This window comes from Odontesthes bonariensis, chromosome 15 (genome assembly GCF_027942865.1).
Source record: "Odontesthes bonariensis isolate fOdoBon6 chromosome 15, fOdoBon6.hap1, whole genome shotgun sequence".
NCBI classification, from domain to species: Eukaryota; Metazoa; Chordata; class Actinopteri; order Atheriniformes; family Atherinopsidae; genus Odontesthes; species Odontesthes bonariensis.
The window spans coordinates 529062-673240 of NC_134520.1; the positions used below are offsets into that span (position 1 = coordinate 529062).

The 144179-nt window shown below is 44.5% G+C and overlaps 1 protein-coding gene across 2 annotated transcripts; it reads right to left on the bottom strand.

Moving 5' to 3' along the window:
- Positions 1-54406: 54406 nt before the first annotated feature.
- On the bottom strand, positions 54407-116001 carry trappc8 (trafficking protein particle complex subunit 8). 2 transcript variants are annotated; one of them, XM_075484576.1, is made up of 29 exons: positions 115705-116001; positions 112945-113151; positions 110799-110888; positions 108805-108979; positions 108528-108681; positions 107666-107759; positions 106961-107229; positions 106369-106484; positions 106139-106289; positions 99289-99389; positions 98382-98487; positions 98142-98273; positions 92247-92471; positions 88478-88583; positions 85890-86084; positions 85158-85315; positions 84983-85057; positions 77471-77576; positions 77072-77229; positions 75170-75603; positions 71640-71796; positions 71424-71520; positions 68541-68609; positions 68395-68453; positions 62913-63104; positions 62395-62496; positions 61608-61747; positions 59697-59786; positions 54407-55365 (listed from the first exon to the last, which is right to left on the bottom strand). In XM_075484576.1, exons 1-29 carry the CDS (start codon positions 115859-115861, stop codon positions 55131-55133), a joined length of 4350 nt encoding a protein of 1449 aa, XP_075340691.1. In that variant the 5' UTR covers positions 115862-116001; the 3' UTR covers positions 54407-55130. The 2 variants fall into 2 exon arrangements, with proteins under 2 accessions (XP_075340691.1, XP_075340690.1); XM_075484575.1 differs by having other exon boundaries at positions 77072-77241.
- Positions 116002-144179: the final 28178 nt, after the last annotated feature.

The following is a 144179-nucleotide window of genomic DNA, read 5'->3' on the forward strand; positions in this document are numbered from 1 at the left end:
GCTCGATTGCAATGGCGAACAGGAGGGGTGACAGGGGACAACCCTGCCGGGTGCCGCGGTGGAGAGGGAAGTAGGAGGAGAGGTTGTTGTTCGTACGGACGGCTGCTAGTGGGGAGGAGTACAGAATTGTAATCCAGGAGATAAATTTTTCACTAAAGCCAAATTGTCTGAGAGTGTAGAAAAGGTAATCCCACTCCACCCGGTCAAACGCCTTCTCGGCATCAAGTGATAGTAATATTTCTGGAAAGTCGGGTGGAGTGTGTTCTTCCTCATTTAAATGAGTTTCTTGCAATAACCCTATCGAACAATTCAACCTTTCTAATTGTGTCAGTATTTTTTTCCTCTTTATAGGGTGATTTAGTCCGTTTACATTATAGCTAACACATTTCAGAGTAGTCATATTCTAATATGTGGAAATAAAAAAGAAAAAGATAGCATAGTTCCCCATTTCTCTCTTTCTTGACTGTCTTGGTATATTTAAAACTAAAACTGGTACGTAGAGTCACCTTGCCGTAGAACTGAGAACATATGAAACTCCAAAACCAACCGGTAACTTGGTAGAACTTCCAACGAGACCGTGGGTTACCCTCATTAAAGAGACATATGGCTAAGAGTCCATGTATAACCCACCCCTGACATAAACCTAGTCCGGGCAGGGAGACCAAGCTCCCTGGGAGGGGTACACAAAGTGTATGAGCAGCAGTCCTCGCAATGTCCAAACTCTGCTGCCTTGAGTGCCCAAATCAGTCAGTAATAAAGTTAAAAAAAAAAAAAAAAAATATATATATATATATATATATATATACATAAACAATAAAAAATAAAAATAAAAAATGAATCAAAAGAGCACGAGCTCTTGATTTTAACTCTGTCAAGCCTGTAAAGATTCAGAGTTTTTTGTGCATTTACTACACTCATGTTACCTTTTGCATTCAATCCTTAATAAAAAGGGTAAAATAAAATATCAACAGTCTTATTGTCAAACCTTTCGGTGTCAATCTGTGTAGTAGCTGCCTCTCTAAGATATCCCACTTATTTCACGTCCATTCTCATTCCTGGTTTTTGCGGATTAAATTTGAGTCTCAGTTGTTTCCATGACGATCTGCATCGCTCATGATGGTCTTGATCTCTCTGGGAGTCAGGAACTGCCTCCTTTTCCCCTGTCTGCCCTGGGTCAGCCATCCGTCCTGTAGTAGCTCTCTCTCCAGGAGGTCCCGTTCGTCCACTTCTACTTCCACTCCCAGCTCCTGTAGGGTTGGTTGAGCTTCACAAAGAGAAGGGAAGGTCTTGACTCCAGTGTCCAAAAATACCCTCAGCTGTGCTGGATAAGGCGATTGAGCTCTGATGTTGCGCTCCCTGAGTTTTTTAATGATTTCACGCACTTGCTTTCTCTTTCTCTGGACATCCTGGGAGTAGTCTTGGTCAAAATAAATTTTTTTCCCCTGAAACTCCACGTCTCGCTGGGCCCAGGCTTGTTGGAGCACCGTTTGTTTAACTTTGAAGTCCAAAAACTGCACTATTATTGATCTGCCGGCTTCGGCTTCGGCGCTATGGCTCTGTGAGCCCTCTCCAAGCAAATGTTCATATCTTCCTGCAGTTTCAGAGTTGACTTAAAGAAATTAGTTATGAACGGAATCATCTCTTTACCCTCTGTGTCCTCCGGTAGTCCATACACTCTGATGTTGTTCCTGCGGAGCCTATTTTCCTGGTCATCCAGTCTGGCGGTTAACTTTACATCCTTGCTTAGCAGATAGGCTAGCGCTCTTTCTTGCCGCAGGCCCCGGTCTTCGGTGTCACTCACTCTGGTTTCGGTAGCGGTCAGCCTCTCCTCAAGTGTGTCAATCTGCTGCTTAATTTCAGCGATTGACGTCTCCATCCGTGTCTGGGAATCTTGAATTTGTCGTTGTGCCTCTCCGGACTCTTGTCTGAATTTCCGGAGCTCTTTTAGCATTAGCTGTTCGGCTCCGGACTCACTGTTGGCTAAGTTAGCATCAAGCGTTAGCTGTTTTTGTTTCGTCTTCGGATCATCATTCTTCCCGGCTCTGGTGTCCATTTTAGTTTGTTTTTGACTTGAGCTCATTTTCGTGGTCACATTAAAGTTGTACGTGGGATATATTTGGTTTTCAGGCTATTTTAAACTGAAATCGGGCAGAGCGTCCTGTTTAGGCGTCTGAATCGGGCATGGCCGGAACCGGAAGCCTTTTTAATGATTTTATTGCCTTCTTGTGATTTTATGTAGCTGTGAAGCACTTTGAATTGCCTTGTGTACGAATTGCCTTGCCTTGTGTCCACCTGCAAATGTCCATTGTCTGCACTTGATGCTGCGTCTGCACTGAATGCATCAGAATCATTCTCAGTCTCTGTGAAAGTCTCTTTTGTCTTCAGAAGGCTGCAGCGGTTTCTTCTGAGCACGTGTCCTTCCTCAGTCTTCACTTCATATTTGGGCTGTCACGAGTAAACGCTGGCGCGATTTGCTGCCGCTGCTCGCCGGTAACTTTTAAAGTTCTCAAACTCACCTGGAGCCTTTTTTCTGGCCGTCTACGCTACCCGAGCCCCTCCTCTTCATCATCTACCTCCTTCCCCTTGGCAATATCTTCCGCAAATTCAACATCCACTTCCACTGCTATGCTGATGACACCCAGCTCTACCTCACCACTAAACCTTCGTCCTCTCTCCCGCCCACCTCCCTCACTAATTGCATATCTGAAATAAAAGCCTGGTTCACCCAAAACTTCCTCAAATTAAACAGTAGCAAAACGGAGGTTCTCCTCATTGGCACAAAATCCACTCTATCCAAAACCAACAGCTTCCCACTCACTATTGACAACTCCTCCGTCTCACCCCTCCCCCAGGTTAAGAGTCTGGGCGTCATCCTGGACAGTACACTATCCTTTCAATCCCATATCAATAACATTACCCGGTCAGCCTACTTCCACTTACAAAGCATCAACCGCCTCCGCCCCTCCCTTACCCCTCACACTGCTGCCATCCTTGTCCACAGCCTCGTCACCTCCCGCCTAGACTACCGTAACTCTCTCGTCTTTGGCCTCCCTCAAATCACTCCATAAACTTCAACTGGTCCAGAACTCAGCTGCCCGCATTATTACAAGAACCCCCTCTGTCCACCACATCACCCCTGTCCTCAAACAGCTCCACTGGCTCCCTGTTCAGTTCCGTATTCAATACAAAGTTCTCCTAGTAACATTCAAGGCCCTTCACAATCTCGCCCCCCCATATCTGTCAGATCTCCTCCATGTTTCCACCCCCTCCCGCTCTCTCAGATCCTCTTCTTCCACACACCTGTCTATCCCCTCCGCCCGTCTCACCACCATGGGCAGCAGAGCATTCAGCCGCTCTGCCCCCCGCCTCTGGAACTCTCTACCACCCCTGCTCAGAAACACAGACACACTCCCCCATTTCAAATCACAACTCAAAACTCATCTGTTTAAAACTGCCTATTCCATCTGATACAATTCCCTTCCCCCTTTTTTGTTGTAAATGATTTTCTGTGTTTTATTGATTTCTGGTGTTTTACTTCTTTTAATATTGATGTGTTTTATTTTGATGTTTTTTATCCACTTTGTAAGGTGACCTTGAGTGTCCAGAAAGGCGCCTTTTTAAAAATAAAATTTATTATTATTATTATTATTATTCATAGGATCTAGGTCCGACCTCCTGGAGAACAGTTGCTTTTCTGTTCCATGCTTCTTGATCCTGGATTCGCACCACGTCATCCTTGGCGAGTGGACTGAGAGGCTTAGTTGACTTGTCAAAACGTTGTTTCTGTTTCCATTTCATGTTCTCCAATTTTGTCTGTATCCCTGTGTTGTGCTTGATGTCTGTGTAACAGGGAAGGGTTGTGCGTAATTTGCGATTCATTAACAGTTCTGCTGGGGATAAACCACATTCAAGCGGGGCAGCTCTGTAGCTTAGAAGAGCTAAGTAAGGATCTGACTTGCTGTCTGTGGTCTTTTTCAGAATCTTTTTGATGATGTGCACCCCCTTTTCAGCTTTGCATGCTGAGGACTGGATGTGACGTGATTGAAACCATAGTGGCTCGCAAACTGCTGCCACTCTTTGCAGTTGTAACAAGGACCATTGTCACTCACTACAGTCTTTGGTATTCCATGCCGGGCAAATATGGACTTCACATGCAAAATGACAGTACTGACAGTTGTGCTTGACAGCATGGCAATTTCAGGGAAGTTTGAGTGGTAATCAATTACTAGCAAATAGTCCTTTCCATTGCAATGAAACAGGTCAGTTCCAACTTTCTCCCAAGGTGCAATGGGAAGATCTGGAATCATCATGGGTTCCCTTGCCTGTTTGCTCTGGTACTTGTTGCATGTCTTACACTTTCCTACCATGTTTTCAATGTCCTTATTAATGCCAGGCCAATACACAGCGCTTCTGGCTCTCCTTTTACATTTCTCAATTCCAAGGTGTCCCTCATGTAGCTGTTTAAGGATCTCTGGCCTAAGGCTGTGTGGGATGACAATTCTATTGTCTCTCAGTAACAGTCCATTTGCCACACTTAGCTCTGATCTGATGTGATAGTATTTTGGACAGGAGCCCCTGGGCCATCCGCTGAGCATATTGTTGATCACTGTTTGTAATTCTTTGTCTTTCTCCAATTCATCACTTATTTGTTTTGCTTTGACATCAGATACTGGCAGGGACTCAACTGTCATGTTGATGTGATTGTCAATTTCTTTTTCAGTGGAACTCACTTCACTCATCACTGGCGCACGTGACAGTGCATCTGCTAACACTAACTGTTTGCCTGGAGTGTATATTAACTCGAAATCATACCTCTGCAGTTTCATGATGAGTCGCTGGATCCTGGGCGACATCTCGTTAAGATTCTTCTTGATGATTGACACCAGAGGGCGATGATCTGTTTCGACAGTGAAAGTGGGAAGCCCATAAACATAGCAGTGGAATATTTCTAGTCCATAGGCCAATCCCAAGCACTCTTTCTCTTTTTGAGCATATTTAGTTTCAGTTTTAGTCATTGATCGCAAAGCGTAGGCAACTGGCTTCCAGCTGTCTCCTTCTGCCTGCAGGAGGACAGCTCCCAGGCCATCTTTTGACGCATCTGTTGAAATCTTCTCTTTTTGCTGGATCATAATACGCAAGCACAGGGGACTTGGTCAGGGTTGCCTTGAGAGTATTCCATTCTCACTCATTCCTTGTTGTCCACTTGAACTCTGTGGAGTCATGCAGTAGTTCCCTCAGTGCTGAAGTTTTCACAGATAGGTTGGGTATAAACTTGCCTATAAAATTGATCATCCCCATCACTCTGAGTACCCTTTTTTTGTCTGTGGGGCGTGGCATGCTAAGGATTGCTTTTATTTTCCTGTCATCTGGCTAAATGCCTTCAGCAGACAACTTGTCTCCGAGGAATGTTATTTCTTGCACACCAAACTGACATTTTGCACGATTCAATTTCAGTCCATTGTCAGATATCCTGTGGAGCACTTTTGCCAGTCTCTTATTGTGCTCTTGTAGGGTGGACCCCCATATGACCAGATCATAAATGTAGCAACGCACCCCTTCTAGGTCCTCAAGCATGTTGTCCATCGCACGATGATAGAGCTCTGATGCTGAGATTATGCCAAAAGGCATTCGTAGGAATCTGTATCGACCGTAAGGCGTATTGAATGTGCAGTATCGTGAGCTTTTGTCATCTAGCTTGATTTGCCAGAATATTTGTGCTGCATCTAACTTGGAAAAATACTTAGCACCTGCCATTTCACTTGCAATTTCCTCACGTATGATATCTGGTAGTGCTCACGTTTTATGTTCCTATTTAAGTCTCCTGGGTCCATGCAAATCCTCAGTTCTTTGTTCTTGTTCTTTTTATCCACACACACCATAGAGTTTACCCACTCTGTAGGCTCTTCAACTTTTGTGATCACATTCATCTCACACATTCTGTCCAGTTCTTTCTTAAAGGGGAACTCCGGGGCATTTGAAGCGCAATCCCATTGCTAGAGGTTGTCAAATACTGACAGTAGGACACAGACCGGTGCAAATCGGCGCTCCCTGTGCGGCGATTGCGCTGTTTGCGCAGCCTGTCATGCTAGCCAAATACGTGGTGGCCAAGGGGCAAATTCTAAACCTTCCATGTAAAACAACAACTTGCACACTGCAGAAACGTCACACCACTTTATAACCCATCCGACAATAAAGTCACAAGCCTTACCATCAAAACCATATGCATGGTTCTCACATTACTGGCATGGGGACGTTACAAAACAACTTTATAAACAGCATGTAACTTACCTCTTGTTGGTATGCGCCCGCATGTGAAAGCCCAAAAGAGTCAATGGATGATACTCCCATATACAAAACAATTATCTTCTCTAGAAAAACTGCGTTCAAGTATTTAACAACAATACCATATACTGCTAGGTTAGCATTACTTCATGTTGTTTCATGCCCAGTAATATTGTTGTAATGTTTTAAATAGTTCATCATGGCTGTTCTAGAGAAGATAATTGCTTCGTATATGGGAGTATCGTCCATTGACTCTTTTGGGCTTTCACATGCGCGCGCATACCAACAACCGGTAAGTGACATGCTGTTTATAAAGTTGTTTTGTAACGTCCCCATGCCAGTAATGTGAGAACCATGCATATGGTTTTGATGGTAAGGCTTGTGACTTTATTGTCGGATGGTTTATAAAGTGGTGTGACGTTTCTGCAGTGTGCAAGTTGTTGTTTTACGTGGAAGGTTTAGAATTTGCCCCTTGGCCACCACGTATTTGGCTAGCATGACAGGCTGCGCAAACAGCGCAATCGCCGCACAGGGAGCGCAGATTTGCACCGGTCTGTGTCCTACTGTCAGTATTTGACAAACTCGAGCAATGGGATTGCGCTTCAAATGCCCCGGAGTTCTCCTTTAAGGCGCTCCCTCAGCGGTGCTGGGATTCTCCTTGGCGCATGAATCACTGGTTGTGCATCCTCTTTCAATTGAATTTTGTATGTGTAGGGAAGGCAGCCCAGTTCTTTGAAAACATCAGGAAAACATTGCACTATGGAGTCAACTGTGCTGTTGTGTGCTATCACAGCTTCTGAACAGCTGATTTGGTAGACTCTTCTCACCAGATTCAGTTTCTTTGAGGTGACCCCTCCTATCAGTGACTCACAACCCTCAGGTACTACAGAGAACAGCACATAGTATTCTTTGTTCTTCACAGTCACTCTCAGTCTGCACTGGCCTTTGCTTTCTATTTCCTTTCCATTGTAATCTTTCAGCTGCACTGATTTCTTGAGTATTTTCGGCTTTTCTTTTATTGCCCTGATTTCTGTCATGCTGATCAAATTGGCTTGCGCTCCTGTGTCAATTCTCAGTGCTACCAAAGCTACATTTATTGGCAGTGAAACTATCCAGTTGTCATCTTCTGTGTGCCTTTCATGTGCCTCTTTTTTTGCATTTTCACATGACACCATGCCTACGAAGAACGTCTCACTGAGGTCTGTTTCCTCAACTACCCTCACTGGCTTTGATCTCTCTTTAGTTAGGCACTGTTTGGCGAAATGATTTTTTCCATTGCATTTTGCACATCTTTTGCCATACGCAGGGCACTGTCTTGGTTCATGTTTTCCACCACATCGTTTGCAGCCTACTGCGCAGGCCCGCCGCTCCGCATACGCAGAGTGCGTAGGGCCCCAAGTACCTGCCGGGGGCCCCCAAAATTAAGGTTGTAAAAAAAATGTCATGATAGTTATTATATTATTACATGAAAGAAATGATATAAATTAGTCATGAACAGGCCCAGCGTTTTTCTTAATTCTGTGCCCTATTACTCGATTCGGGCAAATTAGATGTGTTTACCTTATCTATAACACCCCCCCCCCCCCCCCCCCCCCCCCCCCTTCCTGAATGGTACAGTCTTCAAAGTTACCGCATCGGCGGTGGTGGAGCATCCTCCTACCTGACGTTTTCCGAGTTATGCCCGTTAACAGTGAAGAAGATTTAGAATGTCAAGTAAAAGGCCACATGATTCTGGCGCTGACAAAAGAAAGAAAAGAAAAGGGAGAGATGACGCTCGTGCATCCTTTGCTGGTAAGTTCGTGTTTTTGGTGTAATTGTTTTGCTAACCCAACGTTCAGTGATATTGCTGCCAGCTAACCTCAGCTAACGTCAGCAACCTAGGCTTGGTTAGCGTTTGGAGTTATGAACAAAATCTACTAAATGCTGGCGACCGTGTGTAGAGTTTGTGTAAAGTACAGCACTGTCACACGCTGAGTGGCGTAGCAGGCCGCCAACAGGTGTGACGGGAATGATTGACATCTACCCATCATTCCCCTAAAAAGCGAAAAAAGTTAACAAGACAAACGCCGTAATGGCATATCGAAGAAGTTATATTAGTGGCGCGGAAAAATGGAGGAAGAAAAACGACCTGAGGACAAAGGTAAGGCATGTGTTGGGTGATGTGGGCTGGATAGCTGGAGGTGGGACGTTTTTTGTCCCACCTTTGTGTTTATTTGTCCTGCTAGCTAGTCTCGGATAAATGTTATGTAGCTGGCTGGGGTTTGTTCGTTATAATCTCGGCTTCGGTGTTTGCCTCATGAAAGTTTGCTTATATAAGATGAGTATGACAGTCAGTCCTGCCACGGGAATGACTGACTGACTCCAGTTTATTCAGATTCTAGCAGGGAGGGAGGCATGTTGTTGTCCTGCTCTGTCATTGTTCAGTGGAAGTTGTCTCTCAGGTATTTGACACGATTTTGGCATTACTTAGGATTCATTTACTAAGTTTGCTGTGTTATTTATAGGCCTCTAATTAGAAGTGTTCTACTGTTAGTTTTTTAAGTGATATACAAATATTAGGCATCCTGTTGATTATTTTAGAATATTGTGGCATTGGATCTTTATTCTTAGTTTTATTACTTTAACTAGTACAATGTGTAGATAAATGCAGAAACTTCTTAAAAGTGACAACTTCCAAAACTCTTTTGTTCCTCTGGCCATCAGGATGTACAACAGCTTTTAGTGATGGCGCTTCTGTATTTCACTGGTCACTTTATATTTCACTTTGGTCTTATTTCACTGGTCACTTTAGATTTTTAAACTGTTTTTTTTAAATAGTTTTTTAAATTCTTAGATTGTTTTTAAAGTGTTTATAATTGTATAAACATTTTTTATTGCTTTATGTCTTGCTACTGGATGCTTGAATTTCCTTCGGGATCAATAAAGTATCTATCTACTTTGTAATTGGGTACAATCTTTAAAGGGACGCTGTACATTACAGTTTAATATTTTAAAAAAACTCAAAATATTTTATTTATTGTTTTCTTTATATTATATATTCTTATTAGTATCACTTGCCTGAGTGGTTCAACTTAAGATGTTTAATTTAAACTCTAGCCTGTTTTGCTCATGAAGTGTAATAGATCTTAGTGTTCCATCTAAATGGTTAGGAATCTCTTCATTGTAGTTTGACAAACTAGGGGCCCCCAAACAGCATCTTGCTTAGGGCCCCCACAAAGCTAGAAACGGCCCTGCTACTGCGTCTTTGTTAGTTTTCTGTTGGTCATATCTTTTCATTTTGTTTCTGACGACTGCTACTTTAACACTCTCGTGCACTACGGAGGCACTCGTGTCAGCAAACGTTTTGGCATGCTGTTGTGCTAGCTCACTAGCATGGCATATTTTCTCAGCCTCATCCAAAGTTAGCTTATCGTCTCTTAGCATCCTCTCCCTCGTCTTTTTGTCATGTATTCCATAAACTATCTGAACGCGGACCATGGAATCTTTCAAATCCCCAAGACCACACGACTGTGCCTTCAGTTTTAAATCAGTCATAAAGCAATCAAATGTTTCTCCTGCCTGTTGCATTCGTGAACGGAACACATACCTCTCGTACACAATATTCTTTTTCGGGGAGCAGAATGCTTCGAATTTCTCAATTACTTTACTGTAGTCTCCTTTGTCATCAGCCCTGACAAACTTGAATGTGTTGAAGACCTCCATGGCTTGGGGACCCACGACCGTGAGCAGGATTACAATCTTCCTTGGCCCTGGCTTGGTGTCCATTCCCGTGGCGGACAAGTAAAGCTCGAACTGCTGCTTGAAAGACCGCCAATTGCTGTCCACATTTCCGACCAATTTTAGTCCCTCCGGTGGCCTTAGCGTCTCCATCTTCGGTTAATCCAGTTGCTTGACACGAAGTTTTATTCCTGGTACCATGTGTTGTTTATGAACTCAGATAAACTTTGTAGAATCAACAATGAGCTTGTACTCAACTTTATTAAACGAACATCTTAATACAAGTCTTACATGTTCAACATCACTTGTTCTACCGATCTATCTATGTAATTGACCTTCTATTTATTACCTTGGTAGGTCCATCTGGTGGTCATATTTGGAACTGCTATTGAATGCATACTGCATATCAACACACCCTCCACATCCTATTGGAGAAAATGAGGGCACATTGGCAAAGGAGAGGCTTGAATTAATTTATGAAATAAAGGAGAGCAACAAAACCAAGATCATAGCAGAAAATATGTCGAAAACGTTTTCACTGAGTAGACTAGAGGTGGTTACCCAAAGCCCAGCTGTCCCGTGTTTTCAAAAAAGGTGGTCAAAATTATTCACTGAGGCACAAGGGAGAATATTTATTATTTTCTCTTAAGAACTCAGTAGTTCATTTTATTTGTCTATTTAAACTTTCTTTCTAACCTGAAGTGAATGACCATCATTAAGAATGTTGTTGTATTATGGTTTCTCTTTAGTGAATTAAAAGATCAAGGAAGAGTTCCGACGTTTAACATGGGTCTCCCTGCAAGAGACATTCTGGGTGAATCTTGATGATTATACCCCATGCCTTCTGCAACTGTGTCAAAGTAGCAAAAATGAGTGGCAAAATACAACCTCAACAGTTGTGAGGTGAAATACATTGTATTGCCAAAAGTATTCACTCACCCTTCCAAATAATTAAATGCAGGTGTTCCAATCCCTTCCATGGCCACAGGTGTATAAATTCAAGCACCAAGGCATGCAGACTGCTTCTACAAACATCTGTGAAAGAATGTTTCGCTCTCAGGAGCTCAGTGAATTCCAGCGTGGTACCGTGATAGGATACCACCTGTGCAACAAGTCCAGTGGGGAAATTTTCTCTTTACTAAATATTCCACTGTCAGCTGTCAGTGGTGTTATAAGAAAGTGGAAGCGATTGGGAATGACAGTTCCTCAGAGGTAAACAACACACTCCTCTCCATAGATCAAAAACTGTCATCACTGGACGCCAGAGTGGCCCTAATTAAAGTTCTCCATCAAGAGATTGAACAGATGCATTTCAGTTTGGATTTCACCCAACAACGGATAGAAAGCCTCACTGAGGAAAACAAATCTCTCCACCTGTCAGTGAACAACCAAAGAACCCACCAATCCTCCGTTAACAACCAGCTAGTCTCTGTTACTGCCAAAAATAAAATGATGAAAGAAACTATCCTGGACTTACAGTACGAGGGACAACCTGGTCTTCTCTGGAATCCCAGAGACATCCACAGAAGAACCCGAAAAATGAATCCAGGACTTCATGATGAAGCTCCTCAAACTCCCTGCTGGGACCCCGCCAACACAACACCACCTGAACCCAGACCCATTGTTGCAAAATTTGAACATTATGAAAAAAAAAAGAGCTGGACAAGTGAAAAGGACGGGAGTTGAAAAACACTATTCAATTCAATTCATTTTTATTTATATAGCTCCAAATACAACAAATGTCATCTCATGGCACTAAAATAATAAAGTCCAATTCAAGCCAATTGGAATTCAATTCATTGTAATTATAATTATTTATAAAATAATCCAATTCATTCATATACAGTAGAGCCAATTCAAAAACAATTTCCTTGCTAAGGAAACCAACAGATTTCATCAAAACTTGTCTTCAGTCCAATCTCTCGGCCTGAGCGTGCCTGAGGCGACTGTGGACAGAAACGACTCCCTTTGAACAGGAAGAAACCTCTGGCAGAACCAGAACCAGGAAGGGTGGCCATCCGCCTCCACCAGCTGGGGTTTGAGAGGACAGAAAAGAGGGGACAACAAACACTGTAACACCATTCAAAGGATATCTGTTGGAACAGGGAAACACGAGTTAATGACCACAATTATAGCCGCATTCGGACAGAGCAGTTCTAAGAACGGTCCTCCTCGAATTCCGTTCTGATAACTGTCCTTCCCCAGGAGAACCGTTTCAGTCTGCATTCGCACATGAGTCGGGACTGATGTGACGCAGCCGTCTGCGACAGCGACGTGTTACTTTAGCGCCACATTCAACAACAAAACAGAACAAAACCAAACCCGGTAAAAGTAAGGAGAGAAGAAAAAAACACCACCAAGAAGCTAACATGAAGAGCGGGGAGGCCACCGTGTTCATGGTCTGCATGATGGTGATATTAATCATGGACGATCACATCAGGCGTCTAACATGGAGGCTGGAAAAGCTCACAGAGAGAGTCAGGAGACGAAGGATGGAGCGCAGGCCGTACTTCTTGGTTTCATGAAGGAAGGAGAGCAGAGCGCCGCAGACAAAGGAGACAACGTGGAGGTTTAACTTATTAAACATGCCAAGGTTGTGTTTGTGTCGTATGAGGAAACATTTCAGCCTGACAACATGACAAGGGGCGGAGCTACCGACCACCAAACACCTCCGTCAGATGTGTTCTATAGAACCCAGAACAGACCCAGCTGAGGAGAAGGAGCTAAAATGGTTCCAGGAACTGAGGGCCGTGGTCCCTAGTTCCTGTATGTGTGAATCCAGGAAAAAACGCCCCCGTGGATTAAAAGGTTATAAGAACTGCCAAAGGTTCCTACAGTGGGAATGCGGCTAATGTCACATGTACATAATATCATTTGAGAAATTGAACAGGGGAAAAAGAGAGTAAAGTGAGGAAAGGTGTGACAGATGAGGCCCCCCAGCAGTCTGGGCCTATAGCAGCTTAACTATGGGATGTTTCAGGATCACCTGAGCCATCCCTAACTATAAGCTTTATCAGAAAGGAAAGTTTTAAGCCTGGTCTTAAAAGTGGAAAGGGTGTCTGCTTCCCGGACATTTACTGGCAGCTTATTCCACAATAGAGGGGCCTGATAACTGAAGGCTCTGCCTCCCAAACTGGCAGCTGGTTCCACAGAGAGGGGCCTGATAACTGAAGGCTCTGCCTCCCAAACTGGCAGCTGGTTCCACAGAGAGGGGCCTGATAACTGAAGGCTCTGCCTCCCAAACTGGCAGCTGGTTCCACAGAGAGGGGCCTGATAACTGACTCACGCTCAGCAGCGTGTGCACAAGCTGTGATTGACAGGTAGCGATTCCTCCACCCTAACGTGATTGGTTAAAAACAGCTGGGAGCGCTCGATTTTAGCAAGGCTTTAGAGGGAGCTACAGAATTCGGGATTTTTCCTAAACAACCTATTTAATAGTCTACTTCCAGAATCCCATGACAGTTCAAGCTAATATGACCTATTGGGTTAATCTGGTTTTATAGATAAGTACAGCTGAGTATCATCAGCATAGCAATGGAAATTTATGCCATGCTGTCTAATAATGTTACCTAATGGAAGCATGTATAAAGTAAAAAGAATCGGTCCAAGCACAGAACCCTGGGGAACTCCATGGCTTACTCTGGTGTGTGAGGAAGATTCTTCATTTACAAGAACAAACTGAAATCTATCAGATAAATATGACTTAAACCAGCCTAATGCAGTTCCTTTAATCCCAATAACATGTTCAAGTCTGTGTAATAAGATACTGTGATCGACCGTATCAAATGCAGCACTGAGATCCAACAGGACAAGCACAGACACAAGTCCGCTATCAGAGGCTAAGAGGAGATCATTGGTAACTTTCAGCAGTGCAGTTTCTGTGCTATGATGCACTCTGAATCCTGACTGAAACTCTTCAAACAGATTATTTCTGTGTAAGTGATCACAAAGCTGAGCTGCAACTATTTTTTCAAGAACTTTAGACATAAAAGGGAGATTGGATATAGGTCTATAATGAGCCAACACTTCTGAATCAAGAGTAGGTTTTTTAAGTAAAGGTTTAATTACAGCAACCTTAAAAGTCTGAGGTACATATCCTGTCAACAAAGACAGATTGATCAAATCCAATATGGAAGTGTCAATTAATGGGAAAACCTCCTTGAACAGTCTGGTTGGGATTGGGTCTAAAACACAAGTTGATGGTTTAGAAGAGACTATTGCTGTTGTTAGTTCAGAGAGATCAACTGGACAGAAGCCGTCTAAATACAAATCAGGTTCTAAACATACTTCTAAAGCTGCTGTACTTGATGATACATCACTGATAATAGTGGGAAGGACTCCATCAATCTTCTCTCTGATAGAAACTATTTTATTGATGAAGAAGCTCATGAAATCATCACTGCTGAGAGTTAAAGGAATAACTGGCTCAGCAGAGCTCGGACTCTTAGTCAGACTGGCTACAGTGCTGAAAAGAAACCTGGGATTATTCGTATTCTCTTCTATCAATGATGAATAATAAGCAGTTCTAGCTTTATGAAGGGCTTTCTTATACATTATTAAACTATCTTTCCAGACTAACTGAGACTCTTCTAAATTAGAGGAACGCCACTGTCTCTCCAGCTTTCTTGCAGTCTGCTTTAAAGCATGCAGCTGTGAATTATACCAAGGAGCCAACCTCTTCTGACTGATTACCTTCCTTTTCAGAGGGGCAACATTGTCCAGTGCTGTACGCATTGAAACTATAGTGCTGTCAACAAGAGAGTCAAGTGCTGCTGGAGTAAAGTTTATGTAGTCGTCCTCTGTCATATCTGCACATGGCAGTGAAGAAAAGGATGATGGAATTAATTCTTTAAATCTGGTTACAGCATCCTCTGATAAACACCTATACGTAAATTTCTTCTCAGAAACTGTATAGTCAAGTAATGTAAACTCAAAGGTTATCAGAAAATGGTCAGATAAGACAGAGTTATGAGGGAACACTGTTAACTGTTCACTCTCAATGCCATAAGTCAGCACAAGATCAAGGGTGTGATTAAGGCAGTGAGTCGGTCTGTGAACACTCTGAGAAAATCCAATAGAGTCCAATATAGAATAAAGTTAATATTTAACCTCTCCATCAATGACCAGTTTCCACAAGAAGTCATCCAGAGGCGTAAACAGCTTTTCCCCTGGAAGGTAAGAGTTCAGTTATTTCTGTAGATAAGCTATACATCGGGGAACAACTGTACAATAATAAGGATATCACTCCCTGGCTTTTCTAACTCTTTAAACTTTGATATATACAGGCTTTTCAAACTAACAAAAAACTATACATATTATTGAACCTTCGTCTTACTCAACTCTCACGTATTTTACGTTTTGGCTGTTGTTTATCGTTTCATGTAGTTTTATGTCTTGTTTTGTTTATTGTGTTTCTGTTTTGTTCTTTATTGTTCTATGTTTGTTACACACTTACATAGGTTTATATTAACACATGTACACACAGACACTCAGCTATGGTCAGCTTACATACACATCTATATTTGTTTTGACAATTTTTCAACAACAGGTTCAATATGTCTTCTCTTAAAGTCCTAACTTAGAACATTCGTGGAATGGCTCACAGACAAAGGAAATTAAAGTTTTTAGTCATCTGGACAGTTTACAAGCAGATATTTGTTTACTACAGGAAACACACCTCTCTGACTCTGTTCATAATAAATCAATGTCATCACAATTTATTTATCTCATTTTCAGCTTACCATAACTCAAAACAGAGAGGTGTGAGTGTCCTCATAAACAAAATAATCTGTTTTATTCTTAATAAAAACAATTAGAGACCTGGAAGGACGCTTTATCATCTTAGATATATCGATTAACAATAGACCAGTAACAATTGGAAATATTTATGGCCCCAACAGATATGATTCATCATTCTTTCTGACTTTTTTCGGTCACAACATCCAGCAGACAGAGAATATTCATTCTTCTCACAGGTGCATCGCACCTATTCACGCATTGATTTTTTTCTGACAAGTAACTTGCTTTTATACGAGATCTCCGAGTCAAAAAATCATTCTATCATAGTTAGCGACCATGCTCCAGTAACTTTTACTTGGACAAAACCAAGTTTACAAAACCACACCGCTAGATGGCCTTTTAACACATCTCTTCTTAATGACCATGAATTCAAAGATTATTTTGAGAAAGAGTTGGAATCCTTCCTAAAAATAAATGAATCTCCAAAATCATCATCTACACTACTCTGGGAAACCGGTAAGGCAGTATTACGAGGGAAAATGATATCCTACTCTGTTCATAAAAAGAAGTAAGTGTAGCAGTGAAGATAAAGCCTGCATATATATTTCTATTTTCTTATTTTCATGTCATGTAAGATGCCACATTTTCTTTTATGTTGGTGTTTATTTCACCAAAATCCTATCCCTTGTATGTAGTTTTGTTCATTTGCTGGTATTGGGAGTTTTGCTGTCTTTTTTGTGTTATAGCGCCCTCTGGTGGCGTGCGTGACCTATGTTTTGTTTTGCTCGCGTTCCCTCTCCAGTCACTAGTAAGCTGAGCTGGGAGAGGTACGTATTTCACGGAGCTCCAAAGTGTATTGATTAAAGGTAGGGTAGGAGATCCTGGATTTTGAGTCCAGCGAAGCTGCATTTTGAAAATACACAGGTAAAAAGTCCCAACCCTTTTCTTCACTTTCCCCCCGAAGGCACGCCTCTAGAGTACATGAACGCGCACGAGCACGAAGGTGCACGAGCGCTGTTCTGACAGCAAGCATCGATCGTTGCCGTATTTAGTATTTAGTATTTAGTTTATGCTAACTATGCGTTTAATAATGCTAGGTGCTAGCCAAGCTGGCTCTAGTTTAGCTTCCTGCCAAGCTTCTGGACGCGTAATTCGTTCACGGAGCAGGGTACGCGCACAGGGGGAAGGAGGGGGAGGGAGGAGCAGATTGCAGTTTGATAGACGGCATCAGAATCCAATCATTGTGAACGGTCCGTTCACAATGATTGGATACTGTTTTTCCTAGATTGTACGTTCTAGAGGCCACTAAAACTTTTCATATTTGTGTCAAAACTTTTAATTAATTGGTTGCAATGGGTGTGTGAAGAGTATTTCAAGCAGTATGTAAAAAAATGTTCCAGAAAAAGATCCCCTACCCCACCTTTAATCCGTGTGTTGCAATGCCACTTCAATTGCATTTTTCGTTTCTCAATGTAATATAATGATAAGTTTATGTAAAAACTGTTGTCATGAGTGTTTTGTTTTGCTTGGAAAGTGAACTTTGAGAGCACAAGTTAGCTATCAAGCTAACCACCTCGTTTTAAGCCTGATTCTTACTCGGCGCAACCGCGCAACTGTTCTGGCTCGAGAACCAGTAATGACGTCATCGAAAGCGACAGCCCCTCACAGTTCCTTCAGCTCATAAGCGCAGTTTGCGCCGAGTATGCGTCACATTTGCAGTTCTCTCCAGACCAGCGGGCGTCAGCAGAGGCTGGCACATCTGATGTGGATGCTGAATGAATTTACTGTGGGTGTAGAACTGTATATGTATCTCAGAGCTAAGCGGCTGCGGCAAAAACAGAAGAGAAGGTGGAATGTTCGTCCTTTGCAACAAGACGAACTTTGTCAAACGTTGTCCCAGTGTAACTTCATAGACATGTCGTACAGATGTTTGTAGAGGCGCACCCTCTCGGTCACCGCGGTCTCTGCAGTGTTCATGTTTCTTTTCTCTTGGTCAGCTGTTTCCGGTTGAGCTCGCGCGAAGTCAGAAAAAAAGTTGTGTGCGCGCCCTTGCGATGCGCGAGGATTTTTTAGCTTGCGACGGGGGGCGTGGCGGAATTTTGGGTCACGTGACCGTTTGCGCCATTTGCGACCAGCTAGTAAGAATGGGTCAAAGCGAGGTTGCGCCGAGTAAGAATCAGGCTTTAGGCACTGACTAGCCTTTTGTCCTCGGACTTGGCGCCTGTATATTTACCCTACTGTGTTTTTATGTTAGGCTGGTTGGACAACGCGTGATATGTGCCTTATCTCCCATGTGTGCTCTCTCCTTTCTTTTTGAAGGTATGTGTACTCCCAATGCCGGTGAACTGTTTTGAGGATGTTTATGTTGTAATGAAAGGCTGTATTTTGGTTATTATTATGAAGTAGTTTTACTATAGGAGTTTTGTTATAAGGCATGTTTCAGCCTATGAATATATATATTGTGATCGAAGTGCATTATTTTAATGCAGGAGTTTTATTTTTCTATATACAGTAGTTTTACACTGTTGTATTTTGCGGCTGTGCAGCACCCCCGCGAAAAAAAACATGAGGAAAGAGAGGGCAGGGACACGAATAAACGTGTTGTTATTTACAATTTGTTATACAAGATATACATCACGTTACAAATGATGTAAAACTACATTAGGTACACCTGAGAAGAGCAGGAATAGCAGAGGCAGTGTTGTGGAGAAAAGGAGTCGAATCCGCGTCGGTCAGCCTTTCATTGGGGAAGTTTATTTGAACAAGCCGTCACAGCAAATGTGCGTACAGGATGTCCGAAACTCTCCACCGACCTCATTTTGTCACCACTCTTTATACTGCTCCTGGATCATAACAAGCGTACGTGGCCCGAGCCCCAATCTTTCTCAGGCGCCGGGCTTTTGCCATTATCATAAACAAGCTCATTCTAACTATCAACAATATTCATATGAACCGAACAACAAAGCACACGATGTAATTAGGCCATGTCATGACATTTCTCTCCCACATAATCCCCCCTGAAATCACTTATCAGTGATTTAATAAAGAAATAATCTAAAATGAAAGAAAATCATCCCACATAATTAACCTAACTAATTAATTAATAATTAATTAACATAATCAACACTAAATTATTCTAATAATTCTACATTCTAAGTCAAAGGGAACATATTGAATAAATGAAAAGGAATATATATATGTCCCCGAATCACATTAAATGATACTGAATTCAACAATAATACAAATTTTAACATTGCCATCACACTTGTCCACTGTTCGCAGTGCATAGGAGCGAAAAACCCACTGGCTGCTACTTCCGTAACTCATGTTCTTATTCTTGGGAAAACTCACCTACGGCCCCACCCCACTTGGCGACCGACCACTTTACCAAAGGCCGAACAGTTGACTAACACAACTGGCAATGGACATATTAGTGATTAGTTCTGACTGATTGTAAACATAGAATGAACACACTACCATCATCAAATGAATAAATCACAGTTTTGTACCAAGTAGAATACACAAATCATGAATTATCACACAACAATAATAGTAATAAAATGCAATGTAATGCAGCTCCTCCAGTCCCGTCCCATCTCCCGTACTCTGGTGTCGTCTGCTTCTGGCCGACCATCCGTCCGGCTGGGTCTGGAACTGCTAAGCTAACTCTGGGAGGAGAGGTCGCCAGTACGTCACTCCCAATCAAAGAGATCTTCAGCATCTCTTCTCCCTGTCAGACTATACTTGGTTCCACACCCGAGGAAAGAATCTTGTGAACCGTCCGTTGATAACCTTCATTCGTTGACCCGCTCTCCCATGCGTTGGTCCTCAGACCCGGTCTCGCATGGTCATCCGCCTCCTGATTCCCTCCACTGTTTGTTTGAACATCACTTGCCGCAAACACCTTCTCAGAATGGGTATAATGCAACACCCCAATAGGGAAACCATCCTCACTATCAACAATATTGCTATTCCCGCCTTAACTGTCATCACTCCCCCTTCTCCCAAAATCCCAAACAGACCAGTCCACCACCACTCACTCCCACCAGCATTACCCTTCAGCTCCTCTTTTATTTTCCTGATCTTCTTCATGGCCGTTGTAAACGTCCCATCAGCTGCAGTGTTCCCGGGTATAAATGTACAACATTTTCCCCCAACCATCTGGCAAACACCACTTTTCTCTGCTAATATCCATTCTAAAACTTGTCTGTTCTACCAAGCCATCCTACTCGTCTCATATAGTTGTTCTCCACAGGCTGCAAGCCCCTCACTAAATTATTTTCACATAATTGATCCAAATAAATAAATCCTAATAAATATTGGTTTCATATTTGCGTGTGGAAACCAAGATAAAACCCATGCGACATTATTAAATCCACCACTTGTAAAGTATTCAAACTCACTATCGTAGTCTACTCTATAATCAGTGGGAGGCCCATCCTGTGATGTACTAAGATTTAATTCAACACAAGAAGACTCCAATTTGTGGCCCTTCCCTATTTTGAAAACAATTATGTAATTTATTTGCCCCAAACATCAATCTGCACTTAATACCACACATAGGAAGCTTAAACAATAACCATTTATCCTCTTCCGAAGTGAACCTACCTTCTCTGCATTCCCGTTGCTGGACCACTGCACAGTCCCTGAAGGTGTGTGGCTCTGGAACAACAACAGGCAATGCTCCTGGAGCGTCTGCACATATGAGACACTCCGTCGCTGTCAGTTCCCTCGTAGTGTACCATGCCCATCTATACCACATGTCCTGTGCTGCCTTAAACCACCTTCCACAGTTACACTGTTTTCCCGACTCCACCTGTGCATGTACACTCCGTCTGTTCTTGGATTAACATGATTATTCTTTCTGTCCTGTAGTGCTAACGGTATCAAGTCCCCCTAGACTTCCAAAAGAAATCTTCCTATTCTTACAACCATTGTGAACAACTTCTTCTGACCCGAGGACAACATGATCTTACCAAATTGCCCCTTTGTCGTGGCGTCCAGAGGCAGTGATTTGGTCGTCTCCTCCTCCGGACCCATGATCCACACTTCCTCACACTTCCTTTATTCCCACGTACTTAAATTTAAGCTTAGCAGATACCTCTTCACGACTAGCTCTAGTGTGTCACTGCACGAAAAGAGGGATTTGTGTCACTGTGGACGGCAGTGAACATCCGCGAATTTGCCTAATTTTCGGACGCACCTGGGGGCTTGCAGGCAGACAAACTTTAAGTTTGTTGAGCGAGAAAATCGTCGGAAACGAACCCGACTCGCGGCGGGCTCTCACAGCGGGGTGCTAATGGCTCAGCGATTAGCACCCCGCTGTGAGAGTGCCTGGACCTCTCACTGGCCTCGCTGGTATTGGACGAAAAAGGCACATGATTACATAAAAAAGCTCCTGTAAAGCTGTCCGCCCATTGGCCAATAAGGTTAATATATGCATACTTTATATGGGCATATCACTCAGCAATTATGATTAATAATTGTGATTATGATTACTAATATTCCTGGGATGTTTGTGTACTTCATATATTCACGTCATTCTTATAAGCTGCACTATGACTAGGCTATGAATGCAGGCATGAATGACGTGAATCTATTGAGGAAATGAAAAAGGAAACTTTTTTTTTTTAAAGCGCTTTTATTGCCACACCACACAATGTACATAGCTTACATTGTAATAAGAACCATATTGATAATAAAGAATTGAAAACTATATACACACACACTGCTGTAGCCTACAATATACACAATAAGCCTAAACGCCGCCGTTTGGAATCCGCATTCTTCGCATTACTCCGGTCCCTGCAGGGTCTGCGGGAGTTGTCAGACGTCCTCATCCTGGATCAGAAGCTGGCTTCTGGGAGCTGTTGGAATAACCAATAAATAATCAAAACAGTCTATCCATGCACAGCATATTGACAACTTGTCTATAAAGTAACAAAAGTCATATTGACAGCGTATATGTTCTTACTCTCTTTCACTCTTCTGTGGTGAGACTGTGAGTATTTCGGGTTGGCTTCAAGACGCGCCTGTAGCACAGCACACAGGTCCGTCACGCAGCTAAAACAAACAAGAGGAATGAATAAAATGACCAGTGCTTAAAAGTATCAGTGCCAGAGCCGTGGTAAAAGCCAGCGCCGCTCACCCTGGATAGTGTCCCCGTCTACCTCTCTGAAGTTCGGACTGTTTGACACCGCCTCCTTCAAGCGACTCGTTACATCCATATTGTGAGGTGACAGTAGCCTGTAAAAACAATAGGCCTATGGTTAATAAAAAAAAACTGCATTGACGTAACGTAACATCGGGTCCAACTCAACTAGATATTGGGAGAACATTCACTTATTCTTACCCTTGACCTGGATTATAATGCCACGGTGAGTTATGCAGGCGGCGAACTGCTGCCTATAAATTGAAAACACGAAATTCATTTTTTTAAATAAAGCAACTCACACTGGTTTTCACGTGATGGACACAATTAAGTTGAGTTTAGCCTAAAGCCACAGTCAATAACCTACTCTTACCGCGATTTTCGGATTCTGTATCCGCCTTCTCTTGGGGGTGCGCTCTTCAACTTCTCTGGAATGTAACTCCAGTCCGTTCTCGACGGCCATCTTGCCTCCAACCTAGCGAATCTCTGGTCGATTCCCTCCAGAACCCTCTCCACGACCGTATCCACAGTGCTGGCCACCATACGAGACATTCCGGTCATAGCATTCAACAGGACTTTCATTTGATCTGCCTGTAAGCAAGTGAGTAAGTAAGTTTAATATACAGCACATTTAAAATCAGCGAGAACTGTCCCAAGTGCTGTACAGTGTCAACAAGACTAAAATTAAACAATCAAATGGTCATGTGCAAGTAGAAAAAAACACACAAACCTGTAGACCCGCAGAGAGTTGCTGGGGAGTTGAAAGCAAGTCGTCTTCCAGCCATTGTATTCCGCAAACCAGGGCAGTTTTCACAGCACGGGACCTCAGCGATTTCTGTCTGCCTTTCTGCCGCCAGATCTGCTCCTTAAACTTTTTGTTTACGCTGCACGACACAATGTTTCTCATACGTGATTGAACGAGAGCTTATGCGAGCCGTTAAGCTCCACCAATCATATGCGTATACGTCATTACACGGAATACTCGCGAGACAACCTCCCGTCCTTTTGCTATTTAATGTTGTCTGACCACAGCTGGCAATTTGCACTGTTTTGACACAAAAATGGACTCTGCAAGGACAAAGAAAAGACCTCGGCGATATTGTGACCATTGTGACACCGAATTAAGCCATACACAATAAAACACTGAGCGCACTACTGCACATTATGTATACAGGCCAGATTTCTATATTTTTATTTCTATATTTCTATTTTATTTAAGAAACCTTTTAGAATATTGCTGTTGCATGCTTATTTTATCTTTATCTTATCTTTATTATTATACATTTGGACATCCAGTGCGGGCAACAAAGAAAATAATTTCATTGTTCAGGGAAACACGTTTCTAACTGCACACAATAAACCTTTGAATCCTTGAATCCTTGAATTTTGCCCACAAAAAGCGGTATTACAAAAGAGGTGTTTGGGAGAAAAAAAAACAGATATGCATCACCTGTCACCAGCAGACAGCGTGCACCTCTTCTTTTTCAAGACAACACAGCAACAAACTTGGCTGGAGTTGGAGGTGATGGTGAACGTGTAGAAACAGGCCTGCCCACCCCCCACCTCACCTCACCCCACCCCACTTGAAAATGACTGTGGCAGCTCCTGACCTGATCACTGGCATTTACATATTAAAGGCTCTCCTAAGTAGGGGAGGGGAGGGGGGCATGGGGGAGCAGTTGCCAGGTCAATTTGCGACAACTTGGGCCAAGTTTTCACTTTTACCACTGCAAATGCAGGGGCTTAACGTATGCGGACATGTAAGGGGCCACATACATCCACAAATCCCTCTTTTCATGCAGTGTGTATTGCTGGCAAAGTTCGTGGCGTGGCATGGTCTGAGTGGGTGTGTATTGTTGCATCATACCCATCTGACCCAGGCTGGCTACTTCCCCTGCGGGGTGGCTTCCTCACGGGACCCTTTCCCTACTCCTGAACCGATGCCGTCCAACACCTCCAGGCTTCGTTCTCCTGAGCCCATGCTGTCGGCCAACACCCACACCTGGATGCTCACAGTGTCAGAAATCTTAACATCTTCCTTTTGTTCATCCTTTCCCTCGGAATCAACTCCGTCTGTGTCTTTAGTCCGAACCTTAGTGCAGTGATTCAAATGGTACCATGTGTTGCTACCTTCCATTTGAACTGCTGTTGACGTTGCTCGCACCATTGTGTACGGTCCTTCTCGTCTTGGCTCAAGCCACTTCCTCCGGAACACTTTGATGTGCACCTGGTCGCCTGGCACCACTGGTCTCTCAACCAGCTGTTCGAGACCTGAGTCTCTGGACTCCTCCTGTAGATAGATTGTTCTGTGGATTGCAGTTAGTTGCTTCATGTAAGCTGTCCACTCTGTTCGCACCTGCTCAAGTGGGAACTGAGGTGCCGGCATGGGTCGACCCGTTAGCATTCTATGCGGTGTTAGTGCGTGACTCTATGAGTCTGCATACGATAGCTCTTAGTGCAAGCGGAAAAGCATCCAGTTTAGTTTAGTTGAAGCACAGATTCAATTCAATTTCACTTTCCAGGTTCCATTGATCCTCTGAACCATCCCTTGACTCTGTGGATGATAAACGGCCCCACAGCGCTGCTTGATTCGCAGCTGCTGCAGAATGCCTCTTGCACTTTTCTAACCAACACTTAACCATTATTTGAGCTAATCTCTGATGGAATGACAAACAGATGAGTCAATTCTCTTACCAAAAAACTTTTACGACTATCTCTCCAATATGTATGACCAATATCCATGTTGTGGCGTGACCTCTGGCTCCAGTGACACCATTGGTGCCAAAACAGCAAGCTGGCCTCTTGATGCTACTCTCGCTGCCTCATCAGCCGCGTTATTACCTTTACTGACCATTTCGTTACCTTTACGATTATGTGACCCTTTATCACTGCCAGCTTTGCGAGGAGCATCATGGCTGCAATCAGCTCCCTCATTTGGACCTCATGTCGCACTGGACTTCCGTCTGACCTCCTGAACCCTCTCTGCTTCAAAACTGCTTCAAACACATAGCAAATATCATGAGCATATGCAGAATCTGTGTACACACTCGTAACCTTACCTTTCACCAGTAGACATGCTTCCGTTAATGCCTTCAGTTCAGCCGACTGTGCCGAACATGGCCGTTCACACTTCTCAGCTTTCACCGTCACAAAGTTCTCCACCTTCCTGTTTCATAACTGCAAAACCTCATGATCACCCAAATGATCTCAAACATGATCCATACACAACATAAGTGACATCAGCCTGCACAAGTGAAGTTGCTTCTAAGTCAGGTCTCAGTTTAATGTATCTCACAGCTTCTGCTACACGCTCATGTGGTTCTCCTTCAAACTCACGTGGAATGACATCCGCAGATCCCGATGTAGTACACTTCTGTATTCACATCTGGACGTGTCAAAAGATGCACAACCTGCAAACATCCTGCCTGAGTCACAACATACCTACTCTGATTTATTAGTTCTGAAATCTTATGGTGTCTATTGGAGACATATAAGAAAAATGGCTTCTCATAGACTAGTGTTGGCTGTTTTGGATGACTTTTGCTAATTTTGTTTCAAACTTTCAAAGGCTAACTCAGCCTCGGTTGTCCTCTCCAGTTGTGCTTTCAACCTTTGATCTTTGGATTTTTCATGATTCCTTCCAGAGGAAGCAAATTTTATTGCATAATCCTCCCAAAAGAAGATCATACTTGTTTTTATTTTTAATTTTATCATTTATTTATTTTGGACATGGCGCTTTACTTACTCCCTCCACGTGGGATGGAGAGATATCAGTAGTTCCCTATGGGATAAATAGATACTCTAATTTAGGCTAACAATGCTAAAATTTAAATTTAAACTTTGTCTTGTTTAAATTTTAGCAATTTTGTAATAGTGACACATTTAATTTTACATTTAGAACCTTTGTTTTGTTATGTAATAGTAATAGTGACACACATGAGGGCGGTTTTTAAAACCTTGAGTACGTCCGATGTAAGTGTACTTCTTACCTCTATATGTCAATGCAAACCAATACTGGGATTCCTCTGCCAGAGGAACGCCTTGGACCTGCCGGGCCACTTGCTCCGCCCCGCAGGGACTGGCCACGGTCCTGCCGAACACTCGGGTTTCTCGGTGCTCTCGGACAGCTGTAAACAAAGTGTCCCCTCTCGCCACAGGCACAACATGCCCCCGAGGACCTTCGTCCTCCAGGTGCACCTCTTCTTGACCTTTGACAGGGTCGACGATGGACTTGCCCCTGTGATGGCTGTTCAGCGGCCCCCGCTGTCATGGCCTCATTTCGTACTTCTTGCTTCGCTTGCAGTTCTTCTAACTGCAATCGTGCAAGTTCCCTTTGCATTTCCTTCTCCTGCTCCTTCCGTTTCAGTTCTTTTCTGTATTTGTTTACTGCATGCACCACGTGGTCTCGGAATTGCCCATGTGACATTGAATTCAACCCCACCACATCCTCCAGCCTCCCCTGAGCTGGGGCAGGCAGAGCCTCTTTGATGGAAACTCTGAACAATGTCACCCAAGCTGGGCTCTTCTCGATTTCTCCCTCAGACTCTTGTCTCCATTTCTTCAATTGTTGTGCAATGTACACAGCTGGACTCTCTGTTCCTGACAGTGGCTCCCCCTTTAATGCTTCTAGGTCCACTCCCACAGGAAACTCAGCTCGTAACGCTCTCCAGAGTGCAGCTCGATATGCATTAAAGTCAGTTCCATCAGCTCGGTGGCTTAACATCCAGTCATTCTCACTGTGTCTCAAAATGCCCTCCATGGTAGAAGTTCCAAAACACAGTGCCCACACTGCCTTAATGTGTCCCACAGACAACAGTTTATGCACAGTCTCTTGTTCAAACGCTCTTATCCATCTACTTGCACCTGTGTGAATGTCCGGCAATCGAGCAACCAGCCCCGCCAGGTCGAGCGTCTGCCACGGCACATACTGTAATCTTTAATCCTTTGTTCCATAATCTTACAGGCAGCTACATTGAAAGTGCCACCTTTTGGCCAGGGTGAGAAATAATTTTTTGTTCGTTTTTCCCATTTTTGAGATATCTTTTTAATATCTTTGGAATGTTCAGGATGTTTGGCGCTGATAGTTATTGTTGGTGTTACATCCATTGTTTCACCTAGTTAGTTCCCTTCTTTTGACTTTTTTATTTACTTATTTATTTTATTATTATTATTATTTTCCCAATTCTTGAAAATCAATTTAAATTAAACTAACTCTAATCAATGCTAATTTAATGCTCGGCTAAATTTAGCTTAGATGCTGCTAATTATGCTAATTGTTGGATTGGATATTGTCAATGCTAATGTTAATGTTAGCCTATGTTAGCTTTGAACGCTTATGCTCTAGGTTGGTTTCAAAATTAAACCAATGTTAATTCAATGTTAGGCTAATTTAGCTTCTTGCTATTTTAATTTCTAGTTTGGAGTTAGGTTATTATTAGCTTATTGCTAATGCTAATGTTTGCTAACCAATGCCAATTGATGTTAGCTTCCTAGCTGTTGCTAATAAATGCTAACTTATTGCTAATTAAGAATTAACCCAATATTTGCCTTATTGCTATTGCTAATCAATGCTAATTGTATTTCTGATCAATGCTAATTATTGCTAACGAAATGCTAACTATTGCTAATCAATACTAGCTTTCTTGTTAACCAATGCTAATCAATGCTAATTGTGCTAATCAATGCTAGTTATCGCTAATCAATGCTACTTATTGCTAATCGATACTAGCTTTCTTGTTAACCCATGCTAATCACTGCTAATTTATGCTACTCAATGCTAATCATCGCTAATCAATGCTAGTTATTGCTACTCAATACTAGCTGTATTACTATTGCTAAACAAGGTTAATCTATTGCTAATCGATGATACAATGCATGTCACAGCTACGTAAATTCTGACCAATGACATGAAAATTTTGACCAATGAAATCTGAACACACCTCTAAGCCTGCCTCCCAGGCTCTTATTAACTCCTCCCAATCTGTAATCTTATGAACGAGACATAACAATTGAACCACACCCCAACTCAAAATGGCGTTTGTCACACTTTTGTAACAAGTTAAGAAATAGGAAGAAATACAATCTGTCCAGCCGTGGACAGGGAGAATTACAAACCAAACAACACAGAAATAACAATTGCACTATTCTTCACCTCAAAATGGCGTTTGTCACACTTCTGTATTTAATAAAGAAAGAGAAAGAAATACAATTTAACACGCTGTGGACAGGGAGAAATACAGACCAAAGGATACAGAAACGATGCATAAGCGAAAAACTTTCTTTATCAGGAATGTCAAAAATCACGTCGAATGGCGTGACGAACAAATGCCTTAGAGACAGCAGATCTCCTCTAAGTTTGCGAAACCCTCATTTACTCGACTGATAACAACTCTGCAATTAGCACATTACCTAAAGAAAACTAATAATTATTACAGTTCAACCATAAAGTGCTCTGGAAAACAAAAAGGAAAGAAAATGTGATTACACAAAAAACAACGTGGCTGGGTGACTGTCAGGAAGAGGCATAGCTCTAAAGTCAAGCCCGTTGTTCACCATCGACCTGTCCACGCTTCTAACAGATTTTCCCCACTCAGCGACACACTCGCTGAGGAAAAAACCCTGGTAATTGGCAGCTCTATAGTCAGAAACGTGGCATTAGAGGCACCAGCGGCCATAGTCAAATGCATTCCAGGGGCCAGAGCGGGCGACATAGAATCCTATTTAAAACTGCTGGCTAAGGATAAACGTAAATACGGTAAAATAGTTATTCACGTCGGCGTTAATGACACCCGGTTACGCCAATCGGAGGTCACTAAAATTAATGTTGCATCGGTGTGTAATTTTGCCAAAACAATGTGGACCCCTGCCAAATCTGACCAGTGATGACATGTTTAGCCGCATGTCGTCCTACAATCGCTGGTTGTCTAGATGGTGTCCAGCAAACAACGTGGGCTACAGAGATAATTGGCAATCTTTCTGGAGAAAACCTGGTCTGATGAGGAGAGACGGCATCCATCCCACTTTGGAAGGAGCAGCTCTCATTTCTAGAAATATGGATAAATTTATTTGCCACCCTAAAACATGACAACCCAGGGCTCAGACCAGGATGCAGAGTTGTAGTCTTACACACTTCTCTGCAGCTTCCCACCTGCTGCTACCCCCCCAATCGATTAACACAAAAGGAGCAAATCCTCTTGTGCAAAAAGAAATTATTAAAACAAAAACTTTAACTGAACAAAAACATCAAACTATTAAATGTGGTTTGCTGAATATCAGATCTCTCCTTTCCAAGTCTCTGTTAGTGAATGAGTTGATTTGTGATCATCATATTGATATATTTAGTCTTACAGAAACCTGGCTGCAGCAGGAGGATCATGTTAGCATCATGTTAGCATCATGTTAGCATTAATGAAGCAACTCCCTCTGACTGTTTAAATGTTCACGTTCCTGGAACCACAGGCAGAGGAGGAGGAGTGGCAGCTATCTTCAGATCAGGGTTACTCATCAGTCCCAGACCCAAGATTAGTTTGAGCTCTTTTGAATATCTGATTCTCAGTTTTTCCCACGCAAAGTGGAAATCCCAGAAACCTCTTGTGTTTGTTGTTGTGTATCGTCCACCTGGCCCTTATTCTGAGTTTCTGTCTGAATTCTCAGAGTTTTTATCCCAGTTAGTGCTGAGTACAGATAAAGTCATTGTAGTGGGTGACTTTAATATTCATGTAGATGTTGAAAATGACAGCCTGAATATGAACTTTAATTCTATATTGGACTCTATTGGATTTTCTCAGAGTGTTCACAGACCGACTCACTGCCTTAATCACACCCTTGATCTTGTGCTGACTTATGGCATTGAGAGTGAACAGTTAACAGTGTTCCCTCATAACCCTGTCTTATCTGACCATTTTCTGATAACCTTTGAGTTTACATTACTTGACTATACAGTTTCTGAGAAGAAATTTACATATAGAAGGTGTCTATCAGAGGATGCTGTAACCAGATTTAAAGAATTAATTCCATCATCCTTTTCTTCACTGCCATGTGCAGATATGACAGAGGACAGCTACCTAAACTTTACTCCAGCAGCACTTGACTCTCTTGTTGACAGCACTATAGTTTCAATGCGTACAGCACTGGACAATGTTGCCCCTCTGAAAAGGAAGGTAATCAGTCAGAAGAGGCTGGCTCCTTGGTATAATTCACAGCTGCGTGCTTTAAAGCAGACTGCAAGAAAGCTGGAGAGACAGTGGCGTTCCTCTAATTTAGAAGAGTCTCAATTAGTCTGGAAAGATAGTTTAACAATGTATAAGAAAGCCCTTCGTAAAGCTAGAACTGCTTATTATTCATCATTGATAGAAGAGAATAAGAACAATCCCAGGTTTCTTTTCAGCACTGTAGCCAGTCTGACTAAGAGTCCGAGCTCTGCTGAGCCAGTTATTCCTTTAACTCTCAGCAGTGATGATTTCATGAGCTTCTTTATTAATAAAATTGTTTCTATCAGAGAGAAGATTGATGGTGTATAGACTGCATTGCTGCCTAAGTTTTGTTTCCTGCGCTCGTGGGCGGAGTAGGAGCCAGGTGGGTTTGGCCACGGCGAGCCAGGTAGAGGCACAGGTGATATGTGTTAGTGGGTGATTTAGTTCAGCATTGAGAATCCGGGGGAGCTTCACGCAGAAATCTTTTTCGATCGTGAGTCGTGAGTTGTGAGAAAATTAAATGTTTATTTTGAGTTAAATGAAACCTTGAGCCCTTGGAATAAACAAGCATAAAGATGACGGCATGCAGTGATTGATGTTTTCGTGGACACGCATCGAAACCCTACTGAGCCCCCCCAGATAAGTACCACTTAATTTTTGATTGTGGAAAGTGCTACTACAATAAATCGAAAAAGATTGGAGTGAGAATTAACTGCTGCCGAGCAGTATTTTGGACGCTCATGTGTGGAAGCCGTGATCGCTGCTTCCGCATATGAATGAATGGATCAAAGGATGTTGTAAAGACACAAAGTAACAACTTCAAGCCCCCCCCCCCCCCTTGATGAAATAAAAATATGACGGAAGGAAAGGAAACTGCCAGTATTGGACTCGCGGAGAAAAGCGAGGATGATAAATTGTTTCAAGACATTGGTGCAAGGAGAACGAAACTAAGGCTGCTCACCTTAAAATTAAATCAGATTGATGATCTTTTGGGAAAGGATGCGAATTATGAAGTAATACAAATAAAGATGAAGGATTTCAATGTTGTGTTGGAGGCGTTCAAAGAGCTCAACAGTTCTGTGGTAAAACGTTTGCGCATGGATGAATTGAGCGCTGACCAGGAGGAATGGTATCAGCCAAAGCTTCAGAAATTTGAGGAGTTCATTCAAACCATGGATATGTGGTGCGAAGAGGCTGTGGGAAAACATCGCAGCGACAAGGCTGCTACTGAACAGGACGAGGTGTCCCCGTTGGACAGTGTGTCCAACGTGTCAAAGCCGACCTCAGCAGTGTCGGCCAGTGCGCGCTCGGGTCGGGCGCGCTCCAGCGCGTCATCAGCAGCCTCAGCTCGCATCAAGGAGGAAACGCGCAGAGCAGCCTTGGAGGCACAGGCAGCCGCACTGAAGAAAAAGCAAGCCTTGGCTCTGAAGGAAACAAAGCTCGCAGCTGAGAAGGAGGAGCTAAAAATTCAAACTGCTCTGGCGGTGTCTAAAGCAAAAATCAAAGTGTATGAAGAGCATGGTGTTTCTGAACCTGTTGATGGCATGACTGAATATTTTGATGAAGCAGTTGTTTCACGTGTTCAAAAGAGTGTTGATGTGCAAAGTGTAACAAATGTAATAATCCCCTCACAACCCCCCGCTCCAGTCCTGTCATTAGGAGCCAGACCCAAAGCAAGAAAGCCACATGAAACGATCCCAACACATGCGCCCACCACTGGTCATCAACGAATAACAAACCCAAATGAATTGTGTGATGTTATGAGAAGACAAACAGATATAACAGAAATGCTCGTTAAACAGCAACAATCAACTCGCTTACCTCATCGTGATGTGCCTGTGTTTAGTGGTGACCCGCTTGATTTTAGATCCTTTTTGAAAGCGTTTGAACATGTTGTTGATTCAAAAACTGACAACAATGCAGACAAGCTCTTCTTCTTAGAGCAGTTTACAAGAGGTGAGCCGCACGATCTGGTGAAAAGCTGCCAGCATATGAGCGCTGGTCGGGGCTATGGAGAAGCGGTGCGCCTGCTGGAGGACCGCTATGGAAACCCTCTCAAAATTGCAACGGCGTTAATTAACAAACTGTTAAACTGGCCGCAAATAAAATCCGAGGATGCCAAAACCCTACACAGCTTCTCTCTTTTTCTTGTGACCTGTCTTAATGCCTTGGGAGAAGTTGACTACATGGAGGAGTTGGACAACCCAGCCAATATGAGAGCAGCCATCGCAAAACTCCCATATAAGATGAGAGAGAAATGGAGAGCCGCGGCCTTTGAAATCTCAGAGAGAAAACGAAACCGTGTAAAGTTTGGAGATTTGGTAACTTTTGTGGACAAAGAGGCAAGAATAGCAAATGACCCCCTCTTTGGTGACCTGCAGGGAATAGCAGGTGAAGGAAAAGAAAAGAAAATGCCCGTTAATGTAAAAATGGCAAGAAAAGACAAACCAAGAGGAAGCAGTTTTGCCACCAGTGTGTCTTTGTGCAATGAAGCTGTCAATGCAAACAGCAGGACCACCACGTCATATAACAACAGCGCCCTCGTCAGGCCATGCCTGTATTGCAGGAAAAATCACACAATGGCTGAGTGTCACCACCTCCAAGAAAAATCTCACAAAGACAAGTTGGACCTTTTGAGAAGAAATGGCATATGTTTTGGTTGTTTATTAAAGGGGCATCTTAGCAAAGATTGCAACAGAAGAATGACTTGTCAAGTATGCTCACAAAAACACCCAAGCTTGTTGCACATTTACAAGAATGGAAACGTTGTAAAGCAAACCAACGCAAGTTGTCAGACAGAACACACTGAAGGTCAGCAGACAATTTCAAGTGCACTTGTGAGTTTGAATCAAGAAGCAACTCCCGCTACTGGGGCCGGAGACAGTTGCATCCTGGCAATTCTTCCAGTGTACGTTAAAGCAAAGCTGGGAACAAAGATTGTGGAGACCTATGCATTCATGGACCCGGGGAGCTCCGGAACCTTTTGTACTGATGCATTGGCCAAACAGCTTAACCTGCATGGTAAAGGAACAGAAATAGTTTTAAGCACTATGAATTCAACCAAACGCATAAAAGGCTGTCTTGTAAGAAACTTGGAAGTTGGTGGAATTAATGAAAACAAATATGTGACTCTCTCAAAAGTGTTTGTACAAAAGAGGATTCCAGTTGGAAAGGAAAACATCCCTCACCAAAAGGACATTGACAAATGGTCTTACCTGAGACACGTGAAGCTGCCATACATTGACGCTGATGTAGGGCTGCTTATTGGTAACGACACTCCTGAAGTCTTTGAGCCTTGGAGAGTGATTCACAGTCAAAAGAATGGACCATACGCTGTCAAAACAATTTTAGGATGGACAGTTAATGGACCAATCAGGACACATGTGGAAGGAGAGCAGCAGGCTGTCACAGTCAATCGAATAGCAATGGAAAACATAGAAAAAATGCTGCTGCAACAATACAATGCTGACTTTCCTGAGCGCACATGTGACGAAAAGGTGGAAATGTCAATTGAGGACAAAAGGTTCATGGAGTCTGTTTCAAAATCTGTGGAGTTCAAAGAGGGACACTATTACATAAAGCTGCCAATTAAAGAATCTGGGATCAACATGCCGAACAACCGTGATGCAGCAGTTCAGCGTGCGCTTGCCCTGAAGAAAAGGCTCAGCAAGAATCCTGAATTTCACAAAGAATATTCTGACTGCATAGCAGACATGCTGAATAAAGGATACGCAGTCAAGATCCCAGAAACACAGTTAAAGGGGCAGTGTGGCACAGCTTGGTATATACCACATCATGGTGTTTACCATCCACGAAAGAAAAAACTTCGCGTTGTGTTTGACTGTGCTGCTAGTTACCAGGGTGTGTCTCTTAACCAAAGGCTACTTCAAGGCCCAGATTTAACTAACACACTCATTGGTGTACTCACCCGCTTCAGAGAGGAAAGAGTGGCTATGATGGCCGACATAGAAGCCATGTACCATCAGGTGAGAGTCCCTGAGGAGGATACTGACCATCTGCGTTTTTTGTGGTGGCCAGGTGGGGATTTGACCCAAGAGATAGCCGAACACAAAGTAGTGGTTCATCTCTTTGGGGCCACCTCATCTGCCAGCTGTGCAAACTTTGCCCTGCGCAAAACCGCAGAGGACAACAGGACAAGGTCACCGCCGGAAGCTGTGGAAACAATAATGAGAAACTTCTACGTTGACGACTGCTTAAAGTCGGTCGGCACTGAGAAGGCTGCCATAGAATTAAGAAAAGATCTCACCACACTATGTGCAGCAGGAGGCTTCAAGCTTTCCAAATGGACGAGTAACAGCCGTGCACTCTTGAAGTCGGTGCCTGAGAGCGACAAAGCAACAGAGGTGAAGGCATTGGATCTTGCTAAAGATGCTCTCCCCATAGAAAGAGCCCTAGGGGTGTTGTGGTGTGAAAACTCAGACTCTTTCAAGTTCAGTGTTTCCCTGAAAGAGAAGCCAAACACAAGGAGAGCAGTTCTTTCTGTGGTCAGTTCCATATACGACCCGCTTGGGTTTCTTGCCCCAGTGATACTCCCTGCAAAATCCATCCTGCAAAAACTCTGCAAAGAGAAAATTACCTGGGACGAAGAAATTCCTCTGCACCTGTTGCATGACTGGAACAACTGGACAGACCAATTGCCTCAAATTGCCCACTTCCAGATAGCAAGGTGCATCAAGCCAAATGGGTTTGGTCCGATTGCCACAGCCCAGCTCAACCACTTTTCAGATGCCAGTGAGAGTGGCTATGGAACAGTGTCATACCTGAAGCTGACAAATAAGAAAGGTCATGTTCACTGTGCCTTTATGATGGGTAAGGCTAGAGTCGCCCCGCTGAAACAAACTACCATCCCACGACTGGAGCTCACTGCGGCGGTGATGGCTGTGAACATTGATAAGATGATTAGAAAAGAGCTCCAGTTTGACCTTCAAGCCTCAGCATTTTGGACAGATAGCACAACGGTGCTAAGATACATAGCAAATGAGGCACTGAGACTGAAAACCTTTGTTGCTAACCGAATTGCGGTCATTAAAGAAGCAACAAATGTGGAACAGTGGAACTTTGTAAACACCTCTGAAAACCCAGCTGATTGTGCCTCACGGGGACTCACAGTGGAACAGCTCTTGGCTAATCAAACATGGACACTAGGGCCAGTCTTCTTACAAGATGCCAATGTGAAAAAGACAGACAAGCATGAAGATTTGGGCCTTGGTGAGGATGATCCAGAGGTGAGAAAAAACGTTTTGGTGTTCTCTGCGGTCACTGTGGACATGTGTACAGTGGAGAAGTTGATAAACTATTACTCCAGCTGGTGGCGCTTGAAACGGGCCGTTGCCTGGTTGCTGAGAATAAAAGGTTTTCTGGTTTCAAAGGCACATAAAAGAAAAAATACAGTAAAAGCCCCTTCCCCCCTTCAAGGACCGCTGACTGTAGATGAGCTGAACAGAGCAGAAATGGCAGTCGTTCAGTACTGTCAACGTTGCAGCTTCCATGCAGAAATCTCAGCTTTGGAGAAAGGAAGGCAAGTGCCAAAAAGAAACAGCTCCATCTATAGATTGGATCCTCGTCTTCAGGATGGCCTGCTCAGACTTGGGGGACGGTTAAACAAATCAGCTATGCCTGAAAGTTCAAAGCATCCCATAATAATGCCAAAGGGTCTCCATGCTACTAAACTGTTGTTACAGGACATTCATGACAAAACTGGACACTCTGGCAGGAACTTCATGCTTTCTCGCCTTCGTCAGCGGTACTGGGTACCTGCAGCAAACGCAGCAGTGAGAAAAGTTATATTTCATTGTGTTGCTTGCAGAAAATATCATTCAAGAGCTCAAGAACAAAAAATGGCAGACCTACCTGTGGATCGGCTGACACCTGATAAACCCCCCTTCACACACGTAGGAATGGATTATTTTGGGCCCATAGAGGTCAAAAGAGGTCGCACCATTGTTAAAAGATACGGAGCACTGTTTACTTGTTTGACAACGCGCGCCCTGCACATTGAAGTCTCTCACACCTTCGACACAAGCTCGTGCATCAACGCCATTCGACGCTTCATGTGCAGAAGAGGACAAGTGGATCTTATCAGATCTGACAACGGCACGAACCTAGTAGGGGCCGAGAGAGAGCTCAGAGCTGCCATAAGAGAAATGGATCAGACAAAGATCACAGACACCTTGGCAGAAAGAGGAATACGTTGGATCTTTAATCCACCTGCTGGACCACATTTTGGTGGAATATGGGAGAGGCAAGTGAGATTGGTGAAGAGGATTTTAAAGTCAGTGCTTGGTGAACAAACGATGGACGATGAGTGCCTACAAACTGTGTTATGCGAGGTGGAGGCTATAATAAATGATAGGCCTATAACCACAACATCTGAAGACACAGGCGATATAGAGGCCTTGACGCCAAATCATTTGTTGCTACTTAAGAAAAAGCCATTGCTTCCCCCTGGTCTCTTCAGCAAAGAAGACTGCTACTCACGAAGACGGTGGAAGCAGGCTCAGTATCTGGCAGATTTATTTTGGAGAAGATGGGCAAAGGAATACCTCCCAAGCCTACAGGAGCGCCAGAAATGGAACGGAATAAAAAGAAACCTCAAGGTTGGAGATGTCGTCATGATCCTGGATGAAAATTCACCAAGGAGTTCATGGTTACTTGGTAGAGTGGAGCAGACTATGCTGGACGCCAGAGGTCTTGTTCGTCGGACGCTGGTCAAGACCAGGAGCAACATCCTCGAAAGACCAGTTGACAAACTATGCCTTATTTGTGAGGCTGACGACTAGACAATGACTCATGAACTAACGACGAATGACTTTAGGGGTGTAGGCGGATCGCTGCCCCGAACGACCTTTTTTCTTTTCAGCAAGGACCAAGGACCAAGAAGATTCTGTATTATAATGTTATGAATGTGTAATAATGTGCCATAGATATGAGTTAATAAGCTATGTTAAAGTTAATTATAAGCCCCCTTGCCTTATAATTAGGGGCCGGTTTTGTATAGACTGCATTGCTGCCTAAGTTTTGTTTCCTGCGCTCGTGGGCGGAGTAGGAGCCAGGTGGGTTTGGCCACGGCGAGCCAGGTAGAGGCACAGGTGATATATGTTAGTGGGTGATTTAGTTCAGCATTGAGAATCCGGGGGAGCTTCACGCAGAAATCTTTTTCGATCGTGAGTCGTGAGTTGTGAGAAAATTAAATGTTTATTTTGAGTTAAATGAAACCTTGAGCCCTTGGAATAAACAAGCATAAAGATGACGGCATGCAGTGATTGATGTTTTCGTGGACACGCATCGAAACCCTACTGAGCCCCCCCAGATAAGTACCACTTAATTTTTGATTGTGGAAAGTGCTACTACAGATGGAGTCCTTCCCACTATTATCACTGATGTATCATCAAGTACAGCAGCTTTAGAAGTATCTTTAGAACCTGATTTATATTTAGACGGCTTCTGCCCAGTTGATCTCTCTGAGCTAACAACAGCAATAGTCTCTTCTAAACCATCAACTTGTGTTTTAGACCCAATCCCAACCAGACTGTTCAAGGAGGTTTTCCCATTAATTGACACTTCCATATTGGATTTGATCAATCTGTCTTTGTTGACAGGATATGTACCTCAGACTTTTAAGGTTGCTGTAATTAAACCTTTACTTAAAAAACCTACTCTTGATTCAGAAGTGTTGGCTCATTATAGACCTATATCCAATCTCCCTTTTATGTCTAAAGTTCTTGAAAAAATAGTTGCAGCTCAGCTTTGTGATCACTTACACAGAAATAATCTGTTTGAAGAGTTTCAGTCAGGATTCAGAGTGCATCATAGCACAGAAACTGCACTGCTGAAAGTTACCAATGATCTCCTCTTAGCCTCTGATAGCGGACTTGTGTCTGTGCTTGTCCTGTTGGATCTCAGTGCTGCATTTGATACGGTCGATCACAGTATCTTATTACACATACTTGAACATGTTATTGGGATTAAAGGAACTGCATTAGGCTGGTTTAAGTCATATTTGTCTGATAGATTTCAGTTTGTTCTTGTAAATGAAGAATCTTCCTCACACACCAGAGTAAGTCATGGAGTTCCTCAGGGTTCTGTGCTTGGACCGATTCTTTTCACTTTATACATGCTTCCATTAGGTAACATTATTAGACAGCATGGCATAAATTTCCATTGCTATGCTGATGATACTCAGCTGTACTTATCTATAAAACCAGATGAACCCAATAGGTTGGTCAGACTACAAGCATGTCTTAAAGACATAAAGACCTGGATGACTCAGAACTGTCTGCTGCTAAATTCAGACAAAACTGAAGTCGTTATCTTTGGACCTGAGCGTTTCAGGGAGAAATTGTCTAGCTATATAGTTACTCTAGATGGTATTTCCTTGGCTTCTAGTTCTACAGTGAGGAACCTTGGAGTTATTTTTGACCAGAATTTATCATTTGACTCGCATATAAAACAGGTTTCTAGGACTGCCTTCTTTCATCTTCGTAATATTGTTAAAATCAGGAACATCTTGTCTCAGAGTGATGCAGAAAAACTAATTCATGCATTTGTTACTTCAAGATTGGACTACTGTAATTCTTTATTATTGGGCTGTCCCACATATTCTCTGAAAAGCCTTCAGTTGATCCAAAATGCTGCAGCCAGAGTTCTGATGAGAACTAACAGGAGAGATCATATTTCTCCAGTTTTAGCTTCTCTTCATTGGCTCCCTGTTAAATTCAGAATAGAATTTAAGATTCTTCTCCTTACATATAAAGCTCTTAATGACCGAGCTCCATCATATCTTAAAGATCTCATTGTAAGATATTTTCCTAACAGAGCACTTCGTTCCCAAACTGCAGGTTTACTTGAGGTTCCCAGAGTTTCTAAAAGTAGAATGGGAGGCAGAGCCTTCAGTTATCAGGCCCCTCTCTTGTGGAATAAGCTGCCAGTAAATGTCCGGGAAGCAGACACCCTTTCCACTTTTAAGACCAGGCTTAAAACTTTCCTTTTTTATAAAGCTTATAGTTAGGTCTGTTGAATCTGATAGTGTGTCTGCTAGTGTGTCTTGTCCTGCCTCCACCTCTGGCACCCTCTATACTTTCATTACCCCCACCCGAACCAGGGTTTGAATCCCATTCCCGCCTATCTTACCTCTTTTATTTCTCCCCCTACCCGAACCAGGGTTTGCATCCCCACCCCGCTGTGACTGGTGTGCAGTTGGTGAGAGTGAGTTGTATGGCTTTGTTTTTGCTGGTATTTTTAGTGATTATAGGACTGTTTAGGTGAGTTTGTCTGCTGAATCTGCTAGTGTGTCTTGTCCTGCCTCCACCTCTGGCACCTTCTATACTTTCATTACCCCCTACCCGAACCAGGGTTTGAATCCCATTCCCGCTTATCTTACCTCTTTTATTTCTCCCCCTACCCGAACCAGGGTTTGCATCCCCACCCCGCTGTGACTGGTGTGCAGTTGGTGAGAGGCTGAGGTAGCTTGTGGCTGTAAAAGATGGTTCTATATATGGATCTATATAGGGAGTAAAGGGAATTACTCACTGAGTCTGGTCCTTTATTTTATTATTTATTTATTTTCGTTAGCACAAGTTTCTTGTGTTTACCTTGAATAGGGATGGCTCAGGTAATCCTGAAACATCCCATAGTTAAGCTGCTATAGGCCCAGACTGCTGGGGGGCCTCATCTGTCACACCTTTCCTCACTTTACTCTCTTTATGTATATGTGACATTATTGTGGTCATTAACTCGTGTTTCCCTGTTCCAACAGATATCCTTTGAATGGTGTTACAGTGCCCCCCCCCCCCCCCCCTCCCCCCTTTCTGTCTTCTCAAACCCCAGCTGGTCGAGGTGGATGGCCACCCTTCCTGAGTCTGGTTCTGCCAGAGGTTTCTTCCTGTTCAAAGGGAGTCGTTTCTCTCCACAGTCGCCTCAGGCACGCCGCTCAGGCCGGGAGATTGGACCGAAAAAACAAAAAGTTTTCAGTGCAATCTGTTGGTTTTCTTAGCTAGGAAATTGTTTTTGAATTGGCTCTATATGAACGAATTGGATTATTTTATGAATTATGATTATTATTAATTAATTGAATTCCAATTGGCTTGAATTGGACTTACTATCTAAGTGCCTTGAGATGACATTTGTTGTATTTGGCGCTATATAAATAAAAATGAATTGAATTGAATTGAATTGAACATTTGTGAGTGTGGAACAGCATAAGAATGTCAAAAACAAACAGCGTGCACTCGCATAAGCAGCGTGCACGCGCAGCCCCTCGCTGTCCTCCCTGAAGCCCAAACACATCCAGCTAGCCTGTTGAAAACAGAACTTAGAAACCTAAAACAAATCACAGCGGTATTCAATAATAATAGGATGCACTCAATAAAAATTCACAATATTAAAGAAATCAACCTTATTTCAACAAACTATCAATGCAGCAATTATAACAATGAATGAAATCTGAGTGGCTCTGCACTCACTTAATCTTTTATTTAGCCTAAGATTATATATGTAAGACGTTGTGTTAACTCTGTGCGAATGTGTATGGAACTTCGATTATATTCACCAAAACTACGTGTGTGTTCTTAATCCTAAATACTCAAAATGACTAAAAATACTCAAAAGTCAAGGGATGAGATGAGTTGGAACCTTGATTTTCCCACACAAAATAACTTTTTTCCTCTTTTTTAGATTCACATAAAACAGCAGGATTTCACACAAAGTGACACACACATTGACAGACAGAGACCGGTCACACACACACCCCAAGTCAGTCGGTCAGAGTTTTGTGTCAGTCACCGTTCAAATCTTCACAGTTTTAAATTCTCAATTTCTTTCATTTAGACTTTTAATTTTTCAGGAGATCTTGGTGTAGGCAATATATGAAATACAAAATGTGTTTTCTCTACAAGCCTTGTGATATGGTCTCTAAGGACCAAAGCAACAGACGCTGACGTGTACTTTCAGCCTCCCTGTGACCTCTTTATAAGAACTCCTGTGGCCAATTCATGAACGAATTTGAATTTTCTTCTCAAAATGTCTTTATACTGAGGTCTTGGATAACTCCAAAGAGTTCTAAGCAGATATGAAATGATATAAACATATATTTAAACTGTACCCTTATAGAACTGGAATTTACTTTTCAGAGTTTTCTTGAACTGCCCTATTGATTCCACCTTCAAACTTTTTCTGTTTGCAAGTCAATCAATTACCAGCATTCGTCTACTCCTTGACTAGTGAAAATGATTTTCACATATATTAATGACTAATGTGCGCCTTAGTCCAACGGTAGCCCGAACCCCAATGCATTAAAGGTCGGCCGTTGGCTCTATGACGTCACTATGAACGGGTGATTTGCCACCCTGCCCGCTCTAAAAGCGTATCCACCATTCCAGTTTAAACTCATCGATTTATTTCCTGCCCGAGCATGAGCGACTAGTCTTCCTTAATTACCACAAAAAAAATACAACAACACAACAGCCCGACCAGCTGCTCACAGCTGTCTGCTTCACAAACACGTCTCACATAAGCTGTTGTTCGCCCAATTTTTTATCTCAATTCAACCATTCGGCTCCTCTTGGCCCAAAATTTCTTATATAATCTCAGCAGCCCCCCTGCGCAGAGGTAAACAATGAAATGCTTACCGAATGCAGAATCCGTACTCTCTCCTGTGTTCTTTTAATTTGGGGAAACCGGAAAGAGCCGTCAGCTGTACACCACCAACAGAAATCCGCTGTTTAATGGTTAGGAAAAAATCCCACCTGCCGGCCGGCTTTTCACAGCTGATGTCGGTTGTCGGGGCACAGAGGACACGCTCTGCCGGGCTCCAGATGTAGAAATCTCACAAAATTCGGGGTCACCATTATGTGAAAATTAATAAAATCCGAAATAAATCCGAAATAAAACTTAATTGCAGTGAGAAAGGTATGCGTGGGGTTACTACACTATTGTATTGAAGCACTCGACACGGCAATTGCAACAGTCTCAGGATTAAACGACTATTGTTTGGATAGGAACCAAAGTTTACACGTCTGTTTCCGCGAACCCCGCGTATTGTCGGACCCCTACAATCTGTGGATTGTCATTGGTTTTAGCCGAAACGCATCATAGCTCATTACCATAAAGTTAGCTTGAGTTTAATCGCTGGAATCCGCTCTGGTAGCTCAGTTCTCTTCGCCAATGGCGAATCCGCTCTGGTAGCCCAGGCAGCATTAGCGCGTCAGGCTCTTGAAGAGACCGTGTGGAGACAGACGAATGGCTGACATCGTGATTTAGATTCCCAAGGACTGTGCAGCTACAAATATGCAGCTTGCTGGAGCCACAACTCCAGAGAGAAACACGCCGATCAAACCCAATTCCACCACACGTCCAGGTCCTCACCACCCTTGGATTTTTGGCCACTGGAACCTTTCAGAGGGAGATTGGAGACAGATCGGGGTCCCAGTCTCTGTGAGTCGTGCGCTCCCCTTGGTCATCAAAGCTCTCATCAGTTTATCACCCATGGTACATCAGATTCCCATACACCGCTGTCCAACAAGTACAAATTAAGAGGGACTTTCATGCCGTGGCTGGACTACCAAACATAATTGGAGCACGAGACATATACGCATCAAAGCATCCGTGCTGTCGTGGAGCGCACTGAGCTGAAGGCCAGGTGGGGGTGTCTCCATACCTTGTTCATGGCGCAATATTGCCATGAACGAGGGTCTCCACCTGAACCAGCCCAGGCAGACCAGAAGGTGTGGTGCCAGAAGACCCCCCTCATGGACCACCCCATCGAAGAGCCATCATGATGAGGCAACAACTGATTGCACGGCTTTAGTTGCAGTCATCGAGCGCCTGGCCAGGGCGAGACGTTTTTTTTAAGCCATTTTCATATCAAACCATTTCTTCTTTATTTCAGTGACATTACGAACTAAAGGTGACACAGAATTATCAGCATTCGTAATTGCTTCCCATTTCTTGGCTTTAGCAGGTCCTGTAATTCCACTGCTGACACTGCTAAAAATGACAGATTTTCCTTTCTGGATCTCTGAAAGCAGAACTTCAGTCTCAGAGCCCGTAAAGTTGTTCTTTATGCACCTTGATGCCGTTTTCATGACTCAACACTTCCTGGCACAGGAGAGAGGAAGCACAGCTCCTAATATGGTATTATTTGGGCGTGGAGTATGGAAATCTACTATCCTCGTGCATGTGCACTTAGATACGCACGGGTGTGATTCATCATTTACGCAGGTCGTTTACACATTTTTTCCGAAGTTAAGAGCGATTGTTGAATCTGACGTGGCGTGTTCGTACGAGACCTTCTTACCAAAAAGTAAGAGAAATTTAGAATAAAAATACGAAAATGTTCTTGCATGAGGCCCAATGATTTCCACTATGAGGACTCAGCAGGGAAACCTACAAATTCACCACAAGATATAAACAAGAGAGGAGTCAGATGAGGTGGCTCGGGCATCTGGTTAGGATGCCTCCTGGACGCCTCCCCGGTGAGGTGTTCCGGGCCCGTCCCACTTGGAGGAGGCCCCGGGGAAGACCCAGGACACGTTGGAGAGACTATGTTTCTCGGCTGGCCTGGGAACGCCTCGGGGTCCCCCCAGAAGAGCTGGAGGAAGTGGCCGGGGACAGGGACGTCTGGGTCTCTTTGCTCAAGCTGCTGCCCCCGCGACCCGATCCCCGGACCAGCGGAAGATAATGGATGGATGGATGGATGAATATAAACAATACATTCATAGATTTTTATGCTAAACTATACTCATCTGAAACTGACCCAGGACAGGATACCGTTGATGCTTTCTTTGATAAAATTGAACTCCCTCAACTCAATACAGAACAAAATTACAGACTGGACGAGCCACTTACAGAAAATGAACTATTGTCTGCACTTAATTCCATGCCAAATAACAAATCACCAGGACCTGATGGTTTCCCTGCTGAATTTTTCCAAAACATTTTTGGAACATCTTATCTCCTCTATTCATCAGAGCAATAGCTGAAATAAAACAAAACTCAAGATTCCCAACTAGGGCTTTGACCTCGAACTTCAATATTCGAATATAATTCGAATGTTATGAAAATAAAGAGACGTTCGAACGAATATTAGGCCGTTCTTAATATTCGAACCTATATTTTGCGTTGTGTATCATTATTTTATCTTAGTGAATATGGTTGCAAACGTTTTCGATTCTGATCGCAGTGATTCTTTATACGTCTGGAGAATGTTAATAGCAAAGGTAATTATCTTATGGGTCATCTCAGGACCTGTAGACGTTCATTCACGACCCGCGCTAGAGCTGTTGACAGAACTATTCACGCTCAACTAACAATGGCTGCTGCTCTAACACTGTACACGCCGAAACATCTGAAAAGTAATGTGTGGCGCTATTTTGGATTTGAAACGAAGGATGACGAAATCCTAAAGAAGAAGGTGGTGTGTAAAATATGCGGCACCAAATTGGCCTATCAATCCACGCCACAAATTTGAGGGCCCATCTGACGACGCTTCACCCGGGCAAGCTAGAAGAGGAGAGGGGGGTGGGGGAGGGAGATGGGCCGGTGACACCTCGGCAAGTGAGGATCGATAGCATGCTAATGCCTACGCGGGGCCTCCCGTATGCCCGTCAGAGCAAAATTACCAACAAGCTGGCGAGATTCATTTGTGAGGACATGAGGCCCATGAATATGCTGTACGGGTCAGGGTTTCAGTCATTCATACGGGAGCTGGAGCCAAGGTATCAAATCCCCTGCCCAAGGACCATGGCTGGGGAAATTGCTAAACTGTATGACTCCACCAAGAATTACGTGAGATGCTACGTGGACAAAAGCTCGCCCTGACAACTGACGGCTGGAGTTCTTTGGCCACGGAGTCCTATGTTACAGTCACTGCCCATTTTATCAACGCGGAATGGGAGTTACGGAGTGTCGTACTTGACACCTCCGAGCTTCAAACCTCCCACACAGCAACAAACGTGTCTTCGTGCATTGGCAGCATTATACAAGAATACGAACTAGGCGAGTCGGTGCTAGCCATAACCACCGATAATGCACTAAATTACATCAACGCTGTGCGACACCTGGGCATACCCAACATCACTTGTATGGCCCACACCCTGAATCTGGCTGCACGAAAGGGGCTTTCCCAACGTTCGGTTGCGACCGCCGTTAGTCGCCTTAAGGCAGCGGCGCAACACTTTAAAACGTCAACCACTGACAGCTACCTCCTGGAGGCAAAACAGAGGCTCCTTGGCTTAAAGACTGTCCAGCTCATTAACGACTGCCCCACCCGGTGGAATAGCACGTATGAGATGATCTGTCGGGCTGCAGACCAACAAGCCCCCGTTGCAGCTGTCGTAATGGAGAAAAAGCTAAGCAGACTGGAGCTCAGCAGTGTGGAGTGGACCCTAATGGAGAAGGTCAGTAGCATTGGCTTGTTATGTTTAGTATCGTGTTATGAATAGGTTAAAAAGCAATTATGCCAGTATTCATTGTGTGTTTGTTCCACAGGTGAAAGACGTGCTGAGGCCATTCAAAGTGGCGACCCAGGCGTTGTCGACGGACAGCTATCCCACAGCATCTGCTGTCCTCCCTCTGCAATATATTCTCCTAACGCAGCTCCAGCCCTCCGCCGACGACCAGGCAGCAGTGAGGGATATGAAGACATTAATGTCAACAGATCTTAAGTCGCGCTATGACTCTGACAAAGATGCCTTTCTGATCTTAAACACAGCCAGCGTTTCCACCGGCTGGTTCATCTAGGTCGAAAGTCGCAGGAGGCAGTGCGTGCCAAGGTCCAGAGGGAGCTTGCCGAGCTCGAAGAGGACGCAGAGAAACAGAGAGAAGGTGGGGATGCGACCGCACAGCAGCGCAAGGCAAATGCGCTCAGCGCGATGGGGGACCTCTTTGGCGATGTCTTCTGTCAACAGGCTGGAGGAGGTAATGATCATTAATAAATTGTACGTCGAACGTTAATATAATGGAACAAGTTTATCGCTCATAGCCCAGATTTAACCCCATTGTGCATTTAAAAACAGTTTAAAATCGAATAGAAAGCCTTAAAGTTTCTAGATGTTGTATAGGCTTATACTGTAGGCCCTAATGCTTGATTTTATTTTTAACAGTAAGAGTACATGAAGACATGGTCCAAGCTGAGATGGTGGCCTACAGCAGGGAGCCCCCACCCCCGTCTGACAGCAACCCGTTGTCCTGGTGGAAGGAGAGGAGCCCGAAATATCCCAATCTCGGCAAGCTGGCGCGTGGCTACCTGGCGATTTGCGGGACATCCGTAAGGGCGGAACGTGTTTTCTCCACCGCAGGGAATATAGTGACGAAGAAAAGGTCATCGTTAGAGCCAGAACACGTCAACCAGCTTGTGTTTCTGGCCAGCAATCTACGCTACAGATAGACCACCCAACGAGTTTCGATTGTTTTATGCGTGTGCGGTGCGCGGGTGTGTGTCTTTGTGAGAGAGAGAGAGAGAGAGCGAGAGAGAGATTTCTTAATTAATTGTTCTGATGTGATGATAATACAATGCTGATGATGATAAATGACAGGCTAGATGATAAAATAATTCTGTGCTGATGTGATGAAATGACATGAATGAAATAAAACGTGACTTTTTCTTCTGAAAAATGCCTTTTTTTCCCCTGCAGATATTTGTACTTTGTCCTCAGAAAAGCAGCACTCTGGACAACCCAGAGATAAATATGTGGCTAACGATGTGGCTCATAACAATGATAAGACATGCACACAAGTAATTAGCTTATAACCACTTCATTTGCGTCTTCATTCTCCACACCACATGTGCTGCAAGAGCGCATGTATTCCGGTTTCATAATCTGTGAGAAATTAACACGATACATTACACCGTTTGTTCTTGGAAGACCAGCCCACCTGGCTAATGAACGTGGCTAATGTTTAACGCTGATGGTAAATCCGCTCAATTAACGTCTTCATTCTCCACAAGGTATGTTTCAAATATTAAATATTAAAATGTAAACATTGTTCGAATATCTGTATTAATTACCAAACGAACTTCGAATATGATTTTTGGGCAGAAGTCAAAGCCCTATTCCCAACACATATGAATACAGCGCAAATTTCACTTCTCCCCAAACTCAACAAAGACCCAACACTTCTGTCAAATTAATGTCCTATTTCTCTTATTAATGTAGACCGTAAAATTATTAGCAAAACTTTAGCGCACAGGATTGAAAAAGTCACCCCTTACATCATCCATCAAGACCAAACCAGCTTTATTAAAGGAAGGCAATCCACCAGCAACACACGCAGACTATTTGATTTGATTCAGTATTCATCTTTACAGTAGGAAGATACTATTGTAGCCACTTTAGATGCAGAAAAAGCATTTGACCGAGTAAATGGGAAATGTCTTTTCAATACGTTGCAAAAATTTGGCTTTGGGGAATCATTTATTAATTGGATTAAGATCCTGTACAATGCACCTTCAGCCACGGTGACCACCAATCCCATCCCATCAGAAAGCTTTACTTCACACAGGGGAACTCGGCAAGGATGTCCACTCTCTTCTTCTTTATTTGTTATATTCATTGACCCCTTAGCAGCAGCTATCCGCCAGAACCTCAACATCACAGAGGTGATACATCTCTTAAGCAGCATGAGATCAGTCTATATGCTGATGACATTCTACTATTTAAAAAAAACAACAACAACGATCCCTTCCAGAAGTAGTTAAACTGATTCATTTATACTCCCCAATTGCTGATTACGCAATCAGTCAAATTGGAATAAGTCATCCATCCTTCCATTGCACAAAACTAACCCTTTGCCCTGTGTCCCGGGGTTGGGGGGCGTGCGCCTTTGCGTTGTGGTTGTTGGGCGCCGGCGTGCTACCCTCCCCCCACCCTCCATACCGTGCCCGCTGGTTTACTCAGAATGTCCTGGTTGGTGTCTTTCCTGGATTCTGGGCTGGTCCGTTTTCCTGTTGCCCCTGGGGTTGGGGGGGCTCAAGCCCTGATTGGCTCTACTGCTGGCAGGGTCCAGCTGGGCTGCACGGTTCCTGCTTGGACTCGGGGACAATCCAGAGGACTGGTGGAGGTGCATGGCATTGGCCCAACACACCAGCACCAGTCACTGGCTGGGGTGACTGGTTGATGCTGAGTGTTGAAGGTCAACATCACTGCTTTATAGCTAGCTGCTGGAAGGCTTTATTTTTTTGGTGGGTAAGGGGGTTACTTACAGACCACAACAAAAATGTCCACACATTCATCGATGCGCACCACAGTACACCTTACACACACACCTGTCATTGTCTGTTTTCTGTCTCTTGTCTTTATCTGTCCTGTCCTTTTGTGTTCCACTGTCGGTGATTCTAGTCCTCTCTGACTAAATCATTTTTTGAATCAGGTTTTTTGTTAGATTAGATGGTCCTTCACCAGCCCTCTAAGACCATACAGTGCACTCACACACTGTTAGGTTCCTCTGAGGAGTGTCAGTCACCTTTATCATGGACTTATTCTATCAGGTGCTGCAAGTTTCAAGAGTTGGTGGAAAAACACCAAGAACTGTGTCCACAAAGTCCTTGACAGGCATGTTTGTACATCCAGTATGAATTTTGTGTTTGATGTTTGGATGCTCCGTTCGAACTTTACTTTCTGGATGTGGACCAGTCTGCAGGCCAGCCCTAATTTGCCTTTTTTTCTTGCTTAAAACTTGTGCACCCCTTGGTACATGTTTTGCATTTCAGTTTTTTATGACATTTTTGATCTTTGATCTTCAAATAGGACTATAATAAACTGTGTAGAAGAAAAAGTTCCATCTTTTACCCTTCAGACAGTTTTTGCACCATTGACTCCCATTATGACATCAATTTCTGATCCTTCTCTACTTGTTGGCATAAAACAATGTGTGCGCGTGTCATAGGTAAAATTTAAAACTTCACAACACATTGTGCTCTTAAAGACCAGCTTTTTGGAAAGGTGGGTGGCAACCTAGGGTACACTGATCAACGTAGTATAAAGGCTTTATGACCTGTGTGGTGCTGTTCCTACATAAATCACTGACATTGATCTATAATTGTCATTTATTGTCTTTATTCTCTTCACTAATGCCCTGATGGCGAACTTAAATATGAAGGGGAAAAAGGGCAAGAAACCTTTGGAGAGGACAAAGGTTTAAAAAGCAATAAAATGTAAGCCCATATTTCATGTTGACTAAGGGAAGAAAATGAACCCCTGCCAATCTGTAAATAATAACTTGATTGGACGAAACATTTTCTTTCTTGTTGACATTAAAACCAATACAATGCCAACTGTCTACCATGGCGATTTTTAACATTTGCTGTGAAAGTTTCGTATTAATCTAGTATTGGTAGTGGATGCAAGGTAGGCAAGGTATATTTGCTTATGGGGACGTGCAGATTGCCTTCATATTTCTAATCACTGGTCTGGTGGCCGGGTCTGTGCCCGTGGGGCTCGGTCGGGCACAGCCCGAAGAAACGACACGGGTCCCCCTTCCTACGGGCTCACCACCCGTGGGAGGGGCCATGGGGGTCGGATGCAGTGTGAGCTGGGCGGCAGCCGAAGGCGGGGACCTTGGCGGTCTGATCCTCGGCTACTGAAGCTGGCTCTTGGGACGTGGAACGTCACCTCTCTGCTGGGGAAGGAGCCTGAGCTGGTGCGCGAGGCTGAGCGGTTCCGGCTAGATATAGTCGGACTCACCTCGACGCATGGCTTGGGCTCCGGAACCAGCCTCCTCGAGAGGGGTTGGACTCTCTTCCACTCTGGAGTTGCCCGCGGTAAGAGGCGTAGAGCAGGTGTGGGCATACTTATCGCCCCCCGGCTGTGCGCCTGTACATTGGGGTTCACCCCGGTAGACGAGAGGGTAGCCTCCCTCCGCCTTAGGGTGGGGGGACGGGTCCTGACTGTTGTTTGTGCCTATGCACCGAACGGCAGTTCAGAGTACCCACCCTTTTTGGAGTCCCTGGAGGAGGCACTAGAGAGTGCTCCTCCGGGAGACTCCCTCGTCCTGCTGGGGGACTTCAATGCTCACGTGGGCAATGACAGTGAGACCTGGAGGGGCGTGATTGGGAGGAACGGCCCCCCCGATCTGAATCAGAGTGGTGTTTTGTTGTTGGACTTCTGTGCTCGTCACGGATTGTCCATAACGAACACCATGTTCAGGCATAAGGGTGTCCATATGTGCACTTGGCACCAGGACACCCTAGGCCGCAGCTCGATGATCGACTTTGTAGTCGTATCATCGGACTTGCGGCCGTATGTCCTGGACACTCGGGTGAAGAGAGGGGCGGAGCTGTCAACTGATCACCACCTGGTGGTGAGTTGGCTCCGCTGGTGGGGGAGGAAGCCGGTCAGACCTGGCAGGCCCAAACGTATTGCGAGGGTCTGCTGGTAACGGCTGGCGGAATCCCCTGTAAGGAGGAGTTTCAACTCCCACCTCCGGCAGAGCTTCAACCATGTCCCGGGGGAGGTGGGGGACATTGAGCCCGAATGGGCCATGTTCCGTGCCTCCATTGTTGAGGCGTCCGACCGGAGCTGTGGCCGCAAGGTGGTCGGTGCCTGTCGTGGCGGCAATCCCCGAACCCGCTGGTGGACCCCAGTGGTGAGGGAGGCCGTCAAGCTGAAGAAGGAGTCCTATTGGGCCTTTTTGGCCAGTGGGACTCTGGAAGCAGCTGATGGGTACCGACAGGCCAAGCGGAACGCAGCCTCGGCGGTTGCTGAGGCAAAAACTCGGGCTTGGGAGGAGTTCGGGGAGGCCATGGAGAACGATTTCCGGACGGCCTCGAGGAGATTCTGGTCCACCATCCGGCGGCTCAGGGGGGGGAAGCGGTGCACCGTCAACACCGTGTATGGTGAGGGCGGGGCTCTGCTGACTTCAACTAGGGACGTCGTGAGTCGGTGGGGGGAATACTTCGAGGGCCTCCTCAATCCTACCGACACGCCTTCCGATGAGGAAGCAGAGTTGGGGAGCTCGGACGTGGGACCTCCCATTTCTGGGGCTGAGGTTGCCGAGGTGGTCAAAAAACTCCTCGGTGGCAAGGCCCCGGGGGTGGATGAGGTCCGTCCTGAGTTCCTCAAGGCTCTGGATGTTGTGGGGCTGTCTTGGTTGACACGCCTCTGCAGCATCGCGTGGACATCGGGGGCAGTGCCTCTGGACTGGCAGATCGAGGTGGTGGTCCCCCTCTTTAAAAAGGGGGACCGGAGGGTGTGTTCCAACTATAGGGGGATCACACTCCTCAGCCTCCCTGGTAAGGTCTTTTCGGGGGTACTGGAGAGGAGGATCCGCCGGATAGTCGAATCTCGGATTCAGGAGGTGCAGTGTGGTTTTCGTCCTGGCCGTGGAACAGTGGACCAGCTCTATACCCTCCGCAGGATCCTGGAGGGAGCATGGGAGTTCGCCCAACCGGTCTACATGTGTTTTGTGGACTTGGAGAAGGCGTTCGACCGTGTCCCTCGGGGACTCTTGTGGGGGGTGCTCCGGGAGTATGGAGTGCCGGACTCCTTGATATGGGCTGTTCGGTCTCTGTATGACCGGTGTCAGAGTTTGGTCCGCATTGCCGGCAGTAAGTCGGACATGTTTCCTGTGAGGGTTGGACTCCGTCAGGGCTGCCCTTTGTCACCGATTCTGTTCATAATTTTTATGGACAGAATTTCTAGGCGCAGCCAGGGCGTTGAGGGTGTCCGGTTTGGCGACCTCAGAATCGGGTCTCTACTTTTTGCGGACGATTTGGTTCTGTTGGCGTCGTCGGGCCGTGACCTTCAGCTCTCACTGGAGCGGTTCGCAGCCGAGTGTGAAGCGGCTGGGATGACCATCAGCACCTCCAAATCTGAGACCATGGTCTTCGGCCGGAAAAGGGTGGAATGCTCTCTTCGGGTCGGGAATGAGATCCTTCCCCAAGTGGAGGAGTTCAAGTATCTCGGGGTCTTGTTCATGAGTGAGGGACGAATGGAGCAGGAGGTTGACAGGCGGATCGGTGCGGCGTCTGCAGTGATGCGGGCTCTGCACCGGCCCGTCGTGGTGAAGAAGGAGCTGAGCCAGAAGGCGAAGCTCTCGATTTACCGGCCAATCTATGTTCCTATCCTCACCTATGGTCAAGAGCTGTGGGTAGTGACCGAAAGAACGAGATCGCGAATACAAGCGGCCGAAATGAGTTTCCTCCGCAGGGTGTCTGGGCTCTCCCTTAGAGATAGGGTGAGAAGCTCGGTCATCCGGGAGGGGCTCGGAGTAGAACCGCTGCTCCTCCGCATCCAGAGGAGTCAGATGAGGTGGCTCGGGCATCTGGTGAGAATGCCTCCTGGACGCCTCCCCGGTGAGGTGTTCCGGGCCCGTCCCACTGGGAGGAGGCCCCGGGGAAGACCCAGGACACGTTGGAGAGACTATGTCTCTCGGCTGGCCTGGGAACGCCTCGGGGTCCCCCCAGAAGAGCTGGAGGAAGTGGCCGGGGACAGGGACGTCTGGGTCTCTTTGCTCAAGCTGCTGCCCCCGCGACCCGATCCCCGGACCAGCGGAAGATGATGGATGGATGGATGGATGGGTCTTTTTCTACTCCTGCAGATGGATTCTTACAGAGGATTTCATCAGGGTGTGTTCTTCAGAACATCTGAAGCACACACAGCCGACTGACATTGTTTTTCTTTTTACCTCAATTTCATTTGTTTTACTGGTTGTTGAAATGTTTTTGCCAGTGATGAATAAAAATGAAGATGGAAAAACCCGAGTGGGGGGATTTATTTGTACAGCTTGTGTTGGCTTTTGGGTGAAATTGAAGGTTTAAACTCTATGGGCCCGTGGTATTTAAGGGAGCTGCTGCAGCCCTACACTCCACCCAGAGCCCTGAGGTCAGCCCAGCAGGACCCAGACTGTGGAGCAGCCTCTTTGTCTGTCAGCTCCTCTCAGTCGGAAAAATGACGTCATCTGGCTGTTCTGCACCTTCAGGCGACAAAAGCCGGATGTGCGAAAATGACCTAGAAAAGACGTTTCGACGTGTCTTTGCGCAGCGGGGTTATATGGTTGAAAAGATATGCACAACATCAGTGCAAAAATAATCACAGTTTGCATACCAAAGATCCCAATACATCTCAACTGTGTTCATATCTTTGACATAATTAGCTGGAAAGAAACAAGATTTTTACACTGAGGAAAGACCAACATGTTGAAAGAGAGATTGCTAAACACTTAATGGTGTCCAACAAAGGAGTTTGCAACATCCTAAAGACACAAGAAGAAAATCAAAGTTCTGATGATAGAAAAAGTTCTGTCTAGCCCGAGCTCCAATTGAGCCTGTGTGCGACGAACTCGATCAATCAAACAGAAAAAGTGCATCCTACAAATTAGCAGTCTCTCACTGATGAACTTAAGAAAACTTTGAATGCAATTGCTGCCACATATTTGAAAAACCTTGTGGAATGAACGCCTCGTATGTGCCATTAACTTCTGTTAAAGCCAGAAAGGTTGTTCTGAAGAAGGCAAAGTCGAAGCAAGAAAAAGCCAAATACCTGATAATCATGCAACAATACATTCTGATGTGATGAATTATTATAATAGTTGTGTTTATTTTGTTCCAGAGTACACCCGGGAAATCTTTTTTGTAGGTGTCTGATATTAAGTGTGAGGAAACTGAAATCTGTCATGTGCCGAGTCCTTATTCTCTCAAGTTGTGCCACCGCGACCAGGCCCAGTCCCCAAACATCTAGATCTGATACTGCCAGCCACTGCCAGCCACTGCCAGCCACTGCCAGCCACTGCCAGCCACTGCCAGCCACTGCCAGCCACTGCCAGCCACTGCCAGCCACTGCCAGCCACTGCCAGCCACTGCCAGCCACTGCCAGCCACTGCCAGCCACTGCCAGCCACTGCCAGCCACTGCCAGCCGTTCTGGCTTCATTCTGGGAAGCAGGGACACTCGGTTTTATTCAAAATGTACCAAATCACAGCAACATTTACCTCGGGAAACATTTGATGACAGAAGTGGAAAGATTGTGTTTGAGCAGCATGTGGCAACACCAGAGTGAAGAAGAAGAGAAACACATCCATTTGGGTTAAAATGTATTCTTTTTTTTTATAGGGAGCCACAGAATAAGGGCAAAAATGCTGTTTGACCTCAGAGCTGTGGCCACAGTAGTTTGGATCAGTGGGTGGCTGGTGGATCAGAGGGATGCTTCTATAGGTTTTGCAAGGGCTTGTATATAAATATTGCTGTGAGTCAAGCAGTAGCCATCATGTATAAACTTCCATTCTGAGAGGAGGACACGCTAAAAGATTTGCAGCAAAAACAGTCAAGGTGTTGTTGCAGCTACAGTCTGTTAGCAACTGTTCCAGCACAGTCAACCTTTAATCAGTGTCATTAGTTCCATTTTATTTTCTATTCACAGCCATTCAGCCAAATATAAATACAGAACTTTCTGACATGTGCATACAATGTTAGATTACAATACAGTGAGTTAAGCACACAGCGCCATAGACTTTGGGAGAAATGAGAAAATAAAATGCATGCACAAGGAAACGTTGGTCTGCTGTAATACAGAGAAAAACACTGGGTCAGTTTGTAGCTCCCACTCAGCCTTCAGCTGTCCAACAATAAGCTGCAGAATATACAGTGTGTAAAGAGCTCCTGTTGTAATGTCCAATAAGAATCTGAATTCTCTCAGAGTTCAGTCATCAGCACACTGCATCAGTCCAGTTTTAGGAGGGCTGGTCCAGCTGTCAGGGCTAAACGTGGACAAGCTTGGTGAAAGAAGTTCTGACGGAGGTGAAAATCAGCCGCTCCAACAGCGACAGATCACTGCCACATGACCTTCTATCAGGAACCACACACACACAGACAGATGGGAAAAACAAGGTGTGTGAAGAGGAGGTGATGGGTGCCGGAAGAGGAAAGGTGAACAGAGCAGGAGGTGGGCCGACAGCTCAAACTGTCTGATGGTGAAACAAAGGTCTGGAACATCCGCTCACCAGTCTGTGTGTTGAAGAAATCTTTGAAAATAAACTTTGAGTTGAATCATTGGAACAAAAAGGACGTTTCCTCCTGAGCAGGACCGTGTCCAGGTGATGCTCTCAGGCCTTTTTGATGATTATCAGAGCAGGACTGGCTGTTTGCTGACTCGACTCGCACACGGCACTCTGCTCTGCTGGTTTTGCAAAAACCCGTGGTGTGTTCAGGTTGTAGACTCCTGCCCGAAAGAAACAGGCTCGCAGGGCCAGGCTCACCACTTCCTGGGGCCTGAGGGGCAGCTTATACTGGGACTGCCCCACCCAGGCAAAGGAGCTGTGGACCTCCACAGACTCACAGCTGGAGGAGACAGAAATGACAAAATGAGTGCACGTCAACCAACAGAAAGGAAAGGAGCACTGCATTTAACTGGCTCTAACAGAAAGGAAAGGAGCACTGCATTTAACTGGCTCTGACAGAAAGGAAAGGCGCACTGCATTTAACTGGCTCTAACAGAAAGGAAAGGAGCACTGCATTTAACTGGCTCTGACAGAAAGGAAAGGCGCACTGCATTTAACTGGCTCTAACAGAAAGGAAAGGAGCACTGCATTTAACTGGCTTTAACAGAAAGGAAAGGATCACTGCATTAAACTGGCTCTGACAGAAAGGAGCACTGCATTTAACTGGCTCTGACAGAAAGGAGCACTGCATTTAACTGGCTCTAACAGAAAGGAAAGGAGCACTGCATTTAACTGGCTCTGACAGAAAGGAGCACTGCATTTAACTGGCTCTGACAGAAAGGAGCACTGCATTTAACTGGCTCTGACAGAAAGGAGCACTGCATTTAACTGGCTCTAACAGAAAGGAAAGGAGCACTGCATTTAACTGGCTCTGACAGAAAGGAGCACTGCATTTAACTGGCTCTGACAGAAAGGAGCACTGCATTTAACTGGCTCTAACAGAAAGGAGCATTGCATTTAACTGGCTCTAACAGAAAGAAAAGGAGCACTGCATTTAACTGGCTCTGACAGAAAAGAGCACTGCATTTAACTGGCTCTAACAGAAAGGAGCACTGCATTTAGCTGGCTCTAACAGAAAGGAAAGGAGCACTGCATTTAACTGGCTCTAACAGAAAGGAGCACTGCATTTAACTGGCTCTGACAGAAAGGAAAGGAGCACTGCATTTAACTGGCTCTAACAGAAAGGAGCACTGCATTTAACTGGCTCTGACAGAAAGGAAAGGAGCACTGCATTTAACTGGCTCTAACAGAAAGGAAAGGAGCACTGCAGTTAACTGGCTCTGACAGAAAGGAGCACTGCATTTAACTGGCTCTAACAGAAAGGAAAGGAGCACTGCAGTTAACTGGCTCTGACAGAAAGGAGCACTGCATTTAACTGGCTCTAACAGAAAGGAAAGGAGCACTGCATTTAACTGGCTCTAACAGAAAGGAAAGGAACACTGCATTTAACTGGCTCTGACAGAAAGGAGCACTGCATTTAACTGGCTCTAACAGAAAGGAAAGGAGCACTGCATTTAACTGGCTCTGACAGAAAGGAAAGGAGCACTGCATTTAACTGGCTCTAACAGAAAGGAAAGGAGCACTGCATTTAACTGGCTCTAACAGAAAGGAAAGGAGCACTGCATTTAACTGGCTCTGACAGAAAGGAAAGGAGCACTGCATTTAACTGGCTCTGACAGAAAGGAAAGGAGCACTGCATTTAACTGGCTCTAACAGAAAGGAAAGGAGCACTGCATTTAACTGGCTCTAACAGAAAGGAAAGGAGCACTGCATTTAACTGGCTCTAACAGAAAGGAAAGGAGCACTGCATTTAACTGGCTCTAACAGAAAGGAAAGGAGCACTGCATTTAACTGGCTCTAACAGAAAGGAAAGGAGCACTGCATTTAACTGGCTCTAACAGAAAGGAGCACTGCATTTAACTGGCTCTAACAGAAAGGAGCACTGCATTTAACTGGCTCTAACAGAAAGGAAAGGAGCACTGCATTTAACTGGCTCTAACAGAAAGGAAAGGAGCACTGCAGTTAACTGGCTCTGACAGAAAGGAGCACTGCATTTAACTGGCTCTAACAGAAAGGAAAGGAGCACTGCAGTTAACTGGCTCTGACAGAAAGGAGCACTGCATTTAACTGGCTCTAACAGAAAGGAAAGGAGCACTGCATTTAACTGGCTCTAACAGAAAGGAAAGGAACACTGCATTTAACTGGCTCTGACAGAAAGGAGCACTGCATTTAACTGGCTCTAACAGAAAGGAAAGGAGCACTGCATTTAACTGGCTCTGACAGAAAGGAAAGGAGCACTGCATTTAACTGGCTCTAACAGAAAGGAAAGGAGCACTGCATTTAACTGGCTCTAACAGAAAGGAAAGGAGCACTGCATTTAACTGGCTCTGACAGAAAGGAAAGGAGCACTGCATTTAACTGGCTCTGACAGAAAGGAAAGGAGCACTGCATTTAACTGGCTCTAACAGAAAGGAAAGGAGCACTGCATTTAACTGGCTCTAACAGAAAGGAAAGGAGCACTGCATTTAACTGGCTCTAACAGAAAGGAAAGGAGCACTGCATTTAACTGGCTCTAACAGAAAGGAAAGGAGCACTGCATTTAACTGGCTCTAACAGAAAGGAAAGGAGCACTGCATTTAACTGGCTCTAACAGAAAGGAGCACTGCATTTAACTGGCTCTAACAGAAAGGAGCACTGCATTTAACTGGCTCTAACAGAAAGGACAGCTGAGCCGGGTCAATGATGGAGCGATGGGAGCAGAACCAAGTCTCTTCCCTCACTGTGACTTTTCTCCACTTCATTCTGGTTCAGCAGTGTGTGTGTGCTTTATTTAAGAGTGAGGTTTAAAGTCCGTTGGTATTCAGTCCCTTCAGAAGAACCTGCGCACAGACACTAAGGTGCATCACAGAACAGGAAAACTTTCTATGGATTTAGTGCTTTGACTTTTTTTGCCCAATTTCAAATTAGTACCATTTTCAGATTATTCGTCAGTCTACCGTCAGTAAGCTGGACAGACCAGTGCAAACACATTTTAGAAGTATATGCCCTCACTCTGGAAATGACACATTTGCTTTTGAACAATGTCCTTGAGTGAAGGAGTTCTCAGCTGAAGTCTTTCTTTTCTGATCAGTGTCTCATTGCTGGACAACGGAACCACTTCTGAGAGGGTAACAACAGCTGTGTAAAGGGAAAGCTCCTACTGCCTCGGTTATTCGTGTTGGCCAGCTCTAACAGAGTTCCTGCAGTTTCAAACTTGATCAGTTTCCTAATTACTGAAGGCTGTTTCAGTGGGACAGACTCCAAGCTGAAATGGGTGTTTCGTGTTCACTGGTGTTTTAACTAGGGCTGGGCGAGTTAACTCGTTATTATCGCGTTAACTTGTTAACCATTTAACGCCGATAAATATTTTATTGGGCATTAACGCAGGTTTTATTATTGTAAAAGTCTGTTGAATGCATCACATTCACACAGTTACAGCAAACACCACGAAGCATGGAGGAATAAGATAAAAATAAACTAGCAGGTAACATCACCGCTACAGGTGTGAAGCTCATGGAGCTAACCGGCGCTACTTCCTGTTTTACTTGTTTCAAAATAAAAGCACGTATTTCAAAATAAAATAAAAAAAACTAGACAAGTTGAATTGTCTTCTCAGCGTAGTAGTTCCAGTCTAAAATATCACTTAAAGGCAAAACACACAACTGATAGCAGCAAGTCATTCAAGGAAACAGACAGTGGAGCGAGGCTTCTACATAAAAACTACAGAAAGATGCTGATGTTAAAAGTGTGTTTGCACAACAAATGATTCTGCATACAAATGCGATTAATCGTGATTAAACTGGGAAATCATGTGATTAATTAGATTAAAAGTTTTAGTCGTTGCCCAGCCCTAATTTTAAAGGGATACGCCACCCCCAGGCCAAATTAAGTGTATCCCCGCATTCCCGAGACATAAATAAGTGTGTGGGAGCATTTTCCTGGCGACCCAGGCATTGTCCGAATCTCACAGCACTGACCACTGCTTGGTTGCGCGTAATACATACATGCTAGCGTCGCCAATCGAAATATTTCGCCCAACGTGAATTAATTTACTTGATTTACCTTCTAATTACTGTGTGAGTGCTGTACTTTCACATCGAGTGCAAATGACTGTGTAAATCTACACGGAAGGTTTGGTTTGCTCATGTCGGTTTGGGAACTAGTTTCCGGTGCGGAAAACACAGCCGAAGCACACTCCCCGCTACGTCATTGGGAATCCCCCCCCCCGGTTGCTTCATGCTGGTTTGTTTGAGGAAGTCGGGGGGGGGATTCCCAAGACGTAGCGGGGAGTGTGCTTCGGCTGTGTTTTCTGCACTGGAAACTAGTTCCCAAACCGACATGAGCAAACCAAGCCTAACTCATGTTGGGCGAAATATTTCGATTGGCGACGCTGGCGACGCTAGCATGTATGTATTACGCGCAACCAAGCAGTGGTCAGTGCTGTGAGATTCGGACAATGCCTGGGTCGCCAGGAAAACGCTCCCACACACTTATTTATGTCTCGGGAATGCGGGGATACACTTAATTTGGCCTGGGGGTGGCATTTCCCTTTAACCACAGAACAAGTGCTCTGGTCCCCATCTCTCAGTGGAATCAAGTGGAATGGGTTACCCCATCTGCTGAGTGACTTACCTGGTGCTTTTGGGTCTCAAGTCCACGATAACTTCTACTTGAGCCAAGGAGCAATTGGACAGAGTCAGAGTTACAGGCACCAAGCAGAGACTAAGGAAAGAGAGACAAGCAGTGTTACTAAGGCCAGCTTTACCCCCCTTTAACCACAGATCCAAACCAAACCCAGCCCGTCTCAGCTGGGTTTGGTTTGAGCCACTATGGAGGACCATTAAGGCTCTAGCATGGTTGCCGCGTCTGTCACGGCGGTGTCGCACCGTGACGTCAAAATGACGTATCAGGCCTGGCGCTTCCCTTGAAAAAACGACGCAGCGCGGTGTCGTGCACCAGTCGATTTCTGTAACTTGGCGGCGCCACCAACGAAAAACCGGATGGACCAATGTGAGACCAGGCTCAGTGAGGAGGTGCGTTTGTACAGGCAGCTGTACGAAACTGCAGTGAAACAGCACAGGGAGCACGTAAACTCCCCAAACTGGTGCACAGAGATTGGCAGAACTTTGGGGAAAGAGGGAGAGTTCTGTAAGAATGTGTGGAAGAAGCTACGGGACAGATACATGAAGGCAAAGAAGAGGGCAGAGACTCTGTTGATGCCGGGGGCTTCAAACCTTCACCTCTATTAACTGAATTAAAAAATTAAAATGATCCGAAAACTGCAGCAGCATCAGTAATTACAGTATTCTTGCTCTTGACAGAGCCATTGTTTTTTTCTCCACTTTCGTGGTTGTAGAGTAGCGGTAACCTTAACGTAGCAGCGCCACCTCTGTGACGGAGAAAATTGCAACTACAGGCGCATCGACTTGCGCCACTATATATGGCGGGCACAAAATCGTGACGTCATCAACAGCGCTCGCGCTAGCAGACGCAGCAACCATGCTAGAGCCTTTAGTCTCTCAGGACATGGAGTATCTGTCTGTCCTGCACTGTATGGGTGTGGATGGACAGATGCATGCTGGGTGGTCTGTGCACTACATGAAGGTGGTTGAATGGAAGAAATTCAGGTATTACATAACTCTGGTGATACCGATTCATCAGTGGGACTAAGATGTTTGCTGGATGATGGCCAACAAACATCTCTCTGACTCAGCAGGCCCACAGGTCACCAGCTGTATTTCCTTATTAAGACAGATGAATCCTTTTGGACCAGCTGAAACGGCTCTCGGGATGTTGACTAAAGTCTAGCATTCATTTCATTTAGCTGCCCTGGGCTAAACTTGGAAATGATCTGAGCTGATGGTTAACTCCTCGGTGCAGATTAGATTCATGACTGCTAACAGCAAACTGAGCTCCACATTCCATAAAAGAACATCATATTTCTGATGCAGGATACCTGAAACCCCACAGGTGCAACCTCAGAGCTCACAGCACAAACTGAGGCCAAAGCCTGAAAAACACGCGATGGTGCAGCTGAAGAGTCTCAGTCATCCAGCTCAGGGGAATCAGAAGAAGGGCAGCTGGAAGAAGGGCAGCTGGAAGAAGGGCAGCTGGACTTGTTCTTCGATCCTGAAATCGTTTCGCCTCTCATCTGAAAGGCTGCTTCAGTTCTGAACCAGATAGTGGGGAGTTCAGCTGCCTGAAAGGGCGAGTTCTGCTCACAGGATCCAGGGTGTGAATGGTTGGGAAAGTGCCTGAGGAGGAGACACCATGCTGCTCTGTAGGTGAGGGAAGGTGATACCTGAGTCTACCTCCTCTGTTCAGAGGTGCTTTAACATAGGTGGCCTCCCTGACTCCTCTCTCAAACCTTCTGTCTTCTCTGTTAGAGTGCCGTCAGCTGTGCCGTCAGCTGTGCCGTCAGCTGCTCTTTGGTCTCTCCTACAGAGAGATGCCTACATACGCAGACAGGATATGCAACTCCAATACTCCAGGTGCTTTTTCTCCCTACTCAAAGAATGTTGTAATAAAGCGAGCAGAACTGACCTGTCCAGGACAAAGTGGTGTGTGAAGGTTTCAGGGTAGTGGAGATTTGTTTTGATGAGTTGGGAAAGCTCTGGAAAAGGCAGAATGACTGGAGGAGGCAGTTCTGATTTAAACTTGAGCAGCACCATCTCCTGCGCTTCCTGAAGACACAAACACATGATGAAACAAGTTCATTGTGATAATATCACTGCTATACTTTACAGCATCAGAGGCAGCAAACCAGCTATGAAGTCCACAGAAGATGTGACATGAGCAGTCAGTAAAAGGGCTTTATAGTGGGTGCAACATGATACCAATCCATTTAAAACTTGATCAAAGTCTTACGTGTTAAAAAAAAAAAAAATAAATCTACGAATGCTCTTTAAGAACTGGAGTCCTGAAGCAAGAGGGAATAATCATCATAATCATCCAGATTGACTCTACGCACTCAGGGGTTCACACTGGTTTTCTCAGGGACTCACGGTGACAACATCAATGTGAAAAGTCTTATTGTAGTCATATTAGAAGAAGGAATGGTTCATCCGTTCAGCCATGTAGCGAAGCTGGAGGCGTACCTCGCTCCATCTGCAGTCAACTTCTGCAGTCAGAAAGTTAAACTGGTACTGCCTGTTGGAGCAGGCGCTCCTTGCTCTGCACATTAAAGGTGAGGCGGTCACAATGTTAACCTGAGTTTGGTCAAACGGGGCAGGTTCTACACCTTTGCCCTGCAGCAAACACATAGTAACTGAGCATGTGTACATGTCCAGGTTAGGGTTGAGGGTGATGAAACCGTGTGTGCTTGTTGTACCTCTTTGGGAGTCAGAGAACTGGCCTCTTTGCCAATGGTCTGCAGGGCCACATGAAGCTGGCCCTCCAGGATAAGCTGTTTGTTGTCCTCAACCACATACGCCTGTTCAGACAAACAGAAACTCACTTACCATCCATTTAGAGTTTGACTAATATCATTTCATTTTAAGATACAATATGTTAGAAAAAAAACTCCTGATCAGCCTCATTTCTTCCTGTTTCCCTCTAAGCAGCCAGACTCTCCTGGAACCTTTAAAGTGTCCTGATCAACAGCAACTGTTTCTCTGTCATATCATGAACAGCAACTATTTCTCTGTCATATCATGAACAGCAACTGTTTCTCTGTCATATCATGAACAGCAACTGTTTCTCTGTCATATCATGAACAGCAACTGTTTCTCATCTGTTCTCTGAGCAGACCCAACTACCTTCTCAATGGCTTACGCCACAAGAAAGAGTCCAAACAGCAACTTTCTGACTATCATGGTGTAATTCATCCTTTGGAGGAAATATACATACCTTCCAGATAACAATTAGATTGAGGTCAAGCTCATTACACTTCTTGGCAATACTTGTGATGTCAGCGGTCAGAGAGAGCTGACTTCTGCTGCTGGATGATGTCCTGGATGGGGCCAAGTCCAGTTGGTGAGACTCTGCGGAGCAACAGCAGCGGAAGAAAAAGTCTCCACAGGGTGTGGAAGAACTGATTATCTGCAGAGAAAACATGAAGGAGTGAGGGAGGGGAAGGGAGGGCAAAGCACAGCATTCTTCTCTGTCTGCAGTCTGGCAACATGACATCCCACCCCAGTCCACAGGGGGCAGAGCTGTGGAAGCTGGCAGAGTTTCATTTAGCTAACTCCAGCATTGTTACTGATCTGGACACAACATCTTAAAGAACTGATATGTTCGTTGTAATGTCCCTCCGTATAACCTCCAGGCTAAAAAAACACCATCTTTCCCACAGGCAGGGGGCACACGTGCCTTGGTTGGACTGCTCTTTGGTTTGATGCAGGATTTCTGAAAAAGTCAGATCTCCATGAAAGTTTTTCACAAGTGGGACACGACCCAGTTTACAAATGATCCAGATCAGCTTTTCTGAAGCTGCGACAGAGGTGTGCAGCGAGTCTGGATGCAGGACAGAGTGTGTTTGTTTGGTGTGGCCATGACACCGGGTTCTCCTTCAGGGTTCGACTGTTCAAAGTGTGCTCACTCAAGAACGGTGAGATCCTACTGTAGCTGCCATCAGTGCCGACACACCTGTGGCTCGTTATGAAGCTGTACAGCGATACAGACACTAGCAGCAAACATAAGAGAGGGAAAACGATGAGGAAACACATCTGTTCTTTTTTCAGCTTTTCTGAAGCCGCCACACTTCCAACGGTGTTCATTTGATGGAGTTCTTTTTCTGAAATCATCAAAAACTGCAGTAACAACTCTCGTGTCCTGTTTGCTACAGTAAACAGATTAACAAACCCTCCAGCTTCACTGCCTTTAGAACTCATTTCTACATCCAAGTGGAATGAGTGTAATGAGCAATATTCTTTAATGACAAAGTTCAAGGCATTAAAAATGATAATTTCCACAACACAAATAACTACTCTGCAGCCAGCTAGACACCTAGAGCTGACACATTTCACACCTGTTACTGACAAAACAGTCGAAGAGACCATCTGCAGTCTGAGTTCATCAACGTGCTGCCTTGATGAGTTGCCCACTAGATTCCTAAAGTCTGTTCTGAGCAGTTTGTTACCACAACTTGCTCATCTAGTCAACATCTCACTCCAGACTGGAACATTTCCAAAGGCCTTAAAAACTGCTGTCATTAAGCCTCTTCTAAAGAAGAGCAATCTTGATGCCACAGTACTGAACAACTACTGGCCCATATCAAACCTGCCATTCTTAGGCAAAGTTCTAGAAAAAGTTGTATACCAACAGCTTAGTGACTTTCTCCTGTCTAACAATGCTTTTGATACTTTCCAATCAGGCTTTAGGCCCCACCACAGCACTGAGACAGCTCTGATCAAAGTGACAAATGACATCCGCCTGAACACAGATGCAAGTAAAGTCACAGTCTTAGTTCTGCTGGACCTGAGTGCTGCCTTTGACACAGTTGACCATGCGATCTTATTACAGAGGTTAGAAGACTGGGTGGGAATCTCTGGTCGTGCTTTAAACTGGTTCAAGTCCTATCTGGAGGACAGGAAATATTTTGTTGAAATTGGTAACTGTGTCTCAGACCAAATGGCTATGACCTGTGGGGTTCCCCAGGGGTCAATCCTGGGACCCCTATTGTTCAATCTGTACATGCTTCCACTAGGCCAGCTAATACGCAGCTATAATGTGTCCTACCACAACTATGCAGATGACACTCAGATCTAGTGTCATCTCTCATCATCTAGTGTGAGATGATGAGAACTAACAGGAGAGATCATATTTCTCCAGTTTTAGCTTCTCTTCATTGGCTCCCTGTTAAATTCAGAATAGAATTTAAGATTCTTCTCCTTACATATAAAGCTCTTAATGACCGAGCTCCATCATATCTTAAAGATCTCATTGTAAAATATTTTCCTAACAGAGCACTTCGTTCCCAAACTGCAGGTTTACTTGAGGTTCCCAGAGTTTCTAAAAGTAGAATGGGAGGCAGAGCCTTCAGTTATCAGGCCCCTCTATTGTGGAATAAGCTGCCAGTAAATGTCCGGGAAGCAGACACCCTTTCCACTTTTAAGACCAGGCTTAAAACTTTCCTTTCTGATAAAGCTTATAGTTAGGGATGGCTCAGGTGATCCTGAAACATCCCATAGTTAAGCTGCTATAGGCCTGCTCTGACACACCTTTCCTCACTTTACTCTCTTTATGTATATGTATATGTGATATTATTATGGTCATTAACTCGTGTTTCCCTGTTCCAACAGATATCCTTTGAATGGTGTTACAGTGCCGCCGCCGCCACGGCGGCGGCCCCCTCCCCCCTCCCCCTACCCCCCTTTCTGTCTTCTCAAACCCCAGCTGGTCGAGGCGGATGGCCACCCTTCCTGAGTCTGGTTCTGCCAGAGGTTTCTTCCTGTTCAAAGGGAGTCGTTTCTCTCCACAGTCGCCTCAGGCACGCTCAGGACGGGAGATTGGACCGAAAAAGAAAAAGTTTTCAGTGCAATCTGTTGGTTTTCTTAGCTAGGAAATTGTTTTTGAATTGGCTCTATATGAACGAATTGGATTATTTTATGAATAATTATGATTACAATGAATTGAATTCCAATTGGCTTGAATTGGACTTTATTATCTAAGTGCCTTGAGATGACATTTGTTGTATTTGGCGCTATATAAATAAAAATGAATTGAATCTACGTGTCACTGACGGCAGGAGAACACGGGCCTGTAGATACATTGTGTCGCTGCATCGAACAGATCAGTGTGTGGATGCAAAACAATTTCCTCCAGCTAAACTCAGACAAAACTGAAATCATTGTCTGTGGCCCACAGAAACAAAGAGAAAGTGTTATCAGTCACCTTGAGACTCTCTCTCTAAAACCTAACTATCAAGTTAGAAATCTCGGGGTAATATTGGACTCAGACCTGAACTTTAACAGCCACATTAAATCAGTAACATCAGCAGCTTTTTACCATCTAAAAAACATTGCCAGAATCAAAGGAATAGTGTCTAAAGCAGACTTAGAGAGACTGATCCATGCGTTTGTCTCCAGCAGGTTAGACTACTGTAACGGCCTGCTCACTGGGTTCACTAAACGGGCTGTAAGACAGCTGCAGTACATCCAGAACGCTGCTGCTCGAGTCCTGACTAGAACCAGGAAATACCACCATATTAGTCCAGTGCTCAGGTCTCTGCACTGGCTTCCTGTCGCTCAGAGATTAGACTTTAAAACAGCTCTGCTTGTGTACAAGTCTCTTCACGGTCAAGCACCAAAGTACATCTCTGACATGTTAGAGCCATATGAACCAACTCGGGCTCTGAGAACCTCAGGGAGGGGTCTCCCGCCTCAGGGAGGGGTCTCCCGCCTCAGGGAGGGGTCTCCTGCCTCAGGGAGGGGTCTCCTGCTGGTGCCCAGAGTCAGGACTAAACAAGGTGAGGCTGCGTTTCAGTTTGATGCTCCTAACATCTGGAACAGTCTTCCAGAAGATGTGAGACAGGCCTCAACTCTGACAATGTTTAAATCCAGGCTGAAAACAGTTCTGTTTAGCTGTGCATATGACACCTGAAAGTGTTTTATCTGCACTCTTCACTTTTAATTTAATTCATTTATGATTATTTTTTATGGGTTTTTTTGGAATGATTTTATTGCCTTCTTGTGATTTTATGTAGCTGTAAAGCACTTTGAATTGCCTTGTGTACGAATTGTGCTCTACAAATAAACTTGCCTTGCTTCGCTTCTTTGTGTCTGCTATAAGCTCGTCTCTGTCAAACTGACTGACTGACTACAGTCACTGCAGTATATGAAGCTGGGGCAGCAATCTGCTGCATTCTGCTGCCCCACCACAGACAACTAGAAAACAGATTAGACACTGGATCAAATATATGGTCCTTTGGTCCTTTGATACTTTCTGGTTTTTGTTCATTCTCACAGCATTCCAGAAGATTGTGTGCTAAGCTGAATATTTTGGTTCCCTCTGCTCTGCCTGCTATATTTACTAAGATTTGTCATGAAATTGTAAATTGTCCATTTCCAACATTTGATATGTTTCCAATGTTCTACTGTTTATGATATTCAGAAACCATTCCATTCTGTTTTTATGCACATTTTATGTGTCTCAACTGTTTTGGAATTGGGATTATGTGCTATAATACATAAACTTCAGGCATCAAGTAGGTAGCCAGCTGGTCTGCCTTAATCATGGAGCAATCTGCAGAACTTGGTCCGTCTACTTAACTGCAGTTGACAAGATAGAAAACACGAGAATTTAGGAGAGAGTGAAGCTGAAACCCAGCAGCCCAGAGAACCCGATTTATGCTCATTGGATGGAAGGCTCAGTTAACAATCTGTGTGTGCACCACAGCATGAAGACCTCGGACCCCCGTCAGAACACGCTCCACACCCAGGCTTGTCCTAATTTAAATGACAACTGTAGAACTAACTTCCACTTTACATTTGGGAGCAGACATCTGTATCCTTATTAATGAAGCCTACTCCAGTACCCTTGAACCATGTCTTTGGCATGTAGCTACAGACCCAGGCTGCTGGTGGAACTCCCATGATGCACTGGGCACCTCATCACTACTCGGCTACATTACCCTCTCCACACATTCCTGAACTACTTTAGCTCATCACAAACATTCCATATTCTCTCTGAGTTCTTCTCTATGAAGTGTGGAGCTGAATGTTTCTCATCTGTGGCCACTGCACCGTGGGACACCTCAGTGTGGATCCCATCTCTGAGTGTGGATCCCATCTCTGAGTGTGGATCCCATCTCTGAGTGTGGATCCCATCTCTGAGTGTGGATCCCATCTCTGAGTGTGGATCCCATCTCTCAGTGGATCTTTCCTTTTAAAACTTTCATTTCATTTAAAGCTGCAGTCGGCAGGTTTTCAAAATTCCGAGTCTAAAGTCGGAAAATTCGAACTGATACAACTTTCAGGTCCCTCCCCCTCTGTGGACGAGGTTGTGCACGTGAGTTCACACCAGTGTGCGCGCACACAAGCTGGGGCAGACTCACGCTCAGCATGGAAGACGTGGTTGGTGACTGTTCTGCTCAGATAATAGATAAATAATAAACCTAACGTGATTGGTTAAAAACAGCCGGGAGCGCTTGGTTTTTGCAAGCATGATTACAGGCTTCAGAGGGAGCTACAGATTTCGGGATTTTTCCTAAACAGCCTATTTAATATTCTACTTCCAGAATCCCATGACAGTTCAAGCTAATATGACTAAAAAAAAGTTGCCGACGGCAGCTTTAAGGAGCTTTTCACACTACTGCTTGGTTCGGTGCTCTCTGTAACATTACCACCTACAGTGGCCTGAAGGGAACAAAATAAAGTCCAACTGTATTTACCCGCTCATTTCCAAGGTTCAGGTCCGCAAAGGTGTATTTCTCTATGACGTCCGAGGTAGCTAAAAACAACAGATTAGAGTCAAATCTGTGCACAACCAAAATCTGAATGCATCAAAAGATGGCCGACATGTCCAAGAACTAATTACCTTGATGGGCTTTGCATCGCGTGGCCCTGAAACAAAGTTTGGCTCTTTCTCTGCTGCTGAGCTTACAGCCTGGAAGGGAAGAGGGAGACAGCATGATAAACATCAAACAGCTCTATACTGGAAAGAAGGAATCGTGTCAGTCTTCAATGTATATGCAGGCCCCGGCAGACGCTCTGACATGGGACCACTTATCATCAAACCAGCCAGGGCCCAATACCAAAGAAAATGAGATAGATTTCAATGTTCACACTTAGTTCAAGTGACAGCATTGAAAGCAGTTCATCTCCATCTTATGATCCAGCGTGACCCACCTGCAGAACCTCCACATTCATACATGACTCCACAGTACACAGTCTTACCATACACATGCTCATCTGGGACCTTCACCCACTAATCAACACATCAGGGAAGTGTGTGTGGCTCCAGAACAGTCTGACATGCAGACTGGGGACTCTTGGTTTGGTGGGCAAACACTCCCTGAACCACAGTCACTCCAATGCTGATTTAGTTCCAAATTATTTATTTCAGCCAACTCCATACATTTGCCAATTAATTTGTAATTATTCTGTTACTTCACATGGTCGGTTCACACTGACAAACTGGGAACATTCATCCGACATGGTGTGGGGTTGTTCTTCAGGAACTGGGCTTGGCCCCTTAGTTCCAGTGAAAGGAACTCTGAATGCTTCATACCAAGAGATTTTGGACAATTTCATGCTCCCAACTTTGTGGAAACAGTTTGGGGACGGCCCCTTCCTGTTCCAACATGACTGCACTAGTGCACAAAGCAAGCTCCATACAGACATGGATGAGCCCGTTTGGTGTGGAAGAACCTGACCGGCCTGCACAGAGTCCTGACCTCAACCCGATAGAACACCTTTGGGATGAATTAGAGCGGAGACTGTGAGCCAGGCCTTCTGTCCAACATCAGTGTCTGACCTCACAGATGTGCTTCTGGAAGAATGGTCAAAAACTCCCAGAAACACTCCTAAACCTTGTGGAAAGGTTTGTGGATTAAGAATGGGAGGTCACTGAAGCTCATATGTGTGTAAAGGCAGATGAGCCAATACTTTTGGAAATATAGTTTATATGTTTTGTGTATTTTTTTCGTTTTTACAAAATAATAAAGCTGAATGAAAATTTTCCAAGTATGGTGATTCAACTATTTTTGTCAGGATAGGACGTATCATCAAGTAGGAGAGTGATGGTCCCCCAGTCAATAGGTTGGCCAACTCCAGACACACAGCTGATCATGTGACAGACACTAGGGCTGAACGATATATCGTTATCGTATCTATATCGAGATATGAACATTCAAGAAAGTAATTTCGAAAAAGCAACGATATAAACGATATATTTCCCCCGCGCTCGCCCTGCTTATACAGCTCCGGCAGTCACCATAAACATTACTTTTAAGATTGCGCTTGAACGCACCCCACCACCAGCCAACCACAAAGCTTATTTCACGCTTGCTGTGGATCGACAGCTGAAGCCAACCAATGACAAACATAGGAGGGTGGGAGTGAGGGAGTAGACTGAGACGCACACAGCCACACACATTCACGGGGAATTCACGGCGAAATCAAAACGAAAGAAACCAAAGAAAAGTGACATGAGCGCGGAAGATAATTCGGCCGGTGGCAGTGCAGAATCTTATTTTGTGCCAAAACATAAATCATCCTCCATTATTTGGAGGTATTTTGGATTTAGAAAGGATGATGTCGACCAGAGCGAGGTGTTGTGCAGGTCGTGCTTGGCGAAAATTAATCAATAAAACTGCACTCTTTTGTTTTATGATGTTTTTATTTTTCTGAAAAATGCTTGGTTTTCACCGAACCCGTAGTCATATCGTATCGTCTCGATATCGAGATATCTGGCATGAATATCGAGATATGAATTTTTGTCCATATCGTTCAGCCCTGACAGACACACAGCTGATCATGTGACAGAAACACAGCTGATCATGTGACAGACAGAGCTGATCATGTGACAGACACACAGCTGATCATGTGACAGAAACACAGCTGATCATGTGACAGACACACAGCTGATCATGTGACAGACACACAGCTGATCATGTGACAGACACACAGCTGATCATGTGACAGACACACAGCTGATCATGTGACAGACACACAGCTGATCATGTGACAGACAAACAAATGATCATGTGACAGACACACAGCTGATCATGTGACAGACACACAGCTGATCGTGTGACAGACACACAGCTGATCGTGTGACATACACACAGCTGATCGTGTGACAGACACACAGCTGATCATGTGACAGACAAACAAATGATCATGTGACAGACAAACAAATGATCATGTGACAGACAAACAAATGATCATGTGACAGACAAACAAATGATCATGTGACAGACAGAGCTGATCATGTGACAGACAGAGCTGATCATGTGACAGACACACAGCTGATCATGTGACAGACACACAGCTGATCATGTGACAGACACACAGCTGATCATGTGATAGACACAGAGCTGATCATGTGACACACACACAGATGATCATGTGACACACACACAGCTGATCATGTGACAGACACACAGCTGATCATGTGACAGACACACAGCTGATCATGTGACAGACACACAGCTGATCATGTGACAGACACACAGCTGATCATGTGACAGACAGAGCTGATCACGTGACACACACACAGCTCTGTGTGGAAGAGAAGCATCGTTTCCATGTTGTTTCCTGAATGACTAACATGCAAAGTGCTTTGTAGAACCTCGCCGAGGTTAAAGTGTTCTAAAGGATTTCAGATTGGATATACATTTGTGAGGAACACATTTAAATAAAGCATGACGGAAAAGAGGCACAGAGCATCCAGTGCTCTCAGGTGTTCCAGGCGTACCTTTGTCCTTATCTGGGTTGATATACTTATGGAGGCGCCAGTGTTGGCTGCTGCTGGACACCTGGACGATGTGGAACTCCCGCACGCCACCTTCACTCTGAGAGACAAGAGGAGGGAAATCTAAATACAGCTAAAGCAGTGACAAGCTGTTCAAGGATGCTAAAAGCAAAATCCTGCAGTCCCACAGAGGCTTTGTGCAGCGGCGCTGGAGCTCACCATATTAACGTTCTCCACATCAATAAAGACCAGCGTTCCACTGCTGTCTTTGTCGTCCAGAGAGTGAAGTGGAGGGGCGCTGCTGCGGCAGGCAGAGGCCTGGACACTCAGGGAGCGGCTGGCACAGATGAACACTGTGTGACGCAACACCCGGTGGCTGTGCAGGAAGAGACGAGAGGCAGAGTGAGAGACTCACATGGACACAACCAGCAGAAAGACTGGACTAGCTCACATATATGTACGTGTCTACGAGGGGCGGGCATCCATTCATTTTCTTAAGCCATCATCGGGAATTTTCTTTTATGAATTAAAATAGATTATTGAACTTTTTATATATTAAAAATGCAATGAAAGTACAAAGTACAGCGTGTTTCTCCTCGATGAGATGGTTACGAGGAGAAGAGCAGCTCTGGTGGCAGTTAGGCTGACGTTCAGCGGTTAAACCTGAAGATGTGCGCCGCTCTAAAGCCTGCAGCTGCCAGCCGGCGCTCTTAAACAACTGACCCGTTCATCCCAAAATAATAAGAATTCAAAAACATAATAACACTTAGGTTTTGTCAAAATGGAACTCAAAAACTGTCCGAAAGGCCCCGAGTCTAAAAAGAGGGAGAGAGAGAGAGAGAGCCTGCCTAATGAGGCTACTTAACAAAGCCTCGGAAAAATAACCAGCAGGCCGAGCTCACATGCAACTATTAGGGATGTCGAAATTTAAAAAAAGTCTTAACCGACCACTGAGCCTCATTAGTCGATTAAAGTCGGTCACCGAAAATTCTATAAGTGCCATTTATGATATCTGTGTCCTGTCGCGCGTCTTTCTCTGCCGACTGGTTAAGCTCCCACCACACAATCAATGTTAGTTCGTGCCCTTGGTATTATACATTTTCCCCAATCATTTACCACTAGTTCTAGGCGTACTTGTGGAGGAATAAGGGTTTTGGGTAGAAAAATAATTGCTGTGCCTGCGCAGACACGCACAGCCACACATTACGCGCAACGGCGCCCTTCCAGTCACGGTACTTTTTAAACACGAATCAAACGCGGCACCGAACTCGGGCTGTTAAAAGCCCACGTTACAAAGTCACAAACAGAGAACGGTGCATTTGGCGGTGTTACAGGAAAGTAGGTTAACCAATGACTTTGTTAAAAAAAAAACTTACCGAATGCCAACAGCCTCTGTGGCGTAGCCTATGCTGCACAAAATCCTTTGCAATAAGTTCCTGTCGTTATGCCATTTAAGTACAGATGAATATATCACAACAAGTAGGATAAGTTAGTCTTGTGTCTTTTGCCATTACAGTGTTACAATTATCATTATGTCGTAGTCCACACGCAGCCACTAACAAGCTGGCAGTGAAGGTTGTCACAATATTGCCGTCAGGATACATTTGCATTAGCCTACACGCAACACTTAACTTCTCACGTCAAAATGACTGTGAGAATGGGATAATGGGTAACGTGCTTCACATTGGCTTTATTTAGGTTAATAGTGGCGATTTTTTTTTAACTGCGCAGACAGGACCCGTCATGTACGATGTACAAGTTGTCATAGCAACCGGTGTAAGAGAGGACCTCTGAGGAGGACGCTACGTGAGCTCTGCTGCGGTTGTCCTTCCATCGTGGGATGGCTCATGCTCACATAACATTTCTAAAGATATAGTGAGTTTTTTTTGTTTTTGTTTTTTTAAACCGACGGCAGAAAAATTCTAACCGGACGACGTTGATTCGGTCAACCATCTGTCATACGGTCATCGGTTAACATCCCTAGCAACTACAGCAGCAGTCCGCTGATTCCTGTTGATAAAGATGAGCATGTTAACTCTGGGGTCAGGTCAACCACAGCCAGCCGGTCCAGCCGCTCTGAGGGGGCCGACGCTGCCGGGATGCAGGGTTAGCTCTGTGCTAACTTGGCCAGCCTGGGGAACCTTTTTCCATCCACTTCCCACCAGTCTGTAGGGGTGCAACCCAGGGGTGGGGGTGTCTCCCTCAGACAGTTCGTTTCTTTTATCCATAAAAAATAACACGATCAACAAAATTCTTAACGATCAATTATCAATTTGTCGATTAATCATGCCCATCCCTAGAGTTTACTAATTTGGATGATTTCCATCTCTGTAAAGGAAAAAAAAAAGTTTTGAACCATGTAGACCACCAATGCACAGCAGCTCAAAAGAGTATCTCCCCCCTGCAGCAGAATGTGTTAAACCTCACAGTAGGGCTGAACGATATATCGTTATCGTATCTATATTGAGATATGAACATTCAAGAAAGTAATTTCGAAAAAGCAACGATATAAACGATATATTTCCCCGCGCTCGCCCTGCTTATACAGCTCCGGCAGTCACCATAAACATTACTTTTAAGATTGCGCTTGAACGCACCCCACCGCCAGCCAACCACAAAGCTTATTTCACGCTTGCTGTGGATCGACAGCTGAAGCCAACCAATGACAAACATAGGAGGGTGGGAGTGAGGGAGAAGTAGACTGAGACGCACACAGCCACACACATTCACGGGGAATTCACGGCGAAATCAAAACGAAAGAAACCAAAGAAAAGTGACATGAGCGCGGAAGATAATTCGGCCGGTGGCAGTGCAGAATCTTATTTTGTGCCAAAACATAAATCATCCTCCATTATTTGGAGGTATTTTGGATTTAGAAAGGATGATGTCGACCAGAGCGAGGTGTTGTGCAGGTCGTGCTTGGCGAAAATTAATCAATAAAACTGCACTCTTTTGTTTTATGATGTTTTTATTTTTCTGAAAAATGCTTGGTTTTCACCGAACCCGTAGTCATATCGTATCGTATCGATATCGAGATATCTGGCATGAATATCGAGATATGAATTTTTGTCCATATCGTTCAGCCCTACCTCACAGGCAGCATGGTCAGCCCCCCGCCATCACAGCCATCACAGCCATCACAGCCCCCTGCCATCACAGCCCCCTTGCCATCACAGCCCCCTGCCATCACAGCCCCCTGCCATCACAGCCCCCTGCCATCACAGCCCCCTGCCAGCCCCCCCGTGTGCAGGAGTCCCATCTTATGGATGCAATAAGGAAATGAGATGGGCAGCAGGCAGAGGGGTGGTCCTCCACTCTGACCGTAGACACAGCTGGTGGTGTTCTGAGGCTGAAGCACACACGGTGTGATTGTGTGAGCCTGCATATCTAATATAAAGGTTTCCTAAAAGATGTTTGCAGCCATCATGAAAAGATTCAGTTTTTACTGATGCAGAATCTCAAGCTTTCCCACCATCTGATCTGCAACTCATTCCTGGATCTACTGTAGTTGTGAGCTCCATTATTCTGTACTTGATCCGTTCTCACCAAGCTTTGTACATTCCATGTCTGGATGAGCTCAAACAACAGCAACACAGAGGATTTCAGAAGCTGGACACCATGATGGCTACCTGCTTCTGCATTTCTCCATCATTGCTCTCTTGTGCATTATTTGAGCTTATTATTTGATCACATTTGCGTTCAGATGATAGCTTTACACTGACAAAAGTCCAGTTCAGAATCAAACATACCTGATCTTGAGTCCTTTCTCTGTGCTCTCATAGTAGAAGAGGAAGTTGATTTCATGGACTCCCTCCTGGTCTGGTCCTCTGAGCCAGAGAGGCAGCTGACTGGACTCTCCTGGCTGCAGCGTGCTGCCACTTATCGGGATGTTCATCACTCCGGAGGGCTGGCTGAAATCCTCTGCTGAAACCAACACCTCAGATGCCACGGAGCCTGGCTGCAGTGGCACTGCAAAAGTCTTATAGGCTGAGCAGCTCTCAGCTGAGGCCGGGCTGGGGGGGGTTAAGGGTGTTGTGGCCTGGTTGCCAAAGGTGAAGAAATGAGGGTGCGTGGACGCCACTCGCAGGCCACACAAAGCAACATCACTGACATTACAGAACTCCACGTAGGCTTTCCTGATCTCACCACACAGCAGAGCTGTGGGAAACTGCAGGAAGAAGACCTGAAACACACACATTCATGAAGAAACACTCCTCAGTTCAAATGTTACACGTTGGAACAATGAAATTAATCTGGCTTGTTTGTGGGATACCTCTTCCAAATGATCCTGTTTTGAACATGCAGCTTGAAGCAGTTCTAATTGATGTTGTTGTAGCAAACTGTATTATACTTCAAACTGCATCTTAACGTGACAACAAACACTGGAATAGAATTTTCATTTACTGGAGAACTGAAAGCTGGAGTCATACACTGATCTATGCAACTGCTGTAAAATAAACGCTGGCTTTAACTGTCTGCCACCCCAGAAGCCTGCACACGCCAAAGAGCTCACTCCCATCACTAAACATTATTTACCAGGAACACTACATTAGAGCCCTGCACTCCCGCGGGACCCAACGCAAAGCAGTGCGGCGCGGGACACATTTTGAAAGCTCATTGCGGGCGTGGGCGGGAGCGGTGATAAGCTGCAGTCCCGCTAACTAAAAACGTGTTTAATATAAAAGCTATAATGATCTCCTGCTGCTGAAAACAACTGAAAAGATATAAAGCCTAACTAAAAGAAGTTAAAAAGCGCGATCCATCTCTCCTTTTATTCAGGAGATGCGCACTGCACAACGACGAGGGACAGGGCATGGGTAACCTACTTAAATAATAATTGAATTACATGTTACATTTTCAACATTCTGGGTTCAGAAAAGGTAGGGTAATTAATAACACATATTGTTTTCATTCCACTTGTTTGCATTTAAATCAATGATGTAACGTGAGCTGTAGGCTTAGATATTTATGCTCAAATCCACTCAAAGTAGGGGGCGGGGCTCCATCACGCTGTGTTTAAAATCATATCAACTAAAAATATATACTTTTACTTCCAAGAATGGAAATGTGAGGAGTGGCATATAACATATGTACAATGTATTATTCGCGGTAGATTTTGGTAGGTATGTTGGGCTTATTGCTGTAAAGCCTCAGCTGCTTGTGCCATCTAATGCGCTCCTGCACTATGTGCCCCCCGTGAAGGATCGGACAGTGTGCGCAGCTAAGATCATGTTTCTTTCCTCAAGCCAATGACAAGAACGTCCGTGAGAAGTAACGCGAACGTCTGAATCATGCGGGAATAGCGGGCGGGAGCGGGACTGTAAATTCTGTCCCATACACTACATGACTAAATAAAAAGCCTGACATTTGCTTAACAACAGAAAGTCTCCCTTTAAACCACTGTCAGAAAAGATCAGGCAGTCACATGGAAATCATACTGAACATGAAATCCTCCCCCAGTTAGAACATTACACACACACACACACACACACACACATACAGCATCCACAAAGTGTGCCTTTTCTTAGGACAAACATCTCTGTGTTCTGTGACACTAAACTTCCAACCACTGGGAGTCACGCACGTTTTAAAATGTACATTGGTCACTTTGGCGTTTTAGACTTTAGAAATAATCATGCTGGTGGTGCTACCTCCATTAAGGGCATAGGGGGTGTTATGATGGGATCCAGACGTCGATCTGTCCCATGCCGCACCAACATCTTGTCTTCTTTGGTCAGGTTAAGTCGTGGACCCTGGATCTTCAACTCCTGTCTGCCACGGACCACCATTACATCCAGTGTCTGCTGGCCTGGAAACAAGACTAAATCCATACTGCATCTCCCTTTGGCTGCATAACTAAACACTAAACAATATGTCCCTGAGATTTTTATTCTGTTTAACAATTGGTTCTGCTTAAAAAAATAAACAGAACTACAAAACAAGAAGATATAAGGAATCAGCAGGGTCTTCGTTAGGGATTGTAAGAGACTAAATGTGTGTGTGAGACCATCGGTTCTCATGCTGAGAGCAGAAAGTCTGTGGAATTGTACCTTCAGTGTTCAGGCTCATTTCTCCAGGTGAAGATGAAGTCAGGTTGTAAATGAGCCCAACAATGTTCAGCTGACCAGTTCTGTGTGGCAGCAGCTTCAGTCGGGCCTGAGAGCAGAGGGACTGTTAGCAACCAGCCGCAGCCACATTCTTACCACCTTTACACTGAGTGCTGTCTGAACACACCAGGGGCCTCATGTACAAAGACTTGCTGGATTTCCTACCGAAACATGGCGTACGCTCAAACCCAAATGCCCTCCAACGTCGGATGTATGAATCTGTGCGCACGCATCAATCCAAGCACATTTTGTTTGTACATCCCAATCAACGTGGAATTGAGCGCACGTCGGAGCACCCGACTCCTCCCTGTCCACGCCCCTACTTAAATACTCAAATCATATTTAAATTAGCCCTGCACCTGCGATTCCCCTCTGTGTACGGTCAGAAAATAAAGAAAAAAGAATGAATAAGACGGGAAAAAAGAAGAACTTAACGGAAAGCGAGATGTCGGTGCTACTTTCTGAAGTGAAGGCCTGCTAAAATGTGTTCTTTGACATGCTGTCCTCCGGCATAAGCAGCAAACTAAGAGGAGTGGGTGGGAGAGCCTGAGGCTGTTAATGCTGTGGGGTCTGAGAAGCCTCACAAGCAGAGGTGAAGAAGAAGTGGTCCCACATTAAGGTGGATGTGAAGAAGAAGTGGTCCCACATTAAGGTGGAGGTGAAGAAGAAGTGGTCCCACATTAAGGTGGATGTGAAGAAGAAGTGGTCCCACATTAAGGTGGATGTGAAGAAGAAGTGGTCCCACATTAAGGTGGAGGTGAAGAAGAAGTGGTCCCACATTAAGGTGGAGGTGAAGAAGAAGTGGTCCCACATTAAGGTGGAGGTGAAGAAGAAGTGGTCCCACATTAAAGGGATATGCCACCCCCAGGCCAAATTAAGTGTATCCCCGCATTCCCGAGACATAAATAAGTGTGTGGGAGCGTTTTCCTGGCGACCCAGGCATTGTCCGAATCTCACAGCACTGACCACTGCTTGGTTTCGCGTAATACCTCCATGTTTGCGTCGCCGATCGAAATATTACTCCGCTCAACCTCTGTTTCGAACACAGATGGGACAGTGGGGGGGGATTCCCAAAGACGTAGCGGGGAGTGTGCTTCGGCTGTGTTTTCCGCACCGGAAACTAGTTCCCAAACCGACATGAGCAAAACAAGCCTTCCGTGTAGATTTACACAGTCATTTGCACTTGATGTGAAAGTACACCACTCACACAGTAATTAGAAGGTAAATCAAGTAAATTAATTCACGTTGGGCGAAATATTTCGATTGGCGACGCTAGCATGGAGGTATTACGCGAAACCAAGCAGTGGTCAGTGCTGTGAGATTCGGTCAATGCCTGGGTCGCCAGGAAAATGCTCCCACACACTTATTTATGTCTCGGGAATGCGGGGATACACTTAATTTGGCCTGGGGGTGGCATATCCCTTTAAGGTGGAGGTGAAGAAGAAGTGGTCCCACATTAAGGTGGAGGTGAAGCGGAGACTGGCTGCCCACCGCTGCAGTGTGGCCAAAACAGGCGGGTGGGGGGGTGACCGACTCTGTTTGAGTCGGGGCAACTATGGGTGACACTGCTCTCTCTGGGGTGGTGGGAGCACATGTGGGTGACTCTGATTACCCTTGAGGTAAATACCCATGTTTTTGTGTAACTCACAACAACGTGTTCATACAGTAACGTGCAGAAGTGCGCCGGGGAAAAGGTGAGGCTGATTAAGACATTTCACACTTTACGCACAGGGTTATCTCTGGCGCACCCTAGGTAGCAGCCTGTTGCAGCAGCTCCCGGTGATTTTTTCACCTTTTTCGTCCTTTCTATCACTTTTTCTTAGTTGTGTGTTTCTTTCTTTTTTTTTTAGTATTTATTATAAACATCCCCTACAATGGCCACTTTTTGTTTCGGGAGTTTTTTGGTTTGTTTTCTCCTCTTTACATCACTTTTTGTCACGGTGAGCCACGCACAGAGGAGCCACAGCATTGTTTCCACCCGCGACCAGCTGATAGCCCTGTGTAAACCTGCGCTACTGCCCGGAGCGAGGCAGGACATCCCGAAGGAGCTGCAGAGGAGACGCCGGGGCTGCAGAGCTGGAGTCTGGCGGAGAACCAGGAAGAGGAGATTTAAGCCTGCAGTCCCAGCAACAATAATTGGCAACGTAAGGTCACTGGCGAATAAAATGGACGAGCTCGGCGCGCTGATAAAGACCCAGCAGGAATACCGGGAGTGCAGCATTATGTGCTTTACGGAGACATGGCTGCACGCGCACGTCCCGTACCACAGCGCAGCTCTCCCCGGCTTCACGACCGTACGGGCGGACAGGGACGTTTAACTGAGCGGTAAGAAGAAGGGAGGAGGGATTGCACTGTACGTGAATGAGATGTGGTGTAACCCCGGACACGTTACCGTGAAGGAACGTCTCTGCACCCCGGACATTGAACTGTTAGCTGTGGGATTACGTCCGTTCTATTTGCCCCGTGAGTTCTCCTACGCCATTATTGTCACTGTTTACATCCCTCCATCAGCTGATGCCGAGGCTGCTAGTGACGTCATCCTCTCCTCTGTTTCCAAACTCCAAACGCAACATCCAAATGCGTTTGTGAGTATAAATGGTGACTTTAATCATGCAAACCTGGACTCAACTCTGCCAACATTCTTTCAATATGTTGATTACCCTACAAGAGACAATAAAACCCTGGACCTCCTGTATGCAAATACAAAGGATGCATACAGGGTCACCGCCCTCCCCCCCTCGGCAGATCTGACCATAACCTCGTCCTTCTGGCACCAATGTATGTCCCCCTGGTTCAGAGGCAGCCTGTATCCACAAGGACTGTGAGGAAGTGGACTCATGAGGCTAATGATGCCCTACAGGACTGCTTCGAAACGACTGACTGGGACGTGCTTTGTGTGCCACATGGAGAGGACATCGATGGCATGACAGACTGCATCACAGACTACATTAAGTTCTGTGAACACAACACACTGCCGGAACGGACTGTACGTTGTTTCCCCAACAACAAACCCTGGATCACCAGTGACCTGAAAGCCCTCCTGAACAGGAAGAAGGAGGCCTTCAGGGCAGGAGACAAGGCCCAGATGAGGAGCATCCAGCACGACCTGAGGGACAAACTGCAGCAGTGCAAAGACTCCTACAGGAGGAAGCTGGAGGCCAAGCTCCAGCTGCTCTCAACGCCTTTGTCCTCCACTCCTCAACCCCCCCCCCCGCTGAGTGCATTGGACTTTAACACCTCACCTCCTGACTGCTTTTACCCAACTGAGGCATAGACCCCCCTCCCCCGCCTGACTGTGAGTACTGGCCAGGTGAAGAGACAGCTGGAGAGACTCCACCTAGGCAAGGCTGCAGGACCTGATGGCATCAGCCCCAGAGTTCTGAGGACCTGTGCCAGCCAGCTGTCTGTGGTATTCCAGCACCTGTTTAACCTGAGCCTGTACCTAGAGAGGATCCCAGCACCTGTTTAACCTGAGCCTGTACCTAGAGAGGATCCCAGCACCTGTTTAACCTGAGCCTGTACCTAGAGAGGATCCCAGCACCTGTTTAACCTGAGCCTGTACCTAGAGAGGATCCCAGCACCTGTTTAACCTGAGCCTGTACCTAGAGAGGATCCCAGCACCTGTTTAACCTGAGCCTGTACCTAGAGAGGATCCCAGCACATGTTTAACCTGAGCCTGTACCTAGAGAGGATCCCAGCACCTGTTTAACCTGAGCCTGTACCTAGAGAGGATCCCAGCACCTGTTTAACCTGAGCCTGTACCTAGAGAGGATCCCAGCACCCGTTTAACCTGAGCCTGTACCTAGAGAGGATCCCAGCACCTGTTTAACCTGAGCCTGTACCTAGAGAGGATCCCAGCACCTGTTTAACCTGAGCCTGTACCTAGAGAGGATCCCAGCACTGTGGAAGACGTCCTGCGTGGTTCCTGTCCCGAAGAAGAAGACTCCTTCTGGACTCAATGATTACCGACCAGTAGCTCTCACATCTCATGTGATGAAGGTGCTGGAGAGACTGGTCTTGACGCATCTCAGACCGCAGGTGGCTTCTTCCCTTGACCCTCTACAGTTTGCCTCCCAGCCTCACCTGGGGGTGGATGATGCTGTTGTTTACCTGCTGCAGCGTGCTCACTCGTACCTGGATGGATCGGGTTGCACTCTGAGAATCACATTCTTTGATTTTTCGAGTGCATTCAGCACGATCCGGCCGGGTCTACTGAGTGACAAACTGCAGGTCATGGGGATCGACACATCCATCATCTCCTGGATTGCCAACTACCTGACAGACAGACCACAGTATGTCCGGCTGGGCAGTGTTCTGTCTGATGTGGTGGTTGGCAGTACAGGAGCTCCTCAGGGGACTGTGCTGTCTCCTTTCCTGTTTACCTTGTACGCCACAGACTTTAAATACAACTCAGAGTCATGACAGTTTTGGGATGGCTCTGCAGTTGTTGGGTGTATAAGGGATGGACAGGAGGGGGAGTACAGAGCGCTGGTAGAGGATTTTGTGGATTGGTCTGGCAGAAATCACCTGCTTCTGAATGTGGCAAAGACCAGAGAGATGGTCATTGACTTCAGAAGGAGGAGGACGGCTCCAAAGCCTCTGTGCGTTTTGGGAGAGGATGTTGCAGTGGTGGAGGACTACAAGTACCTGGGAGTGCACCTGGACAACGGACTGAACTGGAGGACCAACACCGATGCTGTTTACAAGAAGGGGATGAGCCGACTCTATTTTCTGAGGAAGCTGAGATCCTTCAACGTGTGCAGCAAGATGTTGGAGATGTTCTATCAGTCTGTTGTTGCCAGTGCACTCTTCTTCGCTGTGGTCTGCTGGGGGAACAGCATCAGAGCCGGTGACGCCAGCAAGCTTAATAAACTTATTAAGAAGGCTGGTTCTGTCATCGGCTGCAAACTGGACTCATTTGAATCGGTGGTGGAGAGGAGGACACTGAACAAACTGTTATCCATCATGGATAACCCCACCCATCCTCTCCACCAGCTGCTGGTTGGACAGCGGAGCTCCTTTTCCAACAGGCTCATCCAGCTCCGCTGTCACAAGGACCGATTCAGGAAATCCTTCCTACCAGCAGCCATCACCATATACAACACCTCCCCTCTGGCTGGAAGAGAACTTCAACCTCAATAGGCTTGAACTCTCTCCTAAAAACAATCACAAAAAAACAAAAAAATACTGATTTGTACATTGCGAATGTTTATTCACTATTTTTATTTATTTTATTTTATATTTATTTTACTCTATTCTATTGGCCGTGGCTCAGTGGTTAGAGTTGGTCGTCAAATAACCGGAAGGTTGGCGGTTTGATTCCCACTCTCGCCACTCAAAAAAAGATTGGTGGAACTGATAGCTGGAGGGGTGTCAGTCCACCTCCTTGTCACGGCTGAGGTGCCCTTGAGCAAGGCCCCGTACCCCCCATGCTCCCCGGGCGCTTCATGGCTGCCCACTGCTCCAGGTTGGCATCTGTCTCTGAGTGTGTGACCCTGTGCATGTGCATGTGTGTCAAACAGGTGCCAACCTGGATGGGTTAAAAGCGGAGGACAAATTTCGTGTGTATGCATGTATGCATGACAATAAATCTGATCTTAATCTTAATCTTGTTTTTACTACTTTAATTGTTTTTCATATCTTTACTGTATGCTGCTGCAACAAAACAATTTCCCAAATTGGGATTAATAAAGTATTTATCTATCTATCTTATTAACATTTGCCCACAGAGACGATCAGGAGCTTGTTAGAAAGATCTTAAAATGAAGTTTAACCAGCAAAAAACAGCAAGAAACTAACTTTAACCACCGACTAGTAATGATGCTGTGAAGACGGGATAGAAACTGGGGGCGCACATACTCAATGCACATCACGGGGAATAACATTAGGACAATTACACAATAAAGTTACTCCCCAAGAAGCCAGCCATCACGCAGTGTCACCTTGTAGTCTGTTCCCAACAATGCTGTTACTCAGAATGTATGAATCCTGCGTTGAACCAGGCCACCTCGCCACAATGTTGGTTAATTGCATTTACGCATCACATATGATCTGTACATCGATCGAATGAAAATGTTTCCTGTTAACATACAAATTCATCATGTGATGGCGCTTTTATAGCAATGTGTGTGCAGTCGATAGCTCCAATTACAAAACCGGCTCTCGCCTCAAATTGAGCTTTAATGTTGGCCTGTTGAACTGCATTGTGGGAATTTGATACACGTGGCTGAGATGCGGATAATTCTGTCCCACACGGCTGGCATGGCTCGGCTCAGGGTAGACTGGCACAGTCCCAATCGGTTGGCCAGCTCCCTCTGGAATGCCCCGGTTGCTATAGGAACCCCAGTGTGCACATCACCTGTGAGCACAGGCAGCGCATGGCTCCTCGCTGTGTTGCGCTCCAACGCCGGCCGCAGCTCTGCGCACAGTTCCAGGAGGATTTCCCTCAAAACGGCTAATGAGTCAGTCGCCATCATATGCCAGCAAATCCTCTCTGTCTCTGAACACACACTCTCTTCGAATTGCACCATTTGCAAAGTATTCTAATACTGCTAAAGCAGCCATTGTTTTTAATGGTATGCATTGCACCACTTTGTGCTGCTTTTATATCCACTCGTGTAACTGCAGACACATGGATGTGTTAATTTTTTATCAGTTTATCATTTTTTCACATTTATTTATTCCAACAGTTTCCCAACATCACCTTAGGTGTCGCCAAAGAATCAGCAGCTGTAGAAAAGTGCGTACGCCAGCCCTGAAGCTGGCGTGAGGCACCGCACATTTCCACGGTCATTTCGCTCTTGATACATCTGATGGTTGACGTGAAAACGTGTGCACGCACCCTTTGTACATGAGACCCCTGGTGTCCACAGTGCAGTTCAGCCACATTCTTCCACCTTTACACTGAGTGCTGTCTGAACCCAGCAGGTGTTCACCGTGCAGTTCAGATCACTGAACTACTGCTCACCGCTCTCATTCCAACACGCTGAACTCTAAACCCTGAAAGTGCAGATGTTTGAAACAGGCTCCACAGGACTGTCCTGCTTTGTGGAACTACAATCATTTAAAGCTTCTTGGACTTTGCCATAGAACTGTGTGATGTCCACACCAGCCTGTGCTTTAAATCAAATCTTTTGTATGTTGGAACAGAGGAAATGACCACTGCTGGTCAATCATGCTCAGTAACTGAAGTTAAAGCTCCACGGTATAAATAATCTAAACAAATGCATATTTGTTCATCTGTAGGTGTAATTTGGATTCTGTATTGGTGTCAGAAAAAACCCTGAAACTATAGATATAAAGTATAAGCTGCTGAAGTTTGACAGTTGGATCAGACTTTGGAAGACTGAAGGTTCCTCTTCTACTGATACTACTTAGTACTATGACTCTTAATAACACATGTAAATGCTCTTCATTGTTTCCCAGACTGGAATTCTACTCCAGAGAGAACCTCACCATTTTGGTCTCTTCTGGACCCATATGAAACTCTTTAATGATCTCTGTGGTGACAATGTCCTCTTTCTGTGGCATCTGAAAGAGAAAACTTTCTTTAAAAAAACATCTTTAGTCATGCATTGAAAAGTCAAACTGAAGATGAATCTCCATTCCTAGATTTTTGCAGGATTTCTACCTCAGAATCTGGGCTGTCCTCATTAGTGATGGCCCCTCCTGTCCCCTCATCAGTGGTTGATGTACCCTCAGCACTAAACTTCCAGAGGAGTGACAAGTTGGACAAGGCCAGAGAAACCTTCAGAGGGTTCCTGAATGTCACCTCCACTATGATGGGCTCTGTGGACAAACCGAGGGACAGCATCCTGATCACACACAAGTCAGGACTGATCAACTCTGATGACTCCATCAATTCTTCAGTCCCAGGTCACGCACGCACGCACGCAATGAGTTGGACTGATTTAAATTGGACGACATCATTGAAGTGCATTGAGGTGACATTTGTTGGGATTTGGCGCTTTATAAACAAACTGAATTGAAATTATAAAAAAACAAGTAAACAGCCCTCCAGATGGTACAGTAATCATGCATCTGTTTCAGAGCCTCCTCAGCTTATTTCATAGAGAATTCTGCACCAGCTGTTCACCATAGAAGACACCAGAACAGCTCTGAAGCTAGAAGGGTTCGTACAGAGGCTGAGCCCTCACCTCTGCAGTAATAAATCTCTGTACCAGCAGTGGGGCTGTTGTGTAAAAAAAAAAAATCTCTCTTTTTTCATTTGATCAAATAAGATTATTCTTACTGCGAAAATACAACTTCTATTTGTGGATGGTAAGTAATCAACTCATCTCTGTAGTACTTAGGTGCAACCTTGTACTGAGTAATACCATTTGAAGTACACTTCCACTCTTACCCTCCACCACAGCCAGCGGGTGACGGAGATTATCGGTCTGGTTGTTCAGGCAGCACTGAGTGGGCTGGAAGTTTTGTGGGACAATCCCTCGATTGGCAGAAGCAACAAGCTGCTCCTCCAGGTGGCACCACATGGCTGATAACTCCTGGTCATACTCCTGATCCAAAGACACATGAGTGGCTGCCTGTTTTTCTCCTACAATTAAATACATAAAAAACAAACCATTTGATTAAAAGGTCCTGCAGCAACGGACAAAATCTGACAGTCAGTGGACTTGACAGTGTAATAATACTGTATTCCAAAGCTTTACAGAACAAACAAGGACACTGTACAATAAAAACACAAAGCATTATTTAAAAAAACAACAACAACAACATACAATCCATGTGCAACAGGACCAGGACCAGGACCAGGACGACTGATCCGTGGAAAGGAAAAAATGAATGGGGACATGTATCGTGAGATTTTGAGTGAAAAACTCCTCCCATCAGCAAGGGCATTGAAGATGAAACGTGGCAGGGTCTTTGAGCATGACAATGATCCCAAACACACCGCCCAGGCAACCAAGGAGTGGCTTCGGAAGAAGCATTTCAAGCTCCTGGATCGGCCTAGCCAGTCTCCAGATCTCAACTCTATAGAAAATCTTTGGAGGAGTTGAAAGTGTTGCCCAGCGACAGCCCTAAAACATCACGGCTCTAGAGGAGATCTGCATGGAGGAATGGGTGTGTGAAAACCTTGTGAAGACTTCCAGAAAACGTTGGACCTCAGTCATGGCCAACAAAGGGTACATAAAGTATTGAGATGAACTTTTGTTATGACCAAATACTTATTTTCCACCATAATTTGTAAATAAATTATTTAAAAATCAGACAAAGTGATTTTTTTTTTCTCATTCTGTCTCTCATAGTTGAGGATGAAAATTTCAGGCCTCTCTCATCTTTTAAGTGGGAGAACTTGCACAATTGGTAGCTGACTTAATCCTTTTTTGCCCCACTGTATGTCAATGAAAGACAGATGTTAGTTCTGAAATGATTGACTTTAGTCACAAAAACGTTAAGAAAGTCATTACAGTCAGCTGTAGAGGATCCAGGCACTGAGGGGGCCAAAGGGGAAACAACAGAATGAATGGCATCAAACAAGGCCCTAGGCTTGTTCTTATCTCAGGATATAAGTCACCTCACATCATTTAAGAGGATACTCCAGGACAAGATTTGTTGCACTTGTGGTTGTGGGACAAGTGCATACTTCATTGGTGCCGCCACATCAAGAATCTCAGAGTAGATAGATAGACAGATAAATAGATAGATACTTTATTGATCCCGAAGGAAATTCAAGCATCCAGTAGCAGACATAATAAAGCAATAACAATGTTTATACAATAATAAACACTTTAAAAACAATCTAAGAATTTAAAAAACTGTTTAAGAATATAAAATATAAAGTGACCAGTGAAGTGACATGAAAGTGAAGTATAAAGTGATCAGTGAAATTCAGAAGTGCCATCACTGAGAGCTGTTGTACAGCCTGATGGCCGGAGGAACAAAAGAGTTTTTCAGTCTGTTGGTGGAGCAGGATTGAGACAGCAGTCTGCCACTGAATACACTCCTCTGCCTGATGAAGGTGTTGTGCAGAGGGTGGTGGGCGTTGTCCAGTATGGACAGCAGTTTGTCCAGGGTCCATAATGACTATTAAAGCCCTGTGTGGCAACATCAACATCACTGCAAGCCTTCAGCCAACAAGGAATTAAACAAGCCACAACTTCTGAGCAACAATTATGATTACAATGAATTGAATTCCAATTGGCTTGAATTGGACTTTCTTATCTAAGTGCATTGAGATGACATTTGTTGTATTTGGCGCTATATAAATAAAAATGAATTGAATTGAACATCCTGAGTAATAATAATTTTGTGAGCGGTAACTTCTGCCAGCAGATGATGTTCTCAGGCTGTTGACTGATCGTCTTTAGATGGAGCCACAAGAAAGGCAACTTATGAAAGTGTCCATTTACAGATTTATTCAGGCCTAACGTCTGTACTTGTGGTAGGGGTATTCTGCTCTGTGTAAAAGCGACCCATTCTCCCCTTACTGATTTGGTTTTCCTCCTGGCTGTCAGTCAGTCAATTTACCAAACGTCAAAATGAGCTCCTCCACTGTGTTTCATAGTCCAAACAGATGACATGATTTTTGTGCAGAAATGATGTATGACATTTGATGTATAAGCAGATTTTAGAGGACCTTAATGCTAAGATTTCCATTTTTGTCTCTACACAGCTGTGGCGCTGCAGCCTTAGTTAATCTGACAGTCCTCAGTTCAGACTTCTATACACACAGAGTTTAGCCAAAGCTAGTGTTAAAGTGTAATTATGTCTAATTAAACCTGCTTTAACTGCCATACTTCTACCATTAGTCAAGGAAGGGGTTTGTGCATCCCTGTTTGTGTCAGGCAGCAAAGAAGTTGTGGAACCACTCAAACCAAGTTTGAAGCAATGTGCACATGCACATTGCAAAATCGATGAAAAAAGGCTATATCATACAAGCCTAATTTAGGCAAAGGAGAGATCACATATGAATGATAAGTGCGTTACCTTCTGCGAGACGGCGTTCATGTCCAAAGTAGACCCTTGTGGCAGAACTTTGGATGCAGGGCAGCGGCAGCTGGGGAAGGTTTACTTCGTTTGTTCCGATCACACTCTGGGACAAACACAAATGGCTTTTTGATTTTTGCCACTGAATCTATTTTCATTTCATGGCAAGTTTTTTTATACAACGTGTTATGAAGAAGTTTTCACTGCATCCTTTTTCATTTATCATCTCCCAAGTGTCTGGAAGTTAAAACACAAAAGTCAACTCAAGAAAACATGGCTCTGGAGACGAATCCCAATGAACACATCTATTTCACAACTTTAAAGTGATGCCGTTTGTTCTGGATTAAGAAAAGAATAACCTGCACACAAAGAAATTGTGGACTTGAGAACAAATAGTTGAAGGAATTTTGTGGATTTGTGAGAAACAGATCACATGGCCACATTTAAACTCATCACCTGTGAGAACAAGCAAGTTCTAACTGCTTTAAATGATTAGGTATGTTTGTAAGATGTAGGTTATGCAGGCCATAATAACCTCCAACAGGCTTCTTTTCTTGGTTCTTCAGTTCTGATGGTAAGGTTAAAGCTTCAAGCTGTTGTGGAGCCATTCGTGTAAAGCTCACAGTAAGTCGAGCTGTTCAAAGATCGTCTCACATCCTCTACACTGACAATGACTTGAATCATCTTCAGAAAAACTCTTGACAATGTTCATATTAGTAGAGTCAAAAAATAGAAAACAATGGAAACAGCTGAGTTACTCTACACATTTAACATGGGATAATCACATATTCTAAAACTAAAGATACCAGTGACACTCACTGAGTTTCAAAGGCTCATCATTATCCAAATAGTTATCATCACTCAGTGTTTCCGAATCCCAATCGTTTGAAACACGGGACGTTTGAAACACGGGACGTTTGAAACACGGGACGTTTGAAACACAGCGATTTCCTCGAAAACCACGCAAGTCTGACACGTCAAATTTCGTCACTACGTTCAGCCTGTAAGACTGACCAACCCTGCGAAATCTCGCGTGAAAATGTCATGCCGTTCAAATTTTATCCCCGCGAACCTGTTTTTCAATGCGGTAAGTAAAATCTTCCGTGCGGTATTTTTTTTTAATAAACACTTGTATTTTTTGTTTCATGCAATAATAATATGACTATACAACAGGTGAATTAGTAATTAAACATGTCCTAAAGTGTGCAATGTCAGAGTTTTGAAGTTTAGTGGCAAAAAAAAGGTTTATGTGTTATTAGTCGCTGTCGGGGCGATTGACACACGTTATAGATCAGTGGGTGCGCGTGCATAAAGGTCAGCTGTAATCATCGTGATTTCGTTGACAAACATATTTTTTTGACCTATTTATATTATGAGAAATAATGTGAAATTTGAGCAATGACGAGTACACTAGTATGTTGTCCGGTATGTTGCATAAAAAAAATAGTAAGCTCAATAGTTTCTGTTTAAAATAAGGTGTTTCATCCGTCCCGACAAGGCGGGGCGTTTGAAACAAATGTCAACTTACGTTCAAAGTTAAAAAACAGCTTGATCATCCAACATATGTATTAAATTACACATGTAACTACGAGAGTACACATGTGAGTTGTTAATCACATGATCAAATTATTTGTATACGTAATGTCATCTTTGAAAAAGACGTTTAACTGAAGTGTTTCAAACGACCCGGCGCTCCCCTACGAACGCACACCAGCACCGGTTTGACATATTGCTTAGTTTGCGCATCTGAGACAGCGAGAGGAGACAACCTTCATAAGCAAACAGTAAAACACCTACACACAGTTTAACCAACATCTATACATTAAGGTAAGTGCATTCGAACACAGCTTCTGTATCACATTTATCACTCTGTAAATCCCAGCGCAACAGTTGCGTGAATAACGGTACGGTAGCCTAATCAGCTTGCTCGAGGGTGAGAGCTCGTATTTTCCAGGAACTTGAATTCTTAGTGGTATCTGGCATAAAATATACTGGCAGGTAGCTTGATAAGCAAGACCCTCTGTAGCCTACTTGGTGGAATAAGTAGAGGGGGTGTGGCTCGTCAGGCTAACCGACGGGGCTGTGGGAATAATTTCTGGACCGACACTTTTTTTGATAATGTGAAAAATCGGGATATTTTGCGGTATAATACCGTCGGGAAGACAGCAGGAAATAAGCCAGAAATAGGGTTGACAGGTATGAATAGACCTAGGCCTACTAACTATACTTTAGTTTTAAAACTGGTCTCTTTTTTTCGTGCAATATAGCCAGCGATGGAGAAAAGGAAACGGCAGGGGCTTATAGACGGCTTTTTCAAGCGCTGTGCGCTGTGCTGTGGCCTTCAGTATTGGTGCTATGTTTGACTTGTTCTTAAAACACACACCTTATTTTATTTAAATGTACAATGTACTGCCCACTCTCATGCCTTTACCTCTCAGGACAAGAGCCAAGCTGAGACACTGTCACTCCTAGCCAGTCAGTGTGATGAATGGGGGCAGCTCTACCCCTTACTCAGCCACCTGGCAGCAATTGCCCTTGTTGTGCCTGTTTCAAGCGTCAATTGTGAAAGGGACTTCTCTACAATGAACAGGGTAAGGATCTGCAGGCACATCAGTGATCAGTGACATACAATTACATTTGCCCATTGTTTTTTATGCTCAAATCCCACCTAAATTGTAAAAGCAAGTTTTGCCATTTTAGGTCAAAACAGACCTTCGGAACCGACTCCAAGGAGTGCACCTCTCAGCCTGTCTGAGAATATCCATTAATGGGCCGGAGCCAGAGGATTTGGATTATAAAAGGGCACTAGAGCTCTTTTTTTCAAAGCCACGAAAGATTAGATGCTCTAATTCAGGGTGTCGTCTTTGCAATTAGAGAATTTTTCTTTCAAAGTTGCTAGTGTTGTGAATAATTTTCAAAATAAATTATGCTAGGTTTCTAAAAAGATAGGTATGTTGAGTCTATTTTCAAATTTGCACTCGCACAAATTTACGCCGCGTCCTTCGGACGATATTTCGATCACTGGAGATCGGCATATATCCATATAACAGAGAGAACAGGGAGCGTTCATTCATTCATTCATGTATTAATGCACTTATTTTAGAGCAGGGAGTGAATGAGTTGTGCTGCAGCGGGGCGCGTCGATGATGTCATCCCAGTAGACACGTGTGTAGAAAGCCCCCCCGATAGCCCCGGGTAACAACAACACGGCAGCTCTGAGCTAACAGAGAAACAGTACGCGTTCATTCATTCATTGGTCTTAAAGTATTGGTGAAATAAAGACAGATAATGCCTTATTCAGAGGCTGTACTGTCTCTGCCCTGTTCTCTCTGTTATATGGATATACGCAGATCTCCAGGGATCTAAATATCTTCTGAAGGACGCAGACTTTCACCAAGCTGTTATCGGTGAGTAGATGAAGGTATGTTATGCCAGAGATAAGGTCCAGCTTTAAAACCTTTAAAACTTTTTTTTTCTCGTCACATGTTAATACGCTTATCATTGGGATCCCAATGTTCAGGTCCTCTCCTTACTTTTTTTTTTTTCACTTCTTGCACATTGGAGTCATTAACATGCTTGGACAAATTTCCCTGCTTATCGGTACAGTATCTGTCCAACTTTGGGAAAGTTCTTTTAAAATCTTTGTTGACCAAGAAGGAATCCGGCCCCCTTAATAACTTCAGTCTAAATTCATAGCAAACCACAAGCATGAAGCTATGAATGACATATTCAATCTTTAGGAAGACTTGGTCAAACCTCTTCAAGTTACCTTATAAACATAGAGGTACTCTCTGAGAAAGGCGGCCTGCTGTGTGGCCGTCTGTCTGCTGTCATTGATCAGGATCTGTCTGAAGGCTGTCACAGCATTCTCCAGTTGGCCCAGGGTGTAGGACTGACGACCAATGGTGAAGTTGATGTGATCTTCGGCCAGAGACCAGCCCCTCTCCTTGTACACCTGCATGGCCTGGCAGTAACACCGCAGTGCATGTCTCCTCTACACCAAGAGACAGAGTGAGGAAGAAGGAAGTATTAAGATATATGTCCAGCTCTTAGGAGAAGAAATAACTGGAAGGAAATAATTTGGTAGATGAAGAAGAAATGAAGCTCATAGCAACTCCTTCTCTCTTCCTTCATTGGCTCTCAATGGAACACCCTGGACAGGCAGCCAGTCCATCACAGGGCCACACCGAGACAAACAATCATCCATTTTTATTTTTTTAGTTTACAGGTGTGTTTTGTAGCAAATATATTGTGATGATGAGCAAAACTGTCAGCGTGCGACTCTTTGAACTTGTGATGCAAAGAACAGGATTTGTGTGATTTGAGTTGTAAATAACTTTTTACACCATGAAAACAGTTCTAGCTATACTGAGAGATCACTGGGATATCCCATGGCCTGGAATGCATCATTGGTGAGGCAGTGCACCCCCCAATTGATCGATATATATAGAAATGCACTGCTCAAAAAAAGAAAGGGAACTATAAAATAACACTTCCTAATATTTCCATGAATGAAATATTCCAGATGAAAATGGTTATCCATCACACAGCGGAATGTGTTGAGAACAAAACCAAAAGATGATCCGTGAGAATCAGAACGATCCATGGAGCTCTGGATGTGGAACCCTACTCAAAATAAAACAGGCTGATCCAACTTCAGTGGAAACTCCTCCAGACAAGTCAGGCCTCCACCTGCCCGTGTGGCCTCCACCTGCCCGTGTGGCCTCCACCTGACCGTGTGACCTCCACCTGACCGTGTGGCCTCCACCTGCCCGTGTGGCCTCCACCTGCCCGTGTGGCCTCCACCTGCCCGTGTGACCTCCACCTGCCCGTGTGACCTCCACCTGCCCGTGTGGCCTCCACCTGACCGTGTGACCTCCACCTGCCCGTGTGACCTCCACCTGCCCGTGTGGCCTCCACCTGACCGTATGACTCAGGTCTGGGGAGCGGGCGGGCCGGTCCACAGCATCAATGCCTTCATCATGCAGGAGCTGCTGACTCACTTCAGCCACATGAGGCCGAGCGTTGTCCTGCATCAGAAGGACCCCAGGGCCCACTGCACCAGCATGTGGTCTCACACTGGGTCTGAGGACCTCATCATGGTACCTAATGGCAGTCAGGGTACCTCTGGCTTGCACACGGAGGGCTATGCGGCCCCCCCACACCGGTCCTGCTGGAGGATGCTGCAGGCAGCAGGACCTTCTCCACGGGGTCTCCAGACTCTGTCACATGTGCTCAGTGTGAGCCTGCTCTCATCCCTGAAGAGCACAGGGCGCCGATGGAGAATCTGCCAGTCACCCTGCACGCTGTTGGGCTGTGAGCACAAGCCCCACCTGTGGACGTCGGACCCTCATACCCCCCTCATGGAGTCTGTTTCTGACAGTTTGAGCAGAAACATGCACGTTAGTGGCAGCTGGAGGTCATTCTGCAGGCAGCGCTCCTGGTGTGCCGGCCTGTCTCCTGGTGTGCCGGCCTGTCTCCTGGTGTGCCGGCCTGTCTCCTGGGGTACCGGCCTGTCTCCTGGGGTGCCGGCCTGTCTTCTGGGGTGCCGGCCTGTCTCCTGGTGTGCCGGCCTGTCTCCTGGGGTGCCGGCCTGTCTTCTGGGGTGCCGGCCTGTCTCCTGGGGTGCCGGCCTGTCTCCTGGGGTGCCGGCCTGTCTCCTGGGGTGCCGGCCTGTCTCGTGGTATCTCCTCCATGCTCTGGACACTGTGCTCAGAGACACAGCAAACCTCCTGCCACAGCTCACATTGATGTACCATCCTGGACGAGCTGCTCTACCTGAGCAGCTTCTGTGGGTTGTAGACACCGCCTCATGCTACCTCAGGGGATGAGAGCACTGACCAAATGCAGTGTTTCCCACACATAGACTAATTTGTGGCGGTGCGCCACAGATTAAACACCGGCCGCCACATATTGCGTTTCGTTATTATAATTTTTTTTAACGCTATTTAAAAAATACTCGTATTCGTTCAGCTGCATTTCCTTGCTGCTCTCCCTCCGTCTCTCTGTCCCTCGCGTCTCTCTCGCATAGCCTACTCACACACACAGCCCCTCCCCTCCGTGCTTCCCTGGAAGCCTGGAAGCTTGCTAGCTTCAGCGTCGCGTTAGATTAGCTCAACCGAAAGAATTCAAAGGTTGGTATCACGTGCACCTTTATAAAATCACACATTAAAAAGTCCTATAAAAATATTTTATATTTTGAATACAATGTTGTCCCGTCCCGTCCCGACCCGACCCATAGCAAACAAGGGATTACGCCTTCTTTATAAAGTTAACTAGTTGCAAGTTTGCCGTAAAAAAAAAAAAAAAAATGTAGTTGGGTTTGTCGAGGTCTAAACACTAGCAGCTGTGAATCAAATAAAGTAGTTTTTTAAACTCTTACACTGAATGTTTGCTGCTTCAATCCAGATGAGTATTGAAAAATATTTTCTGCGATTGAAAGAGAGAAGAGCGTGTTGAGGATGAGGAGCAGCCTGGACCGGAGGTATCAGTCTGAAACAGAGCTGAACAGTCCGACCAGTGTAATTAGCTATGTTATTAATTTGTTTACAATGAAGATGTGAATATCTGCAGATAAGCCGGTGTCACACATCCTTACGCCCCCCCCCCCCTCCCCTCCCCCCCGGCCCACCACCACACGTTGCCTTCACATCTGTGGGAAACACTGAAATGCAAAGTGCCCAAAACATCAGGCAGAAAGGATGAGACCAGAAAAATGGTCTGTGGTCCCCACCTGCAGAACCACTCCTTTAAAGGGGTGGTCTTGCTAATTGCCTCTGATTTCCACCGGTTGTCTGTTCCTGATCCAGTCAGTGCTGCTTCCTAACTGGAAGGTTGGTTTCACAGAAGTGGGATTGACTTACATTGTGTTGTTTAGGTGTTCCCTTTATTTTTTTGAGTAGTGTTAACAGTTTGGACACACCTTTTCATTTAATGGTTTTCTCTTTATTTTCATGACTATTGAGTATCAAAACTATGAATGAACACATATGGAATTATGTAGCAAACCAAAAAGTGTGAAATATTTCTAAATATGTTTCATATTTTAGATTCCTCAACGTAGCCCCTCTTTGCTTTGCTGCGCTGCAAACCCTCGGCATTCAGTCACTGAGCTTCATCATGTGGTCACCTGAAATGCTTTCCACTTCACAGGTGTGCCTTGTCAGGGTTCACTTGTGGAATTTCTTGCCTTCTTTATGGGTTGGGACCATCAGTTGTGTTGTGCAGAAGTCAGGTTGGTACACAGCTGACAGCACTATTTAACAACTGGTAGAATTCATATCATGGCAAAAAGCATTCAGCTAAGTAAAGAGAAACGACAGCCCAGCATTACTTTAAGAAATAAAGGACAGTCAGTCAGTCTGGAAAATTGCAAAAACTTTGAATGTGTCCCCAAGTAAAGTCGCAAAAACATTCAAGCGCTACGACGAAGCTGGCTCACATGAGGACCTTCCCAGGAAAGGAAGCCCAAGAGTCAGCTCTGCTGCGGAGGAGAAGTTCGTCCGAGTCACCAGCCGCAGAAATACAAAGTTAACAGCAGCTCAGATCAGAGCCCAGATGAATGCCACACAGAGTTCCAGCAGCAGACACATCTCTACATCAACTGTTCAGAGGAGACTGTGAATCAGGCCTTTATGGTCAAATAGCTGCTAAAAACCACTACTAAGGAAAAGCAACAAGAACAAGAGATTTGTTTGGGCCAAGAAACACAAGGAATGGACATTAGCCCAGTGGAAATCTGTGCTTTGGTCTGATGAGTCCAAATGAGTCTTTGGTTCCACCCGCCGTGTCTTTGTGCAGCGCAGCAAAGGTGAACAGATGGTCTCTACATGCCTGGTTCCCACCGTGAAGCACGGAGGAGGAGGTGTGATGATGTGGGGGTGCTTTGCTGGGGACACTGTCAAGATTTATTCAAAATTGAAGGTACACTGAACCAGCATGGCTACCACAGCATCCTGCAGCGACATGCCATCCCATCCTGTTTGTGTTTAGTTGGACCAACATTTATTTTTCAACGGATTGATGACCCCAATGACCTAAACCCAATCAGATGGTTTGGGATGAGATGGGCCGCAGAGTGAAAGCAAAAGGGCCAACAAGTGCTCAGCATCTCTGGGACTCCTTCAAGACTGCTGGAAAACCATTTAAGGTGACTACCTCATGCAGCTCATCGAGAGAACGCCAAGAGTGTGCGAAGGAGTAATCCAAGCAACTAAAATATAAAACATGTCTCGAGTTATTTCACACTTTGTTGTTTACTACAAAATTCCATAGGTGTTCATTCATACTTGTGATGCCTTCAGGGAGAATCTACAATGTAAATAGTCATAAAAATAAAGAAAAACCATTAAATGAGAAGGTACGTCCAAGCTTTTGATTGGTAATTTTATATATATATATATATATATATATATATATATGCACTGCCTCACCAATGATGCATTCAGTAAACTCAAATAATATGGTTGAACTCCTACAGCAAGTAGCTCCACAGATGCGCTCTTTGACCTGGGTTGCACCACCTCCAGATCACAAATACGGCCAGTCCCCCACCTTTCTTCCTGCTGCTCGTGGTGGCACCTCCGTCATCCCAAACCGGGAAAAAGCTAGGGATCGTAACATTAAAGTCCAGCATGTGCCAATGTAGCCAGGATTCCATGAAGAACATAATACTGGACAGTCTGTACTGTCTCCAGTTCCAATTCCTCCATCTTCCCCGTGATAACTGCCGGCACGCAGGTTTTTTTTTTTTTTGTTTTTTTTTTTGTTTTTTTTCTTACTTCATCCTCCATTTCACCCGCTCTGCAACTCCATAATCTCCTTGTCAGCTCCTTTGGCACCATGGGCTTCTCACCGGCTGCAGGAGACGGAGACTCCAGGACGATGAGCTGGTTGCGTGTGTAGACCAAGCATGAACAATACCATATCTCCATGTGGCTTCCAGTCAACAGGAGGGGTCTGAGTCTAAACCCAGTCTAAACTGTGAAAATGTTACAAAGCACCTCCCCGTTGGTATGTTGCCCAGATGCAGTTATGAGCAACCATAAAAAAAAAAGTATTATGTAAAAACACATGAAAAAAAGACAAACACAAAAACCAATGGATTGACATAATAGAAGAAATTTACATTATGGAGAAACTGACGCATCGACTGAGACTCCAACAGACACAAATGGACAAAAAATTGGACAAAATGGACAATATTTAAGACGAAAGATAGTGACAACAAATAGAGAATAACCTACTTATACCAGATAAGTCAAAATTTATTAGAATAACGGCTCCCAAGTGAAAGTTCTGTGTAAAGCGATGTTTAGTGTGTAATGTTCATGTATGTAAAAATGGGAAAAATCCCAATAAACAGAAAATTAAAAAAAAAAGAAAAAAAGACAAACACAGACAGCTGCTAGTCATGTGGGCAGCTCCAAGTCAGATGCGGAAAAGATGCGGAAAAATGAGGAGAATCCCTTCAAGCAGCACAGCTGCCAAATCAGTGCAGAAAATCCCCATTTTACAGAAAGAATACTAAATATGATTGGAACGACTGCAACTTGCTGCCACTTTAGAGTAGGGAATTCTAGAACATAGTGGAGTTAAGATGTGAGACGAAGGAAAAAAGCCTGTAAGCACTGGAGTTAGGTAAGGCCACAGGTGAAAGGCTTACCTGTCCTGCTTTGCTGAAACGATGACCAGCCAGGATCATGTGAAAGGCAAACTTGCGCACCATAGGGTAACGCATGTTAATGAAACAGTGGGCTGCCTGCTCCAACAGCAGAGCACTGCGTAGGTCAGAGTCCTGCAGACAGAAAAGCAGAACTCATCTGCAGCAGTTTCACTGTGTAGCTCATGTGTGAGGGAATTTTCAGAAATACGACGGGACAAAAACTGATACACGTCTTCTAACCTCGCTGGTCATCTTAATGAGAAGAGCTGCAGCCTCTGAGTACTTTCCCTGACTCTTGAGAATCTCAGCACTGAGTAAGGCACAGCGCTCAGCCAGCACCATGTTCCTGTAGAGGACAAAGGGAAGAGATACTGTTTGGCGAAAAAGTCAAATCAACATGGTGCAACAAAGAAAAGTAAAGGGGAACATTCAAATCTCCCATGACGTGGCAGTCTATATAACAGTTGTCAAAAAGGAGTTTACAGCTACACTCAGTGGGGTTAGATGGCACTGAAAGGATCGGATAATTGGCTAAATTACAATAAGAATGAGTTGAGCGAGGGTAATTATCCTTGGATATATGGCGGTGAATGAATGGAATCAAACTCAGGCATTGGAGAAAGATGGAGAACGCAGAGCCAGATGAAGCTACGTCCCTCTACATTTGGTCTGTGATGAGCTGCTTGTTGCACAAACTCGATGCCCAACGGAGCATTCTCCATCGCGTTGTTTGTTTCTTTCTGACGGCGACAACAACAGGAATATCGTCTCCTTTGACTTCCGGGTCACGACCCCGGGAAAACATCTGGAGCATGCGCAGAACGCAAAGTCTGATTCACCACGTGCTTCAGCGTCTACAAGCAGGTTTAGAGTGACTTTAACCCAGTTATCTCGGGGTCTTAATCCGATCCGATCCAATTCTTAGTCAGATTAAGGTGTCTACATGCACTTAATAACTCAGTCTGATTGGAATTTAGCCAATAATCTGATCCTTTCAGTGCCATGTGACCCCACTGAGTGTGAGTGTGTAAATCCGTCCATCCCATGCTTGGATTTAAATGCAACAGCACACCAGCTTGTTACCCAAAAATTGACTTTAAATAAAAATGGCAGACAAAATTCAAGGGAATAAGGCAGTCAGTCATACTTGCAGACGTCTCTATAGGTCTGTATTGCTGTGTCCATGTAGTGTGCAGGATAAGGTCTGGGGGCTCCAAGGTGCAGAAAGGCTGACACTGCAGCCATTTCCTGCACAGCAGATGAGAGATGGAAGAAGAGGAGGAATGTCAACAATAGACTTAGATGATGCAAGATGGAAATAGAGATGATCAATTCTGAAAAGAACACCAAGCAACTGAAAAGCTGAGTAATGACCAATGAAGCCATAAAAAAACATGGCAGCGTTGTTGCTATGGCTGGGTATTACTCTGACATGGCATTATGGAGAAGGAACACAGAGCCAAACAGAGCAGGAACTCCAATTTTATTCTTTGTTGTACTTTTGGACTTGTGTTGAGGCCCTTCTTTTTCCATTTTAACCAGTAAACACCTGACATAAGTTTTAGCTCAAGTTGTTTTACTCCAAAAAACCTTTTGACTAATGTTTCAAGAGGATTTGAAAGTGGGATTTATTCATGTACCATGTTTTCTGAGTAAACAAACAGTTCAAAGGCCTTTAATAAACGAGCATGGATCAACTTCGTTCCCAAACTGCAGGTTTACTTGAGGTTCCCAGAGTTTCTAAAAGTAGAATGGGAGGCAGAGCCTTCAGTTATCAGGCCCCTCTCTTGTGGAATAAGCTGCCAGTAAATGTCCGGGAAGCAGACACCCTTTCCACTTTTAAGACCAGGCTTAAAACTTTCCTTTCTGATAAAGCTTATAGTTATAGGTTGGAGGCTTTGCTGACGCTGTGACGCTTTGCGGTAAGACGTGTTGCATCACTTCCTGTTACCTTGCTCGTGCACTGTGGAATTTCTTGCTCCGCTTGGAGTACTGATAATCACTTTATTTCGATCTATAACTTACACAATTTTGCATAGTTAAACTCTATAGCTTACCGTTCTGTTCTAACACACTCCTACAGATCTTTAATCTTTATTCTCACTTTTTAGCGGTGTGTCTGGTTCTCTAGCGTAGCATGGCTACCGGTTCTCTTTCTCTTCCTCCTTCTCCTGCTTTCACCTGCTCCGTGTGTCAGATGTTTAGTTACTCCTCTGCCTCCTTTAGCGATAATGGTACATGTAACAAATGTAGTCTTTTTGTAGTTTTGGAGGCGAGGTTATCTGAATTGGAAGCTCGGCTCTGCACTGTTGAAAATCAACCGATAGCGAGCCAGATCCCTTTAGCCAGTGTGGAGCCACCTAGCGTAGCTAGCTCCATTAGCCGCCCCCAGGCAGAACCCGAGCAGCCGGGATTACATCGTGGCTGGGTGACTGTCAGGAAAAGGCATAGCTCTAAAGTCAAGCCCGTTGTTCACCATCGACCTGTCCACGCTTCTAACAGATTTTCCCCACTCAGCGACACACCCGCTGAGGACAAAACCCTGGTAATTGGCAGCTCTATAGTCAGAAACGTGGCATTAGAGGCACCAGCGGCCATAGTCAAATGCATTCCAGGGGCCAGAGCGGGCGACGTAGAATCCTATTTAAAACTGCTGGCTAAGGATAAACGTAAATATGGTAAAATAGTTATTCACGTCGGCGTTAATGACACCCGGTTACGCCAATCGGAGGTCACTAAAATTAATGTTGCATCGGTGTGTGATTTTGCCAAAACAATGTCGGACTCCGTAGTTTTCTCTGGACCCCTGCCAAATCTGACCAGTGATGACATGTTTAGCCGCATGTCGTCTTACAATCGCTGGTTGTCTAGATGGTGTCCAGCAAACAACGTGGGCTACATAGATAATTGGCAATCTTTCTGGAGAAAACCTGGTCTGATGAGGAGAGACGGCATCCATCCCACTTTGGAAGGAGCAGCTCTCATTTCTAGAAATATGGACGAATTTATTTGCCACCCTAAAACATGACAACCCAGGGTTCAGACCAGGATGCAGAGTTGTAGTCTTACACACTTCTCTGCAGCTTCCCACCTGCTGCTACCCACCCAATCAATTAACACAAAAGGAGCAAATCCTCTTGTGCAAAAAGAAATTATTAAAACAAAAACTTTAACTGAACAAAAACATCAAACTATTAAATGTGGTTTGCTGAATATCAGATCTCTCCTTTCGAAGTCTCTGTTAGTGAATGAGTTGATTTGTGATCATCATATTGATATATTTTGTCTTACAGAAACCTGGCTGCAGCAGGAGGATCATGTTAGCATTAATGAAGCAACTCCCTCTGACTGTTTAAATGTTCACGTTCCTCGAACCACAGGCAGAGGAGGAGGAGTGGCAGCTATTTTCAGATCAGGGTTACTCATCAGTCCCAGACCCAAGATTAGTTTGAGCTCTTTTGAATATCTGATTCTCAGTTTTTCCCACGCAAAGTGGAAATCCCAGAAACCTCTTGTGTTTGTTGTTGTGTATCGTCCACCTGGCCCTTATTCTGAGTTTCTGTCTGAATTCTCAGAGTTTTTATCCCAGTTAGTGCTGAGTACAGATAAAGTCATTGTAGTGGGTGACTTTAATATTCATGTAGATGTTGAAAATGACAGCCTGAATATGAACTTTAATTCTATATTAGACTCTATTGGATTTTCTCAGAGTGTTCACAGACCGACTCACTGCCTTAATCACACCCTTGATCTTGTTCTGACTTATGGCATTGAGAGTGAACAGTTAACAGTGTTCCCTCATAACCCTGTCTTATCTGACCATTTTCTGATAACCTTTGAGTTTACATTACTTGACTATACAGTTTCTGAGAAGAAATTTACATATAGAAGGTGTCTATCAGAGGATGCTGTAACCAGATTTAAAGAATTAATTCCATCATCCTTTTCTTCACTGCCATGTGCAGATATGACAGAGGACGACTACATAAACTTTACTCCAGCAGCATTTGACTCTCTTGTTGACAGCACTATAGTTTCAATGCGTACAGCACTGGACAATGTTGCCCCTCTGAAAAGGAAGGTAATCAGTCAGAAGAGGTTGGCTCCTTGGTATAATTCACAGCTGCGTGCTTTAAAGCAGACTGCAAGAAAGCTGGAGAGACAGTGGCGTTCCTCTAATTTAGAAGAGTCTCAGTTAGTCTGGAAAGATAGTTTAACAATGTATAAGAAAGCCCTTCGTAAAGCTAGAACTGCTTATTATTCATCATTGATAGAAGAGAATAAGAATAATCCCAGGTTTCTTTTCAGCACTGTAGCCAGTCTGACTAAGAGTCCGAGCTCTGCTGAGCCAGTTATTCCTTTAACTCTCAGCAGTGATGATTTCATGAGCTTCTTTATTAATAAAATTGTTTCTATCAGAGAGAAGATTGATGGAGTCCTTCCCACTATTATCAGTGATGTATCATCAAGTACAGCAGCTTTAGAAGTATCTTTAGAACCTGATTTGTATTTAGACGGCTTCTGCCCAGTTGATCTCTCTGAACTAACAACAGCAATAGTCTCTTCTAAACCATCAACTTGTGTTTTAGACCCAATCCCAACCAGACTGTTCAAGGAGGTTTTCCCATTAATTGACACTTCCATATTGGATTTGATCAATCTGTCTTTGTTGACAGGATATGTACCTCAGACTTTTAAGGTTGCTGTAATTAAACCTTTACTTAAAAAACCTACTCTTGATTCAGAAGTGTTGGCTCATTATAGACCTATATCCAATCTCCCTTTTATGTCTAAAGTTCTTGAAAAAATAGTTGCAGCTCAGCTTTGTGATCATTTACACAGAAATAATTTGTTTGAAGAGTTTCAGTCAGGATTCAGAGTGCATCATAGCACAGAAACAGCACTGCTGAAAGTTACCAATGATCTCCTCTTAGCCTCTGATAGCGGACTTGTGTCTGTGCTTGTCCTGTTGGATCTCAGTGCTGCATTTGATACGGTCGATCACAGTATCTTATTACACAGACTTGAACATGTTATTGGGATTAAAGGAACTGCATTAGGCTGGTTTAAATCATATTTATCTGATAGATTTCAGTTTGTTCTTGTAAACGAAGAATCTTCCTCACACACCAGAGTAAGTCATGGAGTTCCCCAGGGTTCTGTGCTTGGACCGATTCTTTTCACTTTATACATGCTTCCATTAGGTAACATTATTAGACAGCATGGCATAAATTTCCATTGCTATGCTGATGATACTCAGCTGTACTTATCTATAAAACCAGATGAAACCAATAGGTTGGTCAGACTACAAGCATGTCTTAAAGACATAAAGACCTGGATGACTCAGAACTGTCTGCTGCTAAATTCAGACAAAACTGAAGTCGTTATCTTTGGACCTGAGCGTTTCAGGGAGAAATTGTCTAGCTATATAGTTACTCTAGATGGTATTTCCTTGGCTTCTAGTTCTACAGTGAGGAACCTTGGAGTTATTTTTGACCAGAACTTATCATTTGACTCGCATATAAAACAGGTTTCTAGGACTGCCTTCTTTCACCTTCGTAATATTGTTAAAATCAGGAACATCTTGTCTCAGAGTGATGCAGAAAAACTAGTCCATGCATTTGTTACTTCAAGATTGGACTACTGTAATTCTTTATTATTGGGCTGTCCCACATATTCTCTGAAAAGCCTTCAGTTGATCCAAAATGCTGCAGCCAGAGTTTTGACGAGAACTAACAGCAGAGATCATATTTCTCCAGTTTTAGCTTCTCTTCATTGGCTCCCTGTTAAATTCAGAATAGAATTTAAGATTCTTCTCCTCACATATAAAGCTCTTAATGACCGAGCTCCATCATATCTTAAAGATCTCATTGTAAGATATTTTCCTAACAGAGCACTTCGTTCCCAAACTGCAGGTTTACTTGAGGTTCCCAGAGTTTCTAAAAGTAGAATGGGAGGCAGAGCCTTCAGTTATCAGGCCCCTCAATTGTGGAATAAGCTGCCAGTAAATGTCCGGGAAGCAGACACCCTTTCCACTTTTAAGACCAGGCTTAAAACTTTCCTTTTTGATAAAGCTTATAGTTAGGGATGGCTCAGGTGATCCTGAAACATCCCATAGTTAAGCTGCTATAGGCCTAGACTGCTGGGGGGCCTCATCTGACACACCTTTCCTCACTTTACTCTCTTTATGTATATGTGATATTATTGTGGTCATTAACTCGTGTTTCCCTGTTCCAACAGATATCCTTTGAATGGTGTTACAGTGCCGCCGTCGCGGTGGCCCCCTGCCCCCCTCCCCCCCCCCTTTTTCTGTCTTCTCAAACCCCAGCTGGTCGAGGCGGATGGCCACCCTTCCTGAGTCTGGTTCTGCCAGAGGTTTCTTCCTGTTAAAAGGGAGTCGTTTCTCTCCACAGTCGCCTCAGGCACGCCGCTCAGGCCGGGAGATTGGACCGAAAAACAAAAAGTTTTCAGTGCAATCTGTTGGTTTTCTTAGCTAGGAAATTGTTTTTGAATTGGCTCTATATGAACGAATTGGATTATTTTATGAATTATGATTATTATTAATTAATTGAATTCCAATTGGCTTGAATTGGACTTACTATCTAAGTGCCTTGAGATGACATTTGTTGTATTTGGCGCTATATAAATAAAAATGAATTGAATTGAATTGAATAGTTAGGGATGGCTCAGGTGATCCTGAAACATCCCATAGTTAAGCTGCTATAGGCCCAGACTGCTGGGGGGCCTCATCTGTCACACCTTTCCTCACTTTACTCTCTTTATGTATATGTGATATTATTGTGGTCATTAACTCGTGTTTCCCTGTTCCAACAGATATCCTTTGAATGGTGTTACAGTGCCCCCCCCCTCCCCCCCTTTCTGTCTTCTCAAACCCCAGCTGGTGGAGGCGGATGGCCACCCTTCCTGGTTCTGGTTCTGCCAGAGGTTTCTTCCTGTTCAAAGGGAGTCGTTTCTCTCCACAGTCGCCTCAGGCACGCTCAGGCCGGGAGATTGGACCGAAAAACAAAAAGGTTTCAGTGCAATCTGTTGGTTTCCTTAGCTAGGAAATTGTTTTTGAATTGGCTCTATATGAACGAATTGGATTATTTTATGAATAATTATGATTACAATGAATTGAATTCCAATTGGCTTGAATTGGACTTTATTATCTAAGTGCCTTGAGATGACATTTGTTGTATTTGGCGCTATATAAATAAAAATGAATTGAATTGAATCAGATGGAGACACTGATACTGGCAGCTGTTGCCATTTTGTTAGGTGATGATATAAAAAACCTGAAACATACCACTCACATCTGTCCAACGACTAAAAACACCTTTAAGCTATGCACAGAAGCTTTACTACTGTTCAACAGCTGTTAAATCCTGAACTTCATTGAAATTTTCTGAACAGACTAATTCCACTTAAGGTTGAACATGCTGGTAACTCTTCACTCATTAACAACACAAAAGACTCTGGGACGTTAAACCAAAACTGAGATTACAAGTTTCACATGTGATCACATGTGGAAATGAAAAGCTCGTGGAGGACTTCAGAAAAATTCAACTGGATTTCAACTGTCCATTAAAGACTTTTGGTTTAAGTACCGTTCAACAGGGTTCTACTCTACTCTGCAGGTAGCCCCCCCACAGCATGGGCATGATTAGCTGCTTAGCATCATGGGGCAGCATGATGAAACTGCAGCTACTCAGAGCAGACTGTCCTCAGGGTGACAATAACAGCCGAGCACTCCAAGATTCAACTAGAGTCTGAAGACAGAAGAAAAGTCTTTACTGTTGCTTTATAAAGCATGCTGTAGGATACTGGATATATGCACAACTGAATGACTTAAATGGACCTTGTTTGAAATACTTGATATATTGGGAAAATGAATAAAAAAGAACATTACTTCTTGAGGAAGGATCTTGGAAGAGGAATGGTAAAACTTTGGTCACATGAGGACAGATGAAAGGTTGAAGCAGAGTGTGTGTTCTCACCAGCGCCCCTGCTGCATACAGCATGGCCTGGTCTGACAGAAAGTCCTTCTTTGCAGTGTGGTAACAGCTGTAGGCCAGCTCATAGTGCTGGATCAGGAAGCACAGGTCAGCCATCTTCCGGATCTGCAGCTCGGGGGCTTCAGGAGGATATCTGGCAACACAGGTGGGTCGGGTCACATCAGTACTGCACACACAGCTGGAGCATCATATGCAGTGTGAGGGCAGCTTACAGAAGGCCACATGTACTCCTTGGTTCAGTGATGCTCTTCTCTGGAACTTTGCCTCCACCGAACCACTTCTTGGTAGCCGTGAACAGAGATCGACTCAGACCCTTCCTTGAAATCAGCTGTGGAGGACAATCAGGGTGTGAGCACATGCCATCTAATACATGCAACTTGTTGCTGTTAATGCTGACAAGACAATGAAAAAACAACATTAATAACACAAACAGAAACCACCAAGGAACCAGGAAATACACACTGATCCTGACAGCTGGCAGATCAGAAGGACCCCATTAAAGCAAAGAAGAAATGAAATGGTGTGTTCACTGCAAAGTGCAGTATAAAACCGGTTAACCTTCTTTTAAAATATCCTTCAACAAATAAACATTTTGGCTTTCTCAAAGATCCATAAAACATTTACTAAATTCACTGAAATGATTTGGAAATGTTCATTTCCAGGTCACGTAACGAAAAAAGTAATGACGTCATGATCCAGTGATAGTAGTTTGATTCAAGAGAATTATGAAAATCCATTATATTTCTGAATGCAGACAGATTTTCAGGGTTTCATTAAAGCACCAGGAAAGCGTTGGACCTGTACCTGGTCATTCAGTTGTCTGATGTTCTTCTCAATGTGTGGCAGCAGCCCCCTGAAGGTGAACTCCTGGACAAACTGTCTGATGTGGTCGTGGTCACTGAGGGTAAGACAGGCCCCGTGGCTGCCTCCCGCTGACAGCTGGCTCTCTGGATCCCTTCCACCTTTCTTCGGGTCAGTGCTGACATCACTGAGAGTGCGCAGGCTTGCTGAGGTGCCATCTCCATCCAGCTGAAGAGGATGAGTTTCCAGGCTACTGGATGCTCCCTGTCCATCTATACACGCCCATCATCCACACACACACACACACACACACACACACACACACACACACACACACACACACACACACACACACACACACACACACACACTGTGAGCCGTCTGTGGCAGAATGCTTCTGCACACACACCTCATTGTTTCTGCAGCCTGTTTGGCCTCAGGAATGATCCACGGTGTGTCAGTGACTGCTCAGCCAGTGAGCAGGATGGCCTGGAGGTGAGACACTAAGCCCAGGAGGAAAAGCACCACAGAATGTCCAACTCAAGCTGCCCAACACAATGAAGTGAACCGAGTCAGGTTTGCTGGTTGGAACTGAATGCGAATTGGACTCATTTAAAATAATTAGATTTCAATGGATTATGATTGTATTACAGTGACATTTGATTTGATGCCATGTAAAAGAAAAAAGGGAAAAAAGAAGCAACTCACCTTTAACTGCTGAGTTACTGCAGTCCACTTCGGCTGCACCAACGTTGTTCTCATCAGCAGCACTATTAGCAGCTGAAGGTACATCAAACATGTCCTGCAATATAGATGTTAACACATGTTAACACGTGATGTTTCACAGCCCCGTAAAAAAAAAAAAAAGAATCAGAAGGAGATCAATGCATGTGCTCAATGTAGTTTTATTTGCAGAAACAGTTTGATCGTAACTGCTTCCATTTCATGAAGACAATCATCTGAAAGTGCATACCTTTCACTTCTTAAGTGCAGGATTATACAGTACAAAATATCAATGTGAAATGTGCTATGATCTAGCATTTGGGGAAATAATATACAGCTTTTGCCTAAAACTAAAAAGCACAAATGCATTTCCGATTCCTTGCATATTTCCTCTAATAAAAGCCAGGATTAGATTAAAACCTGGGCCCTTTATGATGGCATAGCTGGGGGTGGGGTTAACACAAACAAATAAAGGCCCGGCTGGGGCCGGGGGGATGAAGGGCAATGCATACCCGTCATTACAATGTGCATGCCAAAGATAAGGGGAGAAAGAATATTTAGAGATTAGTCCAGCTGCTGTTTCATGTGATATGTATGCACATCTTTTACAATCAAAGTCCAGGCAGAAAATGTTAAGATGACCTAAAACTGAACATCTTACTCTGAAACTGGCAACATCTTGTTGGGATACAAACCGAGCTACGATACTGGTACGTTTAACACTCAGGACACCGTGGTCTGCATGTGGTAACAGAGTACCTGATCTGATCCCCTGGCTAAGGATCAGTTACAGGGTGTTAAATGCCGTGCGGGTGGGTGTGTGTGGGGGGCTGGGGGTGTGGCTCACCAGGTTCCGTAGATTATTCTTGTAGAGGTATTGACTCCAGGGGTCTGGGATCTGTTCGTCCTCTTCCGCTGAGCAGGCACGGGAGTTCATTTTCAACAGATAACAGCCCTGAGGACCGTACCTTTGTTTCATATCTTCATAAACACTGTCTGCCCTGAAAAGAATAGCAGTACACAGATTAACCGCTGAATGGCTGATGGAAAAATAGCAATAGTAATCTTGCATATTGAGATTTAAAAAGGATTCCAAGTGTATTGAGTAAAGATGAACTTGGTACCTCTGTTCATCTCCTTCGTTCATGTCATGCAGTAAGACGTAGTACTTGAGTGTGTTGGGGATGAACCACTTGGGACTGGTGTATTCTCCACTGTGCTGAATCCTGTGCTGCTCCTGGGACAGCTTGAGGAACTGCTCCACTGGGACGGCCTCAGTGGAGGACACCACCAGCAGGCCTGTGGCAACCAGCAGGTCAAGGACACAACAAAGCAGTGTTTGCTCCCACCGAACGGCAGTGTGGGAGAAGAAGAGTCCAGCTGTAGGAGACGCACACGCAGGTAAATCAGCAGCAGAAGGACTAAGAGAAAAAGCACGGGGAGCAGAACCACAATGGCAAGTTTATTTGAATAATATGACAGAACCCTACACTTAAAGGAGTGTACTGTTGCACTGTTAGCTCAGAGCTGCCGTGTTGTTGCTATCGGGGGGCTTCTAGGGGGCTTTCTACACACGTGTCTCCTGGGATGACGTCATGGCCGCACCGCTGCAGCACAGCTCCTTCACTCTGTGACGGTCGCTAACTGCACGCAGAGTTTGCTGCTGCTAGTTCTGTGCAGCATGGCAGGATATTCATCAGATTCTGACGACCACTTTAAAGGGATAGTTCGCCTCTTTTGACATGAAGCTGTGTAACATCCCATTTCAGCAACATCATTTCTGAACATCTTCTTACCCCCTGCTGCGTCCTGTGAGCAGAGTTCCAGCCTCGTTTTGGTGCTGATGAAGGTAGTCCGGCTAGTTGGCTGGGGTTTAAAAAATAAAGCCTTTTGCTTCTCAGAACAATATGCGTTCAAAAGAGTAATACATTTGCGTCACAAAATGGTTCTCCAGGAAAAAGTCAGACCTCACAATCTCTTGGCCCTATTTTCTCTCCCTTCGTATCACTGCCTGCTGTGTAAACTGCGCAGACCGAAGTGCAGAGCGAGCAGCCCCCTGCATCCGAGCAGCAAACACCGTAACAGGTGCAGCTGTTGGCAGCAGGCAGTGATACGAGGCTGGAACTCTGCTCACAGGACGCAGCAGGGGGTAAGAAGATGTTCATAAATGATGCTGCTGATATGGGATGTTATACAGCTTCATGTCAAAAGAGGCGAACTGTCCCTTTAAGTACGATGGACGTCCTTACCGGAGTGAAGGAGCTGTGCTGCAGCGGCGCGGCCATGACGTCATCCCAGAAGACACGTGTGTAGAAAGCCCCCTAGAAGCCCCCCGATATCTCAAAGTTTTAGAATTCAGCAGCATATTGGCTTCGTCTCCTCCGAGCTGGATGAGACCTTGGTTCTATCCAAGCTGGTTAGATATAGAGCAGGAGGATAGTCTGCTTCATTTAACTTATATTCATGTATTTTATTTTGTTTGGTTCATATAACATATATTCATTTTCATTGATATAACTTCCCTTTGGGATAAATATTTCAGCTCCTAATTTTACCAGCAGCTTCAGGAGAAATATGACCAGCCACAGGGAGAGAGAATTCTTTAGAATTCCACAGGTCAGGCACTTTGGAAAGACATCTTCCTAATTTCAGATAAACTGGACCCATGTCTGAGTGAAATTCAGCTTCATTCATCAGTCAGCATGGTCACATACACAACTGAGTCCAACAGTGGTTGGCGTTATCTGGCCATCTAACTGGACCACCGCCCTTGTCCCAGTACACGAGAGGAAGGGAACCCAGTTACTGATTGATGCATGTCTGACACTGGAACTCTGAACTGTGGAAATGTTCATGTGGAATAAAGAAAAAAAAGCCTACACTTTGGTACATTCTGATATGCTTAATTTGGCAGCATCCCATCTTTTTTAATTGATTATGTTTTCTGTATTTAGCTTTTGCATTTTCCTTCTTTTTGGCTTTGATCTTATTCTGCATGGTCTCAAAAAGGAGCACTGTGTTTTTTTAGATGATGAACAACTGATATGCAAATAAAAATATTAGACATGATATTGGAACCTGATACCAGTCAGTACCAGCTCTTCTGTCAAAAGGATACAGGCAAGATAGTGGTTGAGAAACTCGTGGTCTGAGGCCGGCATAGACTGCAAGAAGTTCTCTCTGTAGGCTTCAAACCAGGGGGTGGTTACTGGAAACACAAAGAAAGTTCAGGATAGGCTTTCAGCCAACAAACAATCAACAAGCCCCATACTATCCTTTCACTGTGTGATACATCATTTAAAAAAAATATTCTTTCATTTTGAGTGGTCCGTTTGTACGCTTTTACCTGGACTCATCTCTTTACTTGTTATTACATTACAGGCGTCTCACTCACATTCACACCCTTTTAGGAATGAAGCAGCAAGCGCGTCCTGTTTGTTTGCTAAGCGAGCTGAGGAGACGCAGCATGCATTGCCAGCTGTGATTGGGCAGTTCCAGAATGACAGGTTGCTCCAATTGTGACAAGAAAGCAATGAAATCAGAGCATTCAACTTTAATCGCTGAACTTTTTGAGGCAGTTTTGCTCTAAGACACAATTAAAAACACCCAAAACCCCACAGAATTGTGTTTCATGGACAAAATCCAGGTAAATAAGCTGCAAGGCTCACAGCTGTTACGCTCTAAGCACGTAGAAAAATGCCTAACATCCCAAAAGACATGTGGAAAATAGGCAGAAGTGGACTTCCTTGTTGGCAGCCTGCCTGATCAAACAGGACACCGCTGTCTCTCCCACAGACAGATGAAGCAGCAGCCATTAGAAGAGGTCATTTTGAGCAAAAACCTTCCTTTCTGATTGATTCACAGATGTTACGTTCTAAGGTACAACTAAAAACACTCGAAGCCCATCTGGGCTCAGGGAGCAGACAGGTTGAAGCAACACGCTTTTTTAGATTTCCCCCGACCCTCAGACCTCAGTGGAAATACAACAGACAAGGAATGAAATGATCTTTTAGGTCCTACAGAAAATCAAAAACAGCTCCGGCCCATTTCAGTTCTGGGTGCTGTTGGTGAAACGCAGCTCAGGTAGATACTTTGGACTGCCCTCAAGTAAGCAAGCACTTTTTTACTAAAGAGACGACTGCCTGCCAGCAGCATGTGCTGGTCTCAAAGATGAATCCATGCAAGTCCAAGTATGCACGTCTGTGAATGGCTCATTACATCAGCTATGGTACTCTGACACTCTTCCACGGGGATCCCTGAATCCTGCAGACCACATGTGCCCATGAAACACTTCACACAGAGCAGAACACAGAAAACGGAGAGGAGCTGGTGTGCAGTCGACTCAACCCACAGAAGTGAAGGAATTCGGCTGAGAAGAGAAGAGAACCAAATGGATTTCTGCCATTTACAGTGTGAACTGGAATCCAGGCATGGATGGGATTATTTTGCTTCTCCCATTTATAGTCTGTAACACGGCATCAAAAGTTTGACATTTGATAGAAAAAACACGTGACAAATACTTTGAAATTTTGTTGGATGGTTAAATCCCAAACATAACCCATAGCCTCCTGGTTCCTACATCAAATCTTTTGCCAAAGTTACAAATTGAGGGGATAACAAGACAGAGCTGATTAGAGACCAAGATAAGAGCAAGAAGTGTGGCCCAAAGTATGTTTTACCATCTCTCAAGTGTGTTCATATCTAACACGGGCTGCTATCATTTCATGCATGCTTACAGCTTTCATTACAAAGTTTGAATATAAAAACCTGGTCATGTAAAGCCAGATAGTGGCTCTTTCTGACAAATCCCTCATACGACCAGGTTTCATTCAGATTCATGTTTTCAAGCTTTGCTTTGTACATTTTCCAGGTGCTGAAATAAGTTACATATGAACATCAGGAAACTGGATTTCTGACAAGATATTAATGTCTGTGGTCCATGTATTCTTTGGAAGGTCGCAAAGATCCCAGTTGATACCAACAGACTTTAATTTGAGATGATATCCACTAGTTATACTCCCAATACCATGGGTAGCAGCAGCAGCCATGTTGAAAGCTTTGCCCCTCCGGAGGGCGTGTCTACTTCATCTAGATGGAGCAGTGATGTAGGTGCATACCCTCGACTCCAGATTAAAATACCCGTCATAAAATTAGAACTACTCAGAAATATAATGCTTCAAACACTTAGGGACCTTTATCTGAAATGTTTGTGACTGCAAATATGCTGTTAACACTGTGCCTTGCCAAAAAGCTTGGGTCCTTACCACTTAAGTTTAGGTTGTAGTCCCCTGCTTTCACAACTCTGGCCACAGCTCCCTCTTGTGGCTGACAAGATAGCACCACCTCATTGAGCAGTCGGTTCTCAGGACTGAGGGTGGCAGATGTCGTCCCCGAGCCCGTCACCACGTTGTTTACGCAGACACGCAGGTTCTTCACCGTCTGCAGCTGGTTGTTTGGATCCCGTATGTGCCCTGGGGAAAAGAAGACAACAACCCTCTTCAGTATGTCAGGATGTAGGAGTTCTCCATCTTTTTGAGTCACGAGGCACCCCTTAGCAAAAGTTTGGAGTAAACTTTAGTCATAGGTAGAATATTTCTATTAATTTTTCCCCAAAAATGAATGAGACCCTAAAAATACACAATTAATTCCCTTTGGGGCAAATGCAAAATTTAGATTTTCCCTGTTTTTGAGCATGTTCAAGCCCCCAAACAGGCAATTCATTTAGGAATGGAACAATAATAACAATAATAAAAGAAAAGATATTTTGTTTAAAAACTGTGGAACAAAACCGTCAAGGTGTTTTCTGATGGATACAAAATACATTTTGAGCTTTTTACAGAGCTGATCATTTTACTTACTTCTGTGGCATCTGTTAAAAACAGATAAAAAAAAGATTTCATCGGCAGTGGTTACAGGGAGATCATCTAGTTTTCCTTTCTTTAAGGCTCAAACCTAACTCATTTACTAAATCACAGAAATGAATGATTTCAATTCATTTCAATTCATTTCCACTCAATTTGAAGCTGAAATACATGTTTCCTTTCCAATGAGATTATCAATGCGTCACCAGACCTTATCATAACCTGTTGTGAAATCTAATGCCTGTGTGTAAAAACAACATTTCTTGAACTTTATTCCTAAGACCTTTAAAAACACGCATGTCTGTGACCCATCTTTCATGAGTTTCCATACATTTTCATTCAGCCAAGGCAGATGATGTTTTCTCTTACTACATGAAATGAGCTATACAAACAAATTTGATTTGATTTGATTTACTTACTCCTTTGGACCTTTAAAATAAGATGATCCCTTACAGAGGTGATTTCATCACTGAAGATCTTCAGCATTTATTATGTCATTCCATTTCAAATCAGTAATCTTCTGGTCAAAATCAGCTTGCCTTGCTTTTGGGATCTATTCTTGGTCAGCTCTCTTGTTAACAGGGTGAGATTATGATCTGTCGAGCCAGAGATCCGGTTTTAGTAGTCAAGTTGGATCTTGAATTTTATATACTTGAAAGTTGTATTTGTCCGTTATGCTTTCTAACTCTTTCCTTTTTGATTGATCTACCCAATCTAAGTTGAGATCACTCATTAGAATGAGCCATTTGTAATGATTGCACTCTTTGATTCTGTGAGCTAAATATTGGGACAAAATGATCTTCAAGCAACATACTCCAGCAAGTTAACAGCTTTCAATAAAATGCGTTAAAACTCAAACCCATTTTTTATAGAAAAAAGTACCCCCTTTAGACCTGTCCGGTGAAAAACACTGATATCCTGCCACAGAAACACACTTACTGGAGTATATGGCTGTAACCACGCCTCAGAAATACAAAGAAAGAATGACCTCTGTGCAACAATACTTCTAATATTCAAACATTCACCAAAAAACCTTGCATGATTAACAGTTTGAAATGTTCCCCAGTTCCCCTGCCGGCTCAGGGCTGGAACAGGTTTTTCAACCTGGAAAAGGTGATACTGTAAAAGGATCTTAGATTACTGCTCCTCTCCTGCCAGCCCACCTGCCAGCCCACCTGCCGGCCCACCTGCCAGCACCTGAGAGGGACCATCTCCCAGGGCCCGTCCTGGACGTGGCACATCAGCACTGTGCAGATGCACCATCGAGAGCATCTTGTGTGGGAGCATCACCACCTGGATGGAAAGCTGCCCCAGGCAGGACTTTTTGGCCCTTAGAAGGGTGGTCTGTTCAGCTAAAGTCCAGGGCTAAGAAGACCCCCAAACAGCCCAGCCCCTGTCTTCTGTCCCTCACGGCCATCAGGTCAGCGTCTCCGCTGCCTTCCAGACTGCCCGGATGAAGAAGAGTTTTCTTTAGTCCCCAAGTAGAATAAAAGGCACTTTATAATCATAGCTGCTATAGTACACTAATGGCTAAATATTTTCTTACTTATTATTCTTATTTTCACTTCATATTTTTATCTTTTTATGTATTTTTTTTTTTAATAATGTGCACTCTCTTTTCTATTGGTGGCAGGTATAAAAACACATTTCACTGTACATTTAATTGTGCATGTGACACTATCTATTTTTTTTTATTAGTTATCACAAAAATGGTGTTATTACTACATGGAGCAGCTGCCATAAATGGCACTGTCCACAGGGTTTCAGTATTATTGCACTGCATGATCTTTGTACTTCTATTGTTGGAAATCTATTGTAGCTTCACATACTTTTAGCGAATAAAAAGGAGATGAAAATGTATGTATTATTATTAACCACTCCAAGTGAAGCCCTTTAACTCCTTTCATTAGTTCTGGTTCTGTCTGTTCATCCGACACCAACAGAAGGTTCCCAAGGTTCGGCCGGAGACCAGCTCTGACAGGAGAATGAGTCAGGATTCACTTGTCACCCCTCAGATGTCAGAATGTCAGTGTTCAGCTGATTGTTCAGCCGACTGTTCCCAGCATGCTAACCCACTGCTAGCCTGCGGCTCGGCTCTGAGGACAGACCCCAGCCGCCTCACAGAGGCGTGTTGTGCGACAGAAACGGAAGAGTTGTTCGTACCTTCGGATGTTAATCTGCAGAAAGGCCTCAGCAGCTCCGCAAAATTCAGGTTGTTCTTGCGAGTGACTCTGTCCGCTTCTTTGCTGCACAGGACGGCTATCATCGGGACAAACGAGTCCTGGATGAACTCCTGAACAGACTGAACGCATTGAGCCATTTCGGGGGAGCTTGAAAAGCCCACCACACCGAACTAAATTAACTGTTCGACACTTAAAGGAAGTCGGACTATTTGATCGCTGGAGACTACTCGTCGAGTATTAGCAGGCGGCAGCCATGTTGGATTCGCCAATCCTCTTCCTGTGTAAAACTGAGCCAGTCAGGTGACCCTTCTGTCTATGGCCCCGTTCCAATCCGGGCCCCATACACTCCTCCTCCGCTCTGATTTATGCCTCCTCGTCTCCTCTTCCCTCCACACCTTCGTCTCCTACCCGGAAATCGATCTCAGTAAAACCTTTTGAATGATGTTTCCTTTCAGTTCCAATAACTGAAAGAGAGAGGAGGTTGAGGGAGTAGCTACCCTTAAAGAAGTGTTTTTCTTCCTCTATGACTCTTTTTCACTGCTCCAATTGTCCCCTCGGTTACTCGTCCACTACATAGTGTTCACTGCACAGAGGAGGCAGACACCACGTGTTACATTAACAAACGTCATGCCTACATATTGTGGAGAGCTGTGTAATTCAACATTAAATATTTAACAGGTACTGGCATTGCCATCAAATAAATAATACGACAATAAAGTTCATCAAAATTGAAATTATAAAAATGCACATTTTTCAATGGCCAACTGTATTTCAAGACACTTTCATTTCAGAATGGCATTTTAAATTGATTTCACATTCATTATTTCAGGGCACAGTTATTGATTATTCATCATGCCAAGAGCCGGTTTGGGATCAGCACGCCCAGGTGCCCACCTTTTCCTGCCCCCTGCTCTGAAATCTCTTTATATTTTCTCTCCTTTAATGGAGTTACTGTGAAATTAAGTCATATGTGTTTTTAATAAGGTCCCTGGAATTCCTGGTATTGATTTGGTTGATCTACTGTAGATACATTCACACATAATTAATTCAAAGAATATTTACTTCAGACCCTTTGATTTATCTGCTTTTTGAATCAGTTTGAGGCCACTGTTTACCTGTTCAGTTTGGCAAAAATTTGGATTTTTTTTTTCCCTTAATTTTGTATTTGGGCATGTATGTTGATACCTGTTGTTCCACCTATTTTTTTAAAATTTTTTTAGGCTTTTTATGCCTTTAATGGACAGGACAGTTGGAGGAAGCAGGGGGCAGAGAGAGGGGGCAGACATGCAGCAAAGGGCCGTTCGGTGCGGGGCCCGCTGCAGTGAGGACTGTAGCCTCTGACATGGGGCGGCTGCTTAACCCACTACGCCACCGACCGCCCTGGTGTTCCACTTATTAACCTAGTGTATTTCTATATTTTCTATATTTCTACCGACGAATAGAACATGGAGACTGAGGAAACTATGAGAGAGAATAGAAAACACATGAATGAAAGTTAAATGAGACTAATTACATGATAAACAAAATCACAAATAAAGACGAGACATCAAACAAATATTAGAAACCCACAACTAAATAGAAAACAGGAAAGAAAAAGCAAAACCAAACTCCACCAAAATCCACAAACCCTAACAATGATCTATTTACTTGTAACCCCCTTTAGTTCTTTATAATAACATTTTTATTATAATTATGGGGGTTACGGTAGACAACTATGGTAAGGTTGATCTGGGTACCTTACCACTCCTCCATCTCTCACTTCCTGCTTATGTTACACTTTTGATGACTGAAACTAACCCCCTCATTCTGGAGCTGGAATGTAAGAGGTCAAATACTCTCACATGTGAAACTTTGAGATGCTGACATGACATTTCTTTAGGAGATGCCCTTACGTGATGGAGAGTTATCCAGACTAAGGTAGACATTGGTGGTTGAAGTTTTTAATTCCATCAAAGTAATAATCCAATTTTGTTAGTGACAGATACGCCCCCTGTTTCATGACTCAAGGCCTTAGCAAACCAAGTCTGCAATTTTTTTCAACTTGCAACTATTCCAAACAAAAAATGTGTGGTGTGCAAAGGTCTTTAGATTTAAAGGTAGGGTAGGAGATCCTGGATTTTGAGTCCAGCAAAGCTGCATTTTTAAAATACACAGGTAAAAAGTCCCAACCCTTTTCTTCACTTTCCCCCCGAAGGCACGCCTCTAGAGTACATGAACGTGCACGAGCACGAAGGTGCACGAGCGCTGTTCTGACAGCAAGCATCAATCGTTGCCGTATTTAGTATTTAGTATATGCTAACTATACGTTTAATAATGCTAGGTGCTAGCCAAGCTGGCTCTAGTTTAGCTTCCTGCCAAGCATCTGGACGTGTAATTCGTTCACGGAGCAAGGTACGCGCACGGGGGGGGCAGATTGCAGTTTGATAGACGGCATCCGTATCCAATCATTGTGAACGGTCCGTTCAGTATGATTGGATTCTGTTTTTCCTAGATTGTACGTTCTAGAGGCCACTAAAACTTTTCATATTTGTGTCAAAACTTTTAATTAATTGGTTGCAATGGGGGTGTGAAGAGTATTTCAAGCAGTATGTAAAAAAATGGTCCAGAAAAAGATCCCCTACCCAACCTTTAACTGCTCGAATGTTTAGTACCCTCCCTTCCCTGGATACTCATCTCTTCACATTGTCATTGATCCCTCCTTGGAATGTTCAAATCCCAGGACTCTTACGGAGTCCTCCATGTCTAAATCATTCTTACAATTTATGCTACAAAATGACTTAATCACTACCTGGAGATTGCACAACATACATGCTTAGGAAATTCTCCTTCTATTCACAAGTACACTAATCACACTCCCAAATCAATAATTCAAATTCAATTCAGTTTATTCATATAGCACCAAATCGACAAGTGTCATCTCAGGGCACTTCAACTTCAAGCCAATTACATCCAATTAATTGTAATACAATTATAATTCCAATCAAATCCAATTTATTAAATTCCAAATTTGTCCTGTTCATACACGGCCAAAAAAAACAGCTTAAGGGAACCCGAGCTTGCACAAGGAAACAATGGGAACAACAATGGAAAGAAAAAAAATACTTTTTTCAAGAAGAAACCCGCATCAGAAATAGACAGGAAGGGTGACCATTTGCCTCGACCAGAGGAGCGGAAAGCCTGGCTTATCTCGATAGTTCTGGCTAATCTTAGAGAGAGTTCCGTTCCACCAACGTGGCTTATTTGAATGTCCGCTGAGTAACCATGGTAACTTATGCTGCTGAACTAGCCTGCTCCTGGGCAGGCTAACGTTCAAGCTTAGCTTAGCTGTGTCTCAAAGAATGTCCGACCGGCTGAAACAGACTCCTGAAAGAAACTTCCACCTGGTAGAATTCCGCGCTCCCGCAACTCATGTCTTGTATAAAAAATAAAACAAAACAAAATTGCGGTTATCATATCACCACTTTCACTGTCTCGGAAAATCAATATCAATCAGTCAGTGCAACTAAAGAAATGCAACTATACAAGTAGTTAACATGAAATTAAAGAAAAAGAACATGGAATTCATTGAAACTAACCTTATTACCTTATGATGATACCTTATTACATCTCCGTCCCTTCACCCACCCAGGACCAGACTCAGAAAAATGGGGGACAGGTCCTTTCAGGCTGCTGCTCAACATTTACAGCAGCCGATAATGTAAAGCAACCTGCTGGCTGAAGTATTTGCATTAAGTTCATCATCTCCCTCAGGCTCCCCCATGTTATCGGTGCACTAGCTGCTGGACCTGTAGAGGCCGACGAGTAAAGCGAACATTTTTAAGGAGAGTATGCCAGTTCTGGGTTGTTGCACACCTGGGGCCAATCTGACATCAAGTTGGCTGGTGCTTATAAGGAGAGGAAGGATCACCTCTCGTTGCCGGATGATTAACCCTGATGGTACTTCCAGCCTGAATGTAGCACCTCACTGTAAATATAAATGCATAAACTAATTTCTAACACTTGAACCATACAATAATGACAAGTTTGAGTTCAAGTTGTGTTGAATTGTTTAATTATCATTACATGTTTCTCAAGCTGTGGAGAGAAAACAGAATTAAATACAGTTCACAACACGAAATTCTCCTTTATCTGAATTTATACTAACATCCCTCTCCAGTTTCATAATCTCTAGCTTGATCTTTTTTATTTTCAGTTTCTTGTGTTCCATATCTAGTTTGGCGCTCTCTTTATTGGACAAACACATTTCTTCAAAGGCTACTTACCACTCTGAAATATGTTCCTGTACTTTACCTTCACTTGCTGCCAGGTACGCTTTTGGCTGTTAAGATTGCTCCTGCTGAGATGTAACAGTGAAAAAATAATATCTGGGTCACACACTCACAATAATATTGTCACAACGTGTGATGATGCGTGTTGATTATTGGGTTATTAATAAACTGAGCAGGGCCAGTATATGTGTGCAGTACATCTCATACAGAGACAATTCAGCATGCTTTATGTAAACACATTATAACACAAAGAGGAGAGCATAAATACATGAGGACAGTGAAATAAATGTGTAACTTTGACAATGGTATGAAACTTTCATAACTTACGCATTTAGTCTGTCTGCAGTTGTTTGCCATGCCGTTTCCTCGCTTTATTGATCACAGCTGTATTACCTTTTCTGGTGATGACACTTTTAAAATCCTCATACAGCTCCATCAGCATTATTTGTTCAGCTGCAGAGAAAATAACAGCTCTTGTCTTGCTCTCCTTTTTTTTCCCACCATCCAGTCGTCAGGGCTTCCTACGTTCCTCGTGCACTCGCACATAGCCAGGCTATGTAAGCCTCGCACATAGTCAAGTCAAGTCAAATTTATTTATAAAGCACATTTAAAACAACCACAGTTGACCAAAGTGCTGAACAGAAGTAAAATCAAATAAAACAAAACAACAATAAAAAAGAATTAAAAAACCACAGGGAATAAAAACATACAACATTAAAAAAGAAAATAGAGAGTAGGGAGATAGAGAGAAGGAGAGAGAGCCAAGAATCAACTGGTAGGGAATGCCAAAGAGTACAAATGGGTTTTCAGATGTTTTTTAAAATGTTCCACCGACTGAGAAGCCCTAACGTGGGAAGGTAGGCCGTTCCACAGAGATGGAGCCACGACTGCGAAAGCTCGGTCCCCTCGAGTCGAGAGCCTAGATCTAGGTACCACCAGGAGCATCTGGTTTGCGGACCGAAGTGCCCTGTTAGGGTTGTGTAGCTGCAGAAGCTCAGATAAGTAGGGTGGTGCCAACCCATTCATACATTTAAAAACAATTAATAAAATTTTGAACTGAATCCTAAAATTAACTGGCAGCCAATGCAAAGAGGCAAGGATGGGCGTGATGTGCTCACTCCTCCTCCTACCCGTGAGCAAGCGGGCAGCAGCATTTTGCACAACCTGCAGGCGGCGCAGTGCTGCCTGGTCAAGGCCAATAAGCAGGGAGTTGCAATAATCTAAGCGCGCCGTAATAAACATGTGGATCAGCCTTTCCAGGACATTCCCTGGAAGGTAAGCTTTAGCTTTAGCCAGCAGCCGCAATTGAAAGAAGCTTGCCTTGACTATAGACGATATTTGTTTATCAAACTTAAAATTCCTTTCTAGAATGACACCAAGATTCCTAGCAAAGGGACGACAATAAAACTTAAGGGAGCCAATGGCACTGTCATGGCCATCAAGGAGATTTTGCTGGCCAAATAAAATGATTTCTGTTTTGCTTTTATTTAAGGACAGAAAATTTATCTCCATCCAGGTCCGGATATCATTAAGACAATCCAGCAAAGCCTGAACAGAGGTCTGCTCGTTCGTCTTTAGGGGCAAATAGATCTGAACATCATCAGCAAAACAGTGAAAGGAGATGTTATATTTTCTAAAAATTGACCCCAGTGGCAGCATATATAAGGAGAAGAGGAGGGGACCTAAAACAGAACCTTGCGGCACTCCACAGTTTAGTGGGGAAGTGGCCGAAGAGTACTGGCCCAGGTGGACAGAGAAGCTCCTGTCTGAGAGATAAGATTGAAACCATTTCAGAGCAGTGCCTCTAATGCCCACACAAGTGTTTAGTCGATCCAGAAGAATTTTATGGTCCACTGTATCAAACGCTGCTGTAAGATCTAAAAGGACCAGGACAGCAGAGTTACCAGAGTCAGCTGTCAAAAGAAGGTCATTAAAAATCTTTAAAAGTGCTGTTTCCGTGCTGTGGCGCGACTTGAACCCAGACTGCAACTTCTCGGAAATACCATTTTCCAGAATAAAGGACTGAAGTTGTACACAAACCACCTTCTCCAAGACCTTCGAAAGAAAAGGAAGCTTGGAAATGGGCCTAAAGTTTGACAGGATTGTTTGGTCTAGGTTATGCTTCTGTAGCAGGATGACTACTGTCCTTGTAGTTCTGCCCGCCCACAGTATCATTCCCTTTAATTGCGCAGCCTTTAAGAAGGATCGGTAGATCCGCCCTCTTTCTCTCTCTCTCTGGCAACGGGTGCGTGTTTGTCTTCCGGGTTACCTGGCTGCAGGTTGTGCAGACGCTCTGCATTCTTCTCCTCTGGTGTTGTGCAATTCATGTTCAACCGCGCAGGTACGTTCATTTATGGTGCGTTACTTTTACCATCAGAGCACGCCTGCTCATTCCCCTCTCTGTGCCGGAGCTATGCTACGCTGAAGGTTCGGCACCCAGCTACCACGAGCTGAATCGCTCTGCACCGAGGGCTGCTGCTGCTTTAGAGGGATCAACTGCTTTAAAGGATAAGACCGGTTTTTTTGACATTGGGCCCTTGATTTCACATTATAACATGTTGTTCTACTCACCCCTTCTTGTTGTTGGTCATTTGGAGCTGTTCCGAAGATATTCGCGAGGCGTCTGGCTGCTCTCTTGAGATATTCGGCCATGAAACAGTTTCCTATGGGCAAGCTTATACAGGCACAAACTATGCTGTTTATAATTTATTAATTAATGTACACTAGCACTGATAACGTGGAGGTGCGTCGCTTACTTAAAAAAATCCGGGTTACTAATTTTGAATTTTAGCCGAATGAATAAATAGGCAGCAGGTCTGTGGGCTGTCTGTGGCAGTAGCACGACGATGACGTCAGTAACACCCACTTTACGACAAAAAAATCAAAATTACAGTAACCTGGATTTTTTTAAGTAAGCGACGCACCTCCACGTTATCAGTGCTAGTGTAGAGTAATTAATAAATTATAAACAGCATAGTTTGTGCCTGTATAAGCTTGCCCATAGGAAACTGTTTCATGGCCGAATATCTCAAGAGAGCAGCCAGACGCCTCTCGAATATCTTCGGAACAGCTCCAAATGACCAACAACAAGCAGGGGTGAGTAGAACATCATGTTATAATGTGAAATCAAGGGCCCAATGTCAAAAAACCGGTCTTATCCTTTAAAGGACGATCGGCTGTTTTAGATGGATCAGCTGTTTTATGTAGCTACCTGAAGAGACAGGAGCAAGGGAGATTTTCTTTAATTATCTTTGTGTTGGGACATTCTTTATTGTTTGTTTTCATTTATTTTGCAGTCTCCCACTAACTGTCCCTGTTTGTGATTCCAGGTGCTGAGGGCCTCACTGGTGAACCCTTTTTGGTGATGGTGTCCCTTCGTGTGTCGTGCCCCATTCACTCCTTTCTCTTTTGATTTGCCCTTGTGTGTGTGTTGTGTGTGTGTTTTAAATGTGGATTGTGGTGCTCCCATGTTGAGTTGGTACCTTCACCCCTCCCCTCACTCACCCTGAGCACAAAGGCCCCAGCCCTGGAAGATAAGGTAACCTTTTTTTTGCGGTAGATGTTAACTGTTCTTAATACTGATTCAAATAAACTTTTGTATATTCTTTTGGAAACACGTCTCTTGCCTGCTCAGTGTTACGAACTTGCGTTGTCCTTTGTTTAGATTTAGTTTATTCATAGCTTTCCATTTCTTTCCCTGGGTTACATCCTGGGGTGGCGTTGTCGGTTTTTCTTTAATTAAAAATATACACTATTGGGGCATTATCCCCACCTCACGCTCGCCACACTTCTTAATGAGGGGCTGAACCACAGCATGTTTTAAAGCAGCCGGGACACAGCCGGCCCTTAACGACGAATTAATAAAAGTAACAACACATGGGCCAATGGTATGGAAAACCTCCTTAAAAAGACGGGGTGGGATGCTGTCAAGAGGACAGTGGGAGGGACTGAGGTGTTGCACGACATCAGTTAAAAATGGGAGGGAGACTTGCTCAAAGATCTCAAACACAGCAGGGCAAATAGAAGAGGCTGCAGGATCAGCACCAGGCGGCAGAAGAGAGGACCGGATATCAGAAATCTTATCAATAAAAAATTTCAAGAAATCCTCACACAGTTTGGATGAAGGAGCAATAGCACTGGGAACACAGGGATTCAAGAGATTATCCAACGTTTTAAACAGAAACTGAGGTTTATGATTGTTGGCCGATACAAGATTGGCTAGAAACTGACTTTTAGCACATTTGACAGCTTTTTGATATTCAGCAAGAGAGTCAGTTAAAATATCCATGGAAATGTGTAGATGATCCTTCTTCCACTTCCTCTCGGCACGTCTACACGTTCGCCTAAGAGTGCGAGTGGTGTCATTAAGCCAGGGCTCCCCTCTTGGCTTGGAGCGTTTGCACCTAAAGGGAGCCACTGCCTCTAATATGTCCGTACAGGTGCCATTAAACCTGTCCAAGAGATGGTCAGTAGTTAGACTACAGTCGTGATCCTGCAGAGCAGAGTCACAAAAAGCCACGGAGAAATCATGTGCAGTTGAAGAGTTAATTGTGCGCACACAGCGCTCCGTGGCGGACAATTTAACCAAGGAGCGGGGTAGAACAACAACAACAACGTAGAACAACATTGAACAAAACAGCAAAGTGGTCCGAGATATGCGTGTCAACAACCTCTGTGACATAACTCTAGGCCGAGAGACAGTATGAGGTCCAGAGTATGTCCCTTCTCATGCGTTGAGGCAGATACAGACTGAGTAATATTAAACGAGTCAATGACATTCAGAAAGTCTTGTACGAGGGGGCGCGATTCGCAGCAGACGTGAATATTAAAATCCCCAACAATTATGTAGCGTTATTGGTTATCAAATATAAGGATTTATGAGGGTTCTCACTGTCTCAAATAAGCCTTAAAACCTCGAATTCAGGGCACCACCTACCGTTATCTTAACTTTAAGTTACAGTCAGGTAGGAAAACTGTTAAAATCTTAAAATGGGTAGTCTCATTCTGATTCGTACGTTCTGTTTGAAGTGACAACCGACTTAGTAACTGTCCGTGACGCTCTTAAATGGATTAATACAAACATTTATTCAACATTGCACAGGTATATAGGTGTATAAACAATTGATAAGAGACAGAATATGGGTATTTTGCAATAGTTATAAGGAAACACGGTTGAAAGGGAGAGATGACTTAGCTAAACGGGAGGACTAGTGACCTGGGGTTAAAACGTTAATACTGAGTCTGGGCCTTCACACGGAGCTGCTATGGCTAATCACTTCGACCGGTTATTTCCTACGGATCTCTGCACAACCATCACCTCCAGAGGAAGGATTCAGCACTCCGAGTTCAGCAGAGTTCCACTGCTCCAAAGATATCAGACTTTATGCACCTTACTTTTGCCGTAGAGTAGCGTGGTTCTTTACAAGGTGAGCGTCAGTCCTTGGAGACCACGTTCCCTTGGTTACCAGCGGCTGGGCGTCGTTGTTGGAGACCACGTTTCCTTGGTGACCGGCTGGGTGACGTTGAGTCGGCTGTTCTTCTTGGGCCGGGCGGTGTGATTTAGCAAACACTCGCGTGTATCAACTCATGTCTTGTATAAAAAATAAAACAAAACAAAATTGCGGTTATCATATCACCACTTTCACTGTCTCGGAAAATCAATATCAATCAGTCAGTGCAACTAAAGAAATGCAACTATACAAGTAGTTAACATGAAATTAAAGAAAAAGAACATGGAATTCATTGAAACTAACCTTATTACCTTATGATGATACCTTATTACATCTCCGTCCCTTCACCCACCCAGGACCAGACTCAGAAAAATGGGGGACAGGTCCTTTCAGGCTGCTGCTCAACATTTACAGCAGCCGATAATGTAAAGCAACCTGCTGGCTGAAGTATTTGCATTAAGTTCATCATCTCCCTCAGGCTCCCCCATGTTATCGGTGCACTAGCTGCTGGACCTGTAGAGGCCGACGAGTAAAGCGAACATTTTTAAGGAGAGTATGCCAGTTCTGGGTTGTTGCACACCTGGGGCCAATCTGACATCAAGTTGGCTGGTGCTTATAAGGAGAGGAAGGATCACCTCTCGTTGCCGGATGATTAACTCTGATGGTACTTCCAGCCTGAATGTAGCACCTCACTGTAAATATAAATGCATAAACTAATTTCTAACACTTGAACCATACAATAATGACAAGTTTGAGTTCAAGTTGTGTTGAATTGTTGAATTATTACTACATGTTTCTCAAGCTGTGGAGAGAAAACAGAATTAAATACAGTTCACAACACGAAATTCTCCTTTATCTGAATTTATACTAACATCCCTCTCCAGTTTCATAATCTCTAGCTTGATCTTTTTTATTTTCAGTTTCTTGTGTTCCATATCTAGTTTGGCGCTCTCTTTATTGGACAAACACATTTCTTCAAAGGCTACTTACCACTCTGAAATATGTTCCTGTACTTTACCTTCACTTGCTGCCAGGTACGCTTTTGGCTGTTAAGATTGCTCCTGCTGAGATGTAACAGTGAAAAATTAATATCTGGGTCACACACTCACAATAATATTGTCACAACGTGTGATGATGCGTGTTGATTATTGGGTTATTAATAAACTGAGCAGGGCCAGTATATGTGTGCAGTACATCTCATACAGAGACAATTCAGCATGCTTTATGTAAACACATTATAACACAAAGAGGAGAGCATAAATACATGAGGACAGTGAAATAAATGTGTAACTTTGACAATGGTATGAAACTTTCATAACTTACGCATTTAGTCTGTCGGCAGTTGTTTGCCATGCCGTTTCCTCGCTTTATTGATCACAGCTGTATTACCTTTTCTGGTGATGACACTTTTAAAATCCTCATACAGCTCCATCAGCATTATTTGTTCAGCTGCAGAGAAAATAACAGCTCTTGTCTTGCTCTCCTTTTTTTCCCCACCATCCAGTCGTCAGGGCTTCCTACGTTCCTCGTGCACTCGCACATAGCCAGGCTATGTTAGCCTCGCACATAGCCACTCAAAAGTCACTAGATCGGTGGTGTTTTTGTTCTGATCTGGCTTCTTACGTTTGTTACGTCTCGTGGTCCATTTAAGTAGGTTAATTTGGCCCTGGAGGGCGTTAGCGCGTCGAGAATATAGGTACGCGATTCCGAAGGTGAGGAGGTAGCCTAGGGCAACCAGGGTCGCGGTTACTGTGTCGGGGCCTGACCATGAGTACGATATAGTTGGTCGGGGAGGTTTGTTGCTGGAGGTTATTTCTTTCAGCACGTTCTCTATGGGACTGACGTCAATGGTTTTAAAACCTTCAAATTGGAGTTGAGTGACCGTGTCTGCCTCAAGCTCCAGGGATTGCTTCGAGTAGAAATCGGAGATTTCTATTTCCCCGTCGTATTGGTCAGGATTAAGGTGGTAAAGGGCCAGGTCTCCTACGTGAAGGATTGCGCCTTCAGGAACTGTGACCCACAATGTGCGGTTTGGTAGTTCCATTTTGGTAGACGTGTCGTGTTGATCGTAACTAATAGTGGCGGTCTTCGCTGGAGTGTTAACCAACCAGCGACTTCCCACAGTTTCCGCTTGGGTGTTAGTTACTTGGTATTTTCGTGTGAGAGTTGTTTGGCACTGGGAGTCTTCGGTGAGAAGTTTAAGTCCACAGAGGCCCCCAGTGTTGTCTCTAACGAATGGTTTGCTGGGGCAGAGATAATGAATGTCTCTGGTAAGGGTGCACATTTTTAAATTGGGCGCGAGGTACAAGTCTGGAGAGCTATCGTGGTACGCTACCACTGTTGGTGTGTGCACTTTAACGTGGGTTTCACCTTTCCAGATTCCTACGTTGATGACGTCTTTTAGTCGGTAGATGTTGTCGAGGGTAACTATGGGAAGATTAATGAGGAAGGCTATTTCGCGGGCTTCGGGGTTTACGTGAATGGGGACTTCGCTGCCTAGTGTATAAGCTAGATGTGCTTGCAAGGGGTTAACAATTTCTCTAGTGGCCGTGGACAGAATGTCCTGTACTACGGCTAGCGACACTAGGTACGGAGGGATTTTTCCCACAGCTAGAGTATCAACTGAGGAGCTAACATCTCTTATCAGGTCAGACATGAGCATAGTTACCAGCTGTGTGTGAGCATAATCAACCTTTAAAACTCCCAGCAGTGTGTCTTCTGCTGCGACTGTCTTCATCAGGGTTTCACTATGGGAGTTCAAAACCAAGACCGTGCCTTCCACAGTTTTGGTCACCGTGCTGAGCTGTCCTCTCTGCAAATCTAGTTGCTGTTGGATGCCCGGGATTTCACCCTGTAACTCACCCATATGACGCTTTATCGCGGCAATGTTTACGGCATTCACGGCTGACGCCCCCAAACTGAATAGGGAGCCGACGGCGGATGCGGCTGCCAGTAGTCCCCCAATGAAGCGTTTCTCCCTTCTGTTCGCCCCACTCAGTTCTGATTGAGTGATGGTGACCTTCTGGAGTTGTTGCAACATATGGGTGATATCTACTTCCGCATGAGTGATGACTTCTCTCTTCCACCGAGCGCCGGCCCACGAAGTCAGTTTGGCGGAGCTAGGCACGTTCCTCATGCACAGCACACTAGGACTGAACCGGACATACACCTTCTGGGTGTGTAGCCGGCAGTTGGTGATCAGGAGTCCGGGTTGTTCCGTTAGAACAATTCCGGAGTCTGGTCCGGGTTCAACGATCTCAGTCCAAGTGGGAAGAGTTGCCAGTCCCATCGTCGCAAGTATGAGCACTGTTGCCTCACAGCAAGAAGGTTCCAGGTTCAACACCCAGCTGGGGCCTTTCTGTGTGGAGTTTGCATGTTCTCCCCGTGTATGCGTGGGTTCTCTCCGGGTACTCCGGCTTCCTCCCACTGTCCAAAAAATCATGCATGTTAGGTTGACCACCTGCTGGCGGTGGTCGGAGGGGCCGATGGCGCCGGTGCATGGCAGCCTCGCCTCCGTCAGTGTGCCCCAGGGCAGCTGTGGCTACAATCCAGTAGTCTGCCACCATCAGCATAGCACTTTGAGATTCCGTATGAAATGAAAAGTGCTTTACAAATGTAATTGATTATTATTATTATTATTATTATTAGAGTGTCATCATCCTGGTGAAAGACAGTGATGGATATTAGGGCTTATTTCAAATTGATACACTTTTGGTTGGACGGAGGTTAGAGTTGGCTAGTTCACCCCCACTTGCAGTTAGTGTGTTAGTAGCATTTGTTAGACAGGCAGTCGTATCGGGAACACGGACTTGAGTTTGAACTATTCTGGTTTTGCCTATTTTGATTTTAGTTCCTTGCTAATAATATTGTTTAGGAGGGAGCTCTGTGTTTTTTCTTTTATCGTTTTTGTTAAGGCTTTTGCTCCCCCCCTTGTGGATCTCGGTTTTATGGGTTTGCTGAGACCTGATTGTCCTCAGCGAGTCCCCTAAAGCTTTTATGTGGTCTAATTTGGTTTCTGTGGACCCATTTGGACTTGGCTTCTTTCTGTCCTTGGCTGATTTTTATCTGATACACCACTGGTGACAGTTTTTCGGTGATCAGGTGGGGTCCTGTCCATCGAGGAAGGAACTTTTTGGCCAGCTTTCCAACCTTGTGACTCGTCTGTTCACCGGTTTTGGTGAAGTTGTAGTACCAGACCTTGTCCCCCACTTGGAGTTCCTCCTGTGAGGCTTTTTGGTCATAATAGCTCTTTCTTCCCTCGACCGATTTTTCCAGGTGTTTCTGAGCGAATGCAAAGGTTACCTGTAGGTGTCTGCTGAGGTCCTTCATGTACTGGTGAGTGGTGTACGCTGTTGCTACACTGGCTTCACCTGGTTGGTAGAGCACATGTAGTGGCATTGTCATCTGTCTGCCTGTCATCATTTCAAACGGGGAGATTCCCGTTGCTTCATGTGGTGTTGCTCTGATGGCCATTAAGACCAACGGCAATTTTACATCCCAATCTCGTTGGTTGGATGCAACGTACTTCTTAAGTATGTTCACCACAGTTCGGTTGGCTCGCTCTACTTGACCTGAGGCTCGCGGGTGATAACTGATGTGAAAGTTTGCTTTCACACCCAGAGCTTGCCACAACTGTTGCATGACTTCTGCCGTGAAGTGTGTTCCTCTGTCTGAGTTGACACGACTTGGAAGGCCGAATCTTGAGAACACATGGTTCATGAGCAGGTAGGCGGTAGTTTCAGCTGTATCGTTTGCAGCTGGTAGGGATTCTACCCATTTGGTGAATGCACATGTAACCGTGAGGAAATATTTGTTGCCTCTGGTTGATTTGGTGAGAGGTCCCACCCAGTCAACTTGGAGGTCTGACCATGGGAATGAGATGCCTCTCCTCTGCAATGGAGCCCGGTGTATCGGGTTTGTCGGCTGAAACTGACAACACACAAGGCATCCTTTGATGTAGTCGGCTACATCTTTTCTCATTTTTGGCCAGTATGCCACTTGTTTTAACGCGCTGTATGTTGCTTTGACACCTTTGTGTCCAGCCGCGGGTAGGTCGTGTGCGTGCACGAGCATCACCCCCCTTTGGTTTCGAGGGACCACGAACGCAGGTGAAGAGAGTGCGTCGGAAACATGAACTAAGACACCTTTGACCAACCGCAGGGCTGATCGAGTGGCAAAGAGTTTCTTTAAATCAGGGATGTCATTGAGGTCAGACTCAGAGGGTGTGTTTGAGTCGTCAGACACGAACGACACCATTTTATTGATGGCAGGGTCAAGAGATTGAAGGGTGACCAGATCAGTGTCGGTGAACGCTGGTTCCACTGACACTGATCCATCGTTAGATGTCTGGGCGGGAGGGTTTGTTTTGGAACGCGTCACCACACAGACCTGTGGTTCGGAGGAGTCCGCGGTGGCTGCAGTTAGCCACGAGGGATCCAGTGACCAGGGGATGCCATGCATCGCTCCCTGTTTTGCCAAGGAATCAGTTAGATCGTTCAGTTCTTTGTCTTGCCCCGGTACACGTGAGTGGCCTCTGACCTTTTTCCAGTAGATCTGCATGTCGTTGGACTCAATGGCATGGTTACATGCCAGGAACAGTTCTTTATTTTTCACAGGTTTTCTGTTGGAAGTCAGGAAACCATTGCGTTTCCACGTGGCAAGGTGGCAAGAGAAACTGAGACGAGCGTAGTTAGAATCAGTACAAATCAATAATTCTTTCACACCTTTTTCTGCGGCAAGTTGTACCGTGATCAGGACACCTGCCACTTCTGCGTATTGGGACGACTGAGAACCAAGCTGGAAGCTTTGAGGTTCATAGGGGTTGTTTTGGAGCCAAACGACGCCTGCACCTGCTCGTGTAACCGTGTCGTGATGGAAAGAGCACCCATCTACATACGCAGTAGTCATGTTTTTACACACGTTTTCATCGTAGTAGTGATGGTGGGGGTTGGTTACAGGTGAGGGTTTGTCTGTAATCGCGCAGATTGGAGGTGTATCTGCAGTGCAGTTCTGACACGCAGCAAGATCGGTGCCGAGAGGGCTTTTTTTGTTCTGCGCGTAGCGGACTTCTAAGTCGAAACTTTGCAGAGCCATTAGCCATGAGGCCACACGGGCATTTGTTACAACTCCATCCCTTATACGTTGGCTGTTAAGGAACGTGGTAGGTTGGTGTTGTGTTTCTACAATGACCTTTTGGCCTCCGAGGTAGTTGGAGAAATGTTTAACTGCCCAAACTGTGGCTAGCAGAGCTTTTTCACAGTCAGAATATTTCAACTCAGGCATAGCTAGCGTTTTGCTGGCGTACGCCACTACTCTCTTATCCTGGTCGTATTTCTGATACAGACCAGCGCTTAAACAGTGAGCTGAGAAGCCCACTTCGAGGTGGAATGGTTTGTCGCAGTTAGGGTAGTTTAAACATGGTGCTGTGCACAGTTTTTCTTTTAAGGTGGACATGGCCTTTTGTTGTGGCTCAGCCCAGATAAAAGGTGTGTCCTTTTTAAGTAGTTCAGTTAGAGGTTTTGCTATGTCGGCATAGCTCTCAATGAACTGTCGAGAGTAGTTGCAGACTCCTAAGAAGCTGCGGAGTTCAGAGACGTTTGAGGGAACTTTGATGTTACTGATGCCCTGGATGCGGTTAACTTGTGGCTCGACCCCACTGGGTCCTACTAGGAGACCGACGTAATCTACTTTGGTTTTGCACCACCGACATTTTGAGAGTGATATTTTTGCACCCGCAGTGGTGAGTTGACCCAGGACATGGTCGATTTCTTGAATGTGTGCATCCAGGCTGGGGCTACGGAGAAGGATGTCATCGACGTAGATGAGGTTACCTCGTTCGCTGGCATCAGGGCATGCTTTGTTTAGAAATATGTTAAATTCAGCAGGTGAGTTGGCGTAGCCAAAAGGACACCTAGTGAATGTGTATTGACGGCTAGCGAACGTGAATGCCAACTTGTGTTGGTCCTCAACGTGTACTGGAATGGTCCAGAAACCCGACGCCACGTCTAGAGTGGAGAAGTATTTGGCATTTTTAACGCGAGGAAGTTCTTGTTCGAGCTGAGTCATTGGCCACCTCGAGAGAGGGACCTGTTGGTTGAGTTTGCGATAGTCGATCGTGAGTCTCCATTTTCCATTGGGTTTCACGACCGGCCAGAGAGGTGCCGAGTAAGTGCTGTTACAAGGCCGAATGATCCCGTTTTTTAACAGGTCATCAATTATTTCCTGTATAGGCTCCTGTGATGCTAGAGGAATCTTATACTGACGCACAAAAGTTGGCGGTGCGTCTGGTGGAGTAGGAATGCGCATTGAGTGGATTGTGGTTAAACCACAATCCGAAGAATCAAGTGAGAAAAAGTCCTGATATTTGAGAAGGGTTTGGCGTAGCTTGTCGCGTTCTTCGTCATTAACGAGAGCGTTAGCTTGCGTTACCACTTCTTCGATTCGATCAGCAACATTAGGGGATGGCCCTGTTGTTACTTGTTCCTGTGCGTCGGGAGAGTCTGGGGTTGATGTAACCGCCAAGACGTCAATCGTGTGAAGTGTCATTTGTTCATCATGACTAAGATCGATGCGACTGACTGAGTTCTGGTCGAGAGTCACGACCGAAAAGAGTGCGATCCCCCTTGAAGGCCTTGTGTAGACAACCTGGGTTGTCTGATGTTTTGGAAGGAGTGGAGTTGGGATTTGTCCCAGTATTGGGATGCCCAGCTCAAAGTCATGGAAGTCAGTACTGATAAGCCAGCCCAGTGGCGTGCCTTTTGGGATCAGTATGGCTTCCTCACCGATGTTGTTGATCAGCAAGAATGTGGTCCTAGAATTTAGGCCCAAAAGAGGAGTTGCTTCCAGGGACAGTCCAAGTTCGAAGAACAGTGGCACAGGTTGAAACAGAGCTTGTGAGTGGTTAAGACTCTGGCCTGGTTGCATGCATATCTGGAGAGGGACATTCGCCGTGCGTGCTGGTATTGTGGCATGTTGGAAGTTAGCTACTTGACATACCTCTGGAATTGTCTGTCCTGACTTCAGGTTGTCTGCGTCAGGCAGATAAGAAGAATCACGCACGGGTGTTAGTGACCACAGAATGTTATTTACAGTGTCAATTTGGACTCCCAGGCTCACCAGTATATCGCCTCCTACGTACACTGAGTGTGGAAGGTCGGGAATAACCAGAAAAGTGTGAACCAGCATTCTGTTATTCCACTTTAATGTGAGAGCACAAACACCCATGGCAGTGAGTGTTGTGGTTGGTGTAGGATCTAATGGGAAACGGAAGGTCTTTTTCACCATCTGGAGATTGGCGTTTTCTCGTGCCAGTGACTCATATAGATCTTTACTGATTGCGGATTTATCAGCCCATAAAGCTATAATCACATCATCTATTTGCGACTTTTGCAGTTCAAGACCTCCGAGCACCTGTGGACAGTACTCGTCCTGCGTGGCTGACGGTTGTAATGCACACAGGAAAGTGTCTCGTTGTGTCGCGAGCTGCGTCACCAGGTTGTCAGGGTCGGCCTGAGCGGCTGGACTGCTGTGGACAACCTCATCGTGTGTTACGGTTTCGGATGGCTCGAGTGAAGTTATCTTTTGGACAGAGTTATGCTTTTCACTTTCAAGGACATAGCAGCTAAAATCTTCATTGTACGGAAAAGTAATCGTCAGAGGTTCTCGCACCTGGGCCCACACTTTCAATCGTTTGAAATCGAGTAAAGGCTCAAAACGGTTCAGAAGATCTTTTCCGACAAGCAAAGGAATGGACTCAAGCGATGACACATACACGGGATGAATCAGAGTCATTGGTCCGATTGACAGTTGTATCAAAGATACCGCTGACAGAGTGGTGTTATTAGAGGTGTACGGGCGCACTTCCAGAGAGCAAGGTTGGAGTTTTAACTCTTTGTTGCCGTGGTTTGCTGCCTTACGAAGTCTGTTAAAAAGAGATAGAGACATTAAAGTTATATCCGCGGCGGTGTCGAGGAGAGCTTCATGTCTCAGCACATCTTCCAAGGTTAGTGAGATGTAAAACTTGCGTGCGACTCCCTTTTCAGAGAGGTTGCACAGAAATTGGTGTACAGGTGGTTCAACTTGTATCAGAGAGGCATCCTGGTCAGAGGAGATCTCTTTTTGATCCAGCTGTACAACCAAGACTGCGCTAGGTGGGAGAGGATCTTTCGCCTCTTCTTCTGTGCTGTTCACAGGAGTTTGTGACTCTGTTTGAGCCTGTTGTGGGTCCAGCTCAGATTCTGGAGTTGGCTCGGCTGCTCGTTCTGGCTGTTAAAGGGAATCAGCTGGCAGGGCCAGGTTCTGTGTCACAGTGGTTATGGACAGAAGATCAGACTTTTTGTTAACTTTCTTTTCTTTCATTTCTTGCAACAAACGTTTGATATTGTCTATTTCATCCTGGCTGAGACCAAAGGCTTCTTTTTCCTTTTCAGATCTCATGCCTGGAGAGTCTTTGTTGCTCCTTTTGTGTGAATCATTCGATTCCTGTTGAGATAATTTGGACCATTCCGTGCGTGGATGTCTGTCCCGAGGCCTATTTTTATAGTCACCCTGATTCTCCCGAGCTGGGTATTTGGGGAACCGGTTTGGGAAGAACTTTCCTCTGTGAGGGTTAAAAGGAGGTTCGTTGTGTTCTGCACGTGAGTAAGATCGCTCTTTACTGGGCCAGTGAGGTTTCGAGTAGCCGTCTTTCGGATGAGACGGTTGAGTCTGTGATGTCTTGTGACTTTCACTAGACCGCTGTGGTCGGGTGTCGTGACCAGGTGCCTTAACCCTTTGGGCTCCTTCGAGCTCCATAGGTGGGTGTTCGGCGTTCAGCGTCAGAACAGTGTTATGCTCTGGCTGTTTAGCTTGTCTGTGTTTCTGGAAACCTAAAGTGGCCCACTCACGGAACTGCACAATTGTGGCTGTTCGCGGATTAGCCATGACCCCCAAGTGGTGACTAGTAACGGGATGGAGATTTTGGATGAAGAGAGTTTTGAAATTTATATCTTCTTCCATTCCCTTGTCGTTGCGTGAGCCAAAATAAGCTTTGAGGAGACGGTAATAGTACTGCTGCGGCAGCTCACTACGTCCCTGCTTAATCATCATGGCGGTACTTAGACCAGACTGAGACAGCTCATCTGAAAATTCCCTCTCCATCGTTTGACAGAGAAGTGCATAATCATTTTGGATGTAATCAAGCTGACGTTCGATGAATCTACTCACTTCACGGCTGGACGTGATTTTAAAGGGGAACTCCGGGGCATTTGAAGCGTGTTTCCATTGCTAGAGGTTGTCAAATAATGACAGTATGACACAGAGAGGTGCGTATCTGCGCTCCCTGTGTGAAGATCGCTCTGTCCGCACAGCATGTCATGCGAGGCTAATACGTGGTGGCTAAGGGGCAAGCGCTAACCCTTCCACGTAAAACAACAACTTGCACACTGCAGAAACGTCACACCACTTTATAACCCATCCGACAATAAAGTCACAAGCCTTACCATCAAAACCATATGCATGGTTCTCACATTACTGGCATGGGGACGTTACAAAACAACTTTATAAACAGCATGTCACTCACCGGCTGGTTGTAGGCTCGCGCATGTGAAAGCCCAAAAGAGTCGATGGAGAATAATCCCATATACAAAACAATTATATTCTCTAGAAAAACTGCGTTCAAGTATTTAAAACATTACAAGAATATTACTGGGCAAGTATTGTTGTAATGTTTTAAATACTTGAACGCAGTTTTTCTAGAGAATATAATTGTTTTGTATATGGGATTATTCTCCATCGACTCTTCTGGGCTTTCACATGCGCGAGCCTACAACCAGCCGGTGAGTGACATGCTGTTTATAAAGTTGTTTTGTAACGTCCCCATGCCAGTAATGTGAGAACCATGCATATGGTTTTGATGGTAAGGCTTGTGACTTTATTGTCGGATGGGTTATAAAGTGGTGTGACGTTTCTGCAGTGTGCAAGTTGTTGTTTTACGTGGAAGGGTTAGCGCTTGCCCCTTAGCCACCACGTATTAGCCTCGCATGACATGCTGTGTGGACAGAGCGATCTTCACACAGGGAGCGCAGATACGCACCTCTCTGTGTCATACTATCATTATTTGACAACCTCTAACAATGGAAACACGCTTTAAATGCCCCGGAGTTCCCCTTTAATCAAGTAGATTTTGTCCGTAATGGATGCGTTTGGAAATCGACGCAAATAGACGTCAATATCATTTAAGTAAGCTCGGGTGTCGTGTGGCCCCCCAGGAGTGGGTTCGAACCTTGGCACATTGCGAGCGATTTTGTCTAATTCTCGGTCAGAAGGTCCCAACGGTGTGTGGTTCCCCAGAGCAAAGACCGACTGATCCAGTCTGGTTGGTTCTGGGGACTCACCGTGGGTTCTGAAAGGATTTGGGGTAGCTGGCCCTGTTGGAGGAAAGAACGACTCCCCCTGGGCTCCCTTATAGCTAAGACGGCCTTCCTTTTCTGGTTGAGAGGGATCAGGCATTTTCAGTTTGCGTTCAGCCTCCAAGGACTGACGTAAATCTCTTTTTGCATTTATCAACTCTGCTGTTAGGCGTTCGTTTTGCTGATACGCTTCATTGATTTTGTCTTTAGCTTCGCCGAGGTGTTCCTGCAAAAGCTGTATCTGTTTTTGTTTAGCACTGAGATGCGTCTCATAGGATGCGACTTCAGTGTTCAAATCCTGCACTGTCTGCAGGGCATCGTGGAGAGGTTGTTGCGAGTCCTTATGGGCTTTATTAACCTCTTCCAGTTTAGTTTGGTTAGCCAGCAAATCTTGTTGGCACTGCTGGAGCGATTCCCCAAGCTCCCCGTTTATCCCTTTTAGTTGATTCATATCTCTGTCTGATTGTTCAACTTGGGTTGTTAATTTCTTTATTTGGTCAGCAGCCTGGCTTGCTGTCCTTTCAGAGACGTCTAATTTATGTTGGAGGAATTTCTTTTCCTCCTGTAATTGCGTTATTGTTTGCGACCGAGTTTTGAGTTTTTCAGCGTCTTGCTCCACCACCTTATGTGCATGTTTGAATCGCGCGGAGAAGACGACAGCTAAGCTCCCCAATAACTTTGTTAAAGTTTTGTCTTTGGGCATCTTCGCTTCCACTCCTGCAATAAGTTCTGACACTATTGCCCCGAGCTCGTTGGGGTCAGTGCCTGTTATTTGGTTGACATAACCTGGAATTAGCTCTTCAGTCAAATCCATCAGGGTGTTTTCCATTGCTTCGAATGGATCGTCCTGACTGGACGTGTCAGAAGTCATGTTGATTTGTCGAGAAAAGTTTTGTTAATCTATTTGTTTAGGCGTAACTGTGGTAAGCAGTTAGGCAAGTTATAGACTAAGTTTGGCGTGTCTGGAAGAAGGGAAGGAAAGTAAGAGAAAGAAAAAGGAAAAGAAAAAAAAAAGAAATATTCAAAAAAAAAAAATTTTTTTCTTTAAATTTAAAATTAATAAAATATAAAAAAATTTAAAATAAAAAAAATTAATGATCAAAAATAAAAATTAAAAGTTTATCGCTTAAAATTATTTAATTCCAAATTGATTTTGAAATTAAACTTAAAACAAAAATTAAATACCAACAAGGTGGAAATAATCAAACAAAAGAAAATTAAAAAGAAGTATCCCTTAATAAAATTTATCTTACTTGATTAAGCCAAATTATTGATAAGTTCTTTCCTTCTTCCAAGTGTCATTCCTTTTCTAATGATGTTAATTTTGGGGTTGCTGATTTAGGAGTTGTGGATATAATCCACCGTTTTAGGTTGAAACTCAACAGTTACTGTTGAGTTTTCTGATTTTAAATTTCCTATTTATTTAAGAATCGTTTTTCTCTTAAACCCTTAAACAAGTTATGCAAACAGTCATTGTTAGTACAGGATTTAGTTGTGAACCACGTGATTGCTTTTCAATTCAATCACTTCACCACAAATTACGATGGCGCTGGTCAGATTTGTTAGTCAAACACCATTTCCCAGAATTCCTTCACTTTGTTGTAATTAACCAAGCTACCAGCAGATGACGCTGAGGCTCGTTCTTGCGTTATTTGCAGCGGACTTCCAGGGGAAGAGTGAGAAAGTGCTGACGTCAGATGTTGACAACTTTGGCACCTCCCACTCAGGAAGTCTCAGTCCAGCGCGTGTGGCTTTTAGCCCACAGCAATTTAGCTTTGTAGCATCAACGCCAAGCTTTTAAACATCAACATTCATGTCACAAGCAAAAAGAAACACGGCGGTTTCCAACACAGCTTTGCAGAAAAGACAGCAGCAGTTTGCGAGACGCGGCAGTCTCCAACTTTCCACCTTAAACTTTTAAGGGGCTTCTAAGCACGTCAGCGCTTCTACCGGCGTGCTGACTCAATTGGGCTCGTGAGCTTCTACGAACACCAAGTTAAAACAGACTTGCCTTTAGGCACTTCAACTCTTCAAAATTGACTAAATTACCCTCTCTTCGGGAGGTCACAATACACACGCCGTGTAGACGTTACTTTCACCGGCCACGGGAAGCTTCGCCGTGCCGTCTCAAATCTCCTGACTGTTTGTAAACAAACAGTTGCTAGGCTGGGTAGCTACGCAAGCCTTTAGCTCGGAGTCCTGAGCACAGTAGACAATACCGGAATTTCGCGGATAAATTATCTATGTTCTTCAGAGTGGTTAGATCACATTGGTTACTCGCAATTATTGATCCCCACTTGGCCATATATTATTGAGCGTTTTACCACGGTCTTGCATGCAAAATTACTTCAGGGGGAAGCACACCCAGGCGGCGCTGGTGCGTTCCGTTTCTGTGTTTTTGTAATTCTTTCTTACTACAAAAACCATTCAAACAAGAAGTTTATGCGTCCATAAAGTTCGTTATTTGGCTCTATATCTTTGCTCTCGTTAACTCTCAATTGCAGGAAACAACAGTTTGTAGAACAATGCTCACACACAGACAGTTTTGCTAAGCGCGGCTATTTTGCAAAAACGCCTCACACGGGCGGCACCAAAAATATGTAGCGTTATTGGTTACCAAATATAAGGATTTATGAGGGTTCTCACTGTCTCAAATAAGCCTTAAAACCTCGAATTCAGGGCACCACCTACCGTTATCTTAACTTTAAGTTACAGTCAGGTAGGAAAACTGTTAAAATCTTAAAATGGGTAGTCTCATTCTGATTCGTACGTTCTGTTTGAAGTGACAACCGACTTAGTAACTGTCCGTGACGCTCTTAAATGGATTAATACAAACATTTATTCAACATTGCACAGGTATATAGGTGTATAAACAATTGATAAGAGACAGAATATGGGTATTTTGCAATAGTTATAAGGAAACACGGTTGAAAGGGAGAGATAACTTAGCTAAACGGGAGGACTAGTGACCTGGGGTTAAAACGTTAATACTGAGTCTGGGCCTTCACACGGAGCTGCTATGGCTAATCACTTCGACCGGTTATTTCCTACGGATCTCTGCACAACCATCACCTCCAGAGGAAGGATTCAGCACTCCGAGTTCAGCAGAGTTCCACTGCTCCAAAGATATCAGACTTTATGCACCTTACTTTTGCCGTAGAGTAGCGTGGTTCTTTACAAGGTGAGCGTCAGTCCTTGGAGACCACGTTTCCTTGGTTACCAGCGGCTGGGCGTCGTTGTTGGAGACCATGTTTCCTTGGTGACCGGCTGGGTGACGTTGAGTCGACTGTTCTTCTTCTTGGGCCGGGCGGTGTGATTTAGCAAACACTCGCGTGTATCGGACCAGACTTTTATAAAAAAAGGGAAGTCTAAAAAAAATGGGAATTAATAGTTACGGAATAAAATACAATTCAATTCAATTCAATTCAAATTCAATTCAAAAATACTTTATTTATCCCAGAGGGAAATTAAATGTTGATGTAGCTCAATTAAATCAAAGAGTTATTATAGATGCTGATAGCTGTGGGCAGGAAAGATTTCCTGTAGCGGTCCGTTTTGCATCCAAACTGAAGAAGCCTTTGACTGAAGAGACTCTGTTTTCTGATAACAGTCTCATGGAGAGGATGTTCAGGGTTGTCCATAATTCTCTTGATTTTATGCAAAATCCTTCTTTGCATTATTGTCTCCAGAGGTTCCACAGTCGTCCCCAGAACAGAACCAGCCTTCCTTATCAGGTTGTTGAGTCTTTTTAGGTCCCTGGTTCTCATGCTGCTGCCCCAACAGATGACGCAAGAGGAAATGACGCTCTCAACAACAGACTTGTAGAAGATCTGCAACATCTTGTTGCAAACCTTGAAGGACCTTAGCTTCATCAAGAAGTACAGTCTGCTCTGTCCTTTCTTGTAGATTGCTTCACTGTTGTGTCTCCAGTCCAGTCTGTTGTCCAGATGAACACCAAGGTATTTATATTCCTCAACCACCTCCACTTCTTCTCCCATGATGGAAACAGGGTTTGATCTGACCTTGTTTCTCCTGAAATCTACAATCATCTCCTTTGTTTTGTTAACATTCAAGATGAGATGATTGTTCCCACACCATGCCACAAAGCGGTCCACCAGCTCTCTGTACTCAGCTTCTTGTCCATCTCTGATAAAAGGAATGGTGAGAGTACAGTCCCCTGTGGTGCTCCTGTGCTGCTGATCACCTGGTTAGACACACAATTCTTCAGTCTGACAAACTGTGGTCTGTTTGTCAGGTAATCATTAATCCAGGTGATTGTTGAGGCCTCCACCTGAGTCTTCTGGAGTTTCAGACGAAGCAGATCGGGCTGGATTGTGTTAAATGCACTGGAGAAATCAAAGAACATGATCCTCACAGTGCTGCCTGCTTTGTCCAGATGACAGTGGGTTTGTTGAAGCAGGTGTATGATAGCGTCTTCAACTCCAACTCCATGGCGATAAGCAAACTGCAGGGGGTCCTGATATGTGCTGGTCTGCTTACACAGGTGGGTCAACAGGAGTCTCTCCAGGACCTTCATGATGTGGGATGTCAGGACAACAGGTCTGTAGTCATTGATGTCTGAAGGATGAGTTTTCTTTGGTACTGGAACCAGACAGGATGTCTTCCACAACAGTGGTACCTTCTCTTGGGTCAAGCTAAGGTTGAAAAGGTGTTGCAGAATCCCACAGAGCTGCTCTGCACAGGCCTTCAGGACTCGGGGGCTGACACCATCTGGACCTGCAGCCTTGTTCCGGTTCAGTCTCTCCAACTGCCTCTTCACCTGACTTCTAGAAACAGAAAAGTGGGAGGGGGAGGCAAAGGGGACAGCAGCATCTCCTGATTGGGTTGATGACAAACTAGTGGAAGCAGAAGAATCCATGACTGAGGTGGAGGTGGAGATGTTACAGGAAAGCTGTGGGTCAGAGGAGGGTGGGATGTCTCTTTGGCTGGGAACAGGAGGGGAGGATGGTGAGCTTGTTCCTGAACTGAACCTGTTGAAGAATGTGTTCAGCTCATTTGCTCTGTCCAGACTTCCATCCATCCGATCCTCCCTCTGCTTGAGGCCTGTGATCTTCTTCATTCCTGACCACACATCTCTGATATTGTTCCTCTGCAGTTTACTCTCAAGCTTCTTTCTATACACCTCCTTGCTCTCTCTGATCTTGACTTTGAGCTGCTTCTGTATACTCCTCAGTAACTCCCTGTCTCGCTCCCTAAAGGCTCTTTTTTTCCTGTTCAATAGTTCCTTTAGCTCACTGGTGATCCAGGGTTTGTTATTAGGGAAGCATCTCACTGTTCTGGTGGGGATGGTGTTGTCCACACAGAAGTTTATATAGTCAGTCACACACTCAGTCATGGCATTAATGTCCTCTCCATGTGGCTTACAAAGAGAAATCCAATCGGTTGCATCAAAACAACCCTGTAAGGCTTCTTCAGCTTCCTGTGACCACTTTCTAACAGTCCTTTTTGTGACAAGCACTGCCAATCCACCCCCTTTCCTTTTCCTGCTACTCTTTAAATCTCGATCTGCTCGTACAGTCAGGAAGCCCGGCAGAGAGACGCTGGAGTCGGGGATATGATCCTGCAGCCATGTCTCAGTAAAACACATTATGCTACATTCCCGATATTCTTGCTGAGTCCTTATCAAGGCTAAAAGTTCATCCAACTTGTTAGCTAACGATCTTACATTTCCCATGATGCAGGATGGCAGAGATGGTTTGAACTTCTTCTTTCTTTCTCTCCTCTTTGCTCCTGCTCTGCATCCACGACGCCTCCTTTTCAATTCCAGTGGGATTTCTGGCTTCAGTTGTCGAATTATTTCTGCTTTTCCAATGTTAATCAGCTGCTCCCTGTTGTAAACCACCTTGTTGCTATGGTGATGCATCATGACAAAAGAGTAAAATATACAAAAGTATTGGGAAAAATTAATCCAGCTGCACAGCATCCAAGGCAGGAAGGAACAGTTGTCCAAAAAATGCAATTTCTTCCAAGAAATAACAGGAATGAAATTTAGAAAAAAAGAAAAATCTCAATGTGAGGTACAGAGCTACTCCAACATGCTGCCACCCTCAGCAGCCCATTCTAGAACATAGAGAGAGGACAGAAGAGTTGCGGGGGAAGGCAAGATTACAAGAGGTCAAAAATTGTAAGCATAAGCTGAGGGGACAAAGGGAGTGGTCAAGGCTTGGAGGACCACGGGAGGTCCCAGAGTTGTGGATTTTGAGAGTAAGCAGTAAGAGATATGAGCTAAGAGGTAAGAGATGAGAGATATGAGAGATCGAATCTCTGGTGCGCCTCGGGTTTTAAACTCGAGGTCACATGTCAGCTTTCATCCAATCAGCGTTTCACTGACCCCCAACCCAAAAAGCTAAAAAGGGGGGTGGAACTGAGAACAAAAGGGAAAATTCTCTCTTTCAAACGCATTTACCTACGTTACACTGATTTATACAATATAATGTTCCTAACAGACAATAATGTTGCATAAAAGCAGGCATAAACACAAATATGAGCATGAAACAGTTATTAGCATACAATACTTCATATTATCATGACAAAAATGGTAATGACAACTTTGCTTGCTGTTAACTAGAATGATCTGCGGCTCCTTGAGTGATACCTGTGGGATTAACACCATTGGGTTATGCATTGTACATAATGAGAACATTAAAACATCCTTAGTTATGAGTGTCCTTGGTCATTAGGCTGACAGAGTGGAAAGTGTCCGTCATCTATGTCCACTGGGTGGTGCTGTGGTTCCATGGCAGAGTTTCTATTAAATCCAATATTCCATAACTTGGTAAATACTCCATGTAAAAGAATGGCGAATGTTTCAAAATGATCCGTAGATTTATGCAGTTCCGATTTTAACAGTTTTATTCCAGGAGAAGGTGAGGATTATGGTGAAAGTTCTACTTTCTAGGAAATAGAGAGTTGAACATTCCTTTGTAACAGGCCAGGAAAGAGAAGCAAGCCTGGTTTGTTTCTCTGTCAGAGGGTGTCAGTTTGCATAATTTATTATGCATAGCTGGCGTGGAGGAGAGAATCTCACAAAGAGACTCCAGTTGGTCAGAATTCACATCTGGGTCCTTATCTTCTTTAGGTAATCCGTTGAAAGGGTCATAAACAGTGAAATGTTTTCGATGTCAAGACATTTGAAAAAGGGGGGAAGGTTGATGTAAACATCTCCGTTCTCTGTCTTTCCTGAGAGCACGCTACAATTAGGAATCGGTCATAGCTCACTGTCAGCCCTGCCACAAAGTCAGTGAAGTCACATATGAAATCCTTGTTGAACCGAGGCGGACGATAAACCACAGCACACAAGATAGGTGGATTACAGTTTAAAACGAAAGT

Coding starts and splice junctions, on each gene's coding strand:
- trappc8 (XM_075484575.1), bottom strand. CDS start 115,861: ATGGCTCAATGCGTTCAGTCTGTTCAGGAGTTCATCCAGGACTCGTTT. Junction 92,472..98,141: donor GTTTCAGCAAAGCAGGACAG/GTAAGCCTTTCA, acceptor CTCTTGGTGTAG/AGGAGACATGCACTGCGGTG. Junction 85,316..85,889: donor CCCGCTGGCTGTGGTGGAGG/GTAAGAGTGGAA, acceptor GTTTGTCCACAG/AGCCCATCATAGTGGAGGTG.